A 109,278-nucleotide genomic window follows, 5' to 3' on the forward strand; every position below is an offset into this window, starting at 1 on the left:
CAAAATTTCTTCTTCAACAGAAGCAAGATAGTTTGTAACAACATGAGAATCAGTAATAGGGATGCGCCCAAAGCCGAATACCTTATTCGAAAAGCCACAGATAATGGCTTCAAAACAAATAATGAATTCTACCGAATAACAGCAGAAATAATTGGCAGACACAGTCACTCCTCGTTCTTAGTGGATAACAGGTGAGCCAGGGGATAGCATGATATTATAGCTATACTAATGAGTGTATGTAGTGAATGTGTCTAAATTCTATATATCATATATAAGCATATTTTAGAAACTTAATTTTTAAATGTATGTTTATTTGCAACAATTATATTAACAGCAGTAATAAAAAAATCTTGTTGTAAGAACAGCTAATAGACACCCCTCTGCGGTGTCATGGGAACATTCCAGGTTAAGATATAGGAAAATTCATTCCTTCATTGCTCCCCTAACCAATTCCATTTTCTTCCAAATACAGTTACAAATAATATTGAGATTGTAACAGATACAGATACATCTATTTGCTCCGCTGTAAAGTCAGTAAATAATAACAGAATTATAATTTCTGCGTGAACTATTCACAGATTTTTTGAGCAGGGAACCAATAAGACATTTTGTCGATGGTGCAAAGCTTGTTTGTAAACCTCAAAAAGTAATGGCATTACAAAACCACAGGGTCTAATTCACTCTATCCGAAGTTCATTCAACAGCTACATCAACTCGATGAGTGCAATACCCTCTTTCACACGAATGTACTCCCTCCTTTGGTAGTCCGCCTCAGCCAACGCTGCCTTGAAGGCTGGAATAGGAAAATAAAGCAAAACTATTAGAGGTCAGTGAAAAGAGTTCAACAGAAGAGCACAATATCTCAAGATGTGAGTTTCTGCAAGCCCTAGAGCGATGCTGGCTCTCACCATCTCCAATCAGCACCAGAGAAGACTGGGCCTTAGCTCTGCCATCTTGGATCTGCACGGTGAAAGTGCCCTCGCTGTCTTCAGTGAAATGATCCATCACCATCTCAATAATGCCCGTGGCTGCATCGTGACTCATTTTAGTTTGCTGTGAAAAAGCCAGAGAGGTAAACATTTATCTCATGGGCTTTTCTTACGAGGCTCAAGCAAATGAACATAACAGATGGAGTTGAATCTATTCATTTGGATTGGCTATATTTTCTTGCACAGCAGTTGAAGCTAAACTTAAAGGTATAGTTCAATCAGAATGACAATTCTGTAATCAAATGCAAAACCATTATGACTTTCTTTCTACCACAGAACACAAAATCAATTATTTATAGCAGGAAGTCCATGCTGGCCTTTTTTGTTCAATGAAAGTGAATGGGGAACAACTGGGGACTCTCCGATGGTCAATTTCTGGCTAAAACAAAATAAAACAATGGCAATTACAATTATAATGTAAAGTAGTGTACAATGCAAACAAATGTATAACTATAACAAAAGAAACAAGAATAATAAAAGAAATAAGAATATATTAATTATAGGGCTGTGCAGCGATTAATCGCAATTAATTGGACCCGAAATAAAAGTTTGTGTTTACATAATATATGTGTGTGTACTGTGTATAATTATTTTGTATATATAAATACACACACATGCATGTATATATTTAAGAAAAAATTGTCATTTATGTATAAAATATTTATATTTATATATAATATAAATTATATATAAATATATATACAGTATATACATGCAAATATTTCTCAAATACATGCATGTGTGTGTATTTACAAATACAAAATAATTATACAGAGTAAACAGACATATTATGTAAACAAATATCATTTTAATAAAAAAAAAATACATTATATTATACTATATTATATTGGCCAATATATATATATATATATATATATATATATATATATATATATATATATACACACAAAATAATCAGATAACTAGTATGATAACTGATATTTTGCGTAATCCCTAACAACCAATTGGTGTCATGCCAAGCAATATTTTCAGTGAACGACTTAAATAGTATGAAAATAGTTTAAAAGTCATATGGACCATGTTTATGATACTTTTATGATACTGTATTGTTAAACATATTATGTTCCACAGAGTAAAGAAAGTATTGGGGTTTGGATGAACCTGAGGGTGAATAAATAATGACAGAATTGTCATTTAGGGGTGAACTATCCTTTTAATATAAAACTCCCTGATTTCTGTTTATGAATTGAAGGCTGTATTTGTCAGTACCATTCTATTTGACAGTTATTTACCTCACAGTTGACAAGCTCCTTGTTATTGGCAAAGAATTTGTAGGTCACAGAAGAAGAGATACCCTCAGCTTGCAGCCAAAAGCGCATACGGCCTCTCTCTAGAATCTTATAGGCCAGTTCAGTCTTCAGAGGAATAACTGCGACACAGAAGAGGTGACGCATGACAAGCTGAGATGTGTGCTGTGTCACAGTTCATACGCATGACCTTAGACCTGTGAATGTACATGTTGCGTGCAGCAAGGATGAAGCGGAGAGTGAATCCAATCGCAAGCACTTTAATACTCCAACAAACAGAATATACAGGGTAAACTCAGAATAAGGCACACGGAACAAGGAACTGGGCACAACTCACATCAAACAGCGACCGACAAAATCCAACTGAAACACAGAGATCTAAATAGACAGGCCAACAAGCTAAACAAGATAACAAGGGGGCGTGGCTAATCAGAAACACATGGGAACAATGATCAGACAATTAACAAGACGCATGGCAATCAGGGAATCACATGACAGACAAGAACAAGGAACAAGACACAAAACCCACACCGTGACATAGCCGCAGGAACAGGAACAGACAACACACACAATGGTTCGGGCTCAGGAACAGACAATACACACACTGGCTTGAGAACAAACAACACAAACACTGGCTCTGGCTCGGGAACAGACAACACACACACTGGCTCGGGCTCGGGAACAGACAACACACACTCGGGCTCGGGAACAGACCACACACACACTGGCTCGGGAACAAACAACACACACACTGGCTCGGGCTCAGGAACAGACAACACACGCACTGGCTCGGGAGCAGACAACACACACACTGGCTCGGGAACAGACAACACACACACTGGCTCTGGAACAGACAACACACACACTGGCTCGGAATCAGGAACAGACAACACACGCACTGGCTCGGGAACAGACAACACACACACTGGCTCGGGAACAGACACTGGCTCTGGTTCTGGAACAGACACCAGAACAGAAACAGCCACAAGGACAGACGTAAACACAGAAACAAACATAGAGCGATCAGGTTCAGGCGTGACTTGAACAGTCTCTGGATCGGCAGACTCGACTTGAACAGTCTCTGGATCGGCAGACGTGACCCGAACAGTCTCCGGATCGGCAGACGCGACTTGAACAGCCTCTGGATCGGCAGACGCGACTTGAACAGCCTCTGGATCGGTAGACGTGACTTGAACAGCCTCTGGGTCGGCAGACGTGACTTGAACAGCCTCTCGATCGGCAGACGTGACCCGAACAGCCCCTGGATCGTCAGACGTGACTTGAACAGTCTCTGGATCGGCAGACGTGACTTGAACAGTCTCTGGATCGGCAGACGTGACCGGAACAGTCTCTGGATCGGCAGACGTGACTTGAACAGTCTCTGGATCGGCAGACACGACCCGAACAGTCTCCGGATCGGCAGACGTGACCCGAACAGTCTCCGGATCGGCAGACGTGACTTGAACAGTCTCTGGATCGGCAGACGTGACTTGAACAGTCTCTGGATCGGCAGACGTGACTTGAACAGTCTCTGGATCGGCAGACGTGACTTGAACAGTCTCTGGATCGGCAGACGTGACTTAAACAGTCTCTGGATCGGCAGACGTGACTTGAACAGTCTCTGGATCGGCACACGTGACTTGTACAGTCTCTGGATCGGCACACGTGACTTGAACAGTCTCTGGATCGGCAGACGTGACTTGAACAGTCTCTGGATCGGCAGACGTGACTTGAACAGTCTCTGGATCGGACGGGACCAGCAGCGAGGACTCTGGGCTGACATGAAGTACAGGGAGGACTTCCAGGCATTGCGGGACGCGGGAAGTCCTCTTCCTCCTCCGTCTCTGAGAGCGAGAGGGTGCTGGGCTGGACGGAACCAGCGATGAGGGCGCTGTGCTGGAGGGGACCAGCGGTGAGGGCGCCGTGCTGGACGGGACCAGCGGTGAGGGCGCCGTGCTGGACGGGACCAGCGGTGAGGGCGCCGTGCTGGACGGGACCAGCGGTGAGGGCGCCGTGCTGGACGGGACCAGCGGTGAGGGCGCCGTGCTGGACGGGACCAGCGGTGAGGGCGCCGTGCTCGACGGAACCAGCGGTGAGGGCGCCGTGCTGGACGGGACCAGCGGTGAGGGCGCCGTGCTGGACGGGACCAGCGGTGAGGGCGCCGTGCTGGACGGGACCAGCGGTGAGGGCGCCGTGCTGGACGGGACCAGCGGTGAGGGCGCCGTGCTGGACGGAACCAGCGGTGAGGGCGCCGTGCTGGACGGAACCAGCGGTGAGGGCGCCGTGCTGGACGGGACCAGCGGTGAGGGCGCCGTGCTGGACGGGACCAGCGGTGAAGGCTCTGTGCTGGACGGGACCAGCGGTGAAGGCTCTGTGCTGGACGGGACCAGCGGTGAAGGCTCTGTGCTGGACGGGACCAGCGGTGAAGGCTCTGTGCTGGACGGGACCAGCGGTGAAGGCTCTGTGCTGGACGGGACCAGCGGTGAAGGCTCTGTGCTGGACGGGACCAGCGGTGAAGGCTCTGTGCTGGACGGGACCAGCGGTGAAGGCTCTGTGCTGGACGGGACCAGCGGTGAAGGCTCTGGCCGGACGTGGCTGACGAGAAGCTCTGGCCGGACGTGGCTGACGTGAAGCTCTGGCCGGACGTGGCTGACGTGAAGCTCTGGCCGGACGTGGCTGACGTGAAGCTCTGGCCGGACGTGGCTGACGTGAAGCTCTGGCCGGACGTGGCTGACGTGAAGCTCTGGCCGGACGTGGCTGACGTGAAGCTCTGGCCGGACGTGGCTGACGTGAAGCTCTGGCTGGACGTGGCTGACGTGAGGCTCTGGCTGGACGTGGGTGACGTGGAGCTCTGGCTGGACGTGGGTGACGTGAAGCTCTGGCTGGACGTGAAAATCCAGCTGGGCGTGGAGGTCAGATGATGACCTGGCGTACCATGGGAGGAAGCTCTCCAGACATCGGGAGAGTGCCTTTCTCCAGTCCAGACCAGAGATATTGGGAAGCTCCCTCGGGTTGACCTCCTTAGCCCCCAGCCGGTAACACAATTTAATAGCCTCGTCTCCGAGGGAGCAGGAAGTAGCAAGAGGAATAAATCTCCACGTGAACTGAAATAAATCAGGGCTATCCAGAGCCAAGGCTGCGACCTGACCCGCAAATTCCCGGCTCATGCTGGAGAAATCAGACGAGGTCCGTGCTGCTGGAATCATTTTAGGGTCGGTCGTTCTGTTGCGTGCAGCAAGGATGAAGCGGAGAGTGAATCCAATCGCAAGCACTTTAATACTCCAACAAACAGAATATCCAGGGTAAACTCAGAATAAGGCACACGGAACAAGGAACTGGGCACAACTAACATCAAACAGCGACCGACAAAAACCAACTGAAACACAGAGATCTAAATAGACAGGCAAACAAGCTAAACAAGATAACAAGGGGGCGTGGCTAATCAGAAACACATGGGAACAATGATCAGACAATTAACAAGACACATGGCAAACAGGGAATCACATGACAGACAAGAACAAGGAACAAGACACAAAACCCACACTGTGACAGTACACATGCTGATTCTATTTAAAAATCGTAATAGTTTATTTTAAGCAATAAGCAACGCTACATGTTCCAGTGATTTTAACATGCTTAAATGGTGTTGTCAGGCACAGCATGAATCTAAAACCCCTTTAACTTTGATAAAATCACTGTAATAGCCTCAAATGTTTTACAATACAGCGGTAATAGCAGTTTAAAAAAAATACACTAAAGTTCAATGAATAGTCACACTGTTATCAATAACATGTAATGTAAATAGTTCATTTGAATAGCATTAGTTCAATTTGGCAGATTACAATTCTATAGACAATAACGCATTATAGTCCTTCACGTCTATTGCGATCTCAAAGTTCTGGCCAGTTGATAATACCTAGAATATCTAAATCGACTGCTGGCAGTAGATCCTTTTCCTATTTAGCACCAAAACTTTGGAACAATCTTCCTAACATTGTCCGGGAAGCAGACACAGTCTGTCAGTTCAAAGCTAGACTAAAAACACATCTCTTTGACCTAGCATTCACATAACACTCTATAGACTTCTATAATTCAATATTAGGCTGCTTAGATTAGGTCAGCCGGAACTGGGAACACTTCCCTTAAATCCTGATGTACTCGTTACATCATAAGAAGAATGGCATCTACGCTAATTTTAGTGTCTTTGTTTATCCCGAGGTTTTCCCGCAGCCTGCCGGATCCAGCCCGTTTCCAGATCTGACGAAGGACTTTCGCCTGGACCCGATGACAATGCAGTGCTGAAGTGCAAACTAGCCTCTCCCTATGGAGGATCCCTATGCCACTCTACAGATAAAGTTTTGTGGATTTCTTTTGGTCCCGTACCTACCCGAAGTGATAAGATATAATAAAATTCTGCATCAAAATGTATAGACAAGACAAGTAATTACAAGGAATTACAAACCTGCGCACATATATTCAAACGCACATAACTATAGAATCAATTCTTAATGCGCATGTGAACGCCATCAGCATCTATCACAGGTTCGCGTTTAAAGTCTGTTTAGAGAGAACGGTGTCGTCTTAGCGGCCCCTAATTTCATAACAAACTATCCTTTAGACGGAAGTGAATCAATCAAAGCTAACTTTAGCTGGAATTTTTTTTTTTTCAAGAACCACTATAAAACTAAACCAATCTCTGTTACCTTAAATTATACATTTTTCTCTGTAAAGCTGCTTTGAAACAATCTACATTGTTAAAAGCACTATATAAATGAGGATGACTTGACTTGACTTGACAATTCAGGGTTCCCTTTAAGTCCATAACGTCCTACATAGTCGACGTCGACTGAAATGGGATCGCGTCAGAGAGCTAATGTTCTTCGAGTACTATTGAAGGGAAAGAAATTGGCGTGCGTGATTCGCATCACTCAGTGTTGCCGCGGTCATTCCCGCGTGTGCTCCGGCACTGGTGATGGGTCCTATTTCCTGAAAAAGCAACACGGGTGCGTTTGTGTCTTTTTCAAGATGTCATTCCACCCATGCGTTTCTGGATGCGGTCGTTCCCTTTTCCTCTCTGACGGTCACGATTGTTGCATCACGTGTTGAGCGATATATTTATGTATACAGTATATAAATATGTCTGTATATATATATTTATATGTTCAGCACGCTGGGGCAGCTTTTGTGGACAGCTCATGTTTTCATTGCGGGAATATGACTGTCGCGGTGTTGAGATCGAGATTCGCCGTTGTCTGCGAAGCGCGAGTCCCCATTACCATGCCCCACCCCCAACTGCCATGTGGGATGGGTGATCGGAGCACAGTGATGAATGTCTCGCCTGGTAACCATTCCCTTTGGGCTCCTCACTCCTCTATCACACCGCAGCCGATGGAATTCCTGTTGGGCATGCTGGTCCCTCTGTAATTGACCGATCAGCTGTTTCAATTGGGGTTACCCCAGAGGATAATATGTCGATAGCAGCATCGGAGGGTGAGCTGACCTCTGGAGATGACGCTCGGCTGTTTTATCTCCCTCTGGGAGTGTAACATTGCCCGAGCTAGATCCAGAAATGTCAGCTCTGCTAAAACGGGCCGCCGAGGCTGCCGGGCTCGAGTGGAACCTCAACCGTGTCCCGTTCAGTCTAGGTTGGAGGTTTGGTATCTCTGGGCATGCCGAACTGGTTCTCAGCTCAGGTGCACCTGTGTCTGGTGGCCGCTGCCTTTTTGGGGGATCCTCGTCCCCCCCAAGGCCTGTGAGTTCTCGTCCGTTCCGACGGGCAGAGTTTACAAAGCCTCTGGGCAAGCCGCTTCCTCTTGCGTGCCATGGCGCTGCTACAGGTCTGTCAGGCCAGGGCACCCATGGCATGCACGAGGGTAGCCGAGACCGTGCGCTCATAGGTGAGCACCGCACTGCATCCGACCTCGCCCTCCTGAGGTTGGGCTGGTCGTCGACGTGGCAGTGAACTGCATCCAACAGTTCTCTGCCACCTAAGCGCAGACGGAGATCATCCGGCACATCCTTCCCCGGGTCCCGCTGCTGCCTCCACCCCGCTGCCGGTGGTAGTTCCCCCGCCTGCTCGTCTCTGAGGGCGTTCCCCGGCCGCTGCTCCCACTGGGCCTCCGCAGCAGCCTCCACCCAGGCTTCAGCATGGAGCCGGCCGCAGTAGGGATGCCCAGCCCGCTCCGGGCGCTGCCAAGCCAGGTGGTAAGCGACAGCGAGAGCATTCCAGAGCGGGCGCCCAGGGATGGATGAGGATGCTCTTGGAGTTGGTCACGAACACTCCCTCCCCCCGGGTAAGGGCCGGGTGGAGTCTTTGTTTGTGTCTGTTCCGCCGCCGGCTCCCAAAAAAAAAAAAAAAACGGAGCAAGCGGTACCCACACTTCAAAGAAAGAGCAAATTCATCTGTTCCTGGGTCTCAAGAGGGCCAGTCTGGCGGGTGTGACCCTGTTGGGCCTTACACTCCTCAGCCCCCCCTTGGTCGCCAGCAGGCAGCTTGGTTTGTTCGAGGACCCGGTCATCCGCCCTCTCACGCGCCCCCTGCCGCTAGTGGAGACAGGTAAGTGTTGCACAGCACACTAACACCACACTCTCCACTTTGCTGCCCCACCTCAGGCTCGGCTATCCCGCTCAAGTCAGTGATAATCATCAGATTATGTGTTGAGCAGACGTGCTCCTGAAAATCCAGTGATATTCATCACACCTAGTGTTGAGCAGTGCTCATGACTTGTGCGCGCTTATCTTATCCTACTGGCGAAGGATTTGATATAGCCTCTCCTCCAGCCGGTATGAAGGCCATTTGTAAAATCGTTCTTCATGCTACTAGATGGTGGGTCGTGACCATCTTTGCAGCATTGACCTGAATGACATGTGCTTCAGATCTCTACCTTCCGTACCGCAGGTGATCCTGTGTGACAAGGATGCGTGTGAGGGTGTGAAGTATCAGTACAGAGTCCTTCCCTTCAGGTGCTCCATAGCCAGTTGGGTTTTCAGGTCAACTGGGAGAGAGCAATCTCGCCCATGGGTTGAGTATCTCTTTTTCAGTTTGGAGGTGGACTCGGTTCAACACTTCTCTCCACGAGAGTGTGTTCAGCTGGTGTGTGTATTTAAGTGAGAAAGGGTCCCACTGAAAGAAACTTTCAGAGGCTCCTGGGGCATATGGCAGATGCAGCTGTTAGGCTTCCTCGATATGAAGACCACTTCAGCGCTAGCTTCAGATCGAGTCCCGAGGTGACCATGGCAGAGCAGCACACCCTGTGTGGCAACAGTTCACCCCGGTCTGCTGCCAAACCTTCAGTGACTGAAGGGCCATGTACAAAGGGCGTGCTTTAACAGAGGCCTGGGTGACCTCCGACTGCACGGGCATTCGTGCCTTGAGTGTTGACATTGCGGCCATTGCGTAAGCTTCCCTCTTTTGTCACAACTCTCCCGTCCCCTCCTCCTTGGAGAAAGAAGCTTCTGAGGATGCTTCATTCCACTATTTTCCCGGCCTACTCAATCGTGCCACCGACGAGCCTCACGACAGTTATGGCCAGGGTGAGTTGAGACTCCATCCCCTGGCGGTCCAGCTGGGTCATGACCACTCCGGGGCCGCACAGTTGCCTCCCCGCTTTCGTCTCCATGCCAGTTGCATTTATTCTGTCCGAGCGGGCAACCCTTGGACAGACACTGGCTCTCAGCTGCCCCAGGGGCCCACAGAAATGCGTTCCACAGTGAGCCTCCTAAAAAAGCGACTGCAATTCATTATCGCCTGGCGCCTGCTCAAAGTTCAGTGAATTCATCACACTTACATTTTGAGCAGAAATGCTCCTGAAACTCAGTGAAGTCCATCACACTTAGGTGTTGAGCAGAAATGCTCCTGCAGCTCAGTGAATTCATCACACTCAGGTGTTGAGCAGCAATGCTACTGAAGCTCAGTGAATCTTCTCACACTCAGGTGTTGAGCAGAAAAGTGAATTTATAACACTCAAATGTTCAGCAGAAATGCTCCTAAAGCTCAGTGATCTTTACATGTAGTGTTGAGCAGTGCTCCTGTCTTTTGTGCGCCTGTCGCTTGCACCTACTGTGCCAAGTCAGGAGTGGAGCAGGACTTAATTGTTGCCCCTTATTGGCCCAACCAGACCTAGCTCCCCTCGACAGCCTTCCTGACTTCCTCTGAACACATTTTCAGGGACGGGGCACGATGGTACCCGCGTTCTACCCCTGGTGAACACGGAGGTTCAGGTGGCTATCACAGGAAAATGTGATAGTTACCATCACTTCTGCGAGCACGCCCTGGAAAGAGGTGGTGTGCTTACGCATTAGAAGTGGAACCTAGTCGTTGTGTGAGTCTTCTCTCCGTGAGGAGATCCTGAAATCTTTTTGATCAAAACAGTGCTCTCTTTCCTGCAAGATGGGTTGGAGTAGATGGGCTGCAAGATGGGCTGTTTTCCTCCACCCTCAAAATGATGTTGCCTCTGTGTTCTTGATGCTCATCGTGATGCAGAAGCGTGGGAAGCACGTCCTGATCGTCAGGTTCCTGAGGGAGCAGGGTAATGTAAATGCTTGCATCCCTCTTTATCCTCTTGGGCCTTATCTCTGGTGCAACTGCACTGTAGAGACCGCCCCTGAGCCATTGCAGGCAGTGAGTTAAAAATTACGTTAAAACAGTTCTCCTGTTCGCATGGTCTCTACTAGAGGGTAGGGACTTGCTCGCTTCGGTCAGGAATTGTGCCTGGAGTTCGGGCCGGCTAACTCTCACGAGCTGAGACCCTGGCCTGGATTGTGCCCAAGGTTCCTACCTCTCCCATAATAGGATCAGGTGGTGAGCTTGCAAGCGCTTCCCCGGAGGAGGCAGACCCAGTCCTGGCTTTCTCTGTCCGTCCGCTTCATAGCGGTTAGACGTGTACAGAACGCAAGCCTTAGACGTCAGACTAGCTCTTATCTGTTAGAAAATCAGCTGCCTTCATTTCGGTGAAAAATTCTGAAATGCTCATGTCCACTTAGGTGTTGAGCTCCTCTATAATGAGTGTGTGCTCCGCCTGGGCATTGACAGAGTGCTTTGCTGACAGATTTTCTAGAGTTGGGGGCTGGGCGACACCTAGATTGAACCAGTGCTTCCCATGGGCTCCCTTCTCATGAAGCCAGTTTCACCGTGAGCCCAGTTCAAGTGTCGGCTTGCTGCACCATTCCCCTCCTATTGACTGGATACGTGCGCAATTCTACTTCAGTTGATTTCCCTTAATCCGAACCCTGTTGAGTTCCTCCCCACCCCTCCGATGTCGGACGTGCGGAACGTCCGGTGTTAGGCTTACCACTCGTAAGCAGTGTGGAACCGGTGTTAGGCCGGGTCCATATGTTGCGATCCCTATAGTGATCCCATATGTGTATTCTTTCACGATGCGGCTCCCTACGGCAAGCTTGTGTCATCCCTCAGTAGAGTCTCTCTGCCGTCACTGTCCGGTGAGTCTACCCCCGTCTTAGGCTGGAGCCACCCCAGTGAAATTCCATATGTCATACTGCCCGGTCATCCGCCCAGTACATATGTGTATTCTCCACGTTACCTCCCTTCGGGTAGGATGTGGCTTCCGCAGTGTCCCTTCCTTCCAATGTATGGGGAACGCTTTCCCAGTGGTCCTCTAGGAACAGCAGTGACTTCCCTGGCCTAAGCCCTGTCCTTCCCCGCCTTAAAATTGCGGGGGTATCAGGAGGCTTTTGTCTAGGCACTGGAAGTTGGCAGCTTTAGTGGCGTTTTCAAAGATTGGATCCCATTTCAGTCAATGTCGACTACGTCTGACGTTATCGACTGAAAGGGAACGTCCTGGTTGCGTATGCAACGTAGTCCCCTTGCCACCACCACTGACTCCGGGTTACGCTCGGCTCCTCAGCGAAAAAGCAACTAGTGCGTGCATCCACTTCCGTATTTATACCTGCACCGCGAGGGCAGAGTGTGTGTCATGCGAATCACACACGCCAATTCCATTGCCTCATTTAGTAGTACTCGAAGAACATTGGCTCTCTGACGCGAGCCCATTTCAGTCGACGTCGACTACATCCTCCGTTCCCTCCTTCAGGGAATGGTGGGTTTCATACGCAACCAGGACAATCCCATACCTGAATATTCCCATCTATGGCTTTTCTAGATAAGGTCTCCTAGGCCTGGTTTCACAAACAGGATTAGTATTAGGCCTTAGTTCAATTAGCATATTTAAGTAGCTTCTATAAATGTATTTCTATAAATGTAAACATAACTGGTGTGTATTTTCAGACAAAACAATGGCGGTGACATATTTTAAGATATGTCAGTGCAAATTGCTTTCAATTAAACAGCTCAAACTGCATTTTAGTCCGGGACTAGGCTTAAGTCTTGTGTGTGAAACAGGGGGCTAAAATCATAGATCAGAGATTAAATTTTTGCACTCACAAAGAGTTATTTTAGACAATTAAATATGTTAGAGCAAAGCATAACTAGAAAACAAATATGCACTACAGATATTTCGGAAACACGACCTGAAGTTTTAGTTTTTCAAAAGCTAAGATTCATAAATTTTTAACAAGCCAAATTGAAAAATAATATCAATGCTTTTGGGTTCTCTCGCAAATATTTTGTGTTCCCCTGAGAAACTTTGCGTTCAGGGGAACGCAAAACATTTTGCAGGCGAACGCAAAGTTTATCAGTGGAACGCAAACTTTTTGTGAGAGAACGCAAAGGCATTGCCAAATAATTTTTCGTCCCATCTCATTTTTTTCTTCTTCACCATGTCCCTTTAGGGGCTCCATACTCTACTCTTCAATCTGGGGCCACTTACCTGGGTTGCGTATGTCATAGCTGAGGGCCAACATCTTCTCCAGCTCTAAAGGATAGAGGTAACTATCATTTATCATTTAAAACTTTTCAAGTACATTACAGAAAACACAAATATGTATTATTATTAAAATTATTATTATTTAATTAAATATCTTTGAAATATCTAATATCATGGTAACTATTTTACTGCAGATGATGTAACATCCATGTCACACACCAACATATATAGTATACCGGCGACATCTGAATCAAATATGATTCAAATCTGTCAATGGAATGTTTTGATAGTGTCTTGTACTCTATATACCTTTGAGGGAGGGTATTAATAATGAAGCTCATGGTCATTATATATTAAGAAGCCTCACCTTCTGCTGAGATCTTGTAGCTGGCCGAGGCACCATCAGTATGTGTAACAGAAACAGAGAATGTGCCCAAATCCTCTTTGTCTGGGTTCTTAAAAAACAAAGTTGAGCTAAAGAAACAATGAGGAAACATTAGTGTCTGTTCATTGGGACAACACAAGGAAAACAAAATAGAATTAAATATGCACAGACTGTGGCATTGCATATGCTTTGAGCTAATATGTATCTAGACCAGATCAAGTTAGGACACATTGAGCGTGTGTTGTGCTTACTTGCTGCCTGATGTCTTGATGATGATGCCCTTAGAGAAGTCAGTTATTTCTTGGTAGGACTTCTTCCATACAAACTTTGATGTCTCTGTCATTTGGCAGCTCTCAAAAGAGAGATAAATGTCACCTGATTCCTCATCGACGCCACACTTGATTTCCTGGGTGCCTTCAAAATAACAAAAGCACAGAAGAATTTGCACACAAGTAGACAAGTACTACTAAACAAATACCGTAGGATATGCTGAAGTTATGGTTGGAACACAGTGTGATTATTATCAATGCTGTTCCATAGGAATGATTTGAAACGTCGAGGACACAATATTAAATTGATCAGTTTTCTAATAATAAGTAAACTTTGATATTAAATTAATACATTTATTAATATATTTATGTATTAATAATAATAATATAATCTAAACGTAATTTAATGCTATTTTGCTCCTCTGAAGCTTTAAAATGGACAACAAATGTCACATATAAAACACATCCGCTGATGGCATTTCACATCACTGACGTCAAATGCCATTTGCTCCAATGTGTCTCGAAACCAAATGTTAAACCTGATGCAGCACCATATATTTGATTTTCAGTAAAAACCAGCTTACATTTTGGTCTGTTTGTCACACAGAGGTATAGTGTGGATTCAGAAGAAGATATATATATATATATATATATATATATATATACAATGTACAGTATCATTAAAATGGTACTTATGACAGCACAATATTTACAGCAAAATATTTTATGTATATATGAGACTTTGTGTACTCAAGTACACAAAGCCTCATATATATATATATATATATATATAAAATATTGTGCACAGGTCGTATGTAACATTTTAATGATATGTTACTGGTGTTTTTGTCATTTTGTGGTTTTACAAACCAGTTCTAATTCACTTTCATTCATATTCAGGGAATTTAAAATTTTCCACATTAAAATTTTTTTTTTTTTAAAGAATAAGTTTAAAGTTGCAGTCTGTATTTTTCCTCTTTTTCGCCATCTCTGTTCGAAATCTGCAATTGCCGTTATTCATGGAATTATCAACTTTACGTGGGTTGTGCCTCGGCACGGCACAGCGCGGATGAATCCAATGTTTTGAGGAGAATGTGAGGCTGTCAGTCACCGCGCCGGTGAGGATACTTTTGGAAGTATGACCAACATAAGAATTTTCAATAGAAAATGTCATCTGAACAAGTAACATCCACTTTTGTTCTGACCAACTAAGAGGAAAAAGGCATTGCAAGAAATCGCGCTGATTAAATCTAATGATCTCTTATCATATCACGTCAAACCGTGCAAATTATACTTTGTTCTCAAATTGTTAATGTTAACAACATCAGCATTGAGTGACTACATTTAATGCCCTTGCAATATTTATCCTTGTTTTGGCATGGGCCCGGTCGCAGTCTCTTTTTTTCTGTAGCCACTCAGGAGTCCGAAGTCTTTTGCGTTTTACAACAGGTGAATCTACAGTTGTCACTAGTGATTGTCGTTTGAACCTTTCTGGATCCGCCATCAAATTAATAAGATTAATTATATCAAGTGCTGTGAGAAAAGGCTATAAATCTCCACCTCCAACACCATCACACGCAATATAGCCTACTAGCCGAGACACCTTCTTTATGTGTACAGATGTGACGTAATGATGCAAAGACATGCTCGAATTTCCCGCGGAAATCCAACAGTACCAAAAAACATTATTACAAGCTTACCATTTTGATTCGATCTTAGGCAAGCAGATAGTTTTGAACACTGGCTGGTTATGTACTTGCTAAAAAAATATATTTTGGATAATTTTTAACCCAAAAAAGTTAATTAATATTACCTTAAATAGCTATTTATACCTAATTTATTGCATCAAAAAATCGTTTTTTTTTTCTTTGTCTAAATAAATGTATTTAGGTCATCAAGTCACCTTTATTTATTTTATTACAGATTGTTTCAAAGCAGCTTTACAGTGGTAACTAGAAAATGATGCATTTCGGCTGTTGTTCAGCTAAAGTCAGTTTAGTGTTGATTCAGATCCCTTATGTGGATTCAGTGAAGTAAAATTATATTTTTGACTCGAACAAAAGCAGTTCCTTTAGATGCTACCATTTTTAGGTATCATTTTATCATTTTTCTCAGTGTAGTGGTATCTAAAAGCATAATAAAATTTGTAAAAAATAATAATAGTAATTAATGAACATGTAACAGGTGTGCAGAAGTTTGTCAATGATGGGTGTTCAAGTGCAGAAATCTGTGGAGATTGATTATGACCAATCAGCCCAAGCAGGGCTTTCCTTCTTAGTTGTACTGTAGAACATCTCACACAACATCACACACATACTTTCTATAGACACACGAATCCACAGTGCCCTCTACTGGCTGATGCCATTTTTATCAGCCACAAACCTTTCGGGCTACTCTGAATGAATCATCTTGGATCATCCCGTGGCAGCTTTCTGCTTATCTGTGAATGTGCAGGCAGCTGCTCCCCAAGACACTCGAGAACACCTCCCATGGTGCAATCCACACTGCCCTGAACAGCTCTCTCTCAGCCCCACTGTGAACTCCTCCCATTTCTTCAAAAATAAAAAATAAATCTTCTTTAGAATTCACAGATAGTCTGCTATTCTGGATGGCTGTGTAAGTTGTTTAGGTTTAAAATGTCAAACTGACAACTGAATGCGACTTCCTGGTCTTACTGTGCACAATTCATCAGTGCACAAAATAAAACAAAAATCATGAAAATAAATACCAATACCATCACTGTAATAACAACTTCTCAAATCCATCCATCCATCCTCGAAACTGCTTGTCTTATGTAGGATAGCAGGGATGCTGGAGCTTATCTCAGCATCTCGGGCCAAAGGCAGCAAAACACCCTGGATGGATGACCTCCTCTAAAAATGACTTTCCTCTTTTTTTTCTGATGTCGCCAAGCCAATGAGGTCTATAGAGTTTCTGAGGAAGGCTATCCGTTCATCAACTGACGCAAAACCCTCAGAAGTGTGTGAACTGAAATCTGCCATCTTTTCTCATAGACACTTAGTTCTGGGAAATAGACATTCTGAGCCAATCACCTGAGTCATCATAACTAATCCCTGATAACTCTGATAACATAAATTAATGTCCTATTCAGTGTGTGTGTGTGTGTGTGTGTGTGTGTGTGTGTGTGTGTGTGTGTGTGTGTGTGTGTGTGTGTGTGTGTCTGTGTGTGTGTGTGTGTGTGTGAAGCATAACTATTACTATAACTATAACTACATAACTATTTTTAATATTTTTGAAAGAAATCTCTTATGATCATCAAGCCTGCATTTATTTGATCAAAAATACAGGAAAAAACAGCAATATTGTTAAATATTATTACAATTTAAAGTCCCCTTTTAATGTTGTTTAAATGTCGATGTGGTGTTTTTAATATGCTTTAAGACAAACCATGTGTACATTTCTAAGTCAACACCATTGCTGACTATTTTCTCTTTAAAACTCCAGTGAATTTAAGACAGTCTCAAAAACGCGGTTTGAAATCGCTGGTGTTTCTGAAGTCACAAACTTCCTTGTAACCAATCACGTCAACGTGTGATCGTCAACAAGTGGATCTCTGAGCTGGTGCGAGGGAGTGGAGGCGGGGCTAATTTGCATATTCATAGCACCGCAAATACTAAATGGTCAAGGTTGTAGAGTTACATTCAAGCTATCTTAAGGCATGAATAAATGTTTTTCTTTCATGGAAAAATGCTTAAAAATGTCATTTTGGTGATCAAAGATGAGTTTTAATGAATAAAAGTATTGTACAGGGTATTATTATTATTATTGTATTGTATTGAACTATTTTAATATATATTTATATTTCAATTTATTTCTGTGATGCAAAGCTGATTTTTTTTTTTTATCAGCCATCACTCCAGTCTTCAGTGTCACATGATCCTTTAAAAATCATTCTAATATACTGATTTATTATCAAGGTTGGAAAAAGTTGTGCTGTTTGATATTTTTTTATACCTGTGATACTTTTTTCAGGATTCTTTGATGAATAAAAAGTTTTTAAAAAAGAACATAATTTATTTAAAATAGAAATCCTTTGTAACAATATACACTACAGTTCAAAAGTTTGGGGTCATTTTTTTCTTTCTGTTTTTGAAAGAAATTAATACTTTTATTCACCAACTTGCAAGGATGTATTAAACTGATAAAAAGTGATTATAAAAAATTATATTGTTAGAAAAGATTTCTATTTTGAATAAATGCTGTTCTTTTTTTAACTTTTTATTCATCAATGAATCCTGAAAAAAATATAAATAAATAAAATAAAAAATATATAATATATAAGTTCCCTTTCAAGGGAACTCGAGCTGCGTTTGAGACGCGATGGGAACGCGTCTCAAACGCAGCGTCTCGTTCACTATCAGGGATCCAGGGTTACATACGTAAACTGAGACGTTCCCTTTCAAGGGAACTCGAGCTGCGTTTGAGACGCGTTCCCATCGCGTCTCAAACGCAGCGTCTCGTTCCCTATCAGGGAACCAGGGTTACATACGTAACCTGAGACGTTTTGTTACTACTATAATTTTGTCAGAATACACTTTTAACTTTTCAAAAGCCGTCAATGGAGAAAAACAGTAGAAAAACTTGTTGGGCCATGCAGTTAAAATCTTGACCCCTTCCAACCACCCGGTGATATCAATAAATCACAACCAATCTATATTTTTTTCTTGTTAAAGATCCTGTTTCATATGTAAATTCATCACATTATGGAAGTAAAATGGGTTGCAAGCATTTCATGTTGACAAAGTCCCCTTAAGGCAGTGGTTCACCCTATTTAACAGCTGGAATATCATTTTCATTAGTTTCCCAGGGAAATGTGATGTGAGCCACGTGAATAGAATAAAAAAAATGAGTGTTGAACAAATATATTAAAATATTCCAACTTTATTTAGGTAGCTTATCACAAACAGTAGCCAATCATCAAACAAGAATCATTATTGTTATTAATATTATTATTACGTCTGTTAAGAGTGTTTTTGGATGCTAAACACTAAGTTGCTTTCACAGGTCCAACAGCTGTGCTAAAGAAAGATGACAGAAAAACTGAAGGAAAAGAGTAGTTGCTATGGCAACAATACCTCCTCTCGTCTAGTCGCACTGGTGTAAATTGGTAGGTTTTAGAATGTTGCAGACCACATTCTTTTGCAAGTAGTCACTGTAAACGGTCACTCGCCTTAAACAAAACCCCTTTCACAAATATTGCTTCCAGCACCCAAAATGTTCTCTCATTGAGAAATGCTGCCTTAAAGGGACAGTTCACCCAACAATTCTAATTATGTCATAATTTACTCACCCTGATATTATTTAGACATAAGACTTTGGTTAAAGCTGCAGTCGTAGGGGTCGTAACTTTTTTTGTGTTCAAAATGTACAAAATTTATATAATAAGTGAGTACAACATGAATCCATTTTCCAAGCCGTGTTTTTGTCTTATCCTGAATCAATACAGTACACCTATAATACGTCTTTATACTTGTACTATTTTAGACTGGTTCGGGTCGTACCACTGCGGAGTAGCCCAGTACCTGCGTGAGTCGTCATGGACATAAACAGAGAGAAGTAGCTCTGTCTACAATGTTCTTCAACAAGACGAGTGCAGTTCTGTTTTTTAACCACTATAGAGCGCCAAAAGTTACAAACTGCATGTAACCAAAAATTAGAAGACTATTAACAATAGTAATAAAGGAGTCATTAAACAATTCGTTAAGAATTGAGCAATTTAAGACTTTGGAATCCCATGAAGGTAAGTAAATGATGAAAGAATTTTTATTTTTGGGTGAATTAACCAAAATTAAAAAGGCAAGACATTTTTCAGTGTCCGTTTGCGTAATGGGCAGCTAAATCCAGCATAAATCCAGGATTTCCTATCTACTATTTTGACAAACAATTTATGTAATTGTTTTTCGAAATTATATTTAATTTACAAATTACATTTATTGTCTCATATATTGTGATTCTTAAGCTCAGAATAACTGCAAAAAAAATGCATGCTAGTTTTTTTTTCGCATACAAGTTCTAGAGTAAACAAACTAAATGATTTGTCCCTTTAAATTGAAAATGGGACATTTATTCTTTCAGCAGACACATACAGCATCACAATGCATCAATCAAAGAAGCAACTGGCTCTGTAAGGCAGAACCACATTGATTTTTTTCCCCCCATTCAGATATGTATGTCTATGCCTTAAACAGTGTCTGCTCTACATTACATGTTTACCTGGCAGTGCCTTGACACACACAGGGTCAGAGGGGGTTGAAGCCATGCCGATGCCCTTGATATTCTCGGCCAGTACGCGGAACACATAAGATTCGCCTGTCTCTAGACCCTTGACCTGTAAACATTGAAACCGTACATTTGATCAAGGAACAGAGAAGTGCACAGATTTTCATATTTCTATGTCTGGCATTCTAAAAGAATAGTACAGAAAATATGAGAATATGAGCTTGTCGGCACTCAAAAATCAATACCTTGAGATAGCAGTGGTTGACTGAACTTTCGTTGACTTTGCTCCAGGTATCAGAGCCTTTCCTGGATTTCTCAATGAAGTATCCAGTGATGGTACTGACCCCATTGTAGACAGGAGCCTTCCACTCCAACACCAAAGAATCATCCCTTACTTCAGTGAAGGTCAGGTCATAGGCTGGACCTACCAAAGCCAAACACAAGGCAATTAAAGCTCAGATTTTTCATGCTTTCAAACATGTTTGGGTGAATCTCATGAAAACATGTGCACATGACATTTCACCTTAAAATCCAACAAAACTGTGGAATGTGAAATTAATTATGTAAATTTTCATGCAAATCTGTCTACCAAATTCTAATCACTGTAGTAAATAATGGGCGATTTTCTTCTGAGGTTATTATTATTATGTATTTTTGTACACTGATTCTCATTTTATACAGTACATTAAAATAGTGTGATGTATAAATACTATAAAAAAATTATATTCTTAGGGTAAAATATAACATGTTATATTTTGATTATGTTCTCAAAAAGCTTATGTGACGATTGCACACGTCTTTTGAGTTTCTTGCTGGTCTTGACTGTCCAATACACTAATGTCGGAATTGGAGCATTACATAATGCAGGCTGGATTTGAACATGTGTCACTTTGATAAAAACAGCTTTTTTGTGTGAAAACAGCTATTAATCACCTTACTTGGTTCACTTGAAACACAGTAACAAGGATTGAGACATGTACTATTAATACTATTAATCCTTCATTTTTAATGATGGTGATGTAGTCTAGAGGTGACAGGCAGAAACAAACAGAGAGCTATAGAGACCTCCTATTCCCTGTGTAGCCTTAAACAATGGTTTTTAACCACCTAAACAAGACATCTTACTCTAGAGGATCTATATCTCCAATAAAAATACTGTAAATCTTCTGAAAAAAAAAAAGGACTCAAGTAATGTTTGCCAAGATTTGTGGCTTGGTCTCAAGAATGAGTGTTTTGCACACATAAGACTTTTACTTCCTCTAAAGTGTCTTAGGGCAACACATAAAACAAAATGAGCTTAATGGAGATTTGTTTTAGTTTGTTAAAGGAACAGTTCACACAAAGATAAAAATTGCCATAATTAATTCACCATATTCATAATGTTCCAAACATGTATGACTTTCTTTCTTCTGTGGAAAACAAGACTTTTGGAGAATCTTCACATACACAGACCACCATCTGTTCAACGTTACCATGACTCTCAAACTCCAAAGATGGCAAAAAAAAAAAAAAAAATCCCTATAAAAAGGCCATGTGACTTTGACTGCCATACGACAGTTTGTGTGAAGAACAGACCAAATAATTGTTGTCCACTGATCATATTTGCATTCAGATTCTATTTGGTGCATCAGTGTGTTGTCAAAAGGGCATTAATTCTTGAGTGTGCTACTTAAAATATGGTGAATGGACAATAAGATTCCAGAGTTGCAGTGGAGGAAAGATTTTCAGGGACAGAACTCAACAAAAAGGATGACCCGCTGGTCCAGAACCAATGTGAGAGAGTTTCGGACCACTTTGCAGAACTGTCAATTGCTTTTTTGGTCAATTTATTGATCTTGTACAGCCTTTGTTATGCCTTGGTTTCAAAGTTTCAAATTCAGCTGATTCTGCGGTAACATTTTACAATAAGGTCTCATTAGTTGACCTTACTTAATGCTCTAACTAACATTAACTAATAATTAGCAAAATATTTGTTACAGTATTTATTCATATTTTCTGATATTAGATCATGAAAATTCTAAAATATTTGTTAATTTCTCCTTTTGTGTTGCACAGAACAAATAGCAGCATACAGGTTTTGAACGACATGAGGGTGAATAAATAATGACAAAATTTGAACAGTACAATTCAAAACTATGTACACACTTCACATTACCTGGCTCAGGCATGGTCCAAGCCTCACATTTGAAGGACCTGCTTGGGGTTGAGGCACCACCCAATCCAACCAAATTAGCTCCATAGATCCTAAACTGATACACTGACCCAGCTGTCAGACCTCCAACCTTCAGAAGAAACAGTTAATCTTAGTAATTATTTTACAAGGTAATATTATATTACATAATATTATTAGAAATCCATCAGTATAAGCTGATGTAACAACATGCACAGGATGCTGCAATAAATAGACACCTTGTGCAGGCTTTCCTTAATGGGTGGGATGTTGACCTCCTTCCAAGTCTTCTTGGCCACATTGAATTTGTCAATGTAATAATCAGTGACCTCTGCTCCTCCAGAATGGATGGGCTGCTTCCAGTTGAGAACCATGGATTCCCCGTCACAATACAGAAGAGAGATGTCGTAAGGGGAAGAGGGCAACTCTGTGGAGAAGACAGATTGCTGTAGCCGACGTTCACATTACTCAGTGTCTTCAACAAAGAGGAACATGCGCTGACGTGCAGGCCGCATCTCTGGCTTGTAATATGCAAATTTCAGAGGAAAAGATGTGTCCGGAGATGTAATATAAAATGGTGAAATGCATTTTGTTAAACATTAGTGTTAGCATCAAACTATGGAAATGCGTTTCCATAAGATAATGTCGGGCTTTGTCCATCTAAAACAAACAGCATTTCAGTTATATTCGATTTGGAACACAAGAACAACGTTCAAAGGCATCAAAATGTGAACCATTCAAAAGTTTGGGGACAGTAAGGTTTTTTTTTTAAGAAATTAATACTTTTATTGCTTTTTGATGTAAAGTGATATCTACTTCAAAAAAAAAAAAATATATATATATATATAAATAATAATAATAATAATAATAATATATACTGTATATATATATATATATATATATATATATATATGTATATATATATATATATATATATATATATATATACTGTATATATATATATATATTCTGAAAGAGTCCACAAAAATATTCAGCAGCCCAACTGTTGATAATAAGTAAGGGATAATCCACCGCTAGCTGTGCTTAAAACAATTTTAATGCACGACGTGGAGGCAAAGAATGGCACAACAAGAAGCTTAAAAGGATTAGTTCGCTTCAGAATTAAAATTTCCTGATAATTTACTCACCTCCACGTCATCAAAGATTTTAATTTCTTTATTTCTTCAGTCGAAAAGAAATTAAGGTTTTTTAGGAAAACATTCCTAAACTTTAACGAGAACCAACGGGTTGCAGTTTCAATGCAGCTTCAAAAGGTTCTACACAATCCCAGCCAAGGCATATATATATATATATTTGTGTACTTTTTAACCACAAATGCTCGTCTTGCTCTAGCTGTAATGCACCACACATTATGTAATCACGTTGAAAGGTCAAGCGTGACGTAGGTGAAAGCGAGCGTGCAAAGACTAAGTAAAAAAAAATTAAAAATAAAATAAAAGGTAAAACAACGATGTTGGACGTTTCTGAAGTTGGAGGAGAAAATGAGATGAGTTTTTCGCCCTACCCTACATTTTCTGCCTACGTCGCGAAGCAGCATTGTCAACTAGTTTCTGTGCTTCTGTTTCTGTGTGCACAGAAAAACCACAGTTGTAAACTGTGGTCTTCTTTCAAAAACATTTTTTAAATCTTACCGACCACAAACTTGAACAATGGTGCAAATAGAGAGTATATTAATTAAAAAATGTTTTATTTTTATTAGACTGAAGTATTTTTATCAGTATTGTTTTTGATAATTTAATGATTATTTCTATTTTTTGTCCACCATCAAATTGATTTATCTCAAAGCATTATGGGATTGCATTCTACACAAAAGATTCCATGCTGCCTTACAACTGACCAACATAACTTTGAAAGCAGAATAATCATAATCAACATGGGATGCTTTAAAATGTTTTCTATAAAGTAAGCTCACTAGGCTTTAGAACAGAGCCTTTACACTTTTTGAAAATAATTGTGTGCTATCAAAATGCTACAGAAGGGAGTTCTGAGAGGATTTCAGCACTTTGTGTGGTTTGCTATGATGTTCTGAGTTGTTGCTAGTTGTCACCATTATGTTCTGTTTAGCTTTAGTTTCATTTTCATGGACTCTTATTATGTTCCTCTTTGTTGCCGTCTGCCCATGTTCCTGTTTGCACGTCATTAATCAGTTGTCATGGTGATGCAGTATTCCTAATTAAAGTACACCTGTTCAACTTTTGGGTTCCATCACCCTGTGTATTTAAGTTCCTCCTTTACAATCAGTTGTTGTCTGGTATTGTTTGTGCATCACATGTTGTTATGTTGCTTTCTTGCTATTGGATTACATTTTTTATTAACATTTTGTTTGTGGAAACTAGTTTGAACCTTTTTCATCGTCTTCATCTGAACCTGATCGTGACACTAGGTGGGTTATTTTGTTTGTGGAAACTAGTTTGAACCTTTTTCATCGTCTTCATCTGAACCTGATCGTGACACTAGGTGGGTTGTTTCGCCTGTTTTTTTTTTTTTTTTAACCGCCAGATAGATGATATACTCTCCTCAAGTTATCAATATTGTCCATAACAAAAATGGTATGAGACAAGATATACTACTTCATAGATGCTTGTTTGAAACACTTTGAGAAATACTTTCATCTAATAATTTCATCAAAAGAACTCTATTTTAATTTTTGAACCACTGTTTTGACTGGCTGTTTACTACAGACAGGCCTGCACTCTTAGGACAAAAAGTTTTATCTTTATTTTCATCTTTTGAAGTCTCAGAGTGTGGATGGGTCCCCCTGAGTCCAAACAGAGGATTTCTGTTAGCTAAAGCTAAAGAGTTACAAAGCAAACAGCTCAACAAATCATCCAGATCTGTAAAAATTTTATGGTCTGCTGGCTGTAATCATTTCTACTTGTTGACTAAATGTCCCACAGAGATAGAGAAGGGAAAAAAAACACATTCTGACTTATTTGGTATAAATTATTAAACCAATTTAGAAAATGGTGCGAGGTTTGAGGGGAATAAAAATATTTGTAAAACCTTTTGCATACAACTGTGTACTGGGTGTACTATTTATAGTGTGATGGCTATATATTTCACATTATGAACAATTGTATATCACGGAGACTGTATATAACACACATAATATATGTACTAATACTGTATATAGTAATATAAAATGCTTTTCCATATCTTATTTAGCAAATCAAGCATAATTTACAAAGGAAAGGTATGACTTGATTAAATAATTCATCTGATTATTTTATTTTTATTTGTAACTTGACGGATCCAACCCAAAAGAAAAGATTATGCATAACTAATGAATCATAAGTCTCAAATTGTAAAATAGCCGGCAATAATAAGCAATCTACAGTTACACTTTGTTTACACATGATGTGATTTGTAAAAACTAAATCACTTCCATTATAATTAACAATGTTGTCTACAGTGCATTAATCATGGTGAAAATCACTGTAACACATTCTCTTATGGTTTATTGCTTTAACAAACACTGTAGCAGAATCTACTGGCTGATACATTTCACCGCTGAACTCTACTGTATATTAAAAAACATTTGACGTGTAAAATTAATGTTTTCTTTTGTTAATGTGTGGAAACTTTCCTAAGCACTGCCTATGAATAAAGATAAATATACACCTTTCCAAACCTCATGTAGTCATTAAGTCTGGTGGGCCATTTCTGGTGGGTACCTTATGTACCTTTTGTAATTTACTACACCATGGGCTATCAATAACAAACACCTACTGCTGAGAAACAGCTTTTGAGTGTGTTTGGAAAAGGTTCAAAATAAATTGTAGTTGGCTTCTTGATGGAATGTAAAGGAGATTGGGTCATGAGAGCCAAACTTACTGAGAGCAGCTCTCACAGAAAGAGGAGCCGATTCCTGCGATTCATCGCTGAGGCCCAGCTCGTTGATGGCTTGTACACGGAAGACATACGTCTCACCGGTGGTCAGTCCATGCACAACAAACCTGCAAGAGCACAGTAATGAGGTAGTGAAAGAGGAAGTTTCTATTCCGTTATTTATCCTTTGCAGGGAACAAAATCATCAAAGGAAAAATGTCAGCAACACAAAATCCTGATACAAGCTTTCAGGCATTTCACTTGTTTTTATGTTGTAATGTGCAATCACATTTTGATTTGGTTTAAATTACCATATACACAGTCATGCACTTTAGAGCACTTTCCATGAATCGGATTTTCCCTGGTGTCCCATGACTTATTTAAAAGCATAAGAGGTACAAATGTTAAGTTAGTTAAAACTCTACAAATGTTAGTAAAAGCAAAAAATAAAATGCATGTAAAATATAAAAGTATATTTTAATAAATATCAACGTTAAATTTTGTATCTGTGTGGCACATTTTGTGCTGATCTCAGAACCTTTGGATATAGAGTTCATAGTTTGACAATTTAGCAATTCCTAGGGATACCTTCAGCTTATTAGTGGTGGACATGTTGTCCGATCAGGAATTGAAAGGATTGTGATTAAATCTGAAGCTCTTCACACAAATAGGGTACAAATACATCTGAAATCCAATTCGTACTCTCAAAACAAATTTCAACATTTCATGATAATTAAAATTTCCTAAAAATGAAAAGGACAGAATAAACTAAACTAATTGGTAACACTTTACAATAAGGTCTCATTTGTAGACAATTAGCAATACATTTGTTAGAGTATGTATCAACTTTGTTAATGTTAGTTAATAAAAATCCAGCTGTTCATTGTTTGTTCATGTTAGTTCACAGTGCATTAACTAATGTTAACAGATACAACATTTGATTTTAATAATGTATTAGTAAATGTTGAAATTAACATTCTTTTTTTATTAACACTTGATAAACCTCATAAAAAAGCAACATTTTAAGGAAAAAGCTGAGAAAATCATGGTTTTGTAAAAGACTACTTCTGGATCATATTCAGAATGATGATCAAAACATTGATGGAGTAGATAGCATCAACACCCCCAAAGCTTCACAGTCCTATAGCTCATCCTCAGTCGACATTTCATTCAATATCATTAGGCAGTTTTGATTTATAGAGTTTAATGTTGATGAACACATTATTTTACATGTGCATATGATTGCATATGATATAGCTTGTTTTTATGTACTCTGTCAATTTAAGCAAATAGCTGGAAAAAATAAGAGATCACTGCAATATTAGCAGTTTCTCTGGATTTACTTTTTATATTTATGTATATGTCTTCCAAATTTGAACTAAAAACAACTGTTCGAAATAACAAAACAGATGCCATGTTTTCGACCTCGAATAATGCAAAGAAAACAATTATATATTCATTGTTAAACAACACAATCATAGACAGAAGGTGAACCAACTCCAGGGTAAGGATAGGTGCGCTTTCTTCTTAAAAACACAAAAGAATGTAATGAAATAGTATCAAAGTGAACTGTGCCAGGAGTGGCATAAACTCACTAAACAGGAATGTGTCTTATTGGTAGAGAGCATGCCAAGACACATGAAATCTGTGATAGGAAACGAGGGTTATTACACCAAATATTGATTTTTGAACTTCTGAAGTTAAAACAACTGTATCGTGTTTTTTTTTTAAATGAATATACTGTAAACTTGTTTTCTTTGCATTATTCAAGGTTTGAAAACATTGCATCTGTTTTGTTATTTTGACCAGTTGTCATTTTCTGCAAATAAATGCTCTAATGAAATTTGGAAGAACTGTTGTTAGTAGTTTAAAGAATAAAACAAAAATGTTCAAAGTGGTCTGTTTTTTCCAGAGCTGCTTGGTTACGTTAATTATGAAAAGCTAAAAATTGTTTTGAGAGTTTTTTCCGACCTGGGTTTCAGATGCTTTTGTACTGTATTTGTGTGAAGAGCCTCAAATAATTTCATCACAATCCTATCTCAAAAACTGGAGGATGATCGGACACCAGGCCCATAACTATTAATATGCTAAAGCTATCCCTAGGCTAGGGCTGTAATTTCCCAATAGACTAGTCGATTTATTGGTCGATACATTCTGGCTCGACTAAAATTCATATTGGTCGACTTTTTGCCGCGTTAATTTCATTACATTAATTTCATCACTAATTGCTAATGGGGGTGTTTTCAGAGCACCTCTGTTTCACAGGTAACAGTCTGTCTTCAAAAAAAAAAAACTTGTTTTCACTTTTTTGGATTAGCCCAACCCACTGGAGACAGATTGAAGAAAGAACTAAGGTATTGGTCTGCATAATCCATGGTGGTTTGCTGAATTTAGTGTTTAATTCACTGCCAGAGTAATCTACCAAACAACAGTTTGCATATCACAGCTCGTCATCAAACATGGCATATCACCTAAAAACGGTAAGCTAACTTGTCTGCGTTTAGTTGCCCCGTCTGTTTTGAGTAGGCTATATGAATGAACATATCAGAATTGGCATACAACATTGAAATATGGCAATTAGTAATCGTATTATAACTGCAGGCGCACCCGCACGCAACGACGGTAGCATCCCCCAGACACACCCAGACCACGCTGGAAACATGTTATGGTTCACTTTTATTATTGAGACCATTTATTTCTAGTATTATTTATTGGATTTGGGCACTTTATTATTTTTTATTTTTTGTGGAGCCTAATGCGCAATTGCGCTGTGCCCACCGTTTGTGTTTGTTTTGAGCCTATGCTTTATTTTTCAGTTATGCACTTTATTTCGTTTCTTCTCTCGTCGTTATCTGGTTTGTGTAATAAATATTATTTTTTTACTAAAGTGGACGTGCACTGTGTGTTTAAGAGTAAAAGCTTCAAATGAATAGTCTATTCGTGTTTCAGCCGCGAAGCTGAGCTCCTATGTTCAGCCTCGCTCTGTGCGAGGATATGAACAGAACGGCTGAAATGATAGTGTCTGTCAGTTATTATAACATATGACAAAAACAGTTGTCTAAATTATGTTGCATATTCCTCAAGAGATCTTGTGCTGATATCACTAGTTGACATAGTACTATTTTCGGAAATCATAGGCTATATTGAGCAGGTGCACGTGATGCAACGCTGTCAGAGTCGACAGACTCGAGTATGTCCTTTCAGTGTAAAATGATTAGGTCAAAAACCAATTTAATATACGTACTGCAAATAGCCTACTAGTTTTTTATGTTTATTTATAATTAATTTAGGCGGACAAGGCTACCAAGTACTGCGCAGCTAATTAATCTAACGGTTTTTTTTATCTCCCCCCTCCCCCAAGTCGACTAATTATTCGAAATTTCAGGACTTCAGTCGACCAAGATTTTCTTCGGTTGATTACAACCCTACACTAGGCATTGATATATTGACAAACTAGGAACTCCATTGCTTTAAAAAATAAATATTTGGTATAAAAACGCAGATAAGGAATGGGAATGTTGTTGTCATGAAATTATGTTAGGGTATAATTGTATTATTATGACATGTATTTTTTGGTATGAATTTAAATTTGAAGAACGATAATAATTTTAGTTACATTACACTGTTTAAATTTTGAGCACCCAACCTGACCCCTGCCCAGGACCATCACCAAGACATGGTGAAAACATTTTAGAAATGGGAGGGCATTTTGCTTTCATGGACACACTTTTTGCTTACCGCATGCCTTGTATGATTTATATTCTATTCATCATGCTATACCCAAATTGCACATTGCATATCTAATAAACATAACTACTTCTCTAACACAAATATATACATATTGAAAGGTCTGCTGCTGGAGACTTGCTATTAGCTGTTGTATTTTAATATTTAACAAGGTAGGTCTATACAAGGTTTGGCTGCTCTTTTGGGATGTTTTTAATTGTCATTCATAAATATAATCATGTTTAAATTTCTGTTTTGTGTAATATATGCATTAATTAATTAAATATGTATGTAAAAAAGGTTATAGGATAATATTGAAAGTTACCGTCACAGAGATGAATGTTCCTGTGAGCTAAATAGTAAATGTTGCACTTTAAATATTTGAACGGCTCAATGTTTTTTGTTTCAATTCAAGTTTGCTGAATGACCATATAAGAGAAACATTATTTGGACATTCTGACAAACATTCCACTAAAGCAAGTTATTAAAACCAATGAAGTTCCTAGTTCATCAAGTGTTTGACCAGTATATGCTTTATTTGTCATGCCTTGTGATAGGCTGAGGTAATGAGATTATATAACTTAAGGTAACTAATTTAGGGTTCCACTTTATTTCGATAGTCCACTTTAGACATTCTAAGTAACTTTGCAACTACATGTCAACTAACTATAAGAGTATTAGTAGAGTGTAGAAGACTGTCATTAGACTGTTATGTTATGGTTATGTGTTAGAGGGTTCGGGTTTGTAGAATAAGCTGACTTGTAGTTGCCAAGTTACTTATAGTCAGTAGAATGTCTGTTGGAGGACCAACAAAATAAAATGTTAGCAGATATTAAGCAGACAGTCTACTAATAATCTAATGACAGTTAGTTGAAATGTAGTTGCAAAGTTACTTATAGTTAGTAGAATGTCTAAAGTGGACTATAGTGAACGTATAAAGTGTTTTCCCTAATTTAATTTATTTTAATATTTTCTTTTAGTCTTTTAAGATTGTCTGGGGAGTCTGCTCTGTATTTTCTACAGCACAAGAGGCGTGATCAACGGGCATAGTTCAAATGACTCTTTACGCAATTGGATAGACCTTCAACCAATCAGGGGTGCGTTTCCCGAAAGCATTGTTATCCAACTGTGTTCGCAAGTTCCGTCGTTATCAGCATAGTTCAACGAGTCGGTGTTTCCCGAAACTATCGTTCCAACTAACGATAGTTAGTTTTGAGCTGCACAGCAAAATCAAATCACCAGCAGATCGGGTTTACCCAGCCTAATTTTCTTTTATATTTTGTTGTATTTTATTTACGTTCATTAAATGTTAAACATTTTTTCTGAGTTTTTCTGACCTGAGTTTCAGACCCTCTTGTCTCTACCCTTTTGAGGCTAATTTGCCTCAAATAATTTCACCTTGACTGAGCACACACCTGGTCTGCTTATGGGGCTTGTGATTGGCTGAGGTCCAGTCCTTAGATCCTTTCACGCAAGAATCAATGTAATATCCAATCAGGTTATTGGGATCCTTTGGAGGTGCCCACTGAATTAGAACAGAGGTGTCTGTCTCCCTGGTTGCAACGACTTGTCCAGGAGCTGAGGGCACACCTGTATGAACACAGAGCTTCATTTCAGGGGTGACTTCACCAACCAGCCTAATCAATCCCTTAATGACCTATCATGCATGAATTAGTTCCACTACAGAAAGGCAGATAAAAGTTCATTACTGCCTTAAAACCAACATCAAAGTCACAGCCTGACCAAACTTCAAAGATCTATATTCCATTTCATATGCAACAGTTTCAACATTACAATATCTTTACTAAATACATCAGTGATGTGGTGGCCTTTGACATGCTGGATTTAGAGCATTTACCCTTCAGTTGAAGTGTTGTTATGGTATCGGTAGGCTCGGAAGCATCGCTGATGCCGTACATATTAGCGGATAGCACACGGAAGAGATAGTCCTTTCCCTCAGACAGGTCGAAGACGGCATAGCGAGGTGATCTGATGGGTACTTTAGTGTTCACTCTCTGCCACGATCCTGCTCCAACTTGAAGCTGTATGAGACCACAGCCAATAAAAACACACTATTATACGAATAGGTATTGTAAAATGAGATGGCAAAATGACTGCTGTGTTCCTTACTGTGAAAGTTTTAAGCATTTTTTTAAAATCACAAATACTCCTAGACAGTAATGAGATTAAATAGAGCAATAGAGCAAATGATTGACAATGGACTTGCCATGATATCTAAGTCTACAACCACAAGTCAGAGGTCCCAATATGAACTCAACATTTCTCATCGAGTCATTTTTGTAGATTTGTGTGTTATGTGTTATGGTAAGCACACACGAAGATACAAGTTTAAACCAACAAACACAGGACCTAAATAAACGCAAGGAATAAACGCAAACCACTTAAATGATCAACGAGAGCCTACACTGAACGTCTCGGTTACGTATGTAACCCTAGTTCCCTGATAGGGAACGAGACGCTGCGTCAAACGCTGCGGGAACGCCCCTGCGTTGTGCGTCATGAAGCACGTATGGAATCAGCCCAATGGAGAGATGAAACGTCATAGGCGGGTGACGTCATCGACCAGGAAACTATAAAGCACCCCAAAAACACAAGCGCATTAGCTTCTGATAGGCTTGAAGGAAGCGCTAACGGGAGTGCCGGGAGTATGGCGGAGCGACGCAGCGTCTCGTTCCCTATCAGGGAACTAGGGTTACATACGTAACCGAGACGTTCCCTTTCAAGGGAACTTCGAGCTGCGTCAAACGCTGCGGGAACGCGAATACCCACGTCGCCATAGGACCAAATGACCGTCATGTGAGACTAGCGCACAGAGGACGAGAGCACCTGTGCCCCAGGGGTAGAGCTTAAGTCTAGGTCATAGAACTTAATAAAAGTATGCGGTGAAGACCATCCAGCCGCATCACAAACATCACTCAGGGAAACCCCCGACAAAAGAGCTTTAGAAGCAGCCATACTCCTGGTAGAGTGAGCTCGGACAACCAAAGGTGAAGGCTGGCCAGCCGACTCATAAGCAAGTGAGATAGCCTCAACCACCCACTTGCTCATTCTCTGTTTAGACGCCGGACACCCTTTCCTGGGTGGCCCGAAACATACAAAAAGTTGTTCTGATTTCCTCCACAGGGCAGCTCTGTGGACATAAGCGTCTAATGCCCTAACAGGGCAGAGTGAATTAAGTTTCTCCTGGTCCGATGACATAAATGGAGGAGGACAGAAAGCCTGCAGAACCGTAGGTCTAACAATATTAGTAGGAACCTTAGGAACGTAACCTGGTCTAGGATGCAGAAAAGCTTTAACCATGCCAGGTGCAAATTCCAGGCACGAGGGTGAAACCGACAGAGCCTGCAAATCTCCGATTCTTTTTAGTGAAGAGATAGCAAGCAAAAGATAGTCTTAAAAGTGAGAAACTTCTCGGGAACTTCTTCGATAGGTTCAAAAGGAGCTAGGGAAAGACCTTCTAATACAATGGCCAGATCCCAAGTCGGCACCCTCGTACGAACTGCTGGCCTCAGCCTCAAAGTGCCACGGAGGAAACGAGTTATAAGCGGGTGTCTCCCAAGAGAAACTCCACTGAAAGGGACGTGGTAAGCAGCTAGTGCCGCCACATACACCTTTAGTGTGGAGGGGGATAACCCTGTGGAGAAGCGCTCCTGCAGGAATTCCAGCACTGCACCCACTGGGCAGTTAACTGGGTCCTGCAGGTGTTCTCCACACCAAGAAGTGAAAAGCTTCCACTTCAAGGCATAAAGCTTCCTCGTGGATGGAGCTCTGGAGTTAAGAATGGTCTCAACAACCTCGGTTGAGAGACCGGAGTCTATGAGCTGGGCCCCCTCAGAGGCCAAGCCCACAGTTTCCACAATTCTGGGCGGGGGTGAAGTATCGTGCCCCCCGCCTGGGAGAGTAGATCCCTCCTGACCGGGAGCTCCAAAGGAGAACCGTCCAGGAGAGAAATCAGGTCCGCAAACCATACTCGGGCCGGCCAGAACGGGGCTACTAGTAGTAGACTGACCCCGTCCCGGCGGACCCTCTCCAGAACTCCTGGTAACAGAGCAATCGGGGGAAAGGCGTACAGACGTGACCTCGGCCACGGCTGCACCATAGCATCCAACCCCAGGGGGGCTGGAAGAGTGATGGAGAACCACCGATGACAATGAGTGGTCTCCTTGGAAGCGAATAGGTCCACCTCGGCGCGACCGAAACTCAACCAAAGGAGCTCCACCACCTCGGGGTGGAGTCTCCATTCCCCTGGCCTCGGCCCCTGCCTCGACAGGGAGTCTGCTACCACATTCAAATACCCAGGGAGATACATTGCTCTCAGAGATAGTAGCTTCCCTTGGGACCACAGGAGGATCTGACGGGCCAACTTGTAAAGCCGGCGAGACCGCAGGCCCCCCTGATGATTTATATAAGAGACCACCGACGTGTTGTCTGATTGAACTAACACATGATGGCCTCTCAGGTCTGTTAGGAAGTGTTTCAGAGCCTGAAACACAGCCAACATCTCTAGACAATTTATGTGCCACGAAAGATGATGATCCTGCCACAGACCTTGGGCTGGGCGACCACTCATGACCCACTCATGCTTCCCTCACAGGGTGGGGGGCCACCCTGTGAGGGAAGCATCCGTCGTTAGCGTTATGCGACGACAAAGAGCCCCCAGCACAGGACCTTTGGATAGGAACCAAGTTTCTCTCCACATGACCAGAGCACGAAGGCAGCGCCGCGTGACTTTGAACGTGCGGAGCGGATTTCCCCTCGGGGAGAATCCCTTGGTCCTGAGCCACCACTGTAGCGGTCTCATGTACAACAGGCCGCAAGGTATAACGTTGGACGCTGCTGCCATCAGACCCAACAGTCTCTGAAACTGCTTGACAGTGAGTAGCTGGCCTAGCTTCACTTGTTTCACAGCTGAGAGAATCGAAGCGATGCGGGTCGGAGAGAGTCGCGCCCGCATCGATACCGAATCCCAAACGACACCCAGAAAAGTGGTCTTCTGGGAAGGAGATAATACACTTTTCTTTGCGTTCAGCCTCAACCCCAACTTTCTGATATGAGCGAGGACGACATCTCGATGCCGAACCGCCATCTGCTCGGTCTGAGCTAAAATCAACCAATCGTCGATGTAATTGAGAATCCGAATGCCCTGAAGCCTCAGAGGCACTAGTGCTGCATCCATGCATTTCGTGAAAGTGCGGGGAGATAAAGCTAGGCCAAACGGAAGAACCCTGTACTGGTACGCCTCGCCCCCGAAGGCGAACCTCAGGAACTTCCTGTGTTGTGGAAGGATGGACACATGGAAGTATGCGTCCTTCAGATCTATCGTGACAAACCAGTCCTCGGACCTGATTTGAGACACGATCTGCTTGATAGTGAGCATCTTGAATTTTAGCTTCCCTACCGAGCGATTCAATATGCGCAGGTCTAAAATTGGACGCAACCCCCCATCCTTCTTTGGAACGATGAAATATCGGCTGTAATAACCTGACTCCAAACTGGGAGGAGGAACCCGTTCTATAGCCTCTTTTTGAAGGAGCGTTTTCACCTCTTGTTCCAATACCAGAGCCTGCTCGGGGCCCACCACTGTGTGCAGAACCCCTCTGAATTTTGGTGGACGACACCTGAACTGGATAGCATAACCCTTTTCTACTGTCTGCAGGACCCAATGAGATATTTTTGGAAGGCTTTTCCACTCTGCCAGAAATTCTACTAAGGGTACCAGCCTCTCGAGACTGGCCTCTGGTGTAACTTGAGCAGCAGACGCAGCGCCCTGTAACGGCGCACCGGCAGGGAACAACTGGTCTGACCGCTCTGAGACCCTCCTCAGAGGGAGCGAGCGTCCCTCGGGAAAGCGCTCGCTGGGATCGTCTGTGCCCCGGCATAAAGGCGGGGTTGGCAGAACGAGCCCCTGAGGGCACCGAGGAGGAATGGGCACCGTAAAAAGAGGTGAACACCTTTCCGCCTCGGTGGGGACCACCCTCAGCATCCTGAACGGCTTGGCGTCAGGACTTCTTCTTAGCCGAAGCCTTCTTAGCCAATATAACTGTCCTCAGATCAGTTCTACTGGGAGAAGGCTTCGGCTGAGAGTGTCGCGGCTGAGCCCACTGTCCAGCAGGGGGAGCACGAGACGCGACACTCTGCCTCTGCTGCGCTCTATGTGATGAGCTCGAAGACGGCCGGGGCTGCTCCCGCCCAGCAGCCCCAGGGACATGAACTTTAAGGGGAAGAAACTTTTTAAAAGCTGCAGTTTGTTTCTTTTCTTCTTGGAATTTATCGATAACTGAATTCACAGCATCACCAAACAACCCCATGGGAGAAAGAGGAGCATCTAAAAGAAAAGCTTTTTCTCTCTCTTTAATATTAGTCTGATTTAACCACAAATGTCTTTCTGCGGCCACCAGAGCTGCCATAGAACGACCCATTAATTTGGCCGATTCTCTGGTGGCACGCAGGGATAAATCAGCAGCCTGACGCAGTTCGCGAACTACGTCAGTACTGACCTCCTCACTCTCACTCATGTCCCTTAGCAGATCAGCCTGGTATGCCTGCAAGATTGACATAGTATGCAGACATGACGCAGCCTGACCTGCTGCCGAATATGCTTTACCCACCAAAGCCGAAGTGTTTCTTAAAGGCTTGGTGGGTAATGCCGGTGCCTTAAAAGATGATGCTGCTTCGGGGGAGAGATGGCTCGCAAGCGTCTCTTCCACACGAGGCAAAGCACCATAACCATGAGCCTTGGCTCCCATAATATTAGCGTATGTTGAAGTCTGGGGACTAAACACTCTATATGACACCGGTTTTCTCCATGATTTCGACACCTCGGTGTGGAGATCATGGAAAAACGGCAGGCACCGGCGTGGAGGCTGCACACGTGACGGCAAAAATCTCTCATCCAACTTTGATTTAGAAACAGACTCCTGTCTAGTCACTGGCCATTCAATATTAAGTTTTTCAACAGCTCTTGTTAACACCTCCATAAGCTCATCACTCTCAGGAGTGTGGGGTGGCGAATCCTCCACATCTCCCTCAACACTAACAACATCAAGTTCCTCAGAACTGGATAGCTGCAGCATTGGTGCCTCAGCCCGAGCGGAAGAAACCGCAGCGCGTGCTTCCGAACCCGGGACTGAGGCACTGGATCTCACAGGTGAAGGGAGAGATAAGGCAGAGCCCGTCTCAAACCCCGCTGTGAGATCCATCTGCGATCCCCACGATAAGTGCCGCCGCTCTGCCTCGGCAGAAGCGGGACCCGAACCGCGGGGAGCGCGCACCGAACCGCTCTCCTCAAAGAGCGATCGGCGGGAGCGGAGCGTCCTTAACGGCAAACGCTCGCAATGCTCACAGTCTGCTCCCTCGAGAGCAAACTGGGCATGCTGAACTCCCAAACAAACAACACAAAGATCATGTGTATCCCCGCTCGTTAAATAACGCGAGCAGGGAGGAACACACTTTCTAAACTGCTGTTCGTCCGCCATAATCTCTCAATATATATATATATATAGGGATAAATTGTTTGTGTGGTGCAGGGTATGTAAGACAGACAATATCACACAGGGACAGATTCACATGTAGCGCGACTGAAAGCACAGAAGCTAATGCGCTTGTGTTTTTGGGGTGCTTTATAGTTTCCTGGTCGATGACGTCACCCGCCTATGACGTTTCATCTCTCCATTGGGCTGATTCCATACGTGCTTCATGACGCACAACGCAGGGGCGTTCCCGCAGCGTTTGACGCAGCTCGAAGTTCCCTTGAAAGGGAACTGAACATTACAGGAAGTATAAATACCAGACAAACATAATGACAGACAGGAGAAAAACAAACATAACCATAGGAACAAATGAAGACATAATCAGTAACCAAGAAAACTGAAACTAAACAGAGTGGGGAAACATGAACTGAAGGAATATCACAATAATAGTCCATGACAGTGACACTCTGCTCTTAGAGTTGAGCTCAATAAATTGACTCATTTATTTTTTGTTTTTATTTTTTGAAGGAAGAGAATGTAAACTGAGAACTAGGATAACTGAGAACTCCATATTCTTATTTTAATTGGTTAGATATTTCTTAATTGATTAAATGTGATGTAAGAAGAAAACCAACCAAACTGCTGCAATAAAGTTTGTGACTATTCGGCTGGGTTAACGTCTGGCAGTGAGCTGAAACTAACCTTCTCAATGTAATACCACATGGGGGCTTTGCTATGGTAGACTGGAGGGACCCAACTGAGCACAACATATGTTCGGTCCGTCTCTGAAGTGCAGACTTTAGAGGGAGGTCCTGGAGCTTTTCCCTCAGCTGCAGGGAAACCACATCAAACAGAATTACTGTTCTACCCTGAACACATAGACACACACCAATACACACACACACACACTAGGAAATATCCCACCATTTTCACTAGCTTTAAAAGCAACTTTAATATTATGGACTGATATGAATATCTTTTTTGCTGCTGCTGCCACTGTTATCTGTACAAACTACACTTATCTATGCACATGGGTAACACTGGTTGATGTGTTCATTTCAACTTGAAAAAGAACCACAGATGTTTGTGCGTTCCCTTCCTGATGGAATTCTCATCAAAAACTAATCAGTATCTCTCAGAAGAGAACCAATTATGGGCTGGATAATTATTGCTAATTTTGAAAGCGAAAACCATGAAAAGAATAAGGGGGAAAAGCACAAAGTGACAGCTGTTGTCATCTATTACAGATTACATATGCAAAGGCAGAGTGACTGAGTGAACAAACGGAACGATATCTTAAGGCAGTTCCGTCACACAATATTTAAGGATGCAGTATGGATGTCAATTATAAGCACTTGAAGGACACTAAGGTACAGAGACATTTTCTTAGTTAGGTCGTTGCAAATGAAAGAATGGACTTTTATTGAAATATTATTGAAATTTCCATGTTGTTTCCATTAATTAAAAAAAAAAACATTTCCATGACTTTAATAGGCGTAATAATCACGCTTTTAAATTTTATAAATTTCTCAGTAAATAAACCAGAATTATACAGTACCTTCAAGGTCATCATAGTAAGTCACAACGTCAAGTCTCCCACCAAGTTTTGTGGCTGTTGAAACAAACACCAGTACATAAGGAACATTATTAACACAAAATCGAGTAAATAAACATAACCGCATGAGGACTTTTTTGCTTACTATGAAGTCTCTCAAACTCTGTGGGGTCCAGAGCGGCAATGGGCTCAGATACTCTGGAGGGTCTGCCAATGCCACGCGAGTTGATGGCACGCACACGAAAGTAATAAGAGTGTCCCTCAAACAGGCCCTGCACTGGATATTTGCAGATCTTAATAGGGGAGTCGTTACACTGCACCCAGTTCTCTGTTCCAACTTCACATCTGCCCAACAAGAGTGAAAGGAAAAACATAAAAAACAACAAATATGGACAGTAAACAAGATTTTCCTATCATTACTTCCACATTACTTTGAAAGACTGAAAATTACAGCATAATTTTACGTTCTGAGTAGATGATTTGAGCTGAAGAGCATTCATACATAATTGCCGATCCATGCATCACTTAGTCTGATTACCGTCCGACAAGAGTAAATTTCAGCTCGATACTAGTTTAGCTCAAAGTGATAGGGAACAACCTAATCACAGTCTGTAATAGCATAGGCAAAGTAACCTATGTTCCAGGCAAAAATATGTGTTTGTATAAGCAACTTTGAAAGTAGCCTTTATTGGAAGGGACTGTCTTTTGTATTACACAGAGAACCTACAAATAAGCTACTTCAATTCAATATAACACTTAAAGCACACTTTAAAATGTATTAATGTCTTTGTCTTAGACAACAGAATATCAAACCAAGGTAAATGTATTTGAAAGAAACTATGAGCACACTGACAGTGTTTCTTAACTAGGACCCACGTCCCAGAATGATGTTGATGTCTCCCTTGTGACACTGTGTCATATGACATGTTTTAACCACTCTACGTATATATTATAATGAGTTTATGTATGTTAGAGTTTTAATAGGTTTATATGTTGTCTTTGTCATTTTAGTCCATTTTATTCATCTAATCTGTTTTTGTCACGAGTGTGGTGCAGGCAGAAGTAGAAGAGGAGTCATAAGTTCCGAAACAGTTGCGTTTACTAACAATAATATAACTCACACAGGAACAGACGGGCAAGGTACACACACACTAGATACAACATACAACTTAGAATGGACAAAGACTGACTGAACAGAAGGGCGGAGACGACCCTTCGGGCGCCCATGGCGGATCGGCCTTCATGGCCATTCTGTGGGAGCCCGGTCTGACCACTAAGGCCGAGGACGTAAAACCGCGATTCGAGCCTTGTGTTGTTAATCGTGAAAATCACGTGACTAATGACAAACGAGGCCTCGGTTTGTGTGGAAACGTCATCGGTTCGGTTTGAGTGTCGCTTCCGGATAAAGGGGGTTCGAAACTCGCGCCACCTTGTGGGTGTTGTCAGGAGTAGTAGACACAGTTGTAGTAGTGTCAGAGTCAGAGAGTTAGAGAACTCTCATTGTCGTTGTCGTTATTGTGTCATATGTCTTGTTAGGGCTGTATATTATTACATTATATCAAGTTAGAATACTTATAGTATATTGTTATTATTAATTATAGTAGCTATATTATAATCTTGTTATCTTAATTAGATAAGATTATTTTGATTGCTTCGGATTTTTGGATCTGGACTGGACTGCGTTTTGTTTTGGATTGCCCTTTTGGATTTGTTTGCTTTTTGCGACTCTTACTTTTTCCTGGTAATGGAGCCAGCAAGAAAGAGGAGATCCTCCCCGTCTGGCCTCAATAGAAGCATCAGTATCCTCATTTATACCAGCTGGCACTGGCATTTTTATGTTCCCGCATCCTCTGTTCCTTGTGAAAGGATATTTTCCAAGGCTGGAGAGGTTTTGTCCAAGAAGAGGAATCGTCTAAACTCCAACACACTTGAAAATTGTTTTGTTTCTCAATTTCTCTGAATTTCTCTCAATTTTCTCTGAAAATCACTCTTACCATTTTTCTCGAAAACTGTGTGGCTAATAAAACTGGGATCTATTCACATAATCCATCCATTAATGTTTAGGCTAATCCAGGTTCTTATGCAGAAAAAGGATTGCATCAACGGTGGATGGCTTTAAGGCTTCAAGGCTCCTGCCAGCAGCGCTGAAGTTGCGCTCACTGCTACTGCTGCTGGCTGGAATAGCAAGGATGCCGCGGGCAAGGACACTAAGCTTTGGGTAGTTGAGTTGATGATCCACCAGCCCAAAACATCTCTGTCATCCTGCATTGTATGATTTTGAGTCGAGTACATCTTGACTTCGTCTGTGGCATCTGCCACAGGTACATTTTCCCACTCCTCAAAGTCAACTGCGGCTTTCTTGGGCGAAGGTCCTTCAGTGGCGGTCTCCTGGGTGCAGAGGTCACTGAGCTGTCTCTGAACATCCTGGAGAAGGTTGTCTCTCTCTGAGGAGGAAACATTCGGAGCTGGCTATATTTAGCCCAAAGGAAAGTTGCAATTTTTTGGAGTTCCTGGATCTCCACTTAACGCAAAATCCAACTGAGATGCCGCTCGCGGATGATGGCTTGATAGGGGCTGTCAGTCGTTTTTTTTGTTGCAGTCACGCTTCAGTCGCTCAAACCACAGAAACACCAGGTTTATGGTTGGGTACTGGTCCCCTTCAAGTTCACGCAGGGCATCATAAAATGGTTGCAGGAACTCGACAAGAAAGTCAAGGACATCTGGAGATATGGCATCGATCCGCCAGCCCTCTGTGCAATCATTTAGTTTTTCGCGTAGTTCTTGATAAACCAAGCGGACAGAATTTAAGGTCAGATATACCGTGCTAATCCTTGTGTCTGCCATTTGGATGACTGTTTTTGACAGCAAAGCTGCCATGCCCGACTTTTTGACATATTTGACAAGTGCCTTGGTAGCTTGCAGAGTGTCTGCAACAGTTGGAGCATCTTGGGCCAGTTGTGTGAGGTCTAGGGAGTGTCTCATCACCGTATTATAAACATGATCTTGGCAGTCAAGTCTTCAATATGGTCTGAGGGCACTGATGATGTTTGAGCCTTGGTCTGTCACCCACACCACTTTGTTCAGCAGACTCATATCCAGGCCATACTCCGTTAGAAGTCTGATGATTTCCTTATATTCTCCCCTGTCTTAGCCTCTTCCAGTGGGAATGCGACTGTTGTCAATACGGTGCTTATCATTTTAAATGATCGTGTCACGAAATGGCAAGTGATGTTCAAGTAGCTTAATTTGTGGTAGTCCTCCGTCCAGATATCCGTTGTCATTCCGATCGAATTCACCTCAGTCATAGTGTAATTTAGCTGCTCAACCAGCTTTGTGCGTTTCTCTATTGCCAGCTCACGGCACCGTTTTGACACAGCGGTGGGATCAGGCAGTACATCCTGCGCTGCCACTGAACCATATGTACCATCGATGTTAATAAGCTGCTGGGCCAGCTCAATGAAACCCCCTCCTTCAATGGAACGAAATGGCCTTATGTCTTTACAGCATTACTCAACGCATTTTTCAGTCAGTTTTTGTTTGGCCCGCTGAGGAATTTTTCTTGAGGAACTAGCAAAAGCAGTGATGCTCGCCTCCAGTAGCCCAGGTGACTTACAAACTATATCCACATGATGCTGCAGGGCGGAATTCCCGGTCCTCTTGCTGTCATATTTAATGAGAAATCCACAACCCTTACATTGAACATAACCAACATGTTCATTGCTATCGGCCTTGACAACTATTTAGAAAAACTTCCACACAGTAGACTTTCCTTCATTTTCGGTGGTTTTAAAATCTCCTGAGGCCAACTTCTTTTTAACGTCTTCCATCGTTGCGCTGCCAGCCACATGTAGCCAAATATGCAATATTATGCATGCACGTGTTGCGCGTTGTCAATGCACCTTAAACAAATTTGTGCTTATGTGTGCAAAAATGTGCTTTCTCCATTACAGAGAACCACTTTTCTAGGGGTTGTGTGGGATATGACTATGATACAGGCACATCTGTCTCCTGCTAGTATAGAATTGATCCTTTCATTCATAGGCAGGATCAAGCTAGGCCAAAGTATCATTGTGAATCAGTTTCAGAGACCATTGGGACTCATGGCAGCTGCGTCCAACGTGATTCCTTTTGGCCTTCTGTACATTTAACCATTTCAGTAGTGGCTCAAGACCAAGGGGTATTCCCCGAGGGGCTACCCATTTTGCATCAGCAGGGTTATGTGCAGATATCTTTGTACCTATGTTATGTGGAAGCCTTGATTCTTGTCGCAGAACGCTTATGACTTAACATAACCATAGGCCTACCTGTAGTATTTCGAGGACCACTGATAGTTCACACAACATGGTGGAGTGGGGTATCATAATTCTCACAAGAAATTAGATATTTCCAGTGCCAATTATATATTTCCAGGGACGGAAAAACATAATTCTTGCAAGAACTGTGATATTTTGTGCCATGGGGGAAGGGAAAACATAACAATAGGGAGGAGCAAACGTAGGGGAGGAGCAAACATATGAAAGCTTCCACAGAAGCCTTCTGAACCATTTCTCTTTGTGCTCTTTGATCTCTCTCTCTCTTCATGCACTCTCTCAATTGAAAATGACCTCTAAGCAAAGGTTTTCTGTCTTTTAGATTTTGTCTCAGTTCTTTGACAGTGACAGTGATGTGTGAGACAGATAATGTTGAGGAGGACCCTGATTATGAGGCATCCTCATCAGATGAGCATGAGACTCCTAGTGTTGACCCTCATGTTGTCTCTAAACCACAAACAGACAAATTAACTTCCAAAAATGGAACGTTATTATGTTCAGATGCATTTTACATATTTGCAAAAAGTTTTATTGGCCAATAAACTTTATCACAAAAACCCAAATTTCACTGTTTTTGGCCCTGGCACAAAATTACCAGATAACATCATTTTACTAATCATATCGTCATCAAATGATTGCTATAGAAGGAGGGAAGAAATGCTTCCAATCATTTTGTTCTTGTGTTAGCGATGGTTTCCTCCAAAGAAAGATCTGCTGCCATTATATTTGCATCAAAATGGCCTCACATGTAAGGAAATAGCTGCAAAGAATTTTGCACCTGAAAGAACCATTTACAAAATCATCAAGAACTTCAAGGAGAGAGGTTCAGCTGCAGTAAAGAAGGCTTTAGGATGTGTTCCGTAAGCACCAGGACCATCTCTTCCTGAGGAATCAGCTACAGAATTGTGTCACCACCAGTGCAGAACTGCTCGATATTGGCAGCAGGTGGGTAAGTGCATCTGCACACTCAGCGAGGCCAAGACTTTTGAACAACGACCTGTTTTCAAGAAGCAAAGAAGCCACTTCTCTCCAATAAAAACATGAAAAATGGACTGAAATTCTGAAGGAAGTAGAAGGATTGGACAGCAGAAGGCTGGCGCAAAGTTATTGTATCTGATGAAGCACCCTTATGATGGAAAATCGATTGTCCAGAGTAGAAAAGGTGAACGCTACCATAAGTCTGGTGTCGTGCCAACAGTGAGGCATCCTGAGACCATCCATGGGAGTGTCAAATTTACCCCAAACATAAGCTATAAAACACACAAAAAAAAAAATATATATATATATATATATATATATTTCTTTTTTTTTCTTTTTTTTTGTCAATTTGTGAGATTGTATGGAGATTTGCTAATTTGTCCATAGTCTTACAATAGGTATTCTGGATGTATAAGGGTATTCAAAAGGCTATTTAAGTGGTCAACAAAGAAACAAAGTACCTGACTCAAACCTTTGAAAAAGAAATCATATTCTGGGGTTTAAATTGCTGGGGTCAAATTGACACCAGTGGGGGAAAAAAGTTGGTAACAGGTTAAGGGCAACAGGAGGGTTAAGCTGGACAGTGACTCTCTTCTAGAGCTGCTGTACAGCCAAAACAATCTTTTTGCATTAATTCCTATTATCACTGTAAAGTTGCTTTGAAACAATCTGCATTGGATAAAGCGCTATATAAATGAAAGTGACGTGACTTGACTTAACTTGACTAGACTTGGACTCCACACCGGGTTCTCAAGTGCTGATGTGCTAAGCTTGTGCTCGCCATGATTCACACTAGGACAGGCACTTGTTAGTAGGATTCTGGATTCTCAATTCTGGAATCGAATATTTGAGGTCAGGAATCGGATACTTGTTATAGAATTAAAATCGATTCCTCGATTCCTTCGTGAGCATTTTAATATAACTTTAAACAATTCAAGCCTTTTCTGTGCTGCAGGCATGTGTAACTATATTGGGCAACTCTTAAAGTGACAGCAGCTGCCGTCTCTATAATAACACTAATCAAACAACAAAAGACAAAGAGAAAATTCACTCTTTCTTGACTGAATAACTTTTGTAATTACATTTGTAATGTATAATTTATTTATTAAGTGCAGTGTTATTTTATATTTGATTACAGTTTCTGTACCTGAATACCCGAAAATCTTAAAACACTGTTTATTTCAATCGTATCTTTGTTCAGTTATATCTATTTGTTGCGATTGCTAATTTTTTATTTGTTCTTTTTCAATTACTGAGTGTTTATTTGTCTTTAATAATGCTTGAAATTTATATTAGTTAGGCTAGTTGTTTTTTCTATAGTATTCAAAAGTTCCTTGTGTCAGCGTTCTTCAGCCTGTTAAATTTTGTTTATGATTGTCAGCTACAATTAAATGTTTTGCAATGTTTTTTTTACCTTATTGGAAACAAAATTAGGAATCGATAAGAATCGGAATCGATAAGCAGAATCAAAATCAAAATCCGAATCGTTAATATTCAAACGATACCCAACCCTACTTGTCAGTATGGTGTAGTGGGTATTAACATTCCAATAGCATCATCCTCAGACGCAGCGTAGAATTGCCTCTAAAGGAAACGTCACGATTACGACTGTAACCCCTGAGAAGGGAATGAGACAATGTGTCCCCTTGCCATTCCTCCTCCATGCCTGTGAGCGACTTACTTCAGACAATCAGAAACTAACATTGTCAGATACAGCGTCTCGTTCCCTTCTCAGGGAGTAGTTTTGCATTGACTGAGCTAGTGTTTAGTGGATCCATGTTGTGCTGTTCAAGACTATTTAAATAAATGTATTCCATAAAATAACTCCCATTGGGCAGACACCTTAGTCAGCGCAGTTACCTGTCAACAAAGTATCCAATGATGGGTCCTTCAGTGGTGGTGTTAGGAGGTTTCCAGGACACGATGACATAATCTCTATTAGCGTCATGGATCTTAATGTCCATTGGGGCTCCAGGAGCTTGAGGAACTGGAGGTGGACAATCTGTCAAGGCAAAACATGATGACTCCTACACATCACTGATGCACTAAGGGGAATCACTCTGAAACAGATGTATGTTCTATATGAGATTGTCAGAGATGAATTATGCTAATCTGGACCTTTAAAGGCCATCAAAAGAATCACATAAGATTTTCCATCAGGCCTTGTAAAAGTTCACAACTCTTTACCATCAACGTAGACGTAAGCCCTGTGGACCGCATCACCTCCCTTTGTCACCATGCGGAGGGTGTAAAGACCCTCATCATCCTTAGCGAGTTGAGTAAGCGTGAGCTTGGCAACACCTCCCCCAGACTCCATTTTCACCCACTTCGACTCTTTCAGGAGATGCTCTGTAGGGCCAAAAAACAACAACATGGGGTATCAGAGGAGAGAAAATGAAACTATTACTTTTGTAGAATATAATGAGATTGGAGTGAAATGAGTCATAAACTACAACTAGGCATAAAAAGCTATTTCTTCAGTACATGACTCAACTGCAAAACAAATACCTACACAACAACTTGAAAATGAATATCTGTCTAGGGGTGAATGACACAAAAACGAACCAGTTGCAGTTGTCATTAGAACAGTTAAATAGCTATATAAAATTCAGCAAAAAAAAAGAAAAATGTTTTAGCCTTTCAACAAAATATATATCTAATTATTTATGCATTTGAAAAAGTAACATAGTATCTAGAATAAAAAATAAATAAAAAATAGTTTTCACTATCATCAACTATCATTAAAAAACTATAATTAAAAGCAGGAATGAATATGCATCAGTATAACAATAAATAGCAATAATTACTTTTATATAATACACATTTTATTATAATATTTTAAAAGCCATGTCAACAACCGCACCAGAAATGTGAGATGTACAGTATGCTCTCACATTTCTCTGTTGCTTAGGTCCAAAACGTTAAATCATAAAAATACAAATCCTTTTTATTTTAATTTTTTTGCAAACCAAAAAGTGCACAATCCAACTGTGAACAGTTTTGGAATGCACTGAACACTTCCGTATTCTATTGGCTCCTGAATACACAGACTAAAGACATTATGTGAAGGCTTTCATGCTTTTTACTATCATTAAAAAATGTTAATGCATGAAAAATTCTGTTTCTTTATAGGAAACATTATGTCCAAATAAAAAGCATGTTAACTTTATTGTAATATTCACACTGTTGCCCATAGGCGATGTGTGTAATTTCTGTGCCACTAGCAGCACAAAAAACGTAATTGTTTAAGCAGCCCAACATAAAAGATGGGCTCAACCAATGGCACGTGTTTGTCAGTCAGTAAACAATAGGGGATTAAAAAGTCATTATTTTTGCAGAGCACAAAAATTGCATGCTTAAAAAGGGACCTATGAATTATTCTTAACAATAACTGCGTAGATATGTTAAAAAACTGGTGTGACTTTGGTGGCCACTTCCTACCATCTCTGTACCACAGTGCCTCAGGTTGCAGGTTAGCAAGGTTGGGGTTAATGGTCATCTTGCAGGTCAAGGTGGCCTTTTCACCTTCTTTTCCAAAAGTCACGTCAAACGTTTCAGTGAAGGTGATGTTAATCTTTGTGTACTTGATTTCAGGTAAAATGGCATCTGAGAAACAACAAAACAGTTATTTTCTTTCAAGACCTGTTTTTAAATCATCCCAGTTATTTGCTCTTTATTGAAAGGAGGCTTTCCCACTTACACTGGTAAGGCATCCAGGAATAAGGACTGGACTTCTCTTCCTCCTTGCACCCTATAAAGCAGACACAACAAGAAGTATAGGTAACACTTCAGAATACTGTTCTTTCATTAATGAATATCTACACAGGAACAAATTAGTAACATACCATTAACATTCTGCTATTAACTAACAAGAAACTGATTAACGAATTAGTAAGTAATAGCGCTCAGTCGAATGTGGTAGTTGCCTATTAGCTAATCAGTAACTACTATTTTTCATACCTCACTGTCTTGGTTATGTATGTAACCCTCGTTCCCTGAGTAGGGAACGGAGACGTTCCGTTGTGACGACGAATGGGGTTTCGCTTAGAAAGCCTATCAACTTCGACTATATCAACTTGAGCGAGCTCTTAACGAATTATAGTCCTTCACGTCTATTGCAATCTCAAAATTCTGGCCAGTTGATGATACCTAGAATATCTAAATCAACTACTGGCGGTAGATCCTTTTCCTATTTAGCACCAAAACTTTGGAACAATCTTCCTAACATGGTCCTTGAAGCAGACACAGTCTTTCAGTTTAAATCTAGACTAAAAACACATCTCTTTGGCTTAGCATACACATAACACATCATAGACTTTATAATTAAATGTTAGGCTGCATAGTTTAGATCAGCCGGAACAGGGAACACATCCCATAAATCCTGATGTACTTTGTACATCATAAGAAGGATGGCGTCTACGCTAATATTAGTCTCTCTGTTTATCCCAACGTTTACCGCAAACCGCCGGATCCAGGCCATATCCAGATCTGATGAAGGACCCTTGCATGGACACGACGACAACGCATCTCTGAAGTGCTCATCAACACTGTGGATGCCTCATGGACACCTCAACAAACTCGTCTCCATGCCGGCGTGATAACTCCGACCCCCAACCAGATGGAACTGGATAAATATTGTAATAGTTCTGATCCCATTTGACTTCTGACCTATAATGCTGCCTGAATCATAATCATACACTGTTCGTTCGTTGGCCAGAGAAGAACTGGCCCCCTGAATGAGCCTGGGTTCTCCCAAGGTTTTTTTCTCCATTCTGTCACCTGATGGAGTTTTGGTTCCTTGCCACTGTTGCCTTTTCGCCTTTCTTCGCCTTTGTCGCCATTGGCTTTTGGCTTGCTTAGTTGGGGACATTTCATTTTGTATCTAACACTACTATTACAACATTACTTTCCTGTTATCTCTGTAAAGCTGCTTTGAAACAACCTGTATTTTAAAAGCGCTATATAAATAAAGGTGACTTGACTATACAAAACGAGCCCATGGCAAAGAAATGCCATGGGTCTGCGTAATTTGCATGGCGCAACTCCGCCCCACCTCGTGGGTATAAAAGGAGGACGCCGACAACATGCAGATATGTTCTTTCGCTGAGGAGCCGAGACTGAACTCAGGCGATTCCAGCGGTACAGCGGAAGTGGCAGAAAGACGGAACGTCTCCGTTCCCTACTCAGGGAACGAGGGTTACATACGTAACCGAGGCGTTCCCTTTCATTGTCACTACGAGTTCCGTCGTGACGACGAATGGGGTTCCAGTCTAATCGCGCCACCTCCACAGCTGTCTTCCAGTGCCCTGCGTAAGTCTGAGCTCCCTATCGTGAGACAGGCACGGACGAAGGACTCCTACTTAACACAGGAATACCAAGGTACACTGGGAAGCATATCTCATATCTCAAAGGAAATATGCAAATAAAGCCAACCCAAAGGGGGGGGGGGGGGGGATGGGGGGGGGGGGGTCGGTTGGGGGGGGGGACTTTCAGAATACACATATGACCCGGAGGGGGATGCATATGGAGAACACTGGTGTCTCCAGCCTGCAGGGTGGAATATTTCCACCCCAGGGGTGGCAAGGTGGCTTACCAAGGGAAAGACACATGCTCAGAGAGGCTTACAGTGGAAATACACATGTTGGGGTCGCCCAGAGGGGGGACCATGCACAAGGAGGCACCTAGCTAACGTGCAGGCAATAGACACTGGCGTCAACATCAGCAATGCCGGAGGAACTCAGGGCTTGTCGGGGAAGCTCACCTGAGGAAATATCGCACGTATCCAGTCGGTGGAGTGGAATGGCGAGCAAGCGAAGAAACCTGAGCGGATCCTAGTCATGGCTGGTTGAAACAAGTACATGAGAGGACACTGGCTCCACTCGGAGATAGTAGAATCTGGCGAATGTGTTGGGTATCCCCCAGCCTGCAGCTCTGCAGATGTCTGTTAGCGAGGCGCCATGCGCTAGAGCCCAAGAGTAAGCCACACTCGGGTTGGAGGGGGCTGTCACACCAACGGGGCATGGTCGACCTTATGCTGGTATGCCAAAGCAATGGCGTCCACTATCCAGTGAGATAGACAACCTTTGCTTGGAGAGAGCCTTTACCTTCAGCTTCCCACCATAACAGACAAAGAGCTGGTCTGAGGTCCTGAAACACTGCGTTCTGTCTACATAGGCGTGGAGAGAGCGTACTGGACAGAGCAGTGCCAAGGCTGGGTCAGCCTCCAGGGGCAGCGCTTGCAGGTTCACCACCTTATCAGGAAAGGGTGTGGTGGGAACCTTGGGCACATATTCAGGTAGGGGTCTCAGGGTCACATGAGACTAGGCCGACCCGAACTCCAGGCACGCTTCGTCAACGGAAAATGCGTGCAGGTCTCCTACCTTCTTGATGGAGGCCAATGCAACCAGGAGCGCTGTCTTCATTGACAGGAACTTAAGCTCCACTGATTGCAAAGGCTCGAAGGGAGCACTCTGCAGGGCAGTTAGAACCACTGAGAGGTCCCAAGAGGAAACGAGAGGAGGGCAAGGAACATTCAGTCTCCTCGCTCCCCGGAACCTAACGATCAGGTTGTGCTTTCCTACGGACTTACCCTCGACTGTGTCATGATGTGTGGCGATAGTGGCAACATATACTTGCAGGGTGAAAGGAGACAGTATTTGCTCCAACCCATCTTGGAGGAAGGAAAGCACGACACTAATCGGTGCATCTCCGGGGATCTTCTCGGTAAGAAGAGCACCAGTTGACGAAGAGTTCCACTTCAACGCGTAGGCATGTCTCGTGGAAGATGCTCTAGCAGAAGTGATGGTAGCCACCAGCCATACTCGTCCTCCCGGATCTTGCACAGGGTCTGCGCAAGAAGGCTTACTGGGGGAATCGCATATTTGCAGAGGCCCCGCAGCCAGCTGTGCACCAGTGCGTCCGTGCCAAGCGTGCCCTCGGTCAGGAAGTATAACAGGGTGCAATGGGTCTTGTCGTGGGAGGCAAACAGATCTACCTGTGTGTCCCCGAACTGGTCCCAAATCAGCTGAACAGACTGGGGATGGAGTCGCCATTCTCCAGGGAGGGGCTGAAGCCGTGAGAGCTTGTCGGCTGCACAGTTCAGAGCTCCGGGGATATAAATGACTCTAAGCGACCTGAGATGCTTCCGACTCCATAGGAGGAGGTGGCAGGCGAGTTGCGACATACGGCGGGAGCGTAGACCACCTTGACGGTTGATGTACACTACTGTTGCGGTATTGTCTGATCGGACTAATACGTGTTGAGCAGCGCAAGAAAGCGGTGCAGAGCAAGGTGTACTGCCAGCAACTCGAGGCAACTGACATGCCAAAGGCGCTGGGGTCCTGTCCAGGAGCCTGCGGAAGAATGTCCATTGCGCATGACACCCCGTGGTGGAGGCATCTGTTGAGACAACAGAGCAGAGACAATCTCTGCTCTCTTCCTTTTCTGTTGATGTTCACGCTGCAAAATCTGCATATTTCCACAGCAAGATCAACAGCGCCTCTAACACACGAACACTTTTCAAGACATTTAACTCTCTCCTCTGTCCACCTCCACCATCACCCACCTCCTCTTTAACTGATGATGACTTTGCTAACTTCTTCACCAACAAAACAACCTCTATCAGCAGTCAGTTCTCAACTCCACACACACAGGAGCCCAAACCATCCTCTCCCACTACCAGAAACCTTCTCTTTACCTTCTCTCCGCTAATCGAGGAAGAAGTATCTAAACTTCTCCTCTCCTGTCATCCTACCACCTGCCCTCTAGACCCCATCCCCTCACACCTTCTACAAGCCATCTCTCCCACACTTCTACCAGCACTCACACACATCATCAACTCATCCTCACACTGGCATTTTCCCTACATCATTCAAGCAGGCTCGGGTAACTCCACTGCTTAAAAAAACAACGTTAGACACATCACTTTTAGAGAATGACAGACCTGTCTTTCTACTACCATTCATTGCGAAAACACTTGAACGAGTTGCTTTCAACCAAGTGTCATCTTTCCTGTCTCTGACCAACCAGCTAGATGTCAACCAATCTGGCTTCAAGAAAGGCCATTCAACCGAGACTGCACTACTGTCGGTCACAGAAGCCCTGCGGATCGCAAAAGCTGCTTCCAAATCTTCAGTTCTCATTCTGCTGGATCTTTCTGCTGCCTTCGACACTGTGAATCATCAGATCCTTCTGTCCACCCTCTCATCACTGGGCATCAAAGGAACTTCCCTCCACTGGTTTGAGTCCAATCTCACAGGTAGGTCCTTCAGGGTCGCGTGGAGAGGCGAGGTATACAAAGCACATCAACTGAACACAGGGGTTCCTCAGGGTTCAGTTCTTGGACCGCTCCTCTTCTCCATCTACACCACATCATTTGGACCCATCATACAGGCACATGGTTTCTCTTACCATTGCTATGCTGATGACACCCAGCTCTACCTCTCATTTCAACCAGATGATCCCACAGTAGCTGCACGTATCTCAAGCTGTCTGGCGGACATCTCGGCATGGATGAAGGAACATCACCTGCAGCTCTACCTGGCAAAGACTGAGCTTCTCGTCCTCCCTGCCAAGCCGTCTCTGCAGCACGACTTCACTATCCAGCTAGAATCATCCTCAATCACCCCATCAAGGTCGGTCAGAAATCTTGGAGTAATATTTGATGACCAGCTGACCTTCACAGACCACATTACAAAGACAGGTCGATCATGCAGGTTTGCAATGTATAACATCAGGAAGATCAGCCCTTTCCTAACTGAGCATGCAAAACAACTTCTCGTCCAGGCCCTGGTTATTTCTAGGCTTGATTACTGCAATGCTCTTCTAGCTGGACTTCCATCATGTGTAACTAAACCTCTACAAATGATCCAGAATGCTGCAGCCCGCCTTGTCTTCAACGAGCCCAAAAGGGCTCACGTCACTCCTCTGTTCATCTCACTGCATTGGCTACCACTCGCTGCTCGCATCAAATTCAAAGCTTTGACGCTTGCTTACAGATCTACCACAGACTCAGCTCCGTCCTACTTTCACTCCCTACTACAAGTCTACGTCCTTACCAGAAGCCTACGATCGGCCAAGGAGCGACGGCTCATGGTGCCATCACACCGAGGCACTAAATCACTCTCCAGAACATTCTCATTCACGGTTCCATGCTGGTGGAATGATCTCCCCACCCTCGTCCGTAATGCAGAATCCCTGACAGCATTCAAAAGACAACTGAAAACTCATCTCTTCCGTGAGTACTTAACATAAATAAAAAATAAAAAAATAATAATAATTCTTCTCTTTTAAATCTTTCGTTCCCTTTTAAATATTCCCTTGTCTGGCTTTTGCTACTCTGAGCAATGCTTGAACTTTGTATTTTGAGCACTTCTTGCGTCGTTCTTCCCTCTTCACGATGACTCGCTTGCTTTAGTCCTCAGATGTAAGTCGCTTTGGATAAAAGCGTCTGCTAAATGACTAAATGTAAATGTAAACAACAACATGTCTGGAAACTCGTTCCAAGGGCATTCCGGCCCGTAGAAAGATGAGGTTCGACCACGGGGTGAAGGTCTGACGGCAGGTCGGAGTAACTGGTACTCGGAGCGTGTCGTGTTGCCATGCCCACCTCGGGACTCGGTCACGAAGCCAGAGCTGAAGCGGTCTCATATGAAGCAATCCGAGCGGCGTTGCCGTGGCTCCAGATGCCATATGCCCCAGGAGCCTCTGAAATATCTTCAGTGGAGCCGCACTCTTGCCCTCGAATTGTTTCAGGAAAGTCAGCAGTGACTGCGCGCGCGCGCTCGTAAGCTGCGCGGACATGGCGCCCGAGTCGATTTCCATACCGAGAAAAGAGATCCTCTGCACGGGGCAGAGTTTGCTCTTCTCCCAGTTGACCCGAAGGCCCAGGTGAGCTAGGTGCCAAAGCACTAGGTCCCTGTGTTCGCAAACCTGGTCTCGAGAGTGAGCTAGTATCAGCTAGTCGTCGTTATAGTTCAGGATTCGAACCCCGTGTTCCCATTGAGGAACAAGGGCTGCCTCGACGACCTTCGTGAAGACGCAAGGAGACAGGGCTAGCCCGAATGGGAGAACCGCGTACTGGTATGCCTGCCCCTCGAAAGCAAACCGCAGGAACGGTCTGTGCCGAGGGAGAATGGAGACATGGAAGTAGGCCTCCTTCAGGTCGTTCGCTGCAAACCAATCCTGCGGCCGCACACACTCGTAGATGCGTTTGGCCATGAGCATTTTGAACGGCAGCCAGTGAAGGGAGTGGTTGAGGATGCGCAGGTCCAGGATTGGAATAGCGGCCCGGTGTGGGGGCACGGTCATCAAACGCGACCTGACCAGGAGGTCAGGGAAGGGCCAGCGTTCCACGGGGGCCTGCTCTGCCAGGGGTTTGGCGACATAAGGGGGATGAGAGTGGTGCAGCCGGGGATAGCACACACTGTCATCCGAGAACACTGAGACAGAGGGGGACGAGAGTGGCGAGGCCCGTGGGCGGCGTGCACTTTCATCAGAGAACTCTGTGTGCTCAGGGATGGGGCAGTCAGTTCTTTCTTTAACCACAGTAGGTTGCTGCCCACCCGGGGGCTGGAGAGGGCGGTGGCGCCTTCCTGCGGCTTCCTCCACGACTGGGTGAAGGCTGCTTCTTGGGCCGAGCGGAAGGGCCGGGAGCCGCAGCAGGGCGCCCTCGGTGGCAAACAGATTGAGGATTCTGTGCCGGCGGCTGGGTGGAGGCAGCAGCAGTTCGTCAGGGCAAAATAAGCTTAATAGCCTCAGTCTGTTTCTGAGCAGTTGAGAACGGTTGGGCGAAGTCCTCAACCGAGCGCCAAAGAGGCCGGCCTGGGATATAGGGGTGTCCCGCATATCGGCCAGGTTAAGCCAAAGTTGTCGCTCCTGGACCAAAGCATTGGACATCACCAGACCCAGGGAGCGTGCGGTCACCTTATTCACTCGGAGAGTGAGGTCGGGGGCGGCGCGCAGCTCATTAAAGAGCCCTGGGTCTGTCCTACCCTCGTGCATGTCTTTGAGCATCTGGGCCTGGTACACCTGCAGAATGGCCATGGCATGCAGAGAGGCGGCTGCCTGTCCTGCGGCTCCATAGGATTTCGCCACAAGTGTAGACGGAAACTTACAGGCTTTGGACGGCTGCTTAGGATCACTGTGAGAAGAAACACTCTGAGGACACAGTTGCATCGCAAAGGAGCATTCAACCGGGGGGACCCCAGTGTACCCATGGGCAGCGGCCCCATCAAGGGGAGAAAAGGCGGAGGAGATCAGCGAGCAATTGTGGGAAGACATGGGGGTCTTCCAGGATTTAGAGATCTCCTCATGCACGTCCAGGAAGAAAGGTATTGGGGTTGGATGCCGACGGGGGTCGGCGACCGCACTCAAAAACCAATCATCCAGCCACGAGTGCTCGGGACAGGGTGGAGGGTTCCACTCTAACCCAATGCTGGCGGTGGCCCAGGAAAGCATGGCCATCATCTCAGGATCCGACTCAACCAATGCCGTATGCACACCCGAAGGTGGCAGCACTGACGAGTCTTCACTTCCTGACGAATCTGGCCCGCCCTGTGATGCTGAGATAGACATTGCATCTTTCTCTGGAACGCAAAAGAAAACCCGTGGGGCATCCTTAGATAGACCGGCGGGAATCCCCTGAACACTCGCGGGTTGTGTCACTGAAGCGGGGGGTGTGGGCCGCGGTCAGATAGTCGGCACCTTGTTCCACACCGTCAACCTCAGGTCACCCTGGCCACCAGCCGAAGTACTATCCCTTGTGGAGGGAGTAGATCGGGGTGTGGATGAAGGGACTCTCACTCTTGCAAGATCACTGAGTCTCGACTGTAATGACGCAATGGTCATGTTTCCACAGAGAGTCATCCGAGCGCTGCTCTAGCGTGATCAATGCCCAAACACGCAGAAAAGTGATCGTGCCCATCAGAGTCAGACATGAGTCTACCGCAACCAGAAGTGCACGGGCGAGGCATCTTTAAAAAGACGTGCTGCGTGCAAAGCTCTTTTGTGAGAGGAAAACTCCACGGATGTTGAAGCGCCCAGGGAGAAACACACTCACTGGCAGACCACTGCACAGATCAGCAGGCAGTGTGCACTCGCTGGAGATCGCCGTCACACCAACACCGGAGAGTCGCTCGTCTCGTAGCTGACAGTTGATCAAAGATGGCTTGTGGACTGAAGAGATGCTCTGAAGCGAAAACATATCTGCACATATCTCATATCTGAAAACATATCCGTCCTCTCCGGAGTTGCGCCATGTAAATTCCGCAGACCCATGGCATTTCTTTGCCACTGGCTCGTTTTGTATACTCGAAGTTGATAGGCTTTCTAAGCGAAACCCCATTCGTCGTCACGACGGAACTCGTAGTGACAACGAAAGGGAACTACTATTAACAGGTTCATAATTAATATTAATAATGCATAATATATAAAATAAGGTAATGGTGACCAGTAAGGAATCAAGTGTTACTACAATCTTCTAAAGGAACTATCAAATAGGTTTTTGTAAGGTTTTGGATAGTAATGACTCAACTGTTCCTACATCTTTCTAAAGGAACTACTGATTATTTGGAGCAGTATTCTAAAGTGAAGATCATGGGAACACATCGGAAGGAATTACTATTCAAAATCTTACAAAAAATTCAAAAGCTTACAATGACTTCAGTTAATATAAGGTAGTTATCAATTTTTTCACTTTAGAATACTGACCAAATAATTAGTAGTTTCTTAAGAAGGATGTAGTAACACTTGAGTCATTACTATTGGGTTACCATTACCTTTTATTATAAATTATGCATTATTCATGTTAATTATGAACCTGTATATAGTAGTTCACTGGGAGGTATGAAAAAAATTTGTTACTGATTAGCTAATAGTGAACTACCACATTCGACTGAGCGCTATTACTTACTAATTCATTAATCAGAGTTTATTGTTAGATTATAGTAGTTACTAGAGTGTTAATAGCATGTTACTCATTTGTTCCTGCTTAGTTATACATTAATGAAGGAACAGTAAAGTATTACCAGAATATATATTGACTTTTTAAAGAAAGAGATCATAGTCTACATCTGGGTAAAAAATACATTTGTACTTTGTAGACTTTTTGGTTCTGCTGCCAATTTTATCTTATTGTAAGGGTGCTTAGATATCAGAAAACAGGAGAAAAAAGCTTACTCTTCACAATGACGGAGGCCTGGGAGGAAGCCTGTCCATGCAAGTTTGAGGCTACAGCCGTGTACATTGCAGTGTCATCAGTTGCACACCTACAGAAAACATGTATAACTCATTCACAGGTGTCAACAACTTCAGTCAATACACGACTGGACCGCAATACTGTCTTCACTCCACTAATTAATCAGTCAATAAATAATCAACATGATTGCTATTTGATTGGATATATGCCACAGTCATTTCCTAATTGACATTTGGAAAGCACATAAAGTGCTTCCCCATCATGATGGATAAATTGGCAGTTAACTAATGCTCTAATGTCAAGAGGATAATTGCTCCAAACTAAATACTAATGTAGACTAGCGCCTGCTTTCGAAAAATGTTCAACACGGGAGCCTCTAAGGCTTGAATGGCAAACACGAGACGCAAGGGAAAGGAAAATGAGAGGACTGTAATGTGACCTTCGTCGTGACCGTACTATATTAGAGACGTTCTCTTAGCCCCTGTGGTCTTGAGAAGCATGGCTGTTTGTCAAAAAGTGAAAGGTTTGGTCATTTTAGAGGAAATGCGGAACACCAAGATTAACCTGTGAGATTTGGCCTCTGAATGCAAGAAGCCATCAGGAAAGTGACATAAGGGACAGGGTGAGTTTTTGTGGGACTGACAGGGTGACAGCAGTGAAAGTCATCTCTCTGTAAGGCGCTGGAGTGTCAGATGACACCAGACTCAGCACTTTGACATGAACAGCTGACAGCAGCTCAAGACGTGGGCGACCAGCCCTGGACTAAATTGGAAAAGTTCACATGCAATCCCATTGACATGACTTCCTTTTGTGGAAATTCACTTGTTAGTAACATTTAAATGTCGGTGAATCTCATGAACTATCTAAGAGCATATCCTTTCAGGTCAAATTGCACCACAAAATATTTTATAAAGAAATATTTATTTGAACTTAAAAAAATTGGAATATTTCAGAATTATTCAAATGTTTTTGAATATTAGGAAAATTATGCATATTTCACATATTTTATTATTGTAAAAAATTATTAATTATTTTCAAATTATTTATGTATTTCTTGTACCACCGTTAATTTAATTATTATAAACTGTTATTACAATAATTATTTACACAAAGGCAAAATAAATTTGAATAAACCACTGGGAATTGCACAAAATAAATACTATATCACATTGCAAATTTGTGTGGAATTTACTTTTTTGGTAACACTTTACAATAAGGTTCATTAGTTAAATACATTGGTTAACATGAACTAAGAATGAACAATCCTTCTTCAGCATTTATTAATAGTAGGTAATATAAATTTCAACATTTACTAATAAATTATTAAAATCAAAGGTTGTATTTGTTAACATTAGTTAATGCACTGTGAACTAACATGAACAGACAATGAACATTTGTATTTTTTAACATTACATTTAACATTTACAAAGATTAATAGATTCTGTAACAAATGTATTGCTCATTGTTAGTTCATGTTAGTTAATACATTAACTAATGTTAACTAATGAACCTTATTGTAAAGTGTTACGACTTTTTTTTTATTTTACTTAATGGTCATGATAGTAATGTCACAATGCAACATCCTACTGGATTTAAAATCTTCTATGCAAATTCATTTATTTATTTCGGGAGAAATGCAACCTGGACATGTTTTTCCTGAGATTCATACAAAAGTTTTTTGAAAGTTTAATAACTTGGAAATCTCTTAAAAGTTTCCTGCTTTCTGTGGCCATCCAATAACTAAGAAGTGAGAATGTAATGAGCACTCAACCTTAGTCTTGTCACTCAGTTTGTCCCCCAAGTTTGTCACTTATTCTGTTCAATAGAGATCATCAGTAAAACACATTCTGTCTTTGCATCCCTATCCAAAAAAGAACACAGTAGAGTTTTAATTACTTCAGGATGGTGAGGGCATGAAATCCAGAGTTGTTCTCCACAAAGTATTTTCCAGAGGAAATGTCCAAGATGACATCATCCTTGAACCTGTAAGAATGTTTATGATTTAAAAACAACGAATGTACTTAGCGGTTTTTTTTTTGGCCTGTTTTTATATATGATGAAAATATGATTAAGTGTTTGATGCAATTAAAATTAGATTTTAATTTTTTAAAGAAATGCTTTCTTGTGGCTGGCCACATATAATGCCAGACCTGTAACTCAAAGTTACATGACCACAGACGATATGTGAGAGCAAACGCACTGAACCCTAGTCCAGGAAGCACGGCAGGCCTGTTTGTGAAAAGAAAACTCACCATTTGATGTGTGGGGTGGGATATCCCTCCACTGAGCAGAAAAGTTTAATGGCACTGTTTTCAAACACTGTGTGGGACCTCAGTCTAACCAAAAACTTGGGGCCCCTGATCATGGACTCTTCACGGATGTATTTTTCAGGCATCTTCCTATCCACCTATTGAAAAGAGACAAAAAGTTCCACGGCCTGTTGGATCATAAAAAGTCTATGTGTGACAAAATGTATGTCCTAAGAAAGATTCAGTTCTATTTAACCTCTGATTTACTCGGCCGACTAAAGCTAACAGCAAATGTCTTTAACACACATTACAATGCATATTGACTAATGAAAGTATTATAACAGCTGCGTGTAAAAAAAAAAAAAAGTTTGTTTAAAGGAAAGGAATGATTATTTAAAGGGCTTTACCACTCCCTGGATTCTCTTCTGTGTTTGGTATTGATATTTCACCTCTTCAGCTGCAGAGCTAAAAACACACATTTTCGTATATTAAAAAGTTAACGGTACAAACAGCATGAAAGAAACAGAAGATTCATCAGAGAATTCATTATATCACTGTGGGTCAGTAATGCTTCATGTCATCCTAGGTTAATCAGTTTACTGATCTTGATATGCATTCAAACATACATATTTCATGCATTTCAACCGAGACATTTTAGGGCAGTCTACAGTGGAAATAAACATGCGCTTAAAAAAAAAAAAGTTTCAGAATTGTGTTAAATCTGATAAAATACAAAATGTGACATTTATTATCTTTACCCATGGTTTACACGATGGTTTTGAAACTGAATACTGACCTTTTGACCCATCAGAGGGGGTCAAAAGGGGCAAGCAAGCCATCATCACAATTCTCTTCTCTATAACATAAAATGTTCTTTAAACCAGCATTTGCTTTTGTCCTGATATATTAAAATATAAATAATTTTGATAAATAATTTTGATAATTTAATTAAAGATTTTTTTTCTTATCCTAAAACATCAGATTTTAACGACAAAATGGAAAGCTTGCCAAACTTAAAACATGTCTCTATAAAATGTACTATTGAAAGCAAAGAGTTTCCAGACAGTACAGGGTATTTAGTGCATGTTCTGAAACTGATATGAGCGGTCAAGTGAAAGTACATACATCAGGCCCTATAATCCTCCTCTCTTTTCAGTACTTCACTAGTTTTAATCACCTTCATTTTAATCTGCTTTCATTTTTTAGTTAATATTACATGGTCCTGCAGTGTGACAAATGTAGACTGTAGTCCCTCTCACCAATATGAGGTCATAAAAGCTGCACGCATAATTAGAAAATAGTTTTACATGGAGTATAGCATGTCACACTGCAGGCCATGTCAACTTCCCGAAAAAATATCGTGTGAACTACCCAGAGGAAATAAGTGACATGACGGTATCAATTAGCCTATAGCTCAGCTACTGTTGGTAATATGGTTTATTAGAAAAGCTTCAACAGAAAATTTAATAATATGTTATAAATGATGTTGCTATTTTATTACAATTAGTTTTAGTATTGCTGTGAGCATCATGATTAGCTGTGACTTGCTTGAAACAATTCCATGGCCTGTTGGATCATAAAAAGTCTAGCCAATGCGTGGCAAAATATATGTCCTAAGAAAGATTCAGCTGTTGTAATTTTTCACCTTACCTGGAGTATTCTCGAACAACACATTTAGACTCAGTATTGAGGTATTCTTGACTGAAATGCTTGTGTCTGGTTACAACTGCAGCCATATTGCAACCTCAAAGGACCTATGAATCAAAACGGGAACAAAAACATGCACCATCTTTGCACACAAGACAAAACAAAATGCATTTATATATGCACAAATTCCTATCCTCAATTTCCGATTTCAGTGTTTAAAGTTATTTGGGACACGGCGTTGCAGTAGTAAACACAAATTGTGTCACACTCCTGATTAGACTTAGGTGTTAGGAAAGTGTAACTGTTTGTGGAGATGATGAGGAGGGGGTTCTGGAGCTTTGGGCCACTGGGAAGACAAACTTCATGGCAGTTTAAAATTAGAGTTTGGGGGTTGGGATATCGGACAGTCCAAGGAGATGGGTACAGTATTTCAGGGTAGTTTCTACTGTATAGTGTATACTGAAGACACATGCTATTGTTGCATACATGTACTGAAATATGGAAAGATAACCACTTCTCATAAACGTTTATCTTCTAACAAGGACAAATAAACGACACTGCAAGACAATCTCAACAAGAAAACCAAAAAGAACAAGAACAAATTCCTCACACTTCTTTAGAAAAATAATTAAACAAATAAACAAACAATCATGCATACTCAAATGCAGCATTACATCCTCACATTCACAAATAAACCCCACATACAATAGCATCTACTGTGCATATCAAACATTAAAAAAATATATATGCATAATTTTCAATAATATAGCTATATTTGGAGCGTTAAAATTTATGGATCATGATTAATCTACAATTATTCATGGGGAGGGGGTCAATTCTAAAGGTAATTTCAACCAACACACTGTTTCAAAAAACAAACAAAACAATGTCAAAGTTTGACCAGCTATTAGTTCACCCATATTCACAAAGCACTGAAAATGTTTTAACTGGCAACGTTTTATGAATCATTTCAAAGTCAAGTGCAGTTATCACTCAAGCAACATCATGCGATAGATCAATATCCAACCAAGGTAAAGTTCAAACGTCTTCTCCAGCCTCAGCGTTTTTGTACATGTTTCTGTTTCTGTAAATTTTGCTTTATAATTTAATAAGTGTGTAAATAATGGGGGCAGACATACTCACCCCAGGAGAATACAAGAGCGCGACGCGGAGGTAGATGAGCCTCTACCCGCCTGTATGAAAGCAGCTGATGAAAAGCAAAATATTACCCATGCGGAATGTTGCCTCTCCCTCGTCCCATTTATGGGTAGGCAATAGACTATATATAGCATTTACTCAAACTTCCCACATAATTTCGTTCAGATATTAAGATACCAGACAGACGTTTTAAATTGACACTACTGAATGGGTTTTAAAAAACAAGAGTTCAGTTAAAGGTGAGTCGAACAAAAATCATAATATATTAAAGTAGACACAAAATTGCTCTGAATTAGCACAATTGCTAAAAAGACGAAATGTACTCGAAGCCATAATTTTAAAGCTTCTTAATTTATGTGTTTTTGATTGCTCAGCAACAATTTTGTCTGTATGATGATGTGTGATCTAAATCTAGCATGCTGCATAATAGCCTACCTAGTAGGCCTACTAATCTACTAGCGGCATCAAACGGTATTACACAAATATAGGCCCAAGTTTTTAATATTAATGAAATGGAGCTCAAAATGAAAAACACAAAATAAGATACATAAATAGTGCAATTTACATAAATACTTTGTTGTACGGCAAACATATGCCTCCTAAAGTCCTAATGTCAAATTTGATCTATTTAATTTGTAAGTTAATCAAAAGGGGGGATTCAGAATACCTTTTAAGGTAAGATGCCCCCAGGTGAATAGGGTTAAAAAAAATGATATCCCCATACTTCCCCCAGTTGATTGATTATATTAAGTATTGCAACAATAAAAAAATGATTACAAGTTCCCTTTCGTTCAGTCACTCCGAGTTTAAGGCGGGCAGCCTACACTGTGCGATGTCTGTGCGATTTCAGCAAGGTATCTACTCACACTGAACGAGTAGATCGCATGCGATATAAAGCCAAAGCTCAGGATTTATGTGCTCACACTATACGGTCTGATCATCGAGCTGCGACTTTAGCCTACTGCTCACACTATACGTGTGAAATATGTGCGATAAACCCCCGTGCTGGGTTGGTAGACGATATCATGTATCCAGAGATATTGTCAAAACAAGCATCAGTTATCAATATCAACATGATTTAGCACTTCCAATTAATGTATTAAATTATTATTAGTATTATTGTATTAGGGAAGGCTAATTGTATTATTAAATTGATCTGCTATTATTTGCCACGCAATAATTTCACAGCACATCGCTGCAATGCGCTGTGAGGATAATAAAATATTACATAGAAGCTTACTCCTCGAGGAATAATAATAATATAATTATATGCCTATAATTCATTATAATCGACCTAAATGTTTTAGACAATTTTCAATGAGGATCCTCTTTTTAGATCAATTGATCATTTAGATCAATTAGGCTACAATGAATTATAGGCATATAATTATATTAACAGTCTATAATTTGTCCGAAACCTGCAATAATTAGTCATCAATGAAAATTAAAAACAGGTTTATTTCAAAAACATTGTTTAACAAATTAATAAAAGAGGCACGGTGCTACATCGCAGCTTGAAAGACGTGGGTAATAACTGACAAACTGGAGGTAAGCAACAGTAATTTGTAGCTAGTTTGAACTACAGAACTTAAAGAGTTCCCTCTTTTCGTTTTTTTTTCTGCAGATTGAAAGGGTTGAAATCTGTTTTCGCGCAGGCGCAGTGAGGGATAAAACACTGAGTTTAGGGTAATCGGTTCGTAGCTCTGCTTCAACTGTGCGATATAGTCACGAGGAGCGACCAAAATTTCTGACATGCCAGAAATTCATCCGACCATCCGATTGCCGATCGGGAGAGGTTAATCGCCTCTCGTTTCCCCTTGTATACTGCACGAACACTGCACAACAAACGACGCACGACAAAGCTGAAAATCGTCCCAGTGACTGATTAAAGGCGGGCATACACTGTGCGAATTTCGTCCGATTTTGAGCCGAATTCTGACTCGTGCGACTCTTTTTCGGGTCGGGACGATTTTCAGCTTTGTCGTGCGTCGTTTGTCGTGCAGTGTTCGTGCAGTGTACAAGGGGAAACGAGAGGCGATTAACCTCTCCCGATCGGCAATCGGATGGTCGGATGAATTTCTGGCATGTCAGAAATTTTGGTCGCTCCTCGTGACTATATTGCACAGTTGAAGCAGAGCTACGAACCGATCGCCCTAAACTCAGTGTTTTTTCCCTCACTGCGCCTGCGCGAAAACAGAAGTTTAAGCATTTCAATCTGAAAAAAAAAAAAAACGAACAGAGGGAAGTCTTTAAGTTCTGTAGTTCAAACTAGCTACAAATTACTGTTGCTTATCTACAGTTTGTCCAGTTATTACCCACGTCTTCCAAGCTGCGATGTAGCACCGTGCCTCTTTTATTAATTTGTCAAAAAATGTTTTTGAAATAAACCTGTTTTTAATTTTCATTGATGACTAATTATTCCAGTGTTCGGACATATTATAGACTGTTAACATAATGATATGCCTATAATTCATTGTAATCGGCCTAAATGTTAAGACAATTTTCAATTAGGATCCTCATTGAAAATTGTCTAAAACATTTAGGTAGATTACAATGAATTATAGGCATATAATTATATTATTATTATTTTATTATTCCTCGAGGAGTAGGCTTCTATTTAATATTTTATTATCCTCAGCGCGCATTGCGGTGATGTGCTGTGAAATTATTGCGTGGCAAATTAATTATAATAGCAGATCAATTTAATAATAAAATTAGCCTTCCCTAATACAATAATACTAATAACAATTTAATACATAAATTGGAAGTGCTAAATCATCTTGATAGCTGATACTTGTTTTGACAATATCTCTGGATAGGCTATATGATATCGTCTACCAACCCAACACGGGGGGTTATCGCACATATTTCACACGTATAGTGTGAGCAGTCAAGTCGCAGCTCGACGTTCGGACCGTATAGTGTGAGCACATAAATCCTGAGCTTTGGCTTTACATCGCATGCGATTTACTCGTTCAGTGTGAGTAGGTACCTTGCTGAAATCGCACAGACATCGCACAGTGTATGCCCGCCTTAAATGGGGGTTTCGCTTAAAAGCCTATCACCTTCGAGTTGTACAAAACGAGCCAATGGCAAAACAATGCCGTGGGTCTGCGAAATTTGCATAGCGCAACTCCGCCCCACCGCGTGGGTATAAAAGGAGGAGCGCGCAATCTCGCAGTCGCATTATGTTTTTGCTTCGGAGCCAAGAGCTTCTTCACTCTCTGCAAGCAGTGGTTAAAGCGGGATTTGGCAGGTGGGGGAACACTTAAACTTTGTGTAGGTGCAACATGGAACAATGACTCACCATAGGACAACATATTGAGTATCGTGGTATAGCAATACGTTTTGGGATAAGAAATGTCACTGTTGCACCAAGTATCACAATACTTATTCACTTGATTTTGTAATGGTTTTATTTTGGTCCATTATCTGGTCATATGATGACGATACTATGTTAACATTGCTGAACACCACAATATGAAACACAAGCATGTTTTTCACAATGTAAATTCCAAAAATTGAAAATGTCGATTTCTCTGACCTACATATGTGCATTTTAAGACTTTTGAAGGCCAAAAAAAATGGACAAGTAGCTTTAAAACCATGTAAGTGGGCATTAGATTATTTGTCAACTCATCTCCATCTTTCTTTTTCTCTCAGTCTCCTTATCCTGCCCTATTTCTTCCTCTCCTAAAGCTGAATTTTGACTGATATTTTCATCTGTGTCAGTGAAGAAAGTAAACATAGGCTCAATTGATATTTATATGTTTTATAAATCATTTTCTGAGAACATTTAATTTACTCTAGGCTACCAGGAAAGCTGTAGCCTATCAGTATTGCCAATAGGAACCTTCTACAAGGTTTGGAATTTGAAGGCGTCTGTTTTTAAATGTTAATAATATTACATAATACAAATTATAGGCTACGTTTACCGCAGTTGGTGGAATTGGCAGACATTCCCTATCATTTTGCAGTGTCAAAGCATTCTCAGGTATAAATATGCAGCATTAACGCTAGTAGGTGATTTTGAATTAATATTTCATGTCGGCATGGTTAAATAATGTTAAAACTAATACTGCTATTGATATCTTTGTAAGACTGACCCTTATAGAACAGTGGCAAGGGAAAACAAATGTCCGGCGAATATTAAACCTAAAACTAACTTTACCGTGCTCAATCACCGTGAGTGCATTTCACGCATTTCTAATCACTGTTGTTCAGCGGGAAGGAGAGGAAGGACTTTGTCTGCATGCGTGAACCGAGGAAGGACCTCCTTTCTCAGAGATGGGGCACCCTCTGGCACCCACATCCCGATCTGTGGAACCTGCATGTGTGGGTTCTGGACGGGACGCGGCAGGTTTGAATACCCTACCACCTCAGGTGATGGCTACCATCACTTCTGCTAGGGCCTTGTCCACGAGACACGCCTATGCTCTAAAGTGGAACCTGTTTGTCACCTGGTGTTCTTGTTGCCGAGAAGACCCCAGAAAATGCCGATCAGGTCGGTGCTCTCCTTCCTCTTAGAAGGGTTGGAACGAAGGCTGTCTCCTTCCACCCTGAAGGTTTACGTGGCTGTGATCTCCACGTACCACGACCTTGTGGAGTCGAAAACTGTGGGACAGCATGACCTGGTCGTCAGGTTCCTTAGGGGGGCGAGGAGACTAAATCTTCCTCGCTCTCCTCTTATACCCTATTAGGACCTTGCAGTGGTCTTATCTTCCCTGCAGAGAGCTTTTGCAATCAGTGGAGCTTAAGTTCCTGTCTATGAAGACAGCGCTCCTGGTTGCTTTGGCCTCCATCAAGAGGGTAGGGCACTTGCAGGCATTTTCGGTTGACAAAGCGTGCCTGGAATTCGAGCGGCTAACTCTCACGTGATCCTGAGACCCCGGCCTGGATACGTCCCCAAGATTCCCACCACTCCTTTCAGGGACCAGGTGGTGAATCTGCAAGCGCTGCCCTTGGAGGAGGCAGACCCATTCTTGGCACTGCTCTGTCCAGTATGTGCCCTCCGTGCTTACGTAGACAGAACGCAGTGTTTCAGGACCTCAGACCAGCTCAAGAGAAAGGCTCTCTCCAAGCAAACGTGGTCTTACCAGACGCAGGGTCAACCAATGCCTCCTGTGTGTGGCTTCCTCCTGGGCTTTTGCGCATAGCGCTTTGTTAACAGACATATGCAGAGCTGCAGGCTGGGTGACACCCAACACATTAGCGAGGTTCTATAATCTCCGGGTAGAGCCAGTGTCCTCTCATGTACTCGCTTCCACCAGCCAGTAGGTAGGACCTGCTTGATGTCATTGCTTGCTGCGCCATTTCACTTTCACGGACTGGATACGTTCACTATTTCACTCAGAGTTCTTCTTAAACCCTGAGTACCTCCTGCACTGTTAAAACCGTCACCAGAGCGCATGCCCGCTCGGTCAGCCCTCGTGATTGGCTAGGTGCCTCCATGTGCATGGTTCCCCCGTTGGGCAACCCCCATGTGTGTATTTCCACGGTAAGTCTCCTCCGAGCACGTGTCTTTCCCTTGCTTCGAGGTTGAAACTTTCCACCCTGCGGGCTGGATACCTCTGAGTTCTCCATATGCATCCCGTACTTGGGTCATATGTGTATTCTAAGTCCTTCCTACGGGTAGACAGCTGCTGTGGCATGATTAAATTGGGACCCATTTCGTCAGTCACTGACGTAACTCGGAGTGACTGAACGAAAGGGAACGTCTTGGTTATGTATGTATGTATATGTAACCCTCACTCCCTAAGGAGGGAACGGAGACGTTACGTCCCCCTGCCACCACCGATGTACCGCTGGAACCGCCTGGAGTTCAGTGTCGGCTCCTCAGCATCACATAATGCGAGATCGCCGCACTCCAACTTTTATACCCATGCGATGGGACAGAGTTGCACTATGCAAATTCCGCAGACCCATTGCATTGTTTTGCCATTGGCTCGTGTGGCAAGGGGGGCTTGGTCTAGCGAAGTCTGTGACAGGAGAGAGGATCGGGAGACAGGTGCGGCGTAAGTTGGTCAAGTGCAAATGACAAACACCTGTGTCTTGTTTCAATGATTGGCGTGGAGAGACCGCATATAAGCGATGGGGAAACATTGTTCGAGAGAGAGACAACTGGAAGACCTGTGGGTGAGCGAACACGTGTGAAGCAGCACAGGGAAATGACTGTGAAGAGAGAGAGAGAGAGAGAGAGAGAGAGAGCGTGCCGAGTGCGGGAGCAGAAGACAGCTTGAGGAAATTAAACCTTTATGGACTGAGTTGTTTGTTGCAGTGTTGTGTGCGCACCTTTTCTTTGTACTTTTATTTTGTTTTTGGAATAAACCCCACAGTTATGGAATGCCAAAGCTGACTCAATTAAAAATAAATAAATACATAAATATACGAATAAATGTAAAAAAGCAAAAATAAATAAATAAATAAATACATAAATAAATATACAAAGAAATGTAAAAAAGTACAAATAAATGAGTATTTATATTTTTATTTACTTATGTATGTATAATTGTATTTTTTCACACATTTATTTATTTTTTTATTTATAAATGTATTCATTTATTTATTTCCACTTTTATTTATTTCCACATTCATTTATGTATATGTTTTTGTATGCGTTTCATAATTTCGTATGCATAACAGGTGACAATTCAAATGCTTAAAACACAAGCCATATTTCAGAGATGCTGTTCTAAGATACTGATTAATCACAAGTCGTCAATTTGGAATTATTCTTAAATCAAACAAATTGGGCTCATTTAAACGCAGCTATAGTGAGCCACGCATCTCACCCCATGCAGTGGAGGACAGAAGCATCATCATGCCCATTCAAACAGCACCTGTCGTGCCCATGGTCGTGATGATATTTCCCCCTATAAATTGATTTTATATCTACCCAAACCTTATTAAATAGGTAGGCAATACATCATCATATATGTCAAGTTCTTCATATTAATCGATAAACTACTCAGTTATAATTATAATAAGGCACTATGCTGTTATCAGTAAAATAAAATTAACAAAAGTTATAAGTCATTAAAAGTCAAAATCTTAATACAGAGGAGAATGCTTACACTGCAATTACAATTGCTTAAAAGTCGTTATGAGATTAATGATATGACACACACACACACACACACACACACACACACACACACACACACACACACACACACACACACACACACACACACACACACACACAGGTCTGTTAACTTAATATTTTGAATAAGGTAGTCTAATATTTTTCTCACTAACAAATTACCGACAGTGACTTACCGCCACCTACTGGCTGTTTTAGTTTCATATTTAAACATACAATTTAATTGATTCCATCATTTCATATTTCTATATTCATTTATTTCTGACATTAATCTCATAACGACTTTTACTTTCTACCTATTTAATAAGTTTTGGGTAGATATAAAATCAATTTATAGGGGGAAATATCACCACGACCATGGGCAAGACAGGTGCTGTTTGAATGTGCATGATGATGCTTCTGTCCTCCACTGCATGGGGTGAGATGCGTGGCTCACTATAGCTGCGTTTACATGAGCCCCTTTTGTTTGATTTAAGAATAATTCCAAATTGATGACTTGTGATTAATCACATTCATTATTCATCTATGAAATATGGGTTGTGTTTTAAGCATTTGAACCTGTTATGCATAAGAAATTATGAAACGCGAATGTAAACCGTGTATTGAGTCGCGTTTCAAAACTCATTTATCAATATGCTTGCGTAGGAGTCATTGAAATGTGCGCTGGTTTCTCTCCGCGTTCTGCGCTGGTGTGCAATAAACGCAAGCTCTTATCAGGCCTATATTATAAAAAAAATGTGTGAAAAAATACAATTATACATAAATAAGGAAATAAAAGTATAAATGCTCATTTATTTTTAGTTTTTTACATTTCTTTGTATATTTCTTTATGTATTTATTTATGTATTTTTGCTTTTTTACATTTATTCGTATATTTATTTATCTATTTATTTATTTTTAATTAAATCAGCTTTGGCATTGCATACACAGTCTCCCAAGCCGACCCTGTCCTCTTCCTTCCCTACATATTGAACCTACAGCTCGTTTTGTAGAACTCGAAGATGATAGGCTTCTAAGTTTTTTGTTTTTTTTGTTTTTTATTATTATTGAACAAATATAACATCAAGTACAGTGTCACAATCAAGAGCAAAAATAAACAACAATAATTCAGAAGACAAAAAGACAGTAAAGGGAAGTAAAATAAAAGCAATAAAAATAAATAGATAAAAATAAAAACATAAAATTGAGCCAGGGGTAACAACAACTTAAAATAAATTCAAGAGAGAGAGATAGGCTTCTAAGTGAAACCCCCATTTCGTTAGTCACTGACGTAACATCTCCGTTCCCTTAGGGAACGGAGACATTTTTATTTTGTTTAAATGTGCAAATGCAGCATTATCTAATTAAATATCCACTAATTTGCATACATGCCTAGAACAAACATCTAAACATTGGATAAAGCCAGGTTAAAAATTCTTGTTAATTTTTTTTTTTTTTAAAGACTTACTAGACTTTTGATGAACTACTCATCATAGACTAGGTTTTTACATTGGTGATTTTTGATATCACTTTGTATAAATCAGAAAATACTGTCAACAGCCTGGAAAAAAATAGGCCAACATTTACCATAAAAAATTTTGGAACAAAATGTTGTAGCCTATAAAATCAGGCAAATTATAAATGGACATACCCCTCTGTAAAACCAGAAAGATCGGAATAGCAATACAACAGGTGTGATGTAAGTGCTGCTGAAGTGGAGATTCTGACTCAGGACATGAGAAAAAATCTTTGAGAACATAGCCTTTAAAGATATGTACTGTACTTGAAATCTAAAGACGTAAATAGATGAATTTCTATTTATACACTAAAAAAGTGTATTTTGTATGTTTTCTTTCCAAAAGCTAAAAAGCCCATATTCTCGAAATTGACAGATGCATGAAAAAACAGTGTTTTTGCCTGTAGTGTCGCGCCTAAAACAAATAGCCTAACCTAAAGGAACTGTACAATGACATTAGAAAACTCCCTGGTTGAAACATATAGCCTAATCTGCATAATCCAACTACACATGACATCCATTACCGTTTATCACATGACCTGACAGCGCACGCGCAGTGACGACATACCAATGTAAACATGATCAAGGCACAGAGAGGCCGCAGTGAGTGTCTGACAGGAAAGGAAGTGACTCCACCGCACAGTTTCTGAAACAGTGGTTGGGGCAGTCCGATATCACATACTGTTGACTGAATAACAACCTTTTAAACGCTGCTGCTCTCTGATACTAATAGGACGTAAAAACTTCACACAAAAAAATCAAAGCGGTAACGATATATCAGACAATAAAAGGTAATTGACTTCTTAACGCAAGTTTATGGTCAGTGTTTTTTTTTGGTGGTGTTGCTTGTTTTTGTTTTTGTTTTCTATCTCACATTCGGTAGTTACTTTTGGACGCCACTTTGCGTTATGCTCTGTGTTTTGACTGTCTTGTAGATGCCTTTTACAATGTACTTTGGAAATAAATCCTTCTTTTGTTCTTAGATGAACGGGCTTGCTCCATCTGGAAGAATGAGATTCATTGCAGTTGCTGTCGTACTTTGTGCTGGATATTTCTGTTCAACGGCCTTTGCCCATCCTCGGTATGTCATTCAAATACATTTAGATAAATGTATTTATACATATTGATCCCTGTTTGAAGTTGGGGTGCATTAGCAGCCAGAAAATCAAAACTTTCTGTAAAGCGCCTTGTTTGTATTTTCCAGAATTTATTGAACAAGATGCATAGAGTACACAGTAAACACTACATCTCCACTAAGACCTTTAAAAGGATAGTTCAACTGAACTTACTGTACTGTCCGTATCAGACTGTTGCCAACAGATGAGTTTTTTTTTCTTTTTTGCAGACGTCAACAGGACAGATAAAAAATGTCAAATAAATGTAATAAATCTAGCCTAATTCTTACTAAAGTTGTTTTTACACAGGCATTACAAAGCTTGCGTGAAAACAACTTTAGTAAGAATTAGGCTAGATTAATTACATTTATTTCACATTTTGTTATCTGTCCTGTTGACATCTCAGACAGGATGTCCTGTGAATTTTCACAGCAATGAAAACAAAACACACTAACAGTTCTTGGTTAATTAATATTGAACATCATATTAATAACTTAGAGAGTCAGATTAATTCAGTTGTTTTTGATCAACTAAAAAGAACCGTCTACACTGGTCGAAAGGTTTGTGTTTTACTAATGAAACATCTCATAATAAGAATCACATTTTAAAGAAATGAAAAAGAATGTGTTCTCGCGCAGAACAATGAAAATTACAAAACAATATCCAGGTGCATTACAGCAATACAAATTTGGTTCATGAGTTTCAACCATTTGCATGGACAATGATTTTAATATAAAAGTTGATAAAAATTAATTATTTTAATATGTATTTGATACTGTGACCACTTTTTACAAAATGTATGTCAGATGGTAATTGTCACACTGAAATCATACATTGTGAATTGACTGCTTCTTTTAGGGGAGAATGGACAAAACTCATCCTGACCCAACACTGGCCACAGACATTTTGCAGTGTAATGTATTTCCTTTGCTTGACATTATTTTATTGTTGACACACCATCTATTGCTCCTCCACTGGGTATCAGGTGGATAAATTATGCTGTTTTTCATTTATAGATGGAACAATGCAAAACAAATTTGAGCTATTGGACTCTGCATGGATTATGGTAGGTTTATCAAGACAAAATGCATCGTAATGTTTGTCAAAGTCTCACAGATATTTCCTTTTTTGAGGTGCACATGCGTGATCAGTGACTATATTAGTTTCTTGTTTTTATGGAAGACATACTGTTAAAAAAGAAGGTGAAAAACATAAAAGTGTATAGGTTTGTAAATGCAGCCATCATGCTGTTAATCAGCTGTAATAAATATATGCTTTTGGTATTAACTGAAGACGCCTTTTCCTCAAACTTTTAACTAACCCCCAAGCATAAAAAAAATACATTTGCTAATATAACACCTCTTATTTAAATAATAATAAAAAAAAGTATTTTCTGCATTTCACTTCTGCTCCATCTTGTGTAACATAAACTTAATACCTGACATTGTGTCCTGCAAATGTAGTTATGATAAAAATGTTATATTAGTGCAACAATGGTTGTCATGTGATCTCAAAAAAATCATCCAGTAATGATGGCAATGACAGTTGGATGATTATGGTTTATGGCAGTAGAAGTATTTGAAGAATATTTTTGTTATTACAGGCCCAACACTGGCATAAGGTGCAACGCATCCTGGCATTTTAATGCCAGTTTGATTGAGGTAATTTGCCCTCTTGCCCTGTTGCATGTCATATATTTTAATTCAACGACCATGTCCTTGACATGTTGTGTGTGAATGTCTTGCAGGACATATTACCAGAAATGGAGAAATTCTGGCCAGATCTGCTAGTACCTTCTTCCCCAGAATTTTGGTATGTCAAAAACTTGAAAATGTTGAAATGGTATGTCAAAAACTTGAAAAATACATTTAAGCATTACTATGATTTTATTAATATATTTATTTATTTGCTTAGGAAATATGAATGGCAGAAACATGGAACATGTGCTGCAAAAGCAGAGTCTCTGAACAGTGAGCATAAATACTTCAGCAAAGCTCTTGAGCTGTACCACAAGTTTGACCTTAATAGGTTAGTTCTTGTTTTTCAGGGGTTCTTCTCACTGTATACTCTGATTTTGTGGCTTTCGGTAAATTAGGAAGTCGTGAGATAGCAGTAAAGTTGGTGAATTCAAAGCAAAAGATATGTTTATCTATAAAGTAAATGATTGATAACTGTCACCACCATAAACAGGCATTATGTAACACTTCAGCTAAATTAAAATACTCAATACAGTAAAGCTAATATTATAAAACTTATAGTTCTGACTCAAAATTCTGATTGGAGCCTCATGCAAAGCTTTTGTAAAATAGGTGATATATACAATTCATGACACTTAAATTTAAATTCTAAATTAACCCTGTAAAGGATATGGCATAATATAACCTTTAGTGTGTTTTTGAAAAGTATTACAATTGAGAATGTGTGTGTATATATATATATATATTAACATAACAAGTTTGGGGCACGTCCCGTTATGTTATATTAAAGTATATTAAAGCAATCCTGCCCATAATGGCTTCACAATTATAGCTACAATGGTACTGTATGAACACTATCGCTTAAAAGACTTCTGTTATCTCAGATATGTTAGCCGCTACCATCATGCCTCCCATCCATAGTTGACATTGATTTCCTAATGAGTCTTTTGTGTTTTCAGTGTTTTAAGGAACAACAACATCGTGCCCTCTAAGGAGCATTACACTGTAAGTAGTTGAACAGTTCTCACTGCTGTAATTATCATTTATGAGACACTAAACTATCTGTGGTACTCTGTAGATGATCAAGTAAATATTTTACTATGACCTTTGACCTGAGAGGTGGTCTGTGATTAATAATCCGGAAGCTGTGGTTGCGTTGGAGTGTATTTACTCTAATGTACAGCTTGCTGTGTTTTCTCTTCCTATCACTGATACCACAACAATGGCTCACATGAAAGATTTAATGGAAATAACGATCAGGTTTAAGTTTCACGAAAGTATCATCCATCTAATAAGATGCCTCAAAGCATTATCCTAAACCGCAGCGTGTATAATTTGCCCAGTGTACACTGTGATAGCTGCAAGATCAGCATTTCAACACACAGAGCCTGACTTCTTGCAATGTTCTATTGTATTCATTTCTACTTCTACATTTTTGGCCTAGAGTAAAAAGAATCTTGTGATTATGGTCACGTGCGTAAATGTGTCATATTTCCTGTTTGTTTTAGCTTGATGATGTGGAGACAGCCCTTATCAACTTCTATAAAGTGAAGCCAAAGATTCAGTGTGTCCACCCAGGAAAGGTATGAATGAAGAATGGCAGAATATTCTAACCACCCTTCCATCAGCAGACAAGAAAAGTTGTCTTTGAAGCATTTTTTTATTTTGTCGTATTGTGTATATTCCTTTAAGACTGTGTGTTAAATATTCCTGGCTCAGTCGACAGCATAGGGGCTTTCGCACCAGAGGAACCTTTTCATAGTTCCTAGAACTATTGGCAGAAGTACCCGGATGTTGGCGTGTTCACACCACTGCAACTAGGAATGACTTTAGTTCTAGAAACTCCTTTTGGAGGAACTAATTTATCTCCTAATTCAAAGTAGGTCTAAACCAGGACCATAGGAACTACCAGTGACATTTGTGTACGCTGATTGGCTGAACGGCTTCGGCTCCGCCCACTTTCGCCTTCAAAAATGCTCTACGCACACTACGTCCACATTTTTTAACAGTCTATGGTAATCACACAGATTTCAGCCTATATATTTACGCCAGAAACTAACTCTACGAACATGGAAAACAGTGATAGATGGGTCTCTCAACCTTTATGCTGAGGAGAAAATCCAACACAACTTTGAGGGGACCAAGCGAAACATGATTATGTATTTCTGCTCAGCTAGCAAAACTGGACATCAACCACACGGCATATGCTAATACCTTTTCATTACTGTCTACTTTATTTGTATAACAGTTCTATCTAATAATGTGTTTAAACTAATGAATACGGAGAATGTTAGCATCGTGTGCTTAGGCTCTGGCATTCTCAGCGCCGTCAAAATAAGTCACAACAAAAAGCTAATTTTACGTCACTTCAGAGTTCCTACTGGCAGTGCGAATGCAACCAGGAAAATGTTCCTAAGGCAACCATTAGTTCTCGGGGAACCACCCTGGTGGATAGTTCCTAGAACTACCCAGTGCGAAGGCCCCTCATGACTGGCATAATGGTGATTACCACAAAAATGTATTAAGACTCGTCCCTCCTTTTCTTTAAAACAGTTTAAAATCTAAACTTTGTTGCCATGATAACATAAATTATTAAATTAAACTTTACGGCTCAAATGATACATACGTTTCAAAGGAAGAATTAATTAGTGTTTTTTAAATATGCTGTGGAATGAGCCTAACTTTTATTGAACCCAAAATATTCCTTTAAGAAAGTAAATGTTGCACATTTTGATTTCCTCTTCTGCTCTGGGCAACAGTTAAATTCACTCGGACCACAATTTGCCATCAGTTTTGCTGAGGTGAGATCTAATTTCTTACTGTATTTCTCAGGGGGGCCAAGTTCAGACTTTGGGCCAAATAGAGATCTGTGTTGATCGGGATTTCCAGCTGATCAATTGCGAAAAGTCAACAGAAGAAATCTGGAGCAATGACATACACGTAGTGGTCAGTGGTAAATCAGACCTCAGTGTATGTGATCACTCCATGCCGATCGATTACCCTCCAGTGCCGAGCAGATCATAGAGGTGGGCAAATTCAGACCTCTTTTGGGAATGTGGAATCACTGAGAAAGAGACGAGAATTCAATAATCAATTTGAGAGTTCCTGTCTAGCATTTGAAACACTGGAAACATATGTAATGGTTTTCTATTTACACTATCTTTTTAATTAATTGCACATTAAATTCCTTTATTTTAAATGGTGATGCTGGAACAGTAGAGAACATTTAAAGGTGTCAAAATCACAGACTGCATGCTGTATTCTATGATTGCTGGGTTCATATTTACAATTGATTGGTTTTACAGTTTGCTCAGCCAAACTGTTGTCATGTTTTTATTTTTAGGTGAATATCAGAAAAATAAGTCAGGAAAAAATACAAGAAAAGAATGATTATAAATGAAGCATGTTATAAGAAAATAAAGTGCTTTTTTGGTATTTTAACATTATTTTCATGACAATTAAACACGTTATTCTCAATCATTTTCATTATATTCTCATTACATAACTAGATATTATTATAGTATTAAAGGCAATGCAACAATACTACAATGATATAAATTACTTGACAATATAGATAATATATTACTATTTTTTTCAAAAAATATGAATCACATTTGTTCCTAAAAGTAAGCCAAATCTTCTATATTTTCTGAAACAATGTAAGTCTTTATTTTTTTTCTTTTGAAATTGTTTTTGACAGGTTTTGTGATATTCACCCCATCTTTATAAAAAAATACACCAGATAAAAAAAAAAAAAAAAAAATCTTCTTTGTTGAAGATGAATGTGTTGAAATATGCTCTGTGTTATCTGTAACATTCTTCCCACTATATTTTTAATCAGATATTAGCTTTGCTTTGCAAATTTAGGGCTAAATGGCCTCTTTCAATGCTATGCTAATGTGTAAAATGTGTGGTTGTTTCGGAGCTTTGTGCCTAATGGCAGCATGCAGTTGCAGATAATGCACACCTAAGCTCCTGCCACTGGAGGGCAGCACATGCATTCTGGCAAAGAAAAAATAAAGCACATTGATGTTGTTTACATATGTAGTTCACTTTTAATGAACAACATTTAATGAATGGGCGATGGCATTTAACTAAGTTACCATTTGCACAAAATGTTCAGGTAAATAAACAGTGTTTTTTAACAATTATCAGAGGATTTTTGTCAGATGCTGCTTTAATCCATCAGATGTTTACTTTTCAAAAGAGCCATATCAGATGTGGGCATTTTTGATACATTGCTTGGTTTGCAACACGGCATGTAAAATATGTCTGATCGTTCATAGTTTGATTTTATACTGTTGAGAGTGACATATATACTGCTGGTGAAAAACTTTTTACAGGTTTGTAACTTTTACAGTACGCAATACATGCCTTATTTACATAAACATGTAAGTAATTGAAGCTTTTTGTAATGCAGTGTCAAATAAATAAATGTCCCTGCTGAACTGTCTTCATATGACATTACTTACAGGTCAATTCATGGTGTCAAATGATGGCAGTGTGTTTGTCTCACTGCTATGTCCTTATCTTGATAGAAAGAACAATGTAGACTTTTTAAAATACCATTTTGGTGGTTGTGGCTGCTTTGCCCAGTCCATTAGGGAATGTGATGAGAAGGACTTCTTCAATAACCTGTGCATGACTCCTCATAGCCATATCTTGTTTTTGCAATGCAAGGTTCTTAAGATGATACTAACTTGTTTGCTTGCTATGTTAACTAATGATTTTCTCTCAGTTGGTATGTGTAAATAACCAGATGATTCTACATTACCCTAACTATTTTCCCACATGAAGGAGCAAAGGGAAAAGAGGAAATATTTTGACAGAACTGCAAAAAGAAGAATACACGTGGAATATGCGATTAAGAGGTTTAAATTATATAAGCCGTTGACATAAACCCTTCCAATCAGCCTGAGAACCAATCATGACAATATGTGTGGTTCTGTAGTTTATTTGCACAGATCCATGGTGCAGAGAAATAAACCCAACTCTGTCATTAATGAGCTGCCTATGAAAAATTTAGCATTTTAAACCATAGTGGGTTTAAAAGGCACTTTTTTGGCCAACTATTTAGGAGGCATTGCATGTATTTTTACATAGAAGACAATCCCATGATACATTGTGACATGTTCATTTAAATAAATCCATCAAAGAAAGGCACTTAGAATTGAAAGGGTTTTTTTTTTCATGCTGATGTCAAACTGTATTGAAATGTATTGAGTGGAGTCCCCCATGTTTTATATGTGGAGTGCTGTGTGATTTGCCTATAGCAGGGATAGGCAATGTCGATCCTGGAGTGCCGCTGTCCTGCAGAGTTTAGCTCCAACCCTAATCAAACACACCTGAACAAGCTAATCAATGTCTTCAGGATCACTAAGGCTAAAGGCAGGTGAGTTTATATCAGGGTTGGAGCTAAACTCTGCAGGACAGCGGCCCTCCAGGATCGACGTTGCCTATTCCTGGCCTATAGAGTTCCAAATAAGCTTCATTAGGTTCCGACAGGATATTGTCAATATAGGCAATAGACAGCAAAACAAAACTAGAATGATTTCGAAGTTCGATTAGCCATCCCTTTTTTTGTTCATCAAAGATCCACAATTGATTTTTAAGAATGCTTAAATTAAGGAAAGACAGGTGAATAGAGTAAAAAAAAAATCAACATACTTTTCCAGTTGATTGATTACAATAAGAATGGCAAACATTTTTTGTATTACAATTTTCCTGAAATGTTGCAGTATGTTTAAATTGACAAATTAGCCATTATCTAATTAAATATGCACTATTTTGCATGCACTTCTTGAACAAAAATCTGAACATTGGATAAAGCCAGGTTCAAAATTCTTGTTTATTTATTTTATTTATTTGAGTCAAAGGTTTATTGAGGGGATTTTGGATATCTCTTTTTATCACTCCATAAATCAGAAGTTAGACACGGTGGGAACACTATACCCACAACGCCATAATAACTAATGCCTGTCTGTGTGAAATCATAGCGCACACTAAGATACAAGCACCATAGACCCTGGAGTGGAGCCTAGATCTAGGTTATAAAATCTCACAAATATGTGTGGTGAGGACCAACATCACAAATGTCAAGAAGGGACACCCCCGATAACAGAGCTTTAGAGGCAGCCATACTCCTAGTAGAATGGTTCCGAACAGCCATAGGTGAAGGCTGACCAGCCGCTTCATAAGCAAGTGAGATTGCCTCAACCACCCCCTTGCTCATTCTCTGCTTAGATTTAGGGTATCCTTTTCTGGGTGACCCAAAACAGACAAATAGTTGATCTGACTTTCGCCACAGGACAAGGTGGAGGACGGTGGAGAACAGAAGGGCCTGCAGAATAATGGGACCTGCAACAGCAGTAGGGACCTTAGGGACATAACCCGGCCTAGGGTGAAGAAAGGCAATCCAGGTGCAAAGTCCAGGCACGAAGGAGCGACCGACAGAGCTTGCAAATCTCCAATTCTCTTTATGTAAGAAATAGCAAGGAGAAATAAAGTTTTTAGAGTGATGAATTTTTCTGAAACCTCTTCAATAGGCTCAAAAGGAGCTAAAGTCAGGGCTTCCAGTGCAATGGCCATATCCCATGCCAAGCCCACAGTTTCCATAACTCCGGGCGAGGGTGATAAATCGTGCCCCCTGCTTGGGACAATAGGTCCCTCCTGATCGGAATCTACATTAGAGAGCCTTCTAGAAGGGACACCAGGTCCGAGAACCAGACTCGGGCCTGGCCAGAACAGGGCTACTAACAACAGACGGGCCCCGTCCCAGCGAACCCTCTCCAGAACTCCCGGGAGCAAACATATCGGGGGAAATGCGTCGAGGTTTAGCCTCGGCCATTCCTGAACCATCGCATCCAACCCCAGTGGAGCTGGATGCGTGAGGGAGAACCACATGGGACAGTGAGTTGTCTCTGAAGACGCAAAAAGATCGAGTTATGCTTGACCGAATTTCTCCTGTAGGAGCTTCAACACCTCAGGGTGAAGTCTCCATTCCCCGGGCCTTAGCCCCTGTCTCAACAGGATATCCACTCCCTGGTTTTGGTAACACGGAATATATACCCCCCTGAGAGACAGTAATTTCCCCTAGGCCCAGAGGAGGATCAGAGTGGCCAGCTTGCATAGGTGACGTGACCTCAGACCCCCCTAATGGTTGGTATAAGTGACCACCAATGTGTTGTCCGTGCGGACTAGCACATGATGGCCCCTCAGGTCTGGGAGAAAGTGTTTGAGAGCCCGAAACACCGCCATCATTTCTAGCCGATTTATGTGCCAAGAAAGTAGAGGGTCCTCCCTCAGACCTTTCGCCAAGCGACCACTCATGATCGCCCCCCAACTTGTGAGGGAAGCATCCGTCGTTAGCGTGACGCAGGGAAAACCCCTTGGTTCTGAGCCACCATTGCAGGGGTCTCATGTACAGAAGGCCAAAAGTTATTACGTTGGACGCAGCTGCCATAATACCCAACAGTCTCTGGAACTGTTTCACAGCGAGTTACTGGCCTAGTTTTATCCTTATTCACGGCTAAGAATTGATATTATACGAGCAGAGGACAGTTGTGCCTGCATCGTCGCCAAATCCCAAACTACGCCTAGAAAAGTGGTCCTCTGAGATGGAAGGAGCACACTCTTTTTAGCGTTCAGCCTCAACCCCAGACCCCAACACCAGATCTCAGCCCAATAGAGCATCTTTGGGATGTGGTGGAACGGGAGCTTCGTGCCCTGGATGTGCATCCGACAAATCTCCATCAACTGCAAGATGCTATCCTATCAATATGGGTCAACATTTCTAAAGAATGCTTTCAGCACCTTGTTGAATCAATGCCACGTAGAATTAAGGCAGTTCTGAAGGTGAAAGGGCGTCAAACACAGTATTAGTATGGTGTTCCTAATAATCCTTTAGGTGAGTGTATATAAATTAACTAAATTAATAAACTTTTTCACAACAAAATGAAACATCACTGAACTTACTTAAGCTGGATTGTGACGCTTTTTTCTTCTGGAAAAAAACTTTGTTGCATTTCCTGTTATATCTGTAATGCTGCTTTGAAACAATCTGTTTTGTAAAAAGCGCTATATAAATAAATGTGACTTGACTTGACTTGGTATTAGTCGAACAGCTAGTCGAATTAGTCGGTGCCCTGTAACGGCGAAACCGGCTGGGAACAACTGAACATACTGTTATACAACCCTCCTCGGAAGATCATTTGGGGACACTGACACCTCGGTGCCCTGAAGCATGGCAGCGAAATGGCAGCGCTGTGACCCTCCTCAGAGTGTCGCCCCCCAGAAGTCGTCGAGGAGAAACGGGCACTGTGTTTTGAGGTGGAAGCAGTTTCTCCTCGGAGGGGACTGCCCTCAGAAGTCTGACGGCCTCGGCGTCAGGACTTCTTCTTAGTCGAAGCCTTCTTGGAGATAATGACAGTCCTCAGATCTTGTCTATCTTTAGATGGCTTCCGCCACCCAGACCCCTCTGAATGTGGAGGAGCCCGAGTGGCGACGCTTTGTTTTTGTTGCACTCTGTGCTGTTAGGAGCTCATAGACGGCCGTGACTGCTCCCGCCCAGCAGTCTTGGGGACCATAGATCGTAGAGGAAGAAACTTCTGAAACACCGCTGCTTGTTTTTTCACCTCCTGAAACCTCTCAACGACAGAATTGACAGAGTCGCCCGAAGAGGCCAGAAGGCGAGAGAGGAGCGTCCATAAGAACAGATCTGTCTATATCTTTTAGGTCAGATAGATTTAACCAAAGGTGTCTCTCCCTGGCCACCAGAGCTTCCATAGTTCGGCCAACTGATTTAGCCGTCTCCTTGGTGGCCCGAAGAGTCAGATCTGTAGCGTGACACACTTCCTCACTCTCATCCAGGTCCCTTAGCAAGTCAGCTTGATATGCTTGTAATATCAACATAGTGTGTAAGCATGCCGCGGCCTGACCTCCTGCCGAATATGCCACCAGGGTTGTTGCATGAATTGTTCTGTAGTTCCTAATTGTTTTACTCTGTACAGAAATACACTTTTTAGTTGTTAAATAGCAATAATACATTTTATAAAACACTTCTCTTTAGCTATGTTTACAATGGTAGTCTACCATTGGTATAAATTCCCAATAGCTTTTCTGTTGTCAAGACATGTGCCTATGTGCCTATACAGAAACTGACTTAACAATAAACCCACCCTGAAATATTCATTGGAGTAAAATGTTGATGAATTAAGATGATTAATAATGATTGGTTTAACTAGTAACAAATACGATTTCTCTGACCCATGGGAGCAGATCTACAAGTGAAATAAATAGTGCATTTACTTCGAACCCAAATTAAGGCAATTTCTTTAATAAAAAAACTTCAAGTTCATTACACAGAGTTCCTGCCGATTCAGTGTCTCTCTTTTTTTTTGTTAGGCAGATTACTTGCAAAATCAACTGGGTTCATAAAAAGCTCTGTATTATTGACTGTGTGGGATGACTTTAGGTTATGAATTAACACTATAGACAATGTCTTTTTGCTCCAGATTTCACTGTTTCTGTCCTGTTGTAAAACCACAAACCCTTTAAACACTCAAATTCCATGAAATCTAGTTAACCTCCCTTAATCCCTTAACGTTAAATCATAGACAACGTCGAAGAGCTTTCAAGATTTTCAGACAAATCCTTGAACTAGAAAAATGACATAAAATAGAATTGTAAGGTAACTAGATACCAGTTTCTGATGCTCTACAACCATCACTTACATGTTCACAGTATTTATTTATAAATAAATTCACTGTTTGTTTGTTTATTTAGTTACTTATTTTTGTCAAGCAAACATGGGTCTTTTTGTAATTTTAACTGTATAGTATTGTAAGGAACTCAGCTTTTTGGAAATATTAATAATCAATAATATCTTGTTATTATTAATTATAAATATTTGGGTCAGTTAATTGGATTAACTTGATGTGGCTGAATTAATATTACAATCAATTAATCAGTTCTTCCAACGAACTCTTTTGATTATTAATTTATTCTAAGAAAAGGGTATCTTCCATGGCCACCGAAGAATAATTATTTCTTCGCCTGTACTTGTACTTTGAGCCAGTAGCAAAAACCGTGATCGTAAAGTGACTTGTATTGCAAGCAAAACAGAACCAAATACATATTATGTACAAGTTTTATTAACTAAATATAGATATTTATATGAATATAAATAAACTAAACAACATACACACATGAATACATAAATAGGTTAGTGATAGGATGAAATTGGAAACCGGAAGAGGGTCTATGAGAAGAACCATCAGAATTTCATTTTCACATTTCATTGAATTGAATACTTGCATTTGTAATGGGAACAATTCTTGAAGTTGTTGAAAATTGAAGTCGTTGATGGTTCCGGCAGTGTCAAGTGGAAGTTGGTTGAGCGTTCTCTTTCTCCAGGACCGCATGGCTGGTTTGGGCAAGGCCTGGGACTCTGTTGAGGCCACGCCGAGCACCCAGGAGAAGTGAGGAAGTCAGAAGGATGGGTGATTGGAGTCGTTGTTGGTTGGAGTCTTTGTTCCAAAACTCTTGAGATTGTCCTTGGTTCTTTGTGAGAGAGTCACCTCTCTCCTGCCTGAGCCCATATCTGGTTGGATTGAGGCCTGCTGGGCCCTGGGGCCCCCGTGGAGGGGGAAGGGGGTTCCCCAGTAACACCAGAACAGTGTTCCGGCTGGATGAAAGAACTAAGAGAGGGAGGTCACATGTGGACTGTCTCTAATAAGGCCTGGAGAAGATCCTCCCCTAAGGGTTGAACTCGACCAATCAGAAAGGGGACATGTCTGAGAGGGAAAGTGGCTCTTAGTTGATTTACGGATCTTTGTCCCATAATATGATTATACCTTCATTAATGCTAAAATAGCTATAACACATCCACACTGCATTCTAGAAGAAGGTGATGTACATCAAAGTGTGAGTCATTAAATGAGGATTATTTAGGTAGGAGGCATTATACAGGTGAGGTTACATTGATCGTTAGTTGGTTGTATACCAGGATACATACCATACACTGTAAGCAATTGCTGTAAATTTACAGCCAATTTTCAACACTAAAATACTGTTTTCATGTTAAACAGTTTAGTACTGTAGTTAGCAATGCATTGTGGGCTGCTTAACTTGGAGCAACAGGACAGAGGTCCTAAACAGTATGCTGAAGTTTTAAATTACAGGAAACTACAGTATTTTTTTAGAAACTGAGTGACTGGGGAATTTGGAGCACGGTCAGAAGTTTGATACAACGTCAGTCTTTTACATTGAGGCTACTACTTTTGTTTTGGTAAATTTTCTTTATAAAATACAGAAATAATTTGCCATCAACTCCTGCGGGACTTCAGGAACCATCATTTCCAGAAGAGGACGCACAATTTAGATGACGTGCATGCAACACATCCTCGAGAGTTCTTCATCAACAACATCCATCGGGTCTTGGATCTACAAATTAAACGGTAATTAAAATCGTATTCATATTGCCACGAATGTTTGATATCAAACTGATGCTCAGGAGCTTGTCTAGCTAGGGATTTGAACATGTCATTTATCAGTGAGGGCTAGATTTGAATGACCATACTTTTGGGTGTTTTTTTTTGTTTTGTTTAATTTTGGTAACATTAGCCGAACGTTTGCATCCGAGGAACAACACTTGTTAATCGGTAAGAGAGGCAATCGGCAGATGGAGGCAGCAGGAAAATATCATTGTACTGGAATAATTAGCCTACATTGATGCCCGGTGATTAAGGATTTATTTCAACCAGACCATACGATTATTGGAACATCGGCTATAACCGAGATGGTTTTGGTGAGATTTATTTTGTGTCGACTTTTAATGTAACGTTAGTGTGTTTTACAAACATCTAACAAGAAAATTAAGCCAATTGTAGATCGGTTAAAGAGAGACACTTGAATCCTCAAGGCTTTGCATTTTTCTGTTTAAACGGAAAATTAATGTGAAAATATTGCCTTTCTGGACTCTTTGTGAATGCATTTTGTTTATCTGTTGCTGCGTGTCTCCACACAGACTACATCTCCCAACTGTTTTAGCTTTGTCAAACCGTTTTGCATCATCTGTGGCTTTTCTTTCACAGTCTTAACATTGCAACTCGGTTAAGATTAAACATTTCTCCGTGAAGACTGATACGGTGTCACTAAAAAGCAGCCAGCCGTAATCAAGACTAATCAGGCAGTAACAAAATGTTCCCCTGTCAGATCTGTTGTCATAACTGTGCCACAATAGTGACATACGTAAGGCACATGAGAATTCATAAAAATACACCTAATTTAACTTTTAAGTGTGTTTTGCCAGAATGCAGTCAGAATTTTAAAAACTTTTCAACGTTTAAGTGTCACACTTACAGACATAACAAACGTGTAGTTAGGCCTACTTTGTCTGGTGTTGAACTAACATGTCATGTTAATATCTGCAGTGCAAGGTGTGAGACTTTGACTGCATTTTACTCTCATTTGAAAACACACATTAGAGAGGGGAAAACAGTCACTTGTCCTTATAGACACTGTAGCAAGAGCTTTACAGTTTTATCAACATTCACATCACACATGAGTCGGAAACATAAAAATGGTACTGAGGAAAATTTGGTTGAGTCCGTTGTGAATCCTGGTGTTTCCCATGAGAGTGAACAAGATCAGTCTGATATGCAGATTGAGCCTCCCAGTGATGCAGGTGATGAACAAGAGATTTACCCAGAAATTGCTGATGAATCACAGTTCTTTAAAAATTTAGCCCTTTTTTATTTGAAATTGCAAGCAAAGTGTTTGCTTCCATCCTCTGTCATCCAAACAATTATTGAAGATTTTCAGGAAGTACATGATATAAGCCAGTCACATTTGCTTTTCAAACTAAAAGAGAAGTTGGTTACACTTGGGATTTCTGAACCTGACACAAACAATGTGATTGAAGTCATGAAAACTGAGGATCTCTTTAGGACCTGCAACACTCAGCCACTGAAAACTGATCAGAAAAGAAAAACAGTTTTCAAGAACAGCTTCAACTATGTTGAGCCAGTTCAGATCTGTCTAGGTCAGAATGAGGCAGGCAAAGAGTGTTTTGCCCAGTATGTTCCTATTAAACAGACAATTGATTCTCTATTCCATTGCAAATCAGTGCAGGAACAATATAAGCAAGTACACTCCAGTATTGGTTCTAAGGATATTCTTAAGGATGTGTGGGATGGCAAAAATATGGCTGAGAATGTTCTCTTCCAGACGGAGAGCTCATCACTGAGCTTGATCCTGTATCAGGATGCATTTGAAGTGGTAAACCCACTGGGATCTGGAAAGAAAAAACACAAGATACTTGCAGTGTATCTAACTCTTGCAGATTTAATGCCACACAACAGATCCAGCACTGATCAAATGCAACTTGTTCTTCTCTGTAAAGAACACGATTTTAAGTATTTTGGTCAAGACTTGGTTATGGGCACCCTCGTCGATGACCTTAAAGATCTTGAGCTCAATGGTGTTACCCTGTCTGATGGAAAGGTCTACAAGGGAACTTTGTGTGCCATTGCAGGCGACAACCTAGGCTCACATAACATAGGAGGCTTTGTGGAGAACTTCAGCAGGAGTTCACACTTCTGCAGATATTGTGATATCAGCAGAGAAGCATTCCATGCAGATCCTCTTATCCAGGGCACAAAACGCACAGTGCAGTCATACAGTGGTCATGTTCAGAGCAGTGAAGGACAGTCTACATCTAGTGGAGGTGTTAAATTTGACTCTGTGTTCAATACGCTCAAATACTTCCATGTATGTCAGCCAGGGTTGCCTCCATGTCTTGGCCATGATCTTTTTGAAGGTATTGTATCCTCTGATCTGGCACTGTACATTAACCATCTTGTTAAGGTGGATAAAATGTTTAACTATCTTGAGTTGAATCGACGAATAAATCAGTTCAAGTATCTCGGTAGGGATGCTAATGACAAACCGTGTGAGGTTAATCCAGAGGGTGTAAAACTTGGGGGACATGCTGTGCAGAATTGGTGTTTGCTGAGAATGTTGCCCGTTTTGATCAGAGACAAAGTAAAAAATCCAGGTGACAACAAAGTATGGCAGTTGGTTTTGCAACTTAGAGAAGTTGTGGACCTCATTTGTGCACCTGCAATTTCAAATGGCCAGATAGCCTACCTAAGAGTTCTGATTGATGAATATTTGCATTGCCGAATACAAACCTTTCCTGACAACCCACTGAAGCCCAAACATCATTATGTCAGTCATTATCCTGAGCTCATTATCCACTTTGGGCCACTTATTCGCCTATGGACTTTAAGATTCGAGAGCAAACACACATATTTTAAGCAGTGTATGAGAAAATTGCGCAACTTTAAGAATCCATGTTCTACTCTTGCAGAGAGACATCAGCTTCTGCAGGCCTTTCTGAGTGCTGGCACCTTCTTCCCTCCAGGTGTTTCAGTGGAGAGGGGCACACAGTTTTTCTCAGATGACTACAATGATGTAATCATAGAAGCAGTTGCACATCACAATTTTGAGTCCACAAACACTCTGATAGCCAATGAAGTGACTGTGAAGGGGACAAAATACAAAAAGAACATGCTCATTGTGATTGATGATGATGATGAGGGGCTTGTAACTGGAAAAATCAAAGTGATTCTCGTTCATAAGGATTCAGCAGTATATTTTATTGCTGAAAAGTATCATGCCCTGCGTATTCCTGACATGGGTGTTTACAGCCTCACACTGATGCAGAGAAGCTACTGTTGTATTAATCAGGAGAATCTGCTAGATTACTATCCCTTGCCTGAGTACACTTTCCATGGTACACCACTGATCATTCTTCACCATTCTTTCCCTCTAGTCCAGAATGATGGCGAACATGAGTGAAGAGATCAAAGAGATAATCTGCAAGACCTTGCCAAATCTGTCTGAAGAGACCCAGTTGCAAATAGTATCGAAACTTCAGAGCTCCGGCTTGGAGTCAAAAGAAGACTTAAAATATGTACAACAGGAAGACATTGCTGATCTGTTACCTATTATCCAGCGCAGAAAACTCCTGGATGCATTCAAATTAGGTAATGTATGGTTAATTTAGTGTGGCATTCTCTTGTCAAATTCTCTTGTTTATGCAGTTGTGGAATTTTTTTCTAAATCTACATTTATGCACTTTTAAACTTTTCAAATATGCCTAATAAGGAGAGTTAAGTAGACTTTTGGCCAAATCTCTGCAGTGACTTTGATATAGCTTATATGTTATGTGCCCTAATTCTTTTTTTTGTTTGTTTTTTAGAAACCGAGACAGTTACATTGGATCTTCAAGTCATTCCAACTTCGTCACCACTGACGAGTAGTGATCGATCGGTGTCTGGGTCTTCATCACCAACATTATGCACTCCGCCTAATTCTAGCTCATCACAGCTGTCGGCCAGTTCATCATGTTCAAGCCAGACAAGAAACAGCGAGCCAAGCAACAGACCTTCCACATCTCAGATACTGAAAACATGGCCAGAAACATTCCAGGTCCCTTGGGAACAAATGCCACAGGAAATTCGTTCTGCAATTGCAGATGGCAAGAGACCTAAACCAGTGGAGCGACGCCAGATGGTACGAGTACTCGCGGATGAAATGAGAAGGTATGAAGCTAACCCCACTCGCGCACAGTGCCTAACTGTGGTTCGAAATATCATCAGGCAGTATCCAAAGAGTTTTGCTGATATTGCACCAGATGGGTCACTTCTGTGTGGAGGTTATACATCACTTTTGATTCAAGTGAAAAACCGCATTGAGAATGTGAACCGTGACGGAAGCTTCTCATGCCACCGATCCTCTACAGGCAAGAGGGGTCCAACTGACACATATGGATGTACACGATTTCAGCCAGAGCTACCCCCAGAAGAAACTGATGACACTGTGAAGCAGCACCGCCAGAGACTGGAGGAGATTTATAGACAGGAGGGTGCAGGTGGAGCAGAAAGAGCAGAAGTTAAAAATCTAATGGAGCTCACATTCTCTCTACAACGTCGCCATATAAATACACTTCCACCACCTGACATTGAAGATGTGAAAAGCAAATGGCCTTTTCTTTTCACGCCAAGGTATATATACGCACATTTTGAGTTGCTCACAGACATCAATGTGCTTCGTAGCTTGGAACTCAGTATGGAGGAATTTGGAAGAGCCATCACAGAATACTTCAGGGGAAAACCTACCAACAAAGATGTCAAGGATATCCTCTCTAATGGTGAAGATAATGAGATGGCACTTCGTGTTGTTCAGCTGCTCATGGCACACTTTGGAGAGGACCTAACCGGGCTGATCCTTCTTACAGATGTAAGTTTTATTTTTTCTTTCTAACCCTGTGTTTTAAAGGGTGACTCCACCAGTCTTAAGTGTCCAGACACCTAATTTGTTTACTAGTTTTGGGGAGTACTACTACATTATGTGAAAACAGTAGTGAGTGTATATTATTTTGTGGCTCAGAGGAAGCTGCATGTAAGCTGATAAATTACCTCAATGTTGTCACACAGTTGCTAAATTGCATTATGGGTAAAGTAGGTGCAAGGTTTTAAAAAGTATTTCACTTGTCTTCTTTGCCCTACTATGACACTGTTGAACGTTTTAAAAGCAAATGATCAAATCAATACAGCAGAAACAGAAATATTACATTTTTAATTCCAAATATTCTTCTTCCTTTTCAAAAGCTGGTGCCTAGATTATCCACAATGCAACTTGACCACTGAGTGACATCACTTGAGGCAATTTATCCGATTATGTGCAGTTTCCTCTGGAACCACAAAAGGGTTTATACTACTTTTTAGACATTTACAGTAGAACTCCCCAAGACCTGTAAAAATAAAATTGTTACCCTTTAAATTTTGAATGCCAAATCTATTTAGCAGTTTGACTGTAGGTACTCCAGAAGCCTATCTAATTTGCCTCTAGGTTATTCTCACCTAAACCTAGTGTTTACTAATTATTGACCTTTTTATAATTTTTCTTCTTAAAAATCTTATTATGGTAGGCATAATGTATTTGTTCCCTAAAGGTTTCTGCCACTGCAGCAGATGTTGAGACAACTCTCAGTCTTCCTGCAAGTCCTCGCCTGATACTGCCTGGTATACATTTCATTTAGATTAATTGATAGACACATTATATATCATAGCGGCCATTCATCTGGAGTTTACAAATGTTTATACAAGGTAACATGCATTCTCATGTTGCTATGACTTGAAGTTTCAGGTGCAACAGGGCAAGTCACAATTAAAGGTTGGATGATCACCTTAGAGGGCCGTGTAATCTCTGAGGGCATCACACCAACATTTGCAACGGGACTTGCTGCTGTGTTTGCAATCTACTACATATTCAACCTTCAATATCAAGATGAGGCAGCCTGCACTCTGGAATTCATTCAGAGGTAAAACCCCTTCATTCCTTGTCATCATTATATGGATATATACAATTAAATTAATGTGTTTGTATTGTTTGCATAAAATGGTATTAGTACTGTACATTTCAAACCACAACACGCATAAAATGGTATTAGTACTGTACATTTCAAACCACAACACGCATAAAATGGTATTAGTACTGTACATTTCAAACCACAACACGCATAAAATGGTATTAGTACTGTACATTTCAAACCACAACACGCATAAAATGGTATTTAATTTAATTTAATGTACACAAAACAGTATGTTGTTGCAACCCCACTCTGATCTTAGACTATTTTGATTTTAGGCGCTTCATTGGTATAAATCCAGAGAGAGGGACCAAGGCCAAAAGGGGCAAGGTTGTCTCCAAGAAGAAAGGTGTGATCGTCCAGAAGAAGTCTTCTGCAGTCAATACACACGTCGCCATGCTACTGAAGAATCTCCTTGACTTTGAATGGAACTTCATATAGATCGGTGAGCTCTTTAATCTCACTAGCTTTGTTTTGACAGTCTGGCATTGCCACATTAAGCCACAAGAGAACTGATATGATTACTTTATAAACATTAGCTTGCAGTGTATCAGGATACTGTACATTCCTGATTGTACAGTTTATTTATTATTATGATAATGATTGTTTGTTGTTGTTTGACAGTGGCAACACTGGAATAATGCTGCAGAGAGGAGCAGCAGCTACCAAAGTGATGGTCATCTCTCCTGGATCCACAAGTACTAAGACGTATAAACACACGCCTACCTCACAGGACTATTTTAAGAGGTAAAAACACAAGCCTACCTCACCAGGACCCTTTTAAGAGGTAAAAATACAAGCCTACCTCACCAGGACCCTTTTAAGAGGTAAAAATACAAGCCTACCTCACCAGGACCATTTTAAGAGGTAAAAACACAAGCCTACCTCACAGGACAATTTTAAGAGTTAACCTGCAAGTCTAGCTCGCAGTGGCACAGGTGCCTACCTTACAGTTTCATCCCTAAATGTTTTTATGTATGCATATGATGCATATTGTCAAAATGTTATACTGTACTATAATGGTTTCAAATGGCCTTAATGTACATTTTCAAAATGTTCTTGAGTTTGTTTTCGAAATATTGCCAATTCTGCGTGTTCAAAATGTTATAATGTAAGTATATATTTTTACAGACAGCAGAGAATACATTGCAGATTACATATGTAAATCTTTTAAATTGACTTTTGAGGAAATTTTAATCTAACTCAGAGGACTATTTTAAGAGGAAAAACATGTGCCTGTGGGATTCCCCCCCAAAAAAGTGCCAAAGATGCTTGGATGCTGAATGTTCTTACTCATGTAATCAAAAAGGTCTTAAAGGAACACTCCACTTTTTTTGGAAATAGGCTCATTTTCCAACTCCCCTAGAGTTAATCAGTTGAGTTTTACCGTTTTTGAATCCATTCAGCCGATCTCCGGGTTTGGCGGTAGCACTTTTAGCATAGCTTAGCATTGATCATTGAATCTGATTAGACCGTTAGCATCTCTCTCAAAAAAATGACCAAAGAGTTTCGATATTTTTCCTATTTAAAACTTGACTCTTCTGTAATCACATTGTGTACTAAGACCGACGGAAAATGGAAAGTTGCGATTTCCTAGGGCGATATGGCTAGGAACTATAATCTCTTTCCTGCGTAACAATCAAGGAACTTTGCTGCAGTACCATAGGTGCAATGATATTACGCCACGATTGAAACTTAGTGCCGGTCACGTTGGAAGTTATAGCTGGGGACTATTTCCAGGCGCTGCGTAGTATAATTGTGCCTGCTCACCCAGGCAGCAAAGTTCCTTGATTGTTACACAGGAAAGAGATTATAGTTCCTAGCCATATCGGCCTAGAGAATCGCAACTTTTCATTTTCCGTCTGTCTTAGTGTACGATGTAACTACAGAATAGTCAAGTTTTAAATAGGAACAATATCGAAACTCTTTGGTCATTTTTTTGAGAGAGATGCTAACGGTCTAATCAGATACAATGATCAATGCTAAGCTATGCTAAAAGTGCTACCGCCAGACCCGGAGATCGGCTGAATGGATTCAAAAACGGTAAAACTCAACAGTTTAACTCTGGGGGAGTTGGAAAATGAGCCTATTTCCAAAAAAAGTGGAGTGTTCCTTTAATGTCCCTTAAATAGTCTTTAAGTTAATTGCCATGGTCTAAAGCAGACACTACTAGGCTGTTTCTGTTTGCTACTAGAAATCTCTTCTCAGTGTTGTCCAACAGGGTTTATTTTCATTTTTTCCATTTTTTTGTATTCATGTTAATATTGGCATTGCTCTTTGAAATAAAGGTTTTTGATTTTGAAGTTTGTATTGCTTATTTTGCATAATATTCACAATAATGCATATCTTAAGAAACTAACTAAATGTATTAATTTATTCAATATTGATTGCAATGAAATTCATTATTCTCAGACCTATACACATTGTATTATCTATTGTGCCTGTCTACAGTATACTGTGAGAAGTTAAAGTAACAACCTAAACAATATTATTGTAATTTCCAAATAATCACAGAAATATGCTGCATTTATTTTTTTACTGTATTAGACTGTGAAATCATTTAACAGTGTGACTACAGAAATATACTGTAATTCTGGTATACAGACTACTACTGTAAAATTACTGTATATTGCTGGCGTCTTTGCTGCCAGCTCTTTACTGTAAATTATAGAAATACAGAAATATACAGTTTTTCTGGTTTACAGACTACTACCGTAAAGTCATTTTACGTATGAATACCGTAAAAATAACGGTATACTGCTGGCGTCTCTGCTGCCAGCTCTTTACTGTTATTTTACAGGAAAATTTTTTACAGTGTAATATATACCTAATAGTACACGAGACAGTAAACCATTTACACTGTTTCTTTCACAGTTTTATGCATGTTCATTTATAGATCAGTTAGTCTATGATTAACGCAGCAAAGTCTGTTTTAAAGAGGGTTTCTGTTTCATAGTCTCTCTCTTGAGTATGTGGCCACATTCCTCGGAGGTCGTAAAATCTCCTTATCATGCCCTGTAACATGACACTGTTTCTTTCACTTGTGTTTGTTCATTTGGGCTGTGTGAGGAGTTTCATAAACCTTTGTATATAATGAATAAATAGTATGTGTCTGATTGGTCCATACCCTACATATTAATATAATATATTATTAACTAATATTATCAGAAAGAAAATAAGTATAGTACAGAATTAGGATGTACTTCATATCATCAATATTTTATTCTGAGTTTATATGGTTAGAATGTGAAATTCAATTTGTATTCTACATTTGTATAGGCTACAGTAAAATCAAACAATATATAAACATGTCTAATGTGTGTTAGTGATCATTTATTTTGATGGTGTTATAAAAACATTATTTGTTATTATTTATTTATTTATTTAAATATATACCCTATTTACATATTTTCTTATGAAGCATTGCTTATTATATGTTTGTGTTTATTATTAATTTACTCGTGTACTGTTTTTACATTTTTAAAGCCACTTATAAACTCATAGATGACTGAAGTTATGTTCCTCTTTGGAAAATGAAACAGACCTAAAAGGTACAAAATTATATCATGAAAGGTCATCCATGTACTTTTTATCGTACAATTAATAGAAAGGGATACATGTGTTCTTTGAAGTACAGGATTTGTCCACTCATGCACCTTTTGTTCTGAGAGAGCACAATTACTGGCATAATACATTGTTTTTGACCTGACTGCAACTGCAGATAAAAAAAAAATGTAACAGTGAGTGTCTGAGAATGAATGTCTGCTCTTGCATCCTGTCTCACTGTTTCACTCTCTGAGAGAGAGGGAAACAGAGATTATGTCAAAAAGCTCTCTCCTGTCTGATGGATTACTTTCAATATGAATGGAAGCTGCGGTGCACCTGTAAGATAACCCATATGGAGCAGTGACAGACACAGTGGGTGGAGTTCTTTCCGGGCCTTTATCTCATCTGCCAGAACACCATCACTCTCAGGGATGTGCAGCATTTTGAAATGAGAAGGCCTTTAAAGTTCCAGTTCAACTCCTGAATTTGAATTTAGAGAGCAAGCCGAATGCAGATTTGTAATTCCATTTTGAATTTAACTTTTTATTACAAAAATATTTCATGACCACTCTCTGAGCGTTTGGCATTGTAATGGATATGACAATCTTATCTTTGGTTTTGGCATAATTAATCTGCTATACTGCTGCGGCTGTGATTGTTGGTGCTGCTGCTGCTTCAGAGCAAGAACGGGTCTTGCTACTGCCAATACATAGGGGCCGGTGCAGAGCAGAAACCAGGTTGGTATGTCGACAGAAGAAACCAGGGTAGTTGGAGGTGCCATGGATGGAAGGACCCACGGAGGAGCACAGAGCACTAGACGATGCGCATATACACTGACACACTGACTACAACACTGATAGTTGAGACGCCGTTCGCGTTACTATGGTTACAAATTAGAATTTATTGCCTCCAACGAATAGTTGACTAAATGACTGCTGAGCCCAAAAAAAGAAAATTAAATTACTCAGATTGTAAAACAAGAAAAATTATTGAGTTAATCAATAAATATATGCATATTTTAGTTAAGAGAAATTAGCACCTGGTTTGTTGGGGACAAGCGCTCCGTTCCCGTCTGTTACGTACGTATTGTTACTGCGGTGATAACTCGTTGATTAATTCTAACAATTCAACCCCACTGAAACGAAAACGTTCAATAAATTCTCTGTCTCCATATATATCTAGAGGATTGGTGCGATCTCTCATTACTCTTTCACGCTGGAAAGCCCGCTAATTGTGTAGCCTGTATATCAGACGGGCCATTATCTTAACATTTTTATTTATCTTTATTTTCACCATGGAAACAAGTCAAGACTTCTTACTTTACACCTACTTTTGACAAGGCATAAAGATTTAGTCTCAGACGTGCGCTACGCCCAGATGGTGCAACAGTTATTAATTCTACGCAGGACTTAAAACGCATTTTACATTAAGCTTAGTCTTAGTCTAGAAGCGGTGATGATTGGCCTGAGTTAGCCGGAGAAAATTAGGAGCCCGACGGAGCCACAGGAGTCGAGGGATAAGGCACAGCTGAAGACCCTGAAGTAAGTAGCGATGGTAGAGAGATGACTAACCAAGGTGGAGCCAGTTGGAGCTGGAAGGACGATCGTTCCATGTGGAGCCTAGGAGGAACCGACTGGTCGAAGGGCCATGGTTGAGCTGAGGCCTTAGAGATGAGGCGGAGCCAGGGAATCCCCATGCCATGGCAGAGCTGGTGACTGGAAACCCAAGGGTGGATTCGAGTTGCATGGAGGAGCCAATAGGGGAGCCGAAAGGCTGAAGGGAGCCAGCAGAGGAGAGCTTCACAGTCCCTTTGGGGCTTCCTCATCGGGGCAACATATATGGATGCTATATACACTTCATTCTTGGTCTTTTGTTATGTTTTATGGTGTGTTCACACTTGGCATGTTTGGTTCGATTTATAGAAACTCTGGTGTGCTTGCTCTGTTAGTGCGGTTCATTTGAACATGTGTGAACGCTGCCATCCGAACCTTGGCACGCACCAAACCCGCTAAAAAGATGGGTCTCGGTCCGCTTCAAAACAAACTCTGGTGGGATTCGAACCAAACTACAAGTGTGAACACACCTTAGTCAGATGGGTTATTAACTAAAGCAAAACTCAGGCAATCCAATATGATATAATACAAACGAACAGTGTGCATAGCACAAACAATACCAGACAATGAACTGAGAAAATTTCTCTGTTACGTTTGTAACCCTCGTTCCCTGAAGGAGGGAAAGTAGACGTAGTCGACTGATTGGGATCACGCTTAGGGGCTCTGCTAAGGGAAGACACAGGCTCGCCGCAGGGATCCGTACCGTGGAAGAATACACATTTGGGATTGCCTTAGGGATCACAACATATGGACCCAGTCTAACACAGGTTCCACCAGTGCATACGAGTGATAGGCCTGGCTTCAGACGCTCCGCCACGTCCGTAACCGAAGGGTTTGGAAGAACTCGACAGGGTTCGGCTAAAGAGGAACTCTACAGTGCCGGAGCACACAGGGGAATGACCGCGACAACAGTGGAGAACTCAATTCTTCACCCTCTAACCACCATCAACAAAAACAAACAGAAATTTGATGCTGTTAAAACAGCAGTCGATCACTGCTTCACTCGCACTGTAGAAACATCAGGACAGGGAGAGTCTTCCAGAAGAACACCGACACACTCGCACGTTGTATAGTACAACACTCTTCAGAGACATCGACACCGATCGGCTCCGAAGTGAAAGACAACAGGTGCCTGCATCCACTTCCATGTTTATACCCGCGCTGCGGGGCAGAGTGTGTGATGCAATTCTCGCACGTCAATGTGCACTGCAGAGTTACACATCATTACACACATTAAAGGCCATGCATTTGTGTGTGCTTCAGTATGGTCCACTTAGCGCAGGTGTTCTGTACAGATGCCTTTATACAGCAATTTCACCAGGCAAAAGACTCCTGAAATCCCCCTGAAGGACCACCTCATTTCTCAAGCCTGATTTAACAGTGCTAATTGGCTTTTTTTCTGTGATACATCAGGGCAAAGAGTTTACTCCACCAGGCACTCAAACACGGTAATTTGCCCAACTTTTCAAATCTTTGTATGCATCCCCTTTCATGCATATTCTTAAATTTATTCAATGATAAATATTGATGTTGGGGACTTCTGTTGGTGAAAGCAAAAACAGTCGATATTGACAATATTGTGTCTAAAATACAGTAATATCAAACACTAAAACTCTCAATATCAACTTAATCAAACTATTCATTCATTCGTTGTTCTAAACCATTGGATAAAGTATAAAATAGTGATGATCTTCTAAAACAAGGACAAATGAGCGTCTGGCTCAAGGCTGCATTGGCAGGTGGACATGGTATTTCAAAAACGACTATCCGACCTAAAATAGATATTTTCTTGGAGAGAATTGGCTTCTTTGCTGCCTTTCTTGACACCAGGCCGTTGTCCAAATTCTTTGCCTCACTTTGCTTGCAGATGCACTCGAAACTACCTGTTGATATTGAGCGAGCTCTGCACTGGCGGTGACACGATTAGGAGATGACTGTCTGCTGGACATTCTGGGATGCCCTGAAGCCTTCTTCACTGCAGTTGAACCTTCAGTTCTTCATGATCCAATTAAATGGTTCTTGCAGGTGCAACATTCCAATTGACCTGTGGCTAAGCCACGCCCCCAAACGTGATGAGCCAATCACTGTGCACATAGCTATCCCATACACTCGGACATTCTTTGCTTCCTCGTCCATTGAAATGCATTGCAGTTAGTCAGTTTTCATTCGTTTTTATGTTTTTTCTTTTTCTTTAAGTTTAAAATGGTCAAACGGTGTGCATGGAGTACATGCAACTCCGACACTAGGTATCCCGAGAGGCTGGGCGTATTTTTATCCCGGTGTGTATTTTTACCCTTTCCCAAGCCACATCTCAACCGAGATAATTGTCTGAAGTTATGGTAAACCACAACACCAACTAAACGTGGATAAATTAAACAAGGATGTCTACATCTGTTCTAAGATAAGTCAACAACGTATTTGAACGTTATCTTTTACATCTCTAGCGTAACGTTAGCCTAACATTAGAAAACGTTAACGTTAGCTTCTAGCTGCGTTGTACATCATGTCACTTAGCTTCATTAACGTATCTGTAAATAACCGAGATAACCCAATCATCAATTGCCTTCTGTGAAATGTCTCCTGCTGTGACAGCTGCCATAGCGCCTGTCACCGAATGTTGACTGTTTGTCCGAGTGAGTGGAGGGGGCGTGGCTTAGCCATAGGTCAATTGCAAAGCATTGATGGCTGCATGTCTTACTTTGGAGGTAACATTGGTAACATAAGGGGCCCTATTATACACCTGGCGCAATGCAGCACCAGCCGCAACACAAGTATTTTTTGCTAGTTTCAGCCTGATGAAGTTATCATTTTCACGTCCTGCGCCACGTTGTTTAAATATTTTGTGCTACGAGGTCTGAAAACGAGGTGTGTTCAGGTGCATTGTTGGCGCGTTGCTATTTTAAGGCAAATGAAATAGACTAATGTACGCGCGTACACTTTGTCCCGTAGATGGTCTGCTTGCGCACAGGAGCAGATCCGTTTCCTTGCTAAAGAAGCATTCAGTTTTTCCACTTGCATATTCTGCCATGTAAATAGTGAATCCGCCATAGGAGATGAGACGTTTTGCACGTTAAGCCTAAAACACACCCATTACTCATTAAGAGAATATGGACAACCCTTTTAGACAACGCACTGGGTGCGCAGACCCTTTTTCCCATTGTTAAACTAGCAAAAGTGGATTCGGACACGGCCTAAGTGCACTTGTGCCATGCGCTTTAGACCATGCGCTTAGATCGTTAAAATAGGGCCCTATAACACAATGATTGGAAGAACTTCTTCCCTCCTTTAAAATTAGTCTGCTTTTACAGTATAATCAATTGTGATTTCACCTACTACTTATTCACACTTTCCTATGTGTTGAGGATACGATTGGTAAAATGATGTTAGTTGGTCTTGTGTACCAGGGCAAAAAAAATTTAATTGGGGGGGCAATGAAGTTTTTTTAGTGTGAATCAACACCACAACAACTGAAGTAGCAAACTTTGCGAAACACAAAATGTATGTTACTGCCAATATTTTTGACTACAACTATTTATATTGGTGGTCTTTAAATATTGTGTTGGACAACAATTTGACACCCTTGAGTCAAAATGATAGAGAAGACTGCATTTTTGTGATATGTAAATTTATTATAAAGTGATTTATAATGACAGTATGCTTTTCATTCATTATCATTGTGCTAAAACTGATTGCAATAGAATAAGTGCAAACAGCATTCTGTTGTTGAGGTTATTTCCTCAGGAGAACGCCATTTTAAGCATCTATTTGGCGGCAGAAGAAAATATGAACTCTGACTAACTCATTGACTGAAACATTTGTGGCGAGCAGGACGAGGCATAGGGCCGTGATAGAATGGTGTGAGACCGGTGCGTTGAGCAGGTGTCGCTCATCAACAATCGTGCCATTCTATCACGGCCCTTGGTCTTGTCCTGCTCGCCAAAACATTTAAACCCTGTTGAAACCTATATTCTAAGATGAAAAAATAATAACTTTTTCTAACTTTTGCTGTCACTGGGCACTCCAACCCAATGTCAGCAAAATGCAACAAAATGATTGACAAAGACATTTCTGATCAGCTTGAGCAGGGGCTCTCATCTCTGGCCCTTGAGATCCACTTCCCTGCAGAGGTTTGCTCCAACCCTAATCAAACACACCTTAACAAGCTAATCAAGTGCTGGGTCCCAATTCACCTGAATAGTATTCGAAATTAGAATTAGTGTGTCCCAAATCGTAATATGTTGAAATTAGTTTTCCAAAGACACCTGGATGGTCTACTTTCCGATTACAATCTGAAGTGCACACTCAATCTTTTTACACTTGTTACAATCTGTGTACACTCTTACGGCTAATATTGCACACAACAAATTGCGCGTTGGACGAGGATTCTATTAGAACGTACTCGCTTACATACATAACCTCGGTTCTCTCTAGAAGAGGGAATGAGTACTGCGTAAGCTAGCTTACGCTAAGGGTAAAGTCACCGAGTACGTTCTCGTACGAGAGGTTCTCTCGTATTGCGTAAGCTAGCTTATGCTACGGGAACCCATTGTCAACATCGTGTGCGCCCAGCCTTCACTTAATGAGTCCCAGGGATTCCCGGGGAACATAGATAAGTTCGAAACAGGTGGCCAGCAATGCGGGCCAGCACATGTTATAAGTACATATAGGGTATACAGAGCAGCGTCGCCGGTCCATATAACTATTCACCATATAGTGCAGCTCAACCAGGAGAGCTAACATCGCGTGAGAGTAGTCTGCGCATGATAATCTGGGTTGGACAAACACACCGCTCACACTGACAGAAGTCTAGCCTGCAAGGCGGGAACTTCCTGGTTATAAAACCTAACAAATGTGGACGGAGAGGCCTAGCCTGCCGCCTCACAAATGTCTTGAATGGAAATTCCGCTGGACCAAGCCCACGACAAGGCCAGGCCTCTGGTGGAATGCGCCCTGATGCCCAAGGGGCATTGCAGACCTTTAGACTCATAAGCAGATGTGATAGCTTCCACTACCCATCTGGACAGGCTCTGTTTCGAGGTGGCGATACCCTTGGTGCGCCCACCGAGCGAGACAAAGAGCTGTTCCGAACGCTTGAAAGAGGCGGAGTGCGTAATGTAAGCACTCAGCGCCCTAACGGGGCAGAGGTGATTAACATCTACCTCACTATCGGATGCTGGCAGAGCCGAAAGAGAAACGACCTGCGCTCTGAAGGGGTTGCCCAACACTTTAGGGACATAACCATGTCTTGGCTTTAAGGGATAGTTCACCCAAAAATGAAAATTCTGTCAGTATTTACTCACCCTCATGTTGTTCCAACCCCGTAAGACCTTAGTTCATCTTCGGAACACGACTTAAGATATTTTTGATGAAATCTGAGAGCTGGATCACTCCTCCATACTCCTCCATAGGCTTCAAAAGGATTGAAACTTGCCGGCCTCGAAAAGTTATTAAAGACATTGTTAAAATAGTCCAAGTGACTACAGTGGCTCAATCTTAAGTTTATCAAGCGGCGAGAATACTTTTGTGCGCAAAAACAAACAAAAATAACTACTTTATTTCAACTATAAATTTCCTTCTCTGTTGGCCTCTAGTCAGCTAACTTAGTGTAATAGCGTAGAGCTACGTCACACGTAGGCTCACTATTGGCCGACGCTGGTCATGTGGGTGATGCGTGTTTTTTTGCACACAAAAAGTATTCTCGTCGTTTGATAAACTTAAGATTGAGCCACTGTAGTCACTTGGACTATTTTAACGATGTCTGTAATAACTTTTCGGGGCCTGCAAGTTCAAACCCTCAAGAAGCCTACGGAGGAGTATGGAGGAGTGATCCAGCTCTCAGATTTCATCAAAAATATCTTAATTCGTGTTTCGAAGGTGAACGAAGGTCTTACAGGGTTGGAACAACATGAGGGTGAGTAAATACTGACAGAATTTTCATTATTGGGTGAACTAACCCTTTAAGGATGACTTTAGAGTCATTTGGCCCGAACTCAAGACACGCAGCGCTAACAGATAGCGCGTGTAAATCCCCCACACGTTTAACTGATGACAGAGCTGTCAGAAAAACGGTTTTGAGCGAAAGGTACTTTAGGTCCACGGAGTCTAATGGTTCAAAGGGGAAAGCTTTCAGGGCCTCTAGCACCAATGAAAGATCCCACATGCGAACCGATGGGGGTCGCGGGGGATTCATCCGTCTAGCTCCTCTAAGGAAGCGGATGACGAGCTTGTTTCTTCCTACTGACTGGCCACGCGTCGACTCAGCGAATGCTGCAACGGCCGCCACATAAACTTTAAGCGTGGATGGGGACCTGCCCATATCGAACAGCTCTTGAAGGAAGCCAAGCAACCCCGGGACCCCACACGTTCGTGGGTCTAGATCTCTATCAGCGCACCATTTGGAGAACACCGACCATTTAGACACGTAAAGCCGCCTCGTAGAGGGAGCTCTGGATTGCGCAATCGTGTCCATCACTCCTTCTGGCAGGACAACGGGTATCCGTTGATTAACCATACATGCAGAGACCAGCGCTCTGGATGGGGATGCCAGATTGAGCCGCGGGCTTGAGAGAGGAGATCTCTCCTCACCGGAATCGGCCAAGGGGCTGTGTGAGACAGCCGCATCAGCTCCGGGAACCAGGTTTGATTCTCCCAGCGCGGGACTATAAGGAGCACCGAGTGGAGCGTTTCCCTGATCCTCTTGATTACCTGAGGTAACAGAGAGACCGGAGGGAAAGCATAAAGTGGGAGGCTGGGCCAGGTTTGGGCCAGCGCATTCTCGTTCTATGAAAAGAACAGTGGGCAGTTGTCTTTTGACGCAAACAGGCCGACTTTCGCTTTGCCGAAAAGGCGCCACAGTAACTGGACTGTCTGTGGGTGCAGGGACCATTCCCCTGGGCGAACATGGTTCCTGGACAGTTTGTCTGGACCGTCGTTCAAGAGGCCTGGCACATGCGCAGCTCTCAGCGAGCGCAGGTGGAACTGAGACCATACGAGAAGGCGTTCCGTCAGATGGCAGAGGCTTCTGGATCTGACACCGCCCTGACAGTTTATGTAGGACACCACAGACATGTTGTCCGAGCGGACTAGCACATGGTGGTCCTGTATGAACGGGAGGTAGCGTTTGAGCGCGTTCTCGATCGCTATCATTTCCAAACAGTTTATGTGGAAGCGTCTCTCTTGGTCTGACCACAGGCCAAAGACCGGTCTGCCCTCGAAGACGGTGCCCCAACCTGAGTTGGAGGCGTCCGTCGAGATGACCTTTCGGTGTGAGACAGCCCCCATTGACACTCCCCACTGGTACCAGTCGGCCGCTAACCAGGGCTGCAGAGCAAAACGCAGCACTAAGCCACTCTGATTCGTCTGTAGCCTGAAACCCAAGCCTGGTGAGGCACTTGGGCTTTCAGCCAGCGTTGTCACGTTGCTCATGCGCAGCAAGCCCAGCTGAAGCACAGCCGCAACTGATGCTGTACAGCCTAGCATACTCTGGAATGTCTTCAGAGTTGTGATGCTGCCTTCCTGGAAAGACGTGGCCAGGTTTCGAACACGGCACACGCGCTGTGTTGATAGGCGGGCCACATAGCCACGGAGTCCAGTTCTATTCCTAGAAAGGAAACTGACTGACTGGGCATTAATGAGCTTTTGGTCCAGTTGACCATGAGGCCCAAGCTTTCCAGATGGCTGAGAAGCACTGTTCTGTGAGATAACAGCTCTATCTCTGACTGTGCTAAAATCAGCCAATCGTCCAAATAGTTCAGAATTCGCAGCCCTTTCACTCTCAAGGGGGCGAGAGCCGCATCCATGCACTTCGTAAATGTACAGGGGGCCAAAGACAGGCCGAACGGGAGGACGGTGTATTGATATGCCCGACCGTCGAAGGTGAATCTCAAGAATGGCCTGTGACGGGGGACTATCCGGAACTGAAAGTATGCATCTTTGAGATGGCCCGATTACTGGGAATTGGGGAACATTTTGTGACGATATTTGGTGCGAGCAAAAGTGTTTGTCAGTAAGGGTGAGCGCTCGTGAGTGGGCACGTGACTTACATTCATAACTTGGCCGCTGTGAGGCTGTTGCCGTGTAACAGAGCTGACAGCGAGTAGATTTGAGCACAGGTTTGTGGGCACATTCTCTACATCTAGCACTCGAGCGGCATTTAATAGCCGGATAACCAGAATTTATACTCTTTTTGAGATTTCTCTGGGTTGCCATAAAAACGGCGTTTGTGTGCAGGCAAGCGGGCTGTGTTGCTGACTCGTTGGCTGCTAAATGTGCGCCTGAAGTAGCCTTCTCTGAGTGGACTGACAGGGCGAGATATTTTGACGGTGGTCCGGCCGCAGCGAGACCCAGCCATCTTTTCCTCTCTGGTGTTGCTAGGAGGACTTTCCCTGCCCGGGCTTCAGCATAATCTTGGGCGTGGGTCCCCGGGGGGGAGGCGGCCTGCGTCCAGATGAGCATGATCTAGGGCGGCCGCCCTGTCGACGCTGCGTGGCTAGGGCTGAGCTGGGCGCTGACTAGCGTGTCGTGCAGGCAGCTCACGTGGGCGGCTTGCAGAGGAGCTAGAGCGTCGTGGCAGGGAGAGGTTCATGGCCTGCATGGTCTTCTGTACTTCGGAGAAATGGTCAACGATCCTGTTCACCGCTGGGCCGAAGAGACCAGTAGGGGAGAGCGGCTCCTCGAGAAACACGGAGTGCTCTGACTCCCTCATATCCGCAAGCGTCAGCCATGCATCTGCCCATTGCCTGAGCGGCGGATTTCGTAGCACGAAGGGAGAGATCCGTCGCGCTCCTCAAATCCGTGATGGCGGCTGGTTCCTTGCTTTTCTCGTCCCATTCAGGAGATCAGCTTGGAGGATCTGCAGCACAGCCATCGAGTACAGGGCGGAAGCAGCTTGTCCGGCGGCGGCGAACGCGCGGCAGACAAAGGCTCAGGTGGTCCTGCAGGCTTTGGACGGGAAGGCAGACTTTTGACATCTCGCAGAGGGTGGGCAAAGGTGCGCTGCGACCGCCTCTTCCACTGGGGGGATAGCTGTGTACTCCTTCTCGGCAGCGCGGCCCACCTGGGAGGGCGCAGAGGAGACATGTGAGTGGAGCCTCGCGGAGAATGGTGCGTTCCATGACTTTGAAAGCTCGGCATGAAGCTCTGGCAGAAATGGTGCAGATCTGGAAACGGGCAGGTGCGGCGGCTGCGGAGGAAGCAGCCATCGAGCCTATTGGGCGTGGGCTCCTTAGGCGGTCACTAATCCAGGCCGAGTTGGTCGACGGCCTTTGAAAGGAGGCGCATGAGCTCGGCGTCCACGCCAGCCCGAGTCCTTCTGGATTCCTGGATCGAGGAGGAGGCGGAGTGATGGGAACTCGACCAATCCTTGCTATCCGATGCCAGGATAGAACAGCTGTCACCTGGGTACGCTCCTTCAGCTTCGTCCCCTGAGACGGTGGCAGTGAGGGCCGAAGCCGGCAAGTGCGTGTCTGGGAGGGTCGGAGAAGGAGAGAGTGAGGCTGGCGGGATACGATCTGGCGACCGCTTCACTGTGGCCACAGGCTCCGGCATCCTCTGCGCACGGCGCTTCTTCTTGCGCGGTCCAGAGGGTGGGGGCATACTGCACCCCCGTGGTGAAGGTTTCGAGTCGAGCCTGCAGGGTCGACAAAGGAAGCGCTTCACAGTGCATGCAGCCGCCCGATTCCAGGGCGAGGGCTGAGTGGTCCAGGCCCAGGCAGAGAGCGCAAATCACATGGCGGTCTCCTGCGCTGAGCGGGGCTCTACATGAGCCGCAGGAAAGGCGAGGCATTTTGATTAAAACGCTCGCTCTCTTTTAGTGAGAGAGAGTGAGTGTCGCAGCGGCAAACACTCACAGAAGGCAAGCACAAAAGGATACTCAAAGCCGGATGGCGTAGCAGGCACGGAATGCTGAAGGTGGCGAAGACGGCCGGCTTCCTCAGGCGCTTCCTCTGCGTGCTGGTCGCTAGTTTCGACGGCGGACGGCTTTCTCTCAAGATCCAGCGATGCGGAGAGCTTCGCTGAAGATTATGAAGCCTCTGAGCCTGGCTTTTATACGCTAAGCCACCCCCATTTTGGCAGGCTGTGACGCGTAGAGGGCACGAAGTCACGCGCGATGCTCAGTGATAGGCTGCAGCAGTTGCCGCACTGCTGCACTGCATTGACAATAAATGCAAAATTAAGGATAATTTTTGGCTTCAATATCTCGAGAAAAGATGACTTTACCCGTAGCGTAAGCTAGCTTACGCAATATGAGAGAACCTCTTGTAAGAGAACTACAAACACAAATAAAAAGTGTTTAAGAAAACTACCATTATGGATGTGCAAGACTGACTGTTAACTAGAGAGGTTTAAATAAAGGGGTTTAATTAATAATCAGTACCTAACCTGATTAAAGCATATTTATTCTATGTTATCCATATTATATTTCAAATGCAACAGCAGTGTGAACTTTTATAAAAATGTATTTGTTCATTAACCATCATAATTGACAGGGCAGTTTAAACGGTGACAGGGAGCAGAGAGTCCTCAATTAAAGATGCAATTACAGTATGAAGTGTAGTAGGTCCCAAAAGTAAAGTATGTATTTTTCTTCACAAAAACAGTACATACTTTTAGGGGATACTATATATAGGCAAATTGGGACGCAGCAAATGTCTTCAAGATTAGAAACTTATGGAAGATGAGTTTATTTAAGGTTGGAGCTAAACTCTACAGGAAAGTGAACCTTGAGGGCCATACTGTAGTTGAGACTCCCTGAGCAAGACCTTTTCTGATTGGATAAAACAGGACACATCGCTATCTATCTATCTATCTATCTATCTATCTATCTATCTATCTATCTATCTATCTATCTATCTATCTATCTATTATTTTTATTATTTTATGCAAGAAAGAGTCTTTCTATTAAACAAATGTATTTTTAATTATATGTGTTACTTTATTTGTGATCATTTGTGAAATGTACTAACAGTTTCTTTAATGAATTTAGTAATAAAGTAAATCCTACACAATTTTTTCCCCTTTGTGCTACCTAAGGCTTTTAGAAAGAGAGGTGTGGTATGTTATGACACCTTATCTATCATGTTGTGATGATTTTTTTTTTTTTTAAGAAAAGTTGCTTACAGCACCTTTGAGGATTGAGTAGAATTCTAAGGCTGCGAGTACCACCGGGCGTCTGAAGATGTCCCTGCTCAGCCTTTTAAAGCAAGATTAGCCCATGAAGCCAGGTCAGTTGCTGCTATTTATAGAGCACAGCCAGTGTCTTCAGTGCCGCTGATGATTCACCTCCTCATTTGGACAGTCAATATAAAACTCATGAAAGACATTCAATCAGTGTCATAAAGTGTTTATACTATTAAACAATGTTTATATATATATATATATATATATATATATATATATATATATATATATATATATATATATTATATGACAAATTAGGTGTGGTGAAAATTCAGCTGAATGCAGTTGGATACTATAGGGAATTTTCTCATTTGTAATTGGCAAGAAATACCTAACCTCTGCTTATAAATTGACAAAACAATGCACAGACATGTCTTTTATGCTACTTGATAAAACACAGTAAAGTCAATGCCCAAAAAGCAACTTAAAATGTATGCAGGATAAAATAAGCACCACTGTTATAAAACATGTTTTCACCTCTAAACTGTTCAAGGGGGGTTGTATCAATGCATTCTCTCCTTTGCTCTCAGCACAAAAACCCCCGCGGCTAAAAAGAGCTGCGGTCAGAGCACTTACCTGGCATAAACGGTTTAAACACTCCAGGCATCACAGAAAAACTGCTGCAATAAAAGAAAAATTAATTTCAATGGATTCAGTTTGATTTTAGTACACAAACTATTGCTGCATAGTTCACAGTAGCAGCATATCATTTCATGTAGCCTAGTTTACACTGAGGTTTTGGGGGCTTCGCAAGATTTTGGGTTCTCTTGCAAAACCTTCCTGTTTAATGTCCCGCTGGCAGTGTTCCATACAGCTCCGTACGTTAACAATGGAGTGGTTCATAGAGTTTTATTTTTAACTTGGACTTAGGTATAAAGAAATATGGTTGGTGCTTAGTTCAAGGAGTTCAGTGAAGTTAACAATATATTCACAGATTCTAACTTCCAGGATTAATAACTTGTGAGCTAAACGTTGTTAAAACACAAACGACTCCTCTTTCCAATCATCTTGTTCGTCCATCAAAAATTGATGATGACCATGGCACGTTTGTCATTTTGTTGGGTTTTGATGAGTGCGCAGATGGCTAAAGAGGCCAATCCGAGCCCGGAATTCCCTGTGGCACACTGGACAGGTCAGGAAGGATGTAGAACTCTGAGGTGCATCCACTTGTTCTTTCTTGGTAACTTTGCGCTGCTGCCTCTTCAAGATAGCACAGGAGCTTCTCCTGCTCTCACAGAGGATTGCACCGTCCTGGACTTTTCTACTCCAGGCAGATCGGTCCTGTGCTAGGGATTCCCAGCTTTTCAGGTCGAGTCCAAAACTCTTCAAGGAAACTTTAAGAGTGTCCTTGTAGCGCTTTTTGGGGCCACCTTGTGCTCGCTTGCCTTTTTTCAGCTCGCCAAATAAAACTTGTTTTGGAAGTCTCACGTTAGACATTCTAGTCACGTGACCAGTCCATCTAAGCTGTTCCTTCGCAAGCATGGTGTAGATGCTGGGGATATTTGCCTTGCTGAGGACTTCCGTGTCAGGAATTCTGTCTTGCCACTTGATCCTCAGCAGTTTCCTCAGACAGCTCAAGTGGATATGATTCAATTTTTTAGCATGGCGCTGGTAGACTGTCCAAGCTTCGCACCCATAAAGAAGAGTTGGCAAAACAACAGCCCGGTAGACCTTCAATTTTGTCTCCTGCTTGATGCCAGTCCTTTCCCATACTGAGTCACGTAGACGTCCAAAGGCTGCACTGGCCTTGACAATCCTGATGTTAACTTCATCATCTATGTGCACAGCACGAGACAGTGTACTACCAAGGTAAGTAAACTTGTCAACGGCTGAAAG

General features: G+C 41.7%; 2 protein-coding genes across 2 annotated transcripts; one reads left to right on the plus strand and one right to left on the minus strand.

The window, feature by feature from the left end:
• Window positions 1-294: 294 nt before the first annotated feature.
• LOC143753748 (myomesin-2-like) lies at window positions 295-62,379 on the minus strand. The gene is made up of 26 exons (XM_077246435.1): window positions 62,245-62,379; window positions 61,105-61,208; window positions 59,862-59,919; window positions 59,458-59,612; window positions 59,102-59,188; window positions 57,187-57,275; window positions 47,711-47,761; window positions 47,452-47,616; window positions 46,198-46,359; window positions 45,871-46,012; window positions 38,868-39,067; window positions 38,726-38,779; window positions 37,870-37,997; window positions 31,536-31,719; window positions 31,093-31,267; window positions 25,958-26,079; window positions 22,342-22,529; window positions 22,088-22,214; window positions 20,178-20,356; window positions 19,927-20,041; window positions 13,675-13,837; window positions 13,406-13,512; window positions 13,042-13,086; window positions 2,243-2,379; window positions 909-1,053; window positions 295-793 (listed from the first exon to the last, which is right to left on the minus strand). The coding sequence occupies exons 2-26, from the start codon at window positions 61,188-61,190 to the stop codon at window positions 705-707; spliced, it is 3,153 nt and encodes a 1,050-aa protein (XP_077102550.1). The 5' UTR covers window positions 61,191-61,208; window positions 62,245-62,379; the 3' UTR covers window positions 295-704.
• A 9,013-nt stretch (window positions 62,380-71,392) lies between these two features.
• On the plus strand, window positions 71,393-78,121 carry LOC143753766 (ribonuclease T2-like). Its single transcript, XM_077246482.1, has 10 exons — window positions 71,393-71,647; window positions 71,840-71,937; window positions 72,830-72,884; window positions 72,988-73,037; window positions 73,575-73,632; window positions 73,719-73,783; window positions 73,886-73,999; window positions 74,628-74,673; window positions 75,177-75,251; window positions 76,501-78,121. The coding sequence occupies exons 2-10, from the start codon at window positions 71,840-71,842 to the stop codon at window positions 76,690-76,692; spliced, it is 753 nt and encodes a 250-aa protein (XP_077102597.1). The 5' UTR covers window positions 71,393-71,647; the 3' UTR covers window positions 76,693-78,121.
• The last annotated feature ends 31,157 nt before the right edge of the window (window positions 78,122-109,278 follow it).

This window comes from Siphateles boraxobius, unplaced genomic scaffold, assembly GCF_051911475.1.
Source record: "Siphateles boraxobius isolate OS27281-9 unplaced genomic scaffold, OSU_SipBor_1 104, whole genome shotgun sequence".
In the NCBI taxonomy this organism is placed as follows: Eukaryota; Metazoa; Chordata; class Actinopteri; order Cypriniformes; family Leuciscidae; genus Siphateles; species Siphateles boraxobius.

What these genes read in the sequence shown, in the direction of transcription:
- LOC143753748 (XM_077246435.1), bottom strand. Translation starts at nt 61,190, where the DNA reads ATGGCTGCAGTTGTAACCAGACACAAGCATTTCAGTCAAGAATACCTC. An exon ending in GTGTGTCAAGGCACTGCCAG is followed by an intron (nt 13,838 to 19,926) that starts GTAAACATGTAA and finishes GTTATTTTGAAG; the next exon opens with GCACCCAGGAAATCAAGTGT. An exon ending in CTATGACATACGCAACCCAG is followed by an intron (nt 2,380 to 13,041) that starts GTAAGTGGCCCC and finishes TCTGTGTCGCAG; the next exon opens with TTATTCCTCTGAAGACTGAA.
- LOC143753766 (XM_077246482.1), top strand. Translation starts at nt 71,840, where the DNA reads ATGAACGGGCTTGCTCCATCTGGAAGAATGAGATTCATTGCAGTTGCT. An exon ending in TGGACTCTGCATGGATTATG is followed by an intron (nt 73,038 to 73,574) that starts GTAGGTTTATCA and finishes TTGTTATTACAG; the next exon opens with GCCCAACACTGGCATAAGGT. An exon ending in TTAATGCCAGTTTGATTGAG is followed by an intron (nt 73,633 to 73,718) that starts GTAATTTGCCCT and finishes AATGTCTTGCAG; the next exon opens with GACATATTACCAGAAATGGA.